General features: G+C 43.1%; 1 protein-coding gene across 1 annotated transcript; it reads left to right on the plus strand.

Annotated features, from left to right (window-relative positions):
* Nucleotides 1-48,367: 48,367 nt before the first annotated feature.
* Nucleotides 48,368-103,421, plus strand: LOC140485873 (uncharacterized). Its single transcript, XM_072584326.1, has 12 exons — nt 48,368-48,495; nt 61,685-70,807; nt 71,034-71,549; nt 74,265-74,528; nt 83,448-83,560; nt 85,708-85,927; nt 88,339-88,476; nt 90,814-90,951; nt 92,713-92,784; nt 95,234-95,346; nt 98,626-98,818; nt 101,126-103,421. Exons 1-12 carry the CDS (start codon nt 48,447-48,449, stop codon nt 101,362-101,364), a joined length of 11,178 nt encoding a protein of 3,725 aa, XP_072440427.1. The 5' UTR covers nt 48,368-48,446; the 3' UTR covers nt 101,365-103,421.
* The last annotated feature ends 40,758 nt before the right edge of the window (nt 103,422-144,179 follow it).

The raw sequence follows: 144,179 nt of genomic DNA on the forward strand, positions 1-144,179 counted from the left end.
GGAGATGCACAACTTATACATGTGGTCAGGAACAGTCCAGGGAGAAGAAAGTAGAAAAACAGCAAGGAGCCACCTACAGTCATAGAGGTGTACAGCATGGAAACAGACCCTTCAGTCCAACCTGTCCATGCTGACCAGATATCCCAACCCAGTCTCGTCCCACCTGCCAGAACCCGGATCATATCCCTCCAATCCCTTCTTAATCATATACCCATTCAAATGCCTTTTAAGTGTTGCAATTGTACCAGCCCCCACCACTTCCTCTGGCAGCTCATTCCACACATGTACCACCCAAAGGAAAATAACTTTGCCTGAATTGAGCTGAAGAATTTTATAATAATAAATCAATCAATCTGAAATAAAATAGCTTTTCTCATCAGTAATCTATCCAAGTGTCGAAAAAACCCATCTGGTTCACTAATGTCCTTCATTGGAGATGCTATCGTTTTCTAGTCTGGCTTACTTATGCCTCCAACTCCACAACAGTGTGGTTGACCTTTAATTGCTATTCTAAGCAGGGTAGCATACCACTTAGTTGTATCAACTTGCCACAGATAAAACTGTCCATGTATCTGTGGATCTCCCTCCAATGCATGGGTAGTATTCAGTTCAAGAAAGCAGTCAGGGACAGTCAATGTCTTACCAGTGATGTAAACATCCCAAGAGTAAACCAAAGATGGTGCAAGAGATTTCCACAATGCAGAAGTCAAGACCACTTGACTGGCCTATAAAAGGGTGCACAGCTGAGAGGAACACCCATTCTTTGGTACTATTGCCAATGGGAGTGCACAGTTAATGGAGCAAGGAGTTGATATGTGCTTGGGCAGTGGGGTCAGCTGGGAGAGAATTGTGAGTGCACCAGGAAATGGGATCCTCGGGTACAAAATTGTGAGCATGGCTTATAGCAATCTGGACATGGGATTAAAGTAATTAAACACGACAAGTTTGGATGAGGATCAACAGATGAAGGGCAAAGGCTAGAGATATGGACAGAGGAGAGGAACAAAAGGCTGGAAGGCAACAAAGATCATAACATTGACATCATGACTTCCTCCATAGAAAAAGACACTTGGACCTGTGAAGGAGTTAGTTCTACAGGAGATGGAGTTTAACTAGGCCGATGGTAAAAGAGATTTGTGCCTACGGTGTCCATGCTGATCTCTTTGTGGTTTATCATGCTTGTCTATAGTTCTTAAAGCCACAATGATCTTGAACTTCTTCACTTTCTCCAAGGTTTTCCAGTGTCTCCACCCTCAATTCTTTAATCACTACCACCCTCACCTCTGTTGACCCCTCTATTGCAGTTAGTATTGAGCTGGGACAGTCCTTGTCCTGTGTCTGCCATTGCCTGGCATGGTGCCACCTCTTCTCCTGTAAGAACGAAAGAGAAAGAAAAAGAGAGATGAGGAAATATTGGTCTCTCTCACCAATGTCAATGAATCATTTTAATAAGAATCTATATGTGATCAGGTTGCTGCGTCCTCAGCAGTGCTGGGTCCCTGCATTTGAAAGCACATCAATAATTAACCACGTATAGAACTCACGGATATTCTCAGGATTACCATGTGCCCTCAGGCTGCTCAGCGGGCGTATCTGCTGGTGGATGTCAATCTGGGCACAACACCGTACTCACCTTGCCGAAGTAAAGGAAGGTCATTCAAGCTTTTTAGCCACTGCACCCTAGTCCTGCGTATGTCACTACAGCTCCTGACTTTATCTCTCACCTCTGACCAAGTCTGTTCAGTTTGGCTGGGTGGAAATTTCCTGCCACATGCTGGGAACAAGACCCCGGTCTCTTGTACAATTGAGGTGAGGTGGTGGTGCAGCGACCATATCACTGGACGAGTCAGTCCTGAAGAAAGGCTCCTGCTTGAAATGTTGACTGTCCTGCTTCTCGGATGCTGCCTGACCTGTTGCGCCTTTTCCAGCTTCAGGCTTTATCAACCCCAGCAATCCAGAAGCCCAGGCTAATGTTTTGCAGGCATAGGGCTGAATGGCACCAAGGCAGATAGTGAATCTTGAATTTAATTAATATTTAGAGTATAAAAAGGCTAGGCTAATGGCAACCACTATTCAATGTTAAAAAGGTACCCATGTTACTCATATACTTTAAGGTGGGAAATCCTTACCTGATTCTGTCTACATGTCACAAACTCACAGAATTATTACGATGCACAAAGCGGCCATTCAGCCCATCATATTTTCACCAGCTCTAGCAGCTTGGGCCAATCTCCTGCCTTTTCCCCATATCCCACAGCATTATTACTATTCAAAAATATCATCAAGGCCTCAATTGAGCTTACCTTCATCACATTTCCACGCAATGCATTCCGTACCCTAACTACTCACTGTGTGAAAATATTTTTTTTCACATCACCCTTGTTATACTTGCACATTGATGACCTCTGAAATAACCCCATAGAAGCCGGTCTCTGCCATGTCACCAAGTCACCTTTTATTTACATGAGGAAAGTCCTTGATTTTGGCACAGCCTTGTCAGAGTCAACACATAGCGTCTCAGAATCAATGACACTCTTCTTTATATCTGTCAGCTAGGTTTCCTTGATTGGACCAGGTTAGCAGCCCCAGTCAGGGAACTCATATTCTATGAGGTACAGCTGGCTGATTTCATTACAATCGTTGTTAGGATTTGGAATGCGTTGCCTGGGAGAGTGGTGGAGGCAGATTTGTGATGATGCTATGGCTTTAAGAGGGGCATTTCGCCCTGGTTTCTTTCATGAAGAAAAGTCAAGTCAGAAGCAACAAGCAGTCTGCTTCAAAGTCAATAAAGTAGGCAGGTTGTGAGGACTTGGTTTTTTTTTGTTCTCAATTCGGAACAATAGAAGCAGTCTGAATGGGTGGGGGTCAAGTTCCACACCGATCCAGTATTTTCTTTCCAGTTTTTGGCTTTTGTAGCAGTTGTTGGGGCATTGAAGCTGGGTTTGGAAGCTGCAGTACACCTCTCCCTGCTACTCCCTCTCTCAAAGTTTTCTCTTGGTGTTTTTCCTCCTGGACTGGAGAATTGTATGCAAGACAATCTACTTTACTGAATTTGCCTTTTTCTGAGGATGTGTTTATGGGATGTTGGAACAGTTACTGTTTAGTAATTTAATAATCTATTATTCTGTTAAGTTTTCCAGTAGAGTTAAGTTATTCCAGTTTATTCTTTCTTTTGGTATATTTTAACTGTAGTGCATGAATAAAGTGTATTTTGCTTCAAGACTGGTATTTTGATCAATTGAATGGCATCTGGAACACAACGCTGAGCATTTGCTTTGTGTGGGTCCAGGCTATCTTTCTAATAGATTTTGAGGGGATTTGGTTTGCCCCATAACAAGTTCGATAGGGAATTCAAAACGAGCTGGATATATATTTGAAAGTGTGGGAAAAAAACTTCTACCCTACCAACTCACAATAGGCCCACAAAAGCAAAATTGGCCAAACTGTACCAAAAACACCCAGAATGCCTCAGCAGGGACCAACTGGGCAGACACGCAAAACTAGACAGCACTCGCAGACAAGGGAATACACTTCAAGCTCCCACTAACGATGACAGAGCATCACAGGTATCCCAAAGCCCCGAGGGCAGTTTCACAACCCAGCAGTGCCAAAGCCACACAAAGAACAGGTCAGACAGAGAGGCACCAGCAAGAGCACTACTCCCAGGACAGGACAATGGAAGCACCTCACCACTTCAGAGGAGACATTAGCACCTCCCTGCAAAGAGGAATGGAAGGTCCGGACCCATCAATATTGTCAGGAGGTTGCTTTGTGTAGAGAATTAGGACATTCCTCCGATAACTGTTTTCCAGTTGGCATCATTGTAACTAGATTACTCCATTTTCAGATACATTCCTGATACATTGTATTTTCCCCATTTCTAATTAGCCTCATTGTACAGGATTATTATAAAAACTGGCTTCTTTCTCAGCCCCAGGAAGAGAAATTCTGATCTACCTGCACAGACTGTCAGTTCTGTGTCAGCCTAGTCAATTTCTCTTCCAGCATATGGCTTGTAATAAACAACACGTCAATTTCACCCGATCTGGTTTGTGTGGTCTCTGCTTCATTGGGCAAATTTCTCTGACAGAAAGTGATGAAGTTAGAGTCTAAGGAGATAGGGCTGAACAATGGGAGTGGCTGGGTAGCTCTTTTGGGAAACGACCCAGACACAATGGCTCAAATGACTTCATTCTGCACTGTAAAGTTCTGTGATTCTATAGTCGTTGCCTCTTGCCACTCCGTCACTACAATTTAGCAGCCAGCCAATGATAGGGTTAATTTGGAGTCAGAGCAGGAGTATTAAAATGAGTCCTGGAGTTCAAATTTCCCCAAGTATTACTTGTCATACCTCCAAATTAGGCCCAGAATTGAAGTGTCTCTGCTACTACCAACAGGCTGCTAAACCCACCTTGAAGCCAGTGGGTAGTGATAAAAGTCACAGACTATGGCTGCAGCACCCCATTCCCTGTCCTTCCCTAGTGTAGAGATGGAACCCACATGCTGCTCCAAGTTTGAAATTCTCTGCTGTTAGAAGTCGCAAAATCTCTGCAAGAAACAAATCTGGGATTTCTTTTCTACTCTTTTATGGAACTTGGGTATGGCTAGCATTTATTGCTTGTCCCTAGTTGCCCCTTAAGAAGGTAGTGGTGAGCTGCCTTCTTGAACTGCAGCAGTCCATGTGCTGTAGGTTAACCCACAATACCCATAGGAAAGCATTCCATGAAAATGACCCAGCAGGAGGTTCTGCAGCATGCATCTTCAATACTATTGCTGGAATGTTGTCAAGGCTCCTAGTCTTTGAAATATCCAGTGCCTCCAAACATTTCTTGGTATCATGTTGAGTGAATCAAATTTACTCTTTCAGCAATGGTCTTGCCTTCACTGTTTAACTATTCCCAGATCATTTCCTGAGATTCTGCTGCATGGGTCTGAGGGACTGACAGGAGGAAGATTGGAGAATGGTTAATGTTCTTCCTTTGTTTAAGAAGGACAACAGAGATAATGCAGGAAATTATAGGCTGGTGAGCCTTCCATTAGTATAAGGGAAATTACTGGAGAAGACTTTTAGGGTCTGGACTTACTTGCATTTGGAAAAGAATGGACTGATTAGAGATAGTCAGCATGGCTTTGTGTGGGGTAATTCCTGTCTCACAAACTTGATTGTTTTTTTGAGGAAGTGACGAAGATGTGTGAAGAGGAAAGGGCAGTGGATATTGTCTACATGGACTTTATTAAAGCATTTGACAAAATTAATCATGGGAGATTGGTCCAGAAGATCAAATCACATGGAATCCATGGTAAGTTGGTAAATTAGATACAAAATTGGCTTGGTCAGAGGATCTTGTGGAGTGGTGCTTTTCTGACTGGGTCAGTGATGGGACCTCTGTCTTTTATAATACTTACAAATGATTTGGATGAAAATGTAGGATGCTTGGTCAGTACGTTTGCAGATGACATGAACATTGGTGGAGTTGTGGACAGTGAGGAACTTTATCAAAGGATGCAGCAGGATATAGATCAGTTGGAACTTTGGGCAGGGAAATAACAAATGGAGTTTAATTCAGAAAAATGTGAGATGCTGCATTTTGGGAATATAAAACATTGAGTATAAATGTTGGCAAGTCATGGGTGCAACTCTATAAAATTTTAGTAGGTCCACATTTGGAGAATTGCATGCAGTTCTTGTCAACACACTCCAGAAAGGATATGGGGGCTTTGGAGAGGGTGCAAAAGGGGTTTACCAGGATGTTTCCTGGATTGGAGTGTGTTAGTAATAAGGAGAGGTTGGACAAACTTGCACTGTTTTCACTAGAACATTGGAAGCTGAGAGGCGACCTGATAGAAGTATACCAAATGATGAAAAGCATGGACAAGGTGGATATTGGAGTCTTTTGCCTTGAGTGGAAATGTTAAATTCTAGGGGACATAAGTTTAAAGTGAGAGGGTAAGTTTAAAACAAAGGAATTTTTTTTCACAGAGGTGTGTGGTGCTTGGAATGTGTTGCCAGAGGAGGTGGTAGAAACAGATTGGCACAGACATGGTGACTTGAAGGGCCTGTCCCTGTGCTGTACTGTTCTATGCTTTCCTTGAAGCATAGGAGGCAGAGGGGGGATCTGAGTGAGGTGTACACAATTTGACAGGTATACACAGAGTAGATTGTGAGAACCTTTTCCCCATCACAGATGTGTCTAAGACAAGAAGGCAAAGGTTTAAGGTAAGGTGACTTAGAGGTCATCTGAGAATGAGCATTTCACTCAGAGGGTGGTAGAAACATGAATGTGTGTCTAAAGATCATACGCTTGCAATATTTAAGAAGCATATGCATGAACACTTAAAATGCCAGCACATAGTTGGCTATGGACCAAGTGCAGGTACATGGGATAAGTGCCATTTGCTGTTTGTTGGTTGACATAGATATTGTAGGCCAAAGGGCCTGTTTCTATGCTGAATAAAAAATTCTATGATTTTGTCAAACACCTTCTGAAAATTCAAATATATTACATCCACTGCATGTCTTTTTCTTTGGTACTGTACAACTATGCTTGGATAATTCCTCAGGATCAATGATGACTTGCTTCCACTCCAGTTCTGGGATAGCTGAAAAGCACAATTGGTGATCTACAGATTACTTCATGTGGGGCAGGTGAAGTTGAAGCGATGTGCCTGCTTATACCTACGATTGGCCTCAACAAGTAGCTGTGAAGATATCCTTGGTCCCTCTATTGGGAAACATCATGGGTGGCTTGACAAAAAATGACCAGGATCCAATCAAGCATAAGCTCAAAGCTTTTTCAGGCTGCAAATTTCACTGTGATCCCTAGTTTGGAAATAAAACCAGTCTGACTCTAGACTGAGATGTCAACAGACTTGAAACAGGGCCTCACCCCTAAAATTCATTGTCTGACTTGAGGAGTCACCTTGCTTGGGGCAGTGACTTGGAAGAAATTCTGGGATTTACATATTAATCAAAAGAAACCTGCACCACCATTCTAACTGATTAAAGACGTAATAACCATCCAGGTTTGTTCAATATATTCGCATAAGTTGTATGACCCTTAGATCTTTTACTTATGAATTCAGTGTCTGATGTATTCTCTCTCACTAGCTGCCTGAGGAAGGAACAAGGCTCTGAAAGCTTGTGGTTTCAAATAAACCTGTTGGACTATAACCTGGTGTTGGTGGTTTTTGACTTTGTATGTCTAAAGGCAGTGGTATAATATAAAACCCTCACCCTGAGGTACAAATATAGGTAGAAAGACCTCAGGAAAACCCTGTGGATTGTGGACATGAACAGAATGCACAATGTCTTCCGTACAGTCAAGACAATCCACAATTGATAACAAAATTGCTGGAAAAACTCAGCAGGTCTGACAGCATCTGTGGAAACAAAGCAGAGTTAATGCTTTGAGTCCAGTGACCCTCTGAAGAACCATTTCGATATAAATTGACTCTTGTCATTTTGAACATCTAAAGATGAGCAGGCAGGGTGTGGGGTTAAGCAAAGTGGAGGTGACAGACAGTGTGTGTGGTTCCTATCCCAGATGGGTTCCTCTTGGCACTGCCTTGTCTTTGAGTGAGGAAGACTGAGGTCAAGGTTCCCACCACCTCTCTGTCATCACGCCTTCAGTCCAAGGACCAGTAGGTGGAGAGGTGGAGTGGAGGTTTGTGCAGATCTCCAGTAGACCCTGTGGATGCTGGGCCTGCCTCTCTATAGCAGCTACCAACCTGTCCATAGAGGCAGCCAGATGGTCGCATGATTTGCTGCACTGTTGCACCTCCTAGGCAGTGAGTGCCATTGCATCTCAGATGCATGTCTCCTGCTCCCTGTTTCTCCCTGTGTTTCTGGATGAAGTCTGTTACTGTTGACACCACAGGGTCCTCTCTTGCCTGGGTCTGAGCAGGTGCCTTGTCTCTAGTAGCTCTCCATGTGCCAGTGACCGTCTTCTTCTGTGGGCCAGTTATGGAGCTGTGGATAAGAGGTGTTCACCAGCTCATGTTCCCTAACCCTCCAACCCAGAGACTCCCACGGATGTGGTCTTGGCACCAGGGCTGGTGGGGGCTGCAGGAGGAAACCTTGCAGGCGCCCTGTCTGAGGCTCAGTCCTCTCATCCTCAGAAGGTGAGGAGGTGGATTCTGGGGCAGCTGAGAGAGAGAGAGAGAGAGTCACCGTGGTCAGAAATGGTGCAAACTGATTGAGAGTGACGGCAGGACTAATGTGAGTGTTGAATGGTACTTACTCATTTGGCTGAAGATGGATGGCTTGATACCCCCACAGGAGCTATCCCAGTCTTCTTCTGTGACAGCCGGGATTCTTCAAAGAATCAGAGATTTATCAAGTCGTAAAGCACAGAAGAGACCATTCAGCCCATCGTATCTGCACTAACCTATCTATACTAGCCCACTTTCTAGCTCTTAGGCCCACAGCCTTGAATGCAATGACATTTCAAGGGCTATTTAAAGATTATGACATTTTCTATCTCCCAGTCAGTGCATTCCAGAAGCCTAACACCCTCTGGGTAGAAAAGCTATTCTTCATTAGCACCCAACCCCCTGCCTTCAACCTCCTGCCTTTCACCCTTAAAATTATGCTTTCTTGTTATTTACCCTTCAACCAAGTGGAGTAGCTACTTTCTCTCCATTCTGTCTATGCCCTTTGGATCTTATGCACAGGTTCCCCCCTCAGCTTTCCCTGGTGTAAAGGAAACAAGTTGAGCCTCTCTTCCTAACGAAAATATACCATCCCAGGAAACATCCAGGTGAATGTCCTCTACACGCTCCCCAGTAAATCACATCCTCCCATACTCAATTGCTTCAATAGTGTCAGAGCTTGGTTTGGTCTCTTTATCAAGGAAAGATATTGGTATAGATGGATAGACAGAGTTCAACAAAGTTTCACCAGCCTTGTTCCCAATAAAGCCAGGTTGCATAATGTAGAGAGATCAGGCAAAATGCGCCATTTTCTCCACAAGAAATGAAAGGTAATCTCATTGAAACTTACAAAATACTTAAACAGATAGAAGGTGTAGATTCAGGGAAGATGTTTCACCTACTGGGGGAGTGTAGAAACGGGCTTGCAATTAAAAATAAAGGCAATGTCATTTAGGACTGAGAAAAGGGGATTTTTTTTTCCCCACCCGAAGGCTGTGGAAGCTCAGTCTTTAAGTACGTTTAATGCAAAAGTAGATCAATTTTTGATGATTAATAGCACAAAGGGTTATGGATATAGTGTAGGTAAAGTGCATTGAAGTGTTCAATTAACCATAATGGTTTTAAATGGTGTAGCAGACTCAACAGGGTGAAGGGCCTATTCCTGTTCTTCGGCAGAGATTTTCCTGCACATCCAAACACCTCATCTACTGTCTCTGGATTACTGGTGCTGGAAGATCGCAGCATCCATGCTGCCTGAACTGCTGTGCTCTTCCAGCACCAGTAATCCAGAATCTGGTTTCCAACATCTGCAGTCATTGTTTTTACCTCATCCACTGTGTCCGTTGCTCTTGATGTGGTCTCTTCTGCATTAGGGAGACAGGATGCCAACTCACGGAATGTTTTAGGGATCATCTCTGGGACGCATGGACCAAACAACCCCATCGCCCTGTGGCTGACCACTTCAACTCCTCCTCCTACTCCACCAAGGACATGCAAATCCTGGGTTTCCTACACCACCAAAACCAAACCACCCGAAGCCTGGAGGAAGAATGCCTCATCCTCCGCATTAGGATCATTCAACCACCGAGCATCAACATTGACTTCACTAGTTTTCTAATCGATCCTGCCCCCACCTCATCCCAGGTCCAATCCTCCAACTCGGCAATGCCCTCTTGACCTATCCTATCTGTCCATCTTCCTTCCCAGCTATCCACTCCGCCCTCCCCTCCAATTGATCACTATCACTCCCCCACCTGCATCTACCTATTGCTTTCCCAGCTACCTTCACCACCAGCCCCACCCTCGTATTTATCTCTCAGCCTCCTTTTGACCACCGCCCCCACCCCATCCCTGATGAAGGGCTTATGCCCAAAACATCGACTCTCCTGTTCCTCGGATGCTGCCTGACCGACTATGCTTTTCCAGTTCCACATGTTTTGACTCTGAATCTCCAGCATCTGCCGTCCTCACTTTCTCCTGTTCTCCATGTCTAAAGACATTGTAAGTCGACCCCCAGCACATGAACTGCAGAGGTTCAACAAGGCAACTCCCCACTACTTTCTCAAGGGCACCTAGACATGAGCAGTTACTGCTAGCCCAGCTAGTGACGCCCAGGTACCACAAGAGAATGTAACAAAAAGTTCTAGGTGGTAGATGTTCTGGGTTTGGAAGGTGCTGTCAGAGGAGGCTTGGTGAGTTACTGCAATATATCTTTCAGCTGGTACACATTGCTGCTGCTGTGCATCGATGGTGAAGTTACACGCAGTCCAGCAACTTCAGAGCAAGAACAGGAATCCGGTTAAAGGTGTGTGTCCAAAAGTTACCCCTGATTGCACAATTGAGTTTTCAAAAACTCCTGATTGCCTAAAAGGAAGTCAGTTTTTACAGTCAAATTGTCTGTTTTCATCTCTGCCTCTGTGTATACCTGGAAACGAAATAGAGTTTTGTTAAATCTTCACTGCATAGTTGAAATCTAGGAAATCAAGTCACCATGTGAAATAACAACAGAAACCACTAGAGGAACTCAGCAGGGCTGGCAGAATCTGTAGAGAGAGAAACAAAGTTAGCGTGTCAAATCCAAAATGACTTTCTTGATGTGGTGTGAAGGCTGATACAGAATTTATGATAGTGGAGAAAATGCAGAGTCAATACCTTGGCTATGGGAAAATGAAACTGGTTTGTCTTCTTGTCAATATGATTAGCACATGCAGGATGTGAAGCCTCATCATCATTGATCAAAGTATTTATCTCATCATGCATTAAATAATTTCAGTAAAACATCGCTGGAAGAGATAAGATTTTTCACATGAAACACTGACTGAATTGTGAGAAGTCAGTGAATGGGACGGTTTCATGATGGAGACAAGAGGGAATTTCTACTTTCTTTTAATAACAGCCATTTTCAGTAAGTCTGCAAATAGATGTTTAAGTTCATCATTATGTACTAAATTTCTAACTGATGTTAAAACCTTTCTGGTTTAATTGTCTGTGAACAGGATTTTAAAAAGATCATAAAGTTATGAAAAATAGTTTTGGAAAATATCCAAATATTGATACAAAGTGAAAAGAAGGTATTCAAAATCATGAGGGGATATGTACAGAATATTTTGGGAGACACTGTTCCCACTTATTAAAATAATTGAGAACAGGATGGCACAGATTTAAAGCAATAATAAAAGTGATATGGGAAAATGAAACTTTTCCGCATAGTGACTTGTCAGAGTCTGGAGTGTGCTGGCTGTGAGTGTGGTTGAAGCAGGTTTAATTGAAGCATTCTGAAAGAAATTAGATTGTTACCTGAACAGGAAGAAAGTTAGGGCTAAAGGCAGGAGAATAGCATTTGGAGAATAGCAATTGTTCGCTCAGAGAGCTGTGACAGACAGAATGGGCTGAATGGCCTCCTGCTGCACTGTGTGATTTTATGCAGAGATGAGATCGGTTGAGATGGAGCTAGTGAAACAGCACCAGAAAACTTGGTGTCACTAAAGGCAATATTATTGATAAGAAGGTGGTCTTATGCACAACTTCAAGTAGTTGAAGAACTCCCAGAGTGAGTGGAAAACAAGTTAAAAAATTATACTCGGTGCTGGCTTTCATGTTTTTCTGGCTACGTTTCAATTTTGTCAAGTTTCATAGAAGGGTTCTCCCAACAGGCCCAGTGAGGTTTCTTGTTATTTCATCCCAAACTCAGCTTGTTACCCATCCAATGGTGATGCTCTTGTCCAATGTTAGCCCGATTCTACCCCTCATCATACCTGAAAAAGACTCACAACTCTATGACTCTATGTGCAGGTTAGGTGAATTGGCCATACTAAATTGCCCATGGTTCAGGGATGTGTAGGTTATATGCAAACGTCAAGGATAAATGTAGAGTAATAGGGTAGGGAAATGGGTTCAGGTGAATTACTCTTTGGACAGTTGGGCCAAATGGCCTGTTTCTACACTGTAAGGATTCGATGATTCTACCAGGTTATCCAACAAAGGACTGGCACCCTTGGCACTGGTACCATCTTTAAAATTTCATTATGCATCCAGAGAAGCACAGCTAATCTGGAGCAGCCCTGGATGGTTCCTGACATTTTCCTTGGATATGGCAGACAGGGGGTATTGGCAACTCGCTTTGTGGGAAAGGACCTGGACGTCCTGGTGGTCACGTTGGCGCAGAAGACAGACATTCACTTCTCCCAGATTGGACAGATGCTGGACCTTGCCAGTCTTCTCGAAGGTTGCCAACTGGGTCAATGTAGTCTCGATGATTTGGAGGATTGTCCAGCAATGACCTTCTCCACTCTGCCTGGGTAGATGCTGCCATCTTCTCTTTGTTACCTCAGAAGTTCTCTATCTCTGCCATTGCACTTACCTTCCACCAACACCCATGCTCACATTATTACTCACAACATCTGCCCTCAACTTGAACCCTTTCAAGTTTAACAATATCTTTCCTGTAGCAGGGAGACCAGAATAGAATGCAGTATTCCAAGTATTGCATCACCAATGTTCTGTAAGTTGCAATATGACCTCGTAATTCCGATGCACTGGCCAATATTGGTCACTTAGGGGAACTTATCATTTTCCCCCATTTGCACTATTGCTACCATCCGTGTAATTTGTACCTCTCTTCATACATAACCTTCTTTATTCCAGGGAAAACGGCTCCCAATAGAGTAGGAAGAGTGATGGGCTGTCTAACATTTGGCTTTTCACCTCTTTTGAGGAGTCTGACCCTGACTATTGCAAGTGGCTGACTGACTGCGTTCCAAGCCCTCACTCATATTGGAGACTGCCCTTGACTTACTTACCGGCACTCCCTGACTTGCTGACATGCACGACCCATCTTCTGGCTTTGTAAATGAAGAAATAGAATGAGTCTGGCATCTCTGGCTGAGGGGTTAAAGGGCTCAAAGGCAAGAAAAGGCAAGGCAGAATGTTGTGAGTATCCACGTAGCCTCCGAATGAGTGAGATCTCAGACAGCAAGCAAACAGATCGGTATAATCCAGCTGGGAGTTGCTGGTACAGCTTTAAAGGGCATAATCCTACAGTAAGTAGGTCGAAGATGGGCCATGATGTTATAGAAAAGCTGGCAAGTGTCATACCAAGGTCTGTGGATGTGAGGTTCCCAGGAATCATGGGATATAGGAGGTCATTCAGCCCGTTGTGCCTTATTTTAAATTCATTTACATGCCACGTCTGCACTTATTGCCCCTGTCTAATTGCTCAGAGGCCCATTGAGAGTGAATCTGCGACCCCATTGCTGTGGGTCTGGAGTCAAACGCTGGCCAGACTCTGGAAGGATGGCAACTTCCTTCCCTAAAGGATAAGAGTGTAATAGATGGATTTGTCTTGACAAATCACAATGGTTTCTTGGTCATCATTAGCCTCTTAATTCCAGATTTTCATTGAATTCTAGTTTCACCATCTGACATGGTGGGATTTAATCCCAGATCACCAGAACATCTCCTGGCTGTCTGGGTAAGGATCCAGTGATCATTTTAGTGATACCAAGGTCAGCGCTTTCCCAGCTACCTATCTAGGGCTAATCTACTGCCTTTTCCCCAACTCCATGAACACAATTTCTATCTAAATAACCAGCCAATACCCTTCTGAAGCTTCAATTGAACTGTCTCCACCACATTTCCAGGAAGCGTATTCTAAGCTCGAACTACTCACTGGGTGGTAAAGATTTTTCTTACATCACTTTTGCTTCATTTGCACATCACTTTATATTGATGCCTTCGTGTTCTTTTTCTCTTTTACCAGTGAGAACAGCTTCCCCCTATTTATTCCACACAACCTGCTCGTGATTTTGAAAACCCCACCAAGTCTCCACTCAATCTTCCTCTCTTTAATGAGAACAGTCTCAACTTCTTCAATCTATCCTCATATCTAAAGTTTCTCATTGCTGGAACCATTCTTGCAAATTCTCATTAATGGAGCCTTTCTGTAAATACTGGCATGAATAATAAATGCTGAGATGCTGGCACCGGGTGTCACAGATGGAGGGCTGGAGGAGGAAGTGTTGAGCTAGAATCATCAGGTTCCTGCTCTGACATTCTTCTTGCGAATTCTGGGTGTTGAGTTTCCCTGCGGTGGGTAATCGGGAGCTATATAATACTGAGGCGAGATGTGCAGTTAATGATCTGGCAACTAACAATGCTCCCTGTCGATAGACATCCAGCCACTACCCTGCAATAGCCTTGTCTTGACACCTGGAACTAAACTGGAAAATGCTCTCAAAGTCAGGAAAACTTTCACTGGACATCTCGCTTAGCCCTTCCAGATTTCTCACTTTTGCCCATATCATTCAGGCTCCACAAGATTCCTCCTTTGGAAAGGAACATCTGGGTCATACAAGACAATTCGGACTAATATGTCACCTTTGTCAGATTTAATTTTTTTTAATCCACAAAAGCAATTTTACCATGCAGGAATAATGTTCCTATCTTCCGAATGGGCGCTGGACATTAAATTAAACATGATTGCATTTGTTTCAATGCTACTAAAGAAAGGGTATGATAGCTCAGTTGGTTGCACATCTGATTTGCAATATACTGTGACACCAGCAATGTAAAATCCTGCTCTTGGCTGAGGTTACCATGAATCTCCCGCCATTTTTACTTCAGCCATTACCTGAGGTATGGTATCCTCTAAAAAAAGAGTGGGACTGGGCTGACTTTACTCCTATAATGAAAGACATTTGCCGTACAGAGTCATAGAGCCATAGAGATGTAAAGCACAGAAACAGACCCTTCAGTCCAATTCATCCATGCTGACCAGATAACCCAATCCAATCTAGTCCCACCTGCCAGCACCTAGCCCATATCCCTCCAAACCCTTCCTATTCATATACCGATCCAAATGCCTTTTAAATGTTGCAGTTGCACCAGCCTCCACCACTTCCTCTGGCAGTTCATTCGATACATGTACCACCTTCTGAGTGAAAAAGTTGCCCCTTAGGTCTCTTTTATATCTTTCCCCTCTCACCATAAACCTATGCCCTCTAGTTCTGGACTCCCCCAACCCAGGGAAAAGGCTTTGTCTATTTACCCTTTCCATGCCCCTCATGATTTCATAAACCTCTATAAGGATGAGAACATATGATGTATTGTTAGTAAGTTTGCAGGTGACAGCAAAATTGCGGGTGCAGTGGACAGTAATGAAGGTTATCTCAGAGTATAGCAAGATCTTGATCAGATGGGCCATTGGGCTGAGGCGTGGCAGCTGGAGTTTAATTTAGGTAAATGTTAAGGCGCTACATTTACTGATGCTTCCAACCATGTTGAGACCTCAATAGCTTCTGCTCCAACTGAAAAACCTAACCCCAGATACATAGGAAACTCGATTATCTGAATGAGATGGGCGGGCACTATTTCATTCGGATAATTGATTATTTGGTTAATTGATTTCCTCTGGGGCTCAGAGTTTTCTGTGAAGCCTGCTCCCCGTTCAGGAGATGAGGCAGCAGTTGCTGTCCCCTGCCTGCCACAAAATCCCCCGCACCCCAAACCCCACACATCCCCAACCCTGTCGAACCCCGTCTACCCACAACCCTGCCCTCCTGTCCACCCCCAACCACCATCCAACCCCGTCCGCTCCCACCCCACCCCCCTAACCCCATCGAACCCTGTCTGCCCCCAACTCTGCCCCCCTGTCCATCCCCAACCACCATCCAACCCCGGTACGTGCCCCCACCCCCCGGACAACAGGACTGTACACCAACAGTAAGACTGCTCCTGCCTTTGTGGGATAAGTCTCCAAATAGCACATGTACACACACACACACACACACACACACCATTTTGACAAGTTCCACCAGTGTCCTATACAGGACAATGTTGGAGAGATTTTCTGGGAAGGGGTTTCAGGGTACAACCCTGTGCAGAACTCCAGGGAATGTGTGGAGACAGAGAGAGAGGTCGGGAAGTCAGTCATTTGGAGACGGTGCCTGTATTGTCCAAGACTATTCTCAGCAGCATTTCAGTGAGCCGAGTTCATGTTTAATCATTGTACCTGTAAACAAAAGATGCAAACAGGGTTGAAACAGCTCTTTGTCGTAATGTTTCTATCGGGACCTCGAGATCCCCTTCGGATAATCCAATATTCGGATAATTGATATTCGGATAATCAAGGTTCCTCTATATTTTGATCTGTGAGAGCTGGCCACACCCATTCAGATTGTTAAACAAAAAAAAACCCTGCTACCTCCAGAGAATTGAGATGGAGGGTTAAACAATGAATAGAAAGATAAGGCTCACAATATGTTCGTCTTAAGTTATAGGATGGATGGAGATGGACAGCATACCAGAGCAAGTGACCAGGCTGAAGTGTTTGCATTCATTTTCAACCAGAAGTATTGAGTGGATGATTTATCTCAGTCTCATGTTAAAGTATACTGCATCTCAGATGCCTGTCTTTTCCCTCTCACCATAAACCTATGCCCTCTAGTTCTGGACTCCCCCATCCCAGGGAAAAGTCCTTGTCAATTTATCCTATCCATGCCCCTCATGATTTTATAAACCTCAATGAGGTCACCCCTCAGCCTGACACTCCAGGGAAAACAGCCCCAGCCTGTTCAGCCTCTCCCTATAGCTCAAATCCTCCAACCCTAGCAACATCCTGGTAAATCTTTTCGGAACCCTTTCAAGTTTCACAACATCTTTCCGATAGGAAGGAGACCAGAATTGCAAGCAATATTCCAACAGTGGCCTAACCAATGTCCTGTACAGCCGCAACATGACCTCCCAACTCCTGTACTCAATACTCTGACCGATAAAGGAAAGCATACCAAACACCTTCTTCACCATGATAAGTAAATGAGAATATCATGCCTGAAACATTTATTAGAATTCTTTGAGGACTTAACAAGAAGGCAGCAACTGCGGTTGTGACCCCCAGCTGTTCCAAAGATCTGCACATACCAGTCAGCGTGCCGACCCTGAATTAATGCATTCATTTCTGGTTTCTCCAGCTGCTGCCACACATGGACTTTGGAAGTTCATACAACAGCTGGAGAAGTTAGATGGAACATAGCATGCAGAATAGAGCATGACAACCAGTAGATGTAATATACTAAGATTTCCAAAAGGCTTTGAATAAGTTAACACAAATAGGGCTACTTTAAAAAATTAGAGTCCATGATATTGGGCACAGTACAGTAGAGAAATTAGAGAATTGGCTAGTGAACATAGACACAGCGTTGGAATAAGAGATGCACTTTTAGGATGGAAACATGTAACTAACGGAGTACCTCAGGGATCAGTTTTGAACTCTACTATTTACAACATTAATCAATGACTTGGATGGTGAAAGTGAATGTATTACTGTCAAATTTGCAGATGATACAAAAATAAGTGGGAAAGCAAGTGGAAAATGAAAGCACTCTACAGAGGGACATGGTTAATTCAGTGGGCAAAAACATAGCAGAGGGAATATAATATGGGAAAATGTCAGATTATGCACTTTGGCAGGAAGAATAGAAGAGCTGAATATTATTTAAATGTGGAAAGGCTGCAGACAGCTGCAGCACAATGAGAGTTGGGTCCTGGTACAAACATCACATCCTAGAATTGATGTTCAGCAGGTAATAGGTAAGATATTTGGAACTTTGAAAGGAATGTCTTATGAAAACTGTACATGTTACTAGTCAGACCGTACCTAGAGTACTGTGAACTGTTTTGGTTCCCTTATGTCAGGAGCGAAAGTCTGTCATTGGAGGCAGTCTTGAGAATGTTCATTCATATAGAATAGTTTCTTAGGAGGAGTGTTGAGTTAGTTAGACCTAGAATTTAAAAGACTAAAAGGTGAACTTACTGAAACATATGAGATTCTTAGAGGGCCTGATAGGATAGAGAAGGAGAGGATGTTTCCCCGGTGGGACAGTCTCGAACCAGAGAGCATTATGTCAGATAAGACTCACTTAAGGCAGAGTTAAGGAGGAATTTCTTTTCTTGGAAGATGACTAAGCTGTGGAATAATTTACCATAGAGAACTGTAGAGGCTGGCTAATTATGTAAAGGCAAAATAGACAGATTTTTATGGAGAACAGGCTGAAAGTTGGAGTTTATAATTATCAGATTGGCCATGATCTAATTGTATAATGGAGCAGATTTAATGAGATAATGGCCTATATTCTTCTTCTACCTCTTATGGTCTTTTGGTCTAAGTAGCAAGTAACATTCAGACTAGCCAATAACCATCTTCAACAAGCAAGAATCTAAACAGTTGGCTTGACATTCAATGCCACAATCATTGCTGTTTGACATTCAAAACTAAGCTGGACTAGCCATATCAATACGATTGCTGCAAGCACAAGTCAGAGCTTGGGATTCTGCAGCAAACAACTCACATACTATTCACCTAATGTTTGTCCCCTAGCTACAGGACACAAGTCAGTGTGATGGAATACTTACCATGTGCTTGGCTGGGTCTCCAAGAACTTTACAGGAGCTCAACACCTCGACTTGATATATATTCTATCCATTAACTTTATCATTCACTCCTTTCATTACTAATGAACAATGGAGGGTAGTACGATAGTAATTTCCATTAATGTAGTACATAAGCTCCTCTAACAGCTTCCAAACATATGGTCTAAGCTACTCTCAAAGGTCAAGGACCAGGAATGTTTTGGAATATGATCATGGCTAAGTTTACTTCCAAACAACATGTTGGTCTGACATGGAAGAATAATGTAATTCTTTCACTGTCTCTGGGTCAAAATCCTGGAACCAAAACGCCAGAGACTGCTAGAGTTAAAGAAGGTATTTCACCATCACCTTCTCAAGGGCAATTAGGGGTGTGAAATAAATGGTAACCTAACCACAATGCCCATGTCTCATGAATGAATTAAAAAATAAGACAAATCTGGCATTTCTAATATTCTGGTGCATCACCAAAAGACAAATTACTCTTGAAATAGCAATAAAAACATATTACAATCATTAGTTGCATTTGTGAAGTTTCTAAAGTGTATTTCAGGTATGTAAGTGTTGTAATAATCAATTGGTACTTCTTAACATGTTTGTGGCGGAACTTTGATTTACCAATGAGTAATTCTTTCGAGACTACCATTTTGAAGGACTGGGGGCAGTTACCTTTGGCCATTTCTTTCACTTGCTTCATTTCATTAATTAGTCTCCAACCGGTCTGCAAGTATTTACCCTATTTGATCTGTCTTTTCCTTTCAGTTGGATACAGAGTATCAAGTATGGCAAATTCTTCATCAACTGCACAAGCACCTTCTGCATCAAATGGAACAAATGCTACAAGATCTGCAACAACAATACGATCAACAACGACATCACTTCCCGCTACATCATACGCATCAAATATGCTAAAAGGTGTGAGAGTTCAATGCTCCTTTTCAATGACCCGGGCAGACATTACACCTTCAGTGTATCAACTCTGTCAAACTCAATGACATCTGTACCTTTACCTAATGCATCAACTCAGTCAAACTCATTAACATCAGTATCTCCATGTGGTGTATCAACTCTGTCAAGCTCAACAACTTCTGTACCTACAACTAGTCCATCAACTGTAATGAGCTCAACAACGTCTGTGTCTACATCTAGTGTATTATCAAGCCTGCCAAACTCAACCACATTTGAACCTACATCTAATGGAACAACTGTGACAATCTCAACAACACATATACCTATGTCGAATGCATCAACTCTGTCAAACTCAACAACATCTGAACCTACATATAATGCACCATCTGTGACACATGCAATAGCAGCTCTAGCAATATCCAGTGCATCAACTGTGATGAACTCAGAAATATCTGAATCTACATTTAATGCAACAATAGTAACAAACTCAATAAAATCTCAAACTACATCAACTCTGTTAAATACAATAACATCTATACCTCAATCTAGAGCATCAAGTGAGACAAGCAGAACAACATCTGGAACTAAGTCTATTGCATCAACTCTCAAACTCAACAACATCACATCCTCCATCTAGCGCATCAACTCTGTCAAATGCTATCACTTCCATGCATACATCCAATGGATCAACTGTAACAAACTTAACATTATCTCTACCTACATCTGTTTCATCATCTCTGTCAAACTCAGCAACATCTGTACCTATATCTAGTGCATCAACTCTGTCAAACTCAACAACATTTGTATCTACACTCAATATCTGAACCTGTATCTAATGCATCAACTTTGTCAAACTCAAAGCTACCCATACTTTCATCTAGTGCATCAACTGTGTCAAACATTATAACATCTGTTGATAGAACCAGGGCTGAGATTTTCATGAAATATCCTATTTTATGCCCTTCACTAATGTGGCAGCTTTCTGCAGGCTACAGCTGTTGCCACTAGCTATTCTGAGTAGAAATCTCCCTCTCCAGTTGTGGACCCTCTGCTATGATCAGAATTTATTTGCCTGAAAGCACCCAAGTGTTTTTGGAGGTTGTCTGCACCCTGCCATGACAGTACATCGATCTGATGGCATGGCTGCCATCCTTCTGGGATCTGAGTTCCTCTGATTTGAGTCTTATTGGCTGACTTAATGTCCTTAACCTGTATAATGTTCCCTAAAACTTGTTTTGTTGCCATCTTTTCTTTGCTTTAACGGTACAGAAACAGACCATTTGTCCCGAATATTCCCCAACCCACACTTCCCACGGTTTTAGCTCTTTCGGCAAAGGCCTGTAAATTGGTTTCAGTCAAACACCTATCTAAATCTCTTGTCAATTTTACTATTCAGTTTGCTGCTCCACATATTGAGGAAGAGATGGTACTAGATATGCTGGTTGTGTTTAACCAGATGCAGATGGCATTCATCTCATGTTGCTGCGTAAAACTTACTGAGTTAAAAATCATTATTTTCCAAAATTCTTTCTTCCAAGGTTGTGGGGATTGGTTTTATGTTTGCAGTTGGGAGTGTGCTGCCACTTGAAGAGAATGGTCAGGTGATCGGAAGACAGGGGCTAGGGGAGGCGGCCTGAATCCAACTGTGGAGCTGAAAGGACCCACAATAAAGTCTCCTCATGTTTTATTCATAGCTCGGATGAACCATGAACACAATTGTTGTGGGAAGAATGGTGGAGAATGGGGTTGGATGCGGTGTTAGTGCAAGAGGAGTGGAGGATTGGGGAACTTTCATTTCCGTGGATTAAATTTAGGCTGAGAGACAAGGAACAGAGAGTCATGATGAATGACTGTTCATCAGACTGAAAGTTGGTTTGCAATGAAGTTAGAACATAGAACATAGAACATAGAACAATACAGCACAGAACAGGCCCTTCGGCCCACGATGTTGTGCCGAACTTCTAACCTAGATTAAGCACCCATCCATGTACCTATCCAAATGCCGCTTAAAGGTCGCCAATGATTCTGACAAAGTTCCCTCCGAAGATCTTGGGTTTCTCTTAATCTGTATGAAAGATCGAAACTTGAGTGTGCAAGACACAATTTCAAAATTTCCAAATGTCACAAATACTGGGAATTAAGTGGACAGTGAAGTGAGTAGTTAATAATACGAAGAGGATACGGACAAGTTGGTGAGATGAGTGAACATGTGAGGGATAATATTTAATGCGGAGAAATGCAAGATGATTCTTTTCTTTATTTATTCAGCTTTGTGGGATGTGGGCATTGTGGTTGGGCCAGCATTTATTGCCCCTCCCAAGTTGCACTTGAAAGGTCGTGATGAGTTGCCTTCTTGAACTGCTGCAGTCCACCTGCTGTGGGTTGACCCACAATGTCTTTAGGCAGGAAATTCCACCATTTTGACCCAGAGACAGTGAAGGAGTGATGATATATTTTCAAGTCAGGATGGTTCGTGGCTTGGAGGGAAACTTGAAGCTGGTGATATTTCCAGATACCTGCTGCCCTTATTCTTCCAGATGGAAGTAATTGCAGGTTTGGAAGGTGCTGTCTGAGGATCTTTGGTGAATTTCTGCAGTGCATCTTGTGGATAACACACACCGCTACTACTGAGCATCAGTGGTGGAGGGGGTGGATGCTTGTGGATGCAGTGCCAATCAAGGGGGCTGCCTTGTACTGGATGATGTCAAGTTTCTAGAATGTTGTTGGAACTGCACCCATCCACGAAAGTGGGGAATATTCCATCACACTCCTGACTTGTGCCTTGTAGATGGTGAACATCCACTCCCTCCCCAGCCAATGCTCAATAGCAGCAGTGTGTACCACCTACAGAATGCACTGCAGAAATTCAGCAAGAGTCTTGGGACAGCATCTTCCAAACCCATGACCATAACCATCTAGAAGGAGAAGAGAAACAGATGCCTGGGAATACCACTCCCTGTAAGTTCCCCTCCAAGCTACTCACCATCTGACTTGAAAATGTATCGCTGTTCCTTCAGTGTTGTTGAGTCAAGATGGTAGAACTCTTCCATAAAGGTGCTGTGATTCTACCTAAACCAAGTGGATGACAGTGGTTTGAGAATGCAGTTCACCACCACCTTCTCAAGGCATTTTGCTGTGAGGTGATGGCTAAATGGTATCTATGTTAGCTGTTATTTCAGGTATTGTTTTTGGGACCTGAATTGACTCCCATAACAAACATTGGAATTTGAATTCAATAACAATCTACAACTAGAGTTTAATGGTGTCCAGCAGCTGCAGTCCTCACTTTTGTCTATCATGAAACCATTGTCAGGAAAACTGATCTGCCTCACTCACGTCCTTTAACGAAGGAAATCTTTTGTCCTTTGTGTGACTCCAGACCCGCAACAATGTTTTAAGCCCTATATTGGATGGAAAAACATTGCCTTGAATTGATGGGGCAGCAGGCTCTCTAATCTACTCGTTGTGGATTGAAGCCTTAAACAATCCCATTGAACCCCAGACTCCTTCTATTAAGCTGATGGGCTTTAGGCACATTGGAAAAATTGTGGGAAAGGGGCAAGCTGTTCTGGCATTGGCAGAACACCAACGAGTTTGGAAAAAAAATCCTTATTCAAGCCTAATTATTCAGTTGGCTGCTCTCTCATTTGAACAAACAGCTAGTCCACTTACTAACCTGAATATGTTGCCGGAAAAGCACAGCAGGTCAGGCAGCATCCGAAGACCAGGAAAATCGATGTTTTCAACCGGAGCCCGTCATGATTCCTGATGAAAAGCTCTGGCCCGAAACGCTGATTTTCCTGCCCCTCGGACTCTGCCTAACCTGCTGTGCTTTTCCAGCAACACACCCTCAACTCTGATCTCCAGCATTTGCAGACCTTGCTGTCTCCCACTTACTAACCTGGCCTTTGGAAACCTGCCTTCAGGGAATATTTCAGAGAGACATTCTGGTGTGGCATTTGCTTTGTTTGTGGCTTGCCCTCCCACTCCCAGATAATTAAACCTTCTGCTTCTTTTTATAAACTCAAGATTCTGAAATTCTTTTGAAATAACTTTTGTAACTTGTTCCACCAACTTTGAAATGCTTGCCCACAATGTCCTTAGGTATTGCACTTCCTTTACACCATTTTTATTGCGTTAGCTCTCTTTATTTTTCCTATCAAAATCTCTGTATTAAATTTCATCCACTAGGTAACTGTTCATTTTACCAATTTGATATGGTTTTCCTGAGGTCTTTTGCATTTTTGCATTTTTCCATTCCTTTTTTGGGTTTTGTACCAACTAGAAGCTTTGAGCTGCTTTGCTGTATCATAAAGTCAATGTTATTAACATATTTCAAAAGAGCAGTCGGCCCTAATGCCAAATCCTTGAGGAACATCGCTCCATATGTTCTTCCTGTTAATAAACCACTGACTTATGTGATACAAATCCTCGAGAGGCCAAAATGAACACAGAGCCCTTAGTGTATGAGGATTATAATGAGGAATCAGGAAATGGCAGATGAGTTGGACGAACACTTTGCATCAGTATTCCAAAAATACTAAATAATCAGGGGCTAAAGGGTTGAGGGGGTCAGGGTGGATGGGAGCAACATAAACACAATAGCTATCACTAGAGAAAAAGTACTGAGGAAACTAAAGGGGTTAAAGGCCAATTGGTCCTCAGGACCTGAAGGGTTGCATCCTAGGACTTTACACGACATAACTACAGAGATGGTGGATCCACCAGTCATGAACCTCAAAGAATCCTTAGATTCAGGAAAAGCCATTGAGGATTAGAAAGCTGCCAATGTAACAACCTTATTTTAAAAAGGAGGGAGACAAACAATAGGCCAGTGAGAGTAACATCCATCATGAGAAAGATGTGAAACAAATAATGCAACAGCAGAAGATTTATAATGAATAATATGATCAAGCAGAGTCAGCGTGGCTTCCTGAAGACTAAATCATGCTCAATCAATTTAGTACAGTTCTTTGACAAGATGACAAGCAGGATGGATGGATGGCAACAAGTGGATGTAATATATTTCAGTTTCAAAAGGGTGTTCAATAAGGTGGCACACACTTTACAAGAGAACAAGGTGTTGGGAGGTGAGCCACAGGATTCAGTGCTGGGGTCCGTACTACTCACAATAAATGTTGAGTTGGATGATGGAAGTGAATGCGCTCTTGGCAGGTTATTGTGGATGGCACAAAAACAAGTGGGAATTGCCAATAGTGAAGCTGACACAATGAGGAATATAAATATGATTAATGAGTGGGCAAAAATTATGGAGGTGGAATGTGATGTGGGGAAATGTGAGATTATCCACTTTGGCAGGAAAATAGAAGAGCAGAGTGTTGTTTAAACCAAGAAAGCCTGCAGACAGCTGTGGCATGGTCAGACTGTGGAGTCCTCACCCATAACCATGAAAAGACAGGCAAGGCAAATGGAAGGTTGGACTTCATTTTATAGGAAATGAGATATAAAAGTAGTGGCCTGTTGCTAAAAATTGGGGTGGCACGCTGGCTCAGTGGTTAGCACTGCTGCCTCACAGCACTAGGGTCCCAGGTTCAATCCCAGACTTGGGTGACTGTGTGGAGTTTGCACATTCTCCCTGTGTCTGCGTGGGCTTCCTCCTGGTGCTCCAGTTTCCTCCCACAGTCCAAAGGTGTGCAGGTCAGGTGAATTGGCCATGCTAAATTGCCCATAGTGTTACGTGCAATGGTCAAAGGGAAATGGGTGTGGGTGGGTTACTCTTTGGAGGGTTGGTGTGGACTTGTTGGGCCGAAGGGCCTGTTTCCACACTGTAGGGAATCTAATCTAAAAAATGTACAAAGTGTTAGTCTGATCACATCCAGTATACTGCAAGCAGTTTTGGTCTCTTTATCTTGGAAAGTCCTCAAAAATATCACTTTCACAGAAACTAGAAATTTTAGGCATGGTTTAATGGAAGTGTTCGTGCTTCTGTATTAGCAACTCACACAACCATACCAAAACATAACCAGAAGATCTAAGCTGTCACTTCAGTACAGTAGTGACTGTGTTCTATGTGATTGAAGGCCAAAGGATCTATGGTTACTGCAATCTACATGCACCTCTTCAATTCAAACAAATGCTACTTAGTATTCCTGGTTCATTAAGAAAAAGCTGATGTTCCTCCCTGAATTATTTCCAATTCCTAATCAGCCCCATGTGGAAGAAATTATAACATTCAATTATGAAGCATTGTACAGTAAAATTACTCATATCAGCATTTTAGGTTTTATTGTTACATCAGAGTGTTTCATCTAGGAACTACTGGGTTACTAATGATTGGTTAATTATTGTTTATACAGATGATTTAAGGATATTTAACGTGGTCATAACATTGAAATCCAGAATCAGTAATGAGCTTAGAAACCCTGCAAGTGAAGCCTGGAGCAATTTGTCGGTTGAAATTAAAAATGCAGTAAGTGAAAAATCTTCTTTATTCTTTCAAAGAAAAAAATGTCATAATTGGGAGACTAGAATGGAAGTTTTACACCAAATACTCAGCCTGGCTATTCTCTTCATCCCCACCTCAATCCCCCAGGACACTGGATTAACGCTGTGTTGGGAAGGGTGATGGTTGAATGGCATTATTACTGGACTGTTAATCCAGGGACTCAGGTAATGTTCTGGGACCTGGATTCAAATCTCACCATGGCAAATGGTGGAATTTGAATTCAATACAAACATTAAATTTGAAATTAAAGTCTAATGATGGCCATGTTTCCATTGTTGATTGTTGAAAAGACCCATCTGGTTCACCAGTGCCCTTCCCTGATCTGGCCTACATGTGACTCCACACCCACAGCAATGTGATGACTCTACCTGCCTTCTAGGCAATAAATGCTGCTCTAACCAGTGACGTCCACATCCCATGAATTAATTTTAAAAAAGCTATTCCACTAGGAATAGTCCAGTTCAACTGGAAATTCTGATCAATTTATCAACTATGTAGTTTTCCAGGAAGGCAGGGGGTCAGGAATATATTAGCATTGATAGCAGATTGGTTAATTAACAGAAAACAAAGAAAGAGGATAAATGGTTGTTTTTCTGGTTGGTGATCAGTGGCTAGTGGTGTACCTCAGGAATCAGTGTTGGGTCCACCATTATTTACAATTTACATGGACGATTTGGAGTTGGAGACCAAGTGAACAATGTCAAAGTTTGCAGATGACTCTAAGATGAGTGGCAGAGTAAAGTGTGCAGAGGACTGTGAAAGCCTACAGAGGGATTTAGATATTTTAAGTGAGTGGACAAGGGGGGTCTGGCAGACGGAGTACAATGTTGGTAAATGTGAGGTCATTGATTTTGGTAGGAACAACACAAAAAGGACCATTATTTAAATGGTGAAAAATTGCAGCATGCTGCTGTGCAGAGGGACCTGGGTGTCCTTGCGCATGAGTCACAAAAAGTTGGTTTGCATGTGCAGCAGGTAATTAAGAAGACAACTGGAATATTGTCTTGCATTGCTAGGGGGTAGAGTTTAAAATCAGGGAGGTTATGTGCTGGTAAAGGGTGCTGGTGAGGTCACACCTAGAGTACTGTGCACACTTTTGGTCTCCTTGCTTGAGAAAGAATGTACTGGCACCAGAGGGGGTGCAGAGAAATTTAAGGTTGTTTCCAGAGTTGAGAGGGTTGGTTTTTAAGGAGAGACTGAGTAGATTTGCATTATACTCATTGGAATCTATAAGAATGTGGGGTATCTGATAGAAACATAGAAAATTATGAAGGGAGTATATAAGCTAGAAGCAGGGAGGGTGTTTCCACTGGTGAGGGGAATTAGAACTAGAGGACATGGCCTCAAAATGGAGGGGAGCATATTTAGGAAGAGTTGAGGAGAAATGTCTTCACTTAATCTGTGGAATTCCCTGCCCAGTGAAGCAGATGAGGCTACCTCGTTGAATGTTTTTAAGGCAAAGATTTTTGAACAGTAAGGGAATTAAGGGCTACGGTGAGTGGGCAGGTGAGTGGAGCTGAGTCCATGAAAAGATCAGCCATGATCTTATTGAATGGCAGAGCAAACTCAATGGGACAAATGGCCTACTCCTGGTCCTATTTCTTTTGTTCTTACGTAGGAAAAGTGGATGTTCTTTCTCTGGTCTCCACAAGCTGACTGGTCATCATCTGCCACTGCATTAATACTCCAACCCCTGTTTGTGAGACAATGTTGTCTTTCCCACAATACAATGGATCTTGTGAACTGCTGCTGGAATCCCAGCTATAATCTCTTCCCACCACCACTCCTCACCCTCGCCCCCATCTCTCCCTCACCTGTTCTAGGATCTGAAGCTACATCATTCTAAGGCAAGGTTCCAACCTGATAGCCAGTCCACTTTTTCTTTCTGGCCAGTGGCTGTGTGGGAAACAGAGAAAGGAAAAGTTCACAAGTGATTGCACTGTTACATTTGTCCCTTATATTGCATTTCCTGGCATCACATCTGCTAAAAATAGGTCCTGCTCTCTCTCCGTGCTGCCATGTCAGTCGATGCTGGTCATGATGGTGGGGAGAGACTGCGAAATTGCATTTGATACAGAGGCAGAAGGTCAGTTAGTTCAGTTAGGTGGCCAGCCGGTGAGTGATGTCAATAATGCAGTTTCAAATACCATACCAGTTGAATGTCCCATCTTCTGATCCTCCACGTGAGGCATGGTGAGCCTCTGGTAAGATTCACGACCAGTCGTCTCTCTCCCTAATGAGACAGCAGCCTTATGGTCCAGTAGGCCAATGGCAACTTTTCTTTTATAGGAGAATCAAGGTTATAAGGAAGTGGAAGAAAAGTGGATGTGAGGAATGTTGGATCAGCAATGACCTTATTAAGGACAGTGCAGCCTTGAGGGACTAATTGGCCTACTCCTGTTACTATAGATGGAAAATATTGGAGAGAGAGGTCAAAGAGGAGTCTAGAGTCTTGAGTCCTGTGTTCAGTAACACCAATTGATTTTTATTTGGAGCTCCTTCTCATGGAGTGCAAGAGAGGTCAGAGACCACTCTGAATCTGGCTTTCACATGAGGCCTAGTTGCCCTCTTAATTACAGCTCAGATTAGAGGAAAGGTTGATCAGAAATTGTACGTTTCCCAATAACATACAGAATATTAATGCATTCCATATTACATTGATTACATACAACATTGACATCAGTCTTTGCCACATCTTCTTTGCCACATCCAATCCTGTGACTACAGGATCAATGATGAACACCCCTATGGACAGTCCTAGTTTCTCCATGACCTCATGATGTTTACCAGACATCTTTATAATTTTCCTTGGGATCTTGCAAGGCATCTCATTAATTTATATTTCAACATAAATGGTTAGACTCTTTCTTAGACATTTGCCAGGCTTACATATCTCTAAGAACTATTAGAATTCTGTTATTCATTGTATTTGTTGATGTCCCTATCAAATTCTGTTAAGCTTCTTATATTTCCTACTATCTTAATCACAACAGATACAAAAAGATGCTAATTCCTATAAAATTCATAATGCCAGTTTAGATTAGATTACTTACAGTGTGGAAACAGGCCCTTCGTCCCAAGTCCATACCAACCTGCCGAAGCGCAACTCCCCCAGACCCATTCCTCTACATTTACTCTTCACCTATCACTATGGGCAATTTAGCATGGCCAATTCACCTGACCTGCACATTTTTGGACTGTGGGAGGAAACGGGAGCACTCGGAGGAAACCCACTCAGACACGGGGAGAACGTGCAAACTCCACATAGACAGTCGCCTGAGGCTGGAACCGAACCTGGGTCTCTGGCGCTGTGAGGCAGCAGTGCTAACCACTGTGCCACCGTGCCACCCATTCTAATATAAGATTAGTTATATCTAAAGTTATATGGTCATACTGAATGTTAGAATTATTTTAGTCAAAGGGTTGTGAGCAGCTTCAGTCCCACCCGACCTTGGAAGGTCAGGCAAAAAATGACGTCGAACCCCCCACCCCACAGCCCCCCAACCCTCCCCCCCCATCTTGTAGCTGCAATTATAATTCTTTCTGTTCACAAGCTGTGTGTACGTGTGTTTTAACAGGAGATTGCTCCGAAGATTAAATTGACTGTCCCTACTCTAAATATTTCTACATCATTTTACCAAATAAAACAACATCGATTCTAATTCCATTAATAAAATGGAAACTCAATCACTTTCCCAGCTCAAGAATTTGGTCTGAGTTCTTAAAGTTTTACATACATCTCTCCCCCAACTTGATCCATAGATATAAGAATTAATTTGAGCTGTCTCCATCGTTATCTAGGTTTGCTTATTTAAAGTTGAGAAACTGCCATTGTTTATTTTCTTGAATTCAAGCTGGTGCCCTTTAGAGGTCATCTGCTTACCATTCTTCCTTATTCATCTATGGCATGTGGGTGTCACTGGCTGGCCAGCATTTATTGTCCGTCCCTAGCTGTCCTTGAGAAAGTGGTTGTGAAGCTGCCTTCTTGACCCACAAAGCTGTTAGGGAGGGAATTCCAGGATTTTGATCCAGTCACAGTGAGGGAATGACAATATATATTGCCAAGTCAGGATGAGTGAGTGTCTTGGAGGGGAACGTGCAGATTGTGGTGTTCCCATATATCTGCTGCCCTTGTCTCCTTTTAATTTGTCATTCAGTCCTCCTTGCCAACAGGATGGAAACTCCTCTCCACGATACAGCCCCTTTTTAAAAATAAATTCAACCAAATCTCTTAATGTTAGATGCAGATTGCATTTCTTAATTTCTCATTAATTACCTAAAGAGTCTCCGTTATTGTGGGATCATACTTCTAATTCTTGCTTAACTATAACCTTCAGGTTGTCTGTGTCCAAACATCTCTTATCAGACTGCCTCTTACATATATCTGTTGCTGTGAGGTTGTACAGAGCTTGCTGTATTTTAATTTGTCAGATTCTTTCTTCTATCTGTTACGTTGGGTTTATCTTAGTTTCAAAGCTACCATTGTTCTAACTTATGATTTCCCTCTAATGCTGAACTAAAGTTATGTTTGTTACTGCAACTAAAATCTTCTCTGCCATTTTGATGGCAACTAAAAATCCCCAGTCAGCCACTTTGCACCACTTCTGGCCATGGGCTTCCCCAACAGACCACCTTGGAGTTATTGTGAAATACCAATCCATTTTAATGGTTTGACTCTCATTGCATATAGTTGCCAAGTCGTCCTCTTGAAATAAGCAGGATATTGTGAAATTTGAAAGGGTCCAGAAAAGATTTACACTGATGTTGCCAGGGTTGGAGGGTTTGAGCTTCAAGGAGAGGCTGAATTGGCTGGAGCTGCTTTCCCTGGAGTGTCAGAGGCTGAGGGGTGACCTTACAGAGGTTTATAAAATCATGAGGGGCATGGATAGGGTAAATAAACAAGGTCTTTTCCCCTGCAATGATGAAGTCCCCTGCAATGATGTCCAATGATGAACTAGAGGACATAGTTTAGGTTGAGAGAGAAAGGATTTAAAAGGGACCTAAGGGGCAACTTTTTCACGCAGAGGGTGGTGCGTGCATGAAATGAGTTGCCAGAAGAAGTGGTGGAGGCTGGTACAATTACAGCATTTAAAAGGTATCTGGATGGGTATATGAATTGGAAAGGTTGAGAGGGATATGGGCCAGCTGCTGGCAAATGGGACTAGATTAGGTTAGGGTAGCTGGTCGGCATGGACGAGTTGGACCGAAGGGCCTTTTTCCATGCTGTACATCTCCATAACTCTATGACTCTATGTAGCAGAAGTGTATCTCAGAGTTTGCTACAGCAGGTGAAGTCACCATATTCCCAAATGGCTGATCTCTAATTAAAGAGAGATGATTGGTGGTGAGTTTAACCTGAGAATTACCATGCCTCAGGTGAGGAATGATGTTTAGAAGGTGAGACCTTCAAGGTGACCTCAGCCAGTGGAGAAATTGAGCCCATGCTGTTGGTGACCATCACCAGCTATCCAGCCAACTGAGCTCACCGACCCCCTTTAATAGTCCAATGAAGTTAATGTTGTGAGAGTAGTTTTATTCAAAGGAGAGCAGTAAACAGGATTAGACCTTTTGGAATTTATCTTTCAGGTTCTCCAATTCATGTCGGAAGCTCTGTGTGAATGGTGCAGAGAAATAAAATGTATGTTTCCTCTACACAGATTGTGCCAACTGTACAGAAGTTATTGGATGGCAATGATTTAGTTATCACCATCACTGGATTTCAAAATGGTAACATTGTGGTAAACCTGTTGGCTTCCATGAGCAAACACTTTACTGTTTCCACAGCTTCTCTGCAAAATGTGATTGCAAATGTAATCAAAATAATTGAACAATTCTCGCTCCACATATCAGGTAGGTCTCATGATCATCATCATCAATACTTTCATCATTTTTGTTCAACACTGGTGCTGTTTCATTGCATTGATTTGCAGATTTTAGTACTGTGCTATGACCAGGTGAGGTGACAGTGATAGGATTTATGTTCTTTGCAGTACATTGTTGCACCTCTCTCTAATTAAAATGCAGTTAAGTAATTTCTCCTGTGACAGTATAAGCCAACGTTCTTCTGAGTGGAAGAAAGAGTAATTTTATTATCAGCTGAGAAAAAAATCAAGCCTAGACATAGCTACAAAGTTAAGAAAGTGCTCTGTTAAGAAAAGGAAGATAAAAGGAACATCCAGTGTAAAGTCCTTTGAATGTCCTTGAGACATAAGTTTTTAACCTGAGACTACAGTCATTTACTTGTTACCTTGCATCATCAGCAGGAGTGAATATCACAATTATCTTTTGAGTTCTCAGTATTCTGATATTATTTTTGTAATCCATATTGTCAGCAAGTGCACCTCCTTCTTGACAGGGAGGGAACTATTTCTAGCTGGGCCAGCTCTGTCATCAAAAATCCAGCTTTTCTCTTCTGCTGGGGCAGCAGTTTGAAATTTAAGGCCATTTGTGCATCTGACGTTGTCTTCAAATTTGACTATTGCAGGTTGGGTTTTTCTCTCCAACATGTGAACATTCTCATATGGGTGTGAAAATAAAACAGATGGGGCATTTTCGTATCTATGCAGTATTGGCAAAGTACTTGCTAACTATTTTCAATGGCTTTGGATAAAGTGTGAATTTCAGCTGTTTGTCTGTGGCCTAACCTATGTTGAAATTTGACCACTCTAAGTGCATCTTTCTGGTTCCTTTCTAAAAATAATTTCAGTCAGTGAATATCACAGTTATCACAAACATTCAAAATATCAGTCGATATAAATACAAAAATAAATTGTCCATGTTCGGTATCAACATGGCAGTGGGTTCTCCAATCTTTCAATCAGATTCGCGGCCGACTTCCAAGTTTCTTTAAAATAATGTTGGTTGACAGTAAATACCTATTTGTATGGCTACAGAGCAGTGTATTTGTGGTACAATTTGCAACCATCTAATGTCTCCAAGCTCGGAGACCTGAATTCAATCTCATCTGCTCCAGAGGTATGTAAGCTGTGCAGCTTTTGGAACAAACCTTTTGTCATACGAACTTCAACATTTGGAGCCTCCAAAATGCTTAAAAACTCAGATGCCTGTTTGTATAGTTTGCCAAACACTTCATACATTTCTCAATGATTAGTGTCAGAAGGCATTTCTGCAAGCGAGGAGGTATCTACAGTTTAGTTTAATTCTGGGCCCAAGTATTTTTGGGTACCTCAGAGCAGGAGTTGACCACAAATTTTACTTTGGGTGATTTTTCAGCTTGGTTACTGCACTATTAATCATAAAATTTTTTTAAAAATCGCAGAAGTTTGAAAAATTCCTCTTGCATGTGCATTAACAATGTCATGATTATAGCTGCTAATAAAGTCAATTCATACTATTAACCTGCTTTACTGTTGTGGATGTGCTGAAAATATTGAAATTGTATGTGTCAGCGGTAGACTTTAATATTCTCAATCAGAGTGGTGCTGGAAAAGCACAGCAGGTCAGGCAGCAGCCGAGGAGCAGGAAAATCAACGTTTCGGGCAAAAGCCCTTCATCAGCAATGGAGGCAGGGAGTCTGCAGAGTGGAGAGATAAATGGGGGGGGGGTTTGGGGCTGGGGAGAAGGTTGCAAAGAGTACAATAGGTGAATGGGGGTGGAGATGGAGGTGATAGGTCAGAGGGGAGGGTGGAGCAGATAGGTGGGAAGGGAGATTTTGGCAGGTAGGTCAGGTCCCATTCTCGACCTGCCAAGTGTTGGTGATAATAAATCAGCTAGTGGGAATAAAGTCCATTAGAGTATAAAATGGGTGATTCATCCAAGATTGCCAGATTTTTGTTGGACTTTATAATGATCTCCAGGTCCTTTTCTCACGATTAAGCTCAGCTAACATGTAGCTAACAGAACTACACTGAGAAACATCCTCGACATGGAAAAGTCTTTGCAAATGTTTATTTGTAACTAGATTAGCAGATAGATCATGATATTGCACTTCCAGTGTCGAATGTCTTTCCACAGTTACATCTTGAGCAGTGGAAAGGTTCTGGATAAGAGTTAAGAACCAAAAGAAGTATGGCTGTGTAAATCAGAGACAAAGCAGAAATTGCTGGGAAAGCTCAGCAGATCTGGCAGCTTTTGTGGAGAGATATCAGAGTTAATTTTTCAGGTCCTGTGATCCTTCCTCAGAGAAGGCAGGAGAGAAGGGGAAGCGGAAGGGAAAAGAGCCGCCGACCAATGACTTGGTGACCTGTCGTTCGGGGAAGTTGCACAACTTGATGCTGACCAAGAGGCTGTGGAGAGGAGCAAACAGCTGCAGGCAGGCACTGGGAGGTGAAAGCACCTCATAGCATCACCTGCGTGGGACAGCACTGCCAGCTATGCATCACTGCATCATTCTGTGTTTCAATGTGCCCTTTTAGCAAGGCAAACATCAGGTAGACAGAAAGACCCTGAGCCTTTTAGTGGATTAGCCACATGTCCAAAAGTCAAAGATGTAGAAGATTGTGCAGAGGTGGGGTGAATAAGGCAAAGAGTGCATGGTGCACTTCTATCGGTCTTTCTGATGTTCTGGTTTTCTCTTTATTTATCCTTCGTGGCAACAGTGGCCTAACCAATGTCCTGTACAGCCGCAATATGACCTCCCAACTCCTGAACTCAAAACTCTGAACAATAAAGGATTGCAAACCAAATACCTTCTTCACTATCCTATCTACTTGCGACTCTATTTTCAGTGAGCTATGAACCTGGTCTCTTTGCTCAACACCAGTCTCTAGAACCTTATCATTAAGTGTATAAGTCCTACTAAGATTTGCTTTCCCAAAATGCAGCACCTCGCATTTATCTAAATTAAACTCCATCTGCCACTCCTCAGCCCACTGGTCCATCTGATCAAGATCCCATTGTAATCTGAGGTAAACTTCTTTGCTGTCCACTATATCTTCAATTTTGGCGTGATCTGCAGACTTACTAACTGTACCTCTTATGCTCACATCCAAATCATTTGTATAAATGACGAACAGTAGTAGACCCAGCACCAATTCTTGTGGCATTCCACTGGTCACAGACCCCCAGTATAAAAATCAAACTTCCATCACCACCTTCTGTCTTCAACTTTTGAGCAAGTTTCGTATCCAAATGGTTAGTTCTCCCTGTATTCCATGAGATCTAACCTTGCTACTCAGGCTCCCATGGGGAACCTTGTCGAATGCCTTACTGAAGTCCATATAGATCACGTCTACCACTCTGCCCTCATCAATCCTCTTTGTTACTTCTTCAAAAATCTCAATAACGTTTGTGAGTCATGATTTCCCATGCACAAAGCCATATTGACTATCCTTAATCAGCCCTTGCCTTCCCAAATACATGTACATCCTGTCCCTCAGGATTCCTTCCAACAACTTGCCCACCACCAATGTCAGGCTCACCGGTCTATAGTTCCCTGGCTTGTCTTTACCGCCCTTCTTAAACAGTGGCACCATGTTTGCCAATCTCCAGTCTTCCGGCACCTCACCTGTGACTATTGATGATACAAATATCTCAGCAAGTGGCCCAGCAATCACTTCTCTAGCTTCCCACAGAGTTCTAGAGTACACCTGACCAGGTCCTGGGGATTTATCCACCTCTATGTGTTTCAAGACATGCAGCACTTATTCCTCTGTAATATGGACATTTTGCAAGATGTCAGCATCTATTTCCCTATATTCTATATCTTCCATTTCCTTTTTCACAGTAAATACTGATGCAAAATACTCATTTAATATCTCTCCCATCTCCTGCAGCTCCACACAAAGGCCGCCTTGCTGATCTTTGAGGGGCCCGATTCTCTCCCTAGTTATTCTTTTGTCCTTAATATATTTGTAAAAACACTTTGGATTCTCCTTAATTCTATTTGCCAAAGCTATCTCATATCCCTTTTTGCCCTCCTGATTTCCCTCTTAAGTACACTCCTACTTCCTTTATACTCTTCTAAGGATTCACTTGATCTGTCCTGTCTATACCTGACGTACGCTTCCTTGTTTTTCTTAACCAAACCCTCAATTTCTTTAATTATCCAGCATTCCCTATACCTACCAGCCTTTTCTTTCACCCTAACAGGAATATACTTTCTCTGGATTCTCATTATCTCATTTCTGAAGGCTTCTCATTTTCCAGCCGTCCTTTTACCTGTGAATATCTGCCTCCAATCACCTTTTGAAAGCTCTTGCCTGATACTGTCAAAATTAGCCTTCCTCCAATTTAGAACTTCAACTTTTAGATCCGGTTTATCCTTTTCCATCACTATTTTAAAACTAATAGAATTATAGTCACTGGCCCCAAAGTGCTCCCCCACTGACATCTCAGTCACCTGCCCTGCTTTATTTCCCAAGAGTAAGTCAAGTTTTACACCTTCTCTAGTAGGTACATCCATATACTCAATCAGAAAGTTTTCTTGTACACATTTAACAAATTCCTCTCCATCTAAACCCTTAACACTCTGGCAGTCCCAGTCTATGTTTGGAAAGTTAAAATCCCCTATCAAAACCACCCTATTATTCTTACAGATAACTGAGATCTTCTTCCAGATTTGTTTCTCAATATCTCGCTGACTATTAGGGGGTCTATAATAGAAATGTTGTCGAGATGCCAGTGTTGGATCGGGGTGGGCAAAGTCAGAAGTCACATGACACCAGGTTATAGTCAAACAGGTTTATTTGAAATCACAAGCTTACAGACCACTGTTCCTTCATTGGGTGAAGTGCTTTTTTTCCAAATAGCTGGAATAACATGCCGGATTTCAGAGTCGTATGTAGAGGGTGTAATCAAAGTAACAAGAAATCCAAAATTGCACAAACTAATTAAGGTAGAAAGATCATAACAAGTTATCAATGTGGTGGTATCCAAACAAAACAGTGAAGAAGATTTCACAAGCACAGAAATGTACAGTGACATTACATGTAGTGCGACATGTAGCAGGGCGGCACAGTGGCTCAGTGGTTAGCACTGCTGCCTCACAGCACCAGTGTCCCAGGTTCAATTCCAGCCACGGGCGACTGTTTGTGTGGAGTTAGCACATTCTCCCCATGTCTGCGTGGGTTTCCTCCGGGTGCTCTGCTTTCCTCCCACAGTCCAAAGATGTGCTGGTTAGGTGAATTGGCCATGCTAAATTGCCCATTGTGCTAGGTGCATTAGTCAGAGGGAAATGGGTCTGGGTGGGTTACTCTTTGGAGGATCGGTGTGGACTGGTTGGGCTGAAAGGCCTGTTTCTACACTGTAGGGAATCTAAGAACCCAAAATCACGGTTGAGGCCATCTTCATGGGTATGGAACTTGGCTATCAGTTTCTGTTCAGTGATTCTGTGTTGTTGTGTATCTTGAAGGCCGCCTTGGAGGATAGTTAACCAAAGGTCAGACACTGAATGTCCCTGACTGGGAGGGAACATTCCTGTCTGGGGATTGTTATGTGGTGTCCATTCATCTATTGCTGTCGAGTCTGCATGGTTTCACCAATATACCATGCATTGGGGCATCCTTGCCTGCAGTGTATGAGATAGACAACGTTGGCCAAGTCACATGAGTATCTGCCATTTACATGGTGGGTTCCCATGTGTGATGGTAATATCCATGTCAATGATCTGACATGTGTTGCTGTAGCAGTGTTGTAGACGATGTTGTCCTGAAGGTTGGGCAGTTTGCTGTAAACGATGGTCTGTTTAAGGTTTGGCAGTTGTTTGAAGGTGAGAAGTGGAAAACCTAAAGGTGCTGATAGACTATCTGAAAGCAGATAACAGAAGTTTGTGTAAATATAAAAAACGAAGAAGAGTGGCTAAAGTAGATATTTGTCCTTGAGAGAATGAAATGGGGCAAATAGTTATGGGAAATGATGAAATGGCTGAGGCATAGAACAGGTACTTTGTATCGGTCTTCACAATGGAGGATACTAATAAGATTAGATTACTTTACAGTGTGGAAACAGGCCCTTCGGCCCAACAAGTCCACACCGACCCGCCGAAGCGTAACCCACCCATACCCCTATATTTACCCCTTACCTAACACTACGGGCAATTTAGCCTGGCCAATTCACCTAACCTGCACATCTTTGGACTGTGGGAGGAAACCGGAGCACCCAGGGAGGAAACCCACGCAGACATGGGGAGAATGTGCAAACTCCACACAGTTAGTCATCTGAGGCAGGAATTGAACCCGGGTCGCTGGTGCTGTGAGGCAGCAGTGCCAACCACTGTGCCACAGTGCTGCCCACAAAGATGCCAGTAAGTGACAAAGAGATGAAGGTAGGTGAGGACCTGAAAACAACCATTATTGTGGAAGAGCCAGTGTTGGGTGAGCTAATGGAGCTATGGATAGATAAGTCTCCTGGCCCTGATGGAATGCATCCCAGGGTCCTAAAAGTGATGGAGGGAGAAATAGCAGGTGGACTGGCAGTAATTTTCCAACAATCGTTGGACTCTGGGGCAGTCCCAGCAGATTGGCAAATAGCAAATGTGATGCCACTGTTTAAAAAGGGAAGTGGCAAAAGATGGAGAATTATAGACCAGTGAGCTAAACCTCTGTAGTAGGGAAGATGCTTGAATCTATTATCAAGGAAGAAATAGCAGGGGATCTCGAAAGAAATTGTCCCATTTTACAGACGCAACATGGGTTCGTGAAGGGGAGGTCATGCTTCACAAATCTTTCGGAATTCTATGAAGGTATTTCAAGCAAGATGGATAACGGGGACTCAGTGGATGTGGTGTACCTAGATCTCCAAAAGGCCTTTGACAAGGTGCTACACATAAGGCTGCCACGTAAGACAACGTGTTAGGGGTAGAGTGGATAGAGGACTGGTTGACTGATAGGGAGCAAAGAGTGGGGATGAATGAGTACTACTCTGGCTGGCAATCAGTGACTATGGTGTGTCTCAGGGATCGATGTTGGGACCACAATTTATATCGATGATTTGGAGTTGGGGACCATGTGCTGGTGTCAAAATTTGCAGATGACACGAAGGTGAGTGGCAGACCAAAGTGTGCAGAGGACTGTGAAACTTTGCAGAGGAACATAGATACATTGAGTGAGTGGGCAAAGGTCTGGCAGATGGAATACAATGTTAGTAAATGTGAAGTCATACATTTTGGTAGGAGTAACAGTAAAAAAGATTATTACTTGAATGATAAAAAGTTGCAGCATGCTGCTGTGTAGAGGGACCTGGGTGTCCTTGTACATGAATTACTGAAGGTTGGTTTGCAGGTACAACAAGTAATTAGAAAGACAAATAGAATTTTGTCCTTCATTGCTAAAGGGTTTGAGTTTAAAGGCATAGGGCTAATGTTACAGAGTGTACAGGGTGCTGGTGAGGCCACACCTGGAGTACTGTGTGCAGTTTTGGTTTCCTTACTTGAGAAAGGATGTACTGGCACTGGAGGGGGTGCAGAGAAGGTGCACGAGGTTCATTCTGGAGTTGACAGGGTTGACTTATGAGGAGAGGCTGAGTAGATTGGGATTATATGCATTGGCATTCAGAAGAATGAGGGGAGATCTTATAGAAACATAAAATTATGAAGGAAATCGATAAAATAGAAATAGGATGTTACCGCTGACAGGTGAAGCAGGAAGCAGTCTTAGAACTGAACTGAGGAGAAATGTCTTCACCCAGAGGGTGGTTAATCTATGGAATTCCATACCCAGTGAAGTAGTTGACGTGACTTCAGTAATCGCGTTTAAAGCTAAGAAATATATTTTTTTGAAAAATAAAGGAATTATGGGATATGGTGCTAATGTGGGTAAATGGAGCTGAGTTCATGAAAAGATCAGCCATGATCTTATTGAATGGCAGAACAGGCTCGAAGGGCCAAATGGCCTTCTCCTGCTCCTAGTTCTTAAGTTCTTATTCCTCCTCATTTGAACAGATCCTGTGTAAGCCCAGGGCTTGTCCCTAGGGGGTGCCTTCTTTCGCATGTTTGGGGTGGAAGCTAGAGAAGTGCAGCATTCTCAAGTTTTCTGTGGGCTTGCAGTAGAGTGAGGTACTAAGGTGTCCATCCTTAATGGAGGTGCATGTGTCCAAGAAGGAGACTGATCCGAAAGAGTAGCCCTTGGTGAGTCTGATGGTGGGATAAAACTTGTTGCTATCGTCATGTAGTATTTTCAGTGATTCCTCGCCATGAGTCCAAAGGAAGAAAATGTCATCGATGTACCAGGTGTATAGCTTTGGTTGAAGGTCCTCTGCAGCAAAAAGTCTTGCTTGAACTTGTACCTGAAAATGTTGGTGTATTAGGATGCAGATTTGGTTCTGATGGCTGTTTTGTGTGGCTGGATGAAGAGCTGGTTGTTGAAGATGAAAACGTTGCGATCGAGGATAAAGCGGATGAATTGTAGGACAGTGCTCAGAGATTGGTACTCGGAGATTGGTGTTGAGTACTGAGGCTGTTGCTGTGATGCCGTCATTATGGGGGATGTTGGTGTAGAGTGCTGAAACATCCATTGTGACGAGGAATGTTCCTGGTTCGACTGGTCCGTGGGTGCTGAGTTTCTGTAAGAAATCTGTAATGTTGTAACAAAAACTTGGGGTTCCTTACACAATAGATTTCAATATGCCCTCGACATAGACAAAGAGTCATAGGGTCATATAGTCATAGAGATGTATAACACAGAATCAGGCCCTTTAGTCCAACTCATCCATGCAGACCAGAATATCCTCACCTAATCTAGTCTCACTTGCCAGCACTTTCTTTCACATAAAGGGTGGTGCACATATGGAATGAGCTGCCAGAGGATGTGGTGGAGGCTGGTGAACTTACAACATTTAAAAGGCAGCTGGATGGGTATATGAATAGGAAGAAGATAGAGGGATATGGGGTTCTCACACAGGGTTCCGTTGCCTGATATGATGGGATGTCCAGAGTGCTGGCTTTATGAATCTTCTGAAGGCAGTCGAAGTCTCCTGTGCAAGAGGTACAAGAGATGCGAGTGCATAAGATACTCTGAAGGTCCGAATCAAAAGTCTTGATCAGGCTGGTGAGTTGATGGATGTGTTCTTTGGTTGGATCGGTAGCTGTCTGTCTGTAGTGTTCCTAGTGGTTCAGTTGTTGGTATGTTTCTTTGCAGTAGTCCGTTCTATTTGTATGATGATGGCTCCTCCTGTGTCTGTTGGCTTGATGGCGATGCTGCGATTGACCTTGAGAGCCTGGATGGCGTGGCGTTGTGCCTGGGTGACATTCTGTGCTACCTTGTGAGTGCGGCTGATGAATCTGGCGTTAATGCATCTCCTGACGTCTTGAGCACACATGTTGAGCCTAGGGCAGCGGTCTTCTGGAGGGATCCAATTCAACTCTTTCTTCTTTGGTTGCTGCACCATGGATCCCTCTGTCAACTGTTCTGGTTCATTGGTTGTCTCATTGGGCTTGCTACTGACATCTTGGGGTTTGTGGAAGAAATCCTGGAAATTCATTTGCCTGTTGAATTTCTCTGTGTTTGCAGTGAGACCAATGGGGTCCATTTTGAAGGTGGGGCAGAAATTGAGTCCTCAGCTGAGAACTTTGATTTTGTCTGGATGGAGGGTGTGGTCAGACAAGTTGACAATAGGTTTCCCTGTGGTGGTATCAGTTTCAACCATGGTACCAGGGGTGGCTTGGTTACTGCTGGTGGTGATGCCAAGTTTCTCCAGTTTCCTGTTCTTGGCATGCATGTAGGTGGTGTAGTTCAGTTGCCTCATTTGGCTTGGGAGTGTCTCATAGTTGGTCTGCTGTATCCCGAGAATACAGACTCTTTCTCAATTTCAAGGTTGTGGCGTCTGCCGTAGAGTTGGTGTATGAGATGATTGAGGAGTTTGCGAGCACAGTCTCTCAGCATTGTCTGGGTTTAGGTCGACTTGAGTGGGTTCGTGATCTGTATCCCTTTCGGGATCTTCTCTGCTTTCTTGCATCTCTACAGAAACCTGATGTCAGTATCGATATGCACGATCTTCTTGGAGATCCTCTCCACTTTGAGCCAACAGTTTGCAGTGTCGATGATAACCAGGATGTGGAGATGCCGGTGTTGGACTGGGTTGGACAAAGTCAGATTTCACACGACACCAGATTATAGTTCAGCCTGTTAGAATATAAAATAGTGTCATGTAACATTTGACTTAGCCATAGAGACAACATGGAAACAGACCCATCAGTCCAACTCATCCATGCTGACTAGATATTCCACACCGATGTAGTCCTATTTGCCAGCATTTGGCCTCGACTGATCAGATATGATCATGTTGAATGGTAGAGCATGTTTGAAGGGCCGATTGGCCTACTTCCACTCCTATTTCTATGTTTCTGTGAGTCTGATATGACTTTGCTTCAGAACGTTCTTACAGCATTTTGCGTGTTTGTTTTAATTCTCCCCAAACATTCTCTGCTTGAATTAGAACAATCACAACTTCTCTGTACCCTGGACCAAGGTGAAGCTGAGGGATTGTGGAGGACACTTTCCAAAGAATTGCCTGCGGTAGAAGCGGTGACCCTCGTGGAAATTACAGAAAGTTTACAATACTGAAGAAGGCCATTCAGCCCACTACATACATGATACCCGAAGCCCTGGCTGGTTCCATGATAGATGATGCTCTAGATGATGGGGAATAAGGGTGAAGCGAGGTAAGGTATAAAGGAGGCTCTGCTAGCCCCTTTTTTCCTTGTAGAGGTTACCTCCAGGAATCTGTTGGGATTTGCCTGCAGTGCAGAGCCCGTCCACTGTGGGCAAGATCACCCTCAATGTGACCCAAGTGGCTTGTAAGTCGTCTGCTTCCATTTCTTGCCAGCCTCTTTGGGCAAATATTGGCTGTCGCTGGGAACATGTCAGGGTGACTGATCCAAAGCGCGATGCGCCCCAACAGCCTTGCCTGTAACAGGAAACGCCTCAGTGGAGCTGTTCATTGATTGCTGCAGAGGCTATGTCAACACTGAAACACTAGAGGGCAGACAGAACCATATTTTAACAGGGTACAAGAAATTCCACACCTGAAACAGTACAGCATTCTTTCAGTATCATACTGACATGTGACGTGAGATTGTGCTCCAGTTCCTGGAGTGGAATTTCAATAAATAACTTCTTAACCTCCAGGTAATTTTACCATTACGTTCTCACCTGCGTACCGTGGATCTCATTGATGTGAGCCCTTGTTTCCTCCTTCCTATTTTTCTATCTTTCATTTCCATCTACATTCCATGTACCCTTCTCTGTCTGCTCATGCACCATTCCCCAGCCCCCACCAACCCCCAGACAACCCCCTCTCCCACCCCTAGTGTCCCACTCTAGTCACCAACCACACCCTCACCATCCAACCACCAATGTCCCACTCCAGGCTCACCAACCACCCCCTCACCACCCAACCACCAATGTCCCATTCCAGTAACCAACCACCCCCTCACCATCCAACCACCAATGTCCCACTCCAGGCTCACCAACCATCCCTTCATCACCACCCACCAATGTCCCACTCCAGGCTCACCAACCATCCCTTCATCACCACCCACCAATGTCCCACTCCAGGCTCACCAACCACCCTTTCATCACCCAACAACCAATGTCCCACTCCAGGCTCACCAACCACCCCCTCACCACCACCCAACCACCAATGTCCCACTCCAGGCTCACCAACCACCCCCTCACCACCACCCAACCACCAATGTCCTACTCCAGGCTCACCAACAGCCCCCTCACCACCCACCCACCAATGTCCCACTCCAGTCACCAACCACCCCTTCACCACCCAAGCACCAATGTCCCACTCCAGGCTCACCAACCACCCCTTCACCACCCAACCACCAATGTCCCACTCCAGTCACCAACCACCCCCTCACCACCCAACCACCAATGTCCTACTCCAGGCTCACCAACCACCCCCCTCACCACCCAACCACCAGTGTCCCACTCCAAGCTCCACTCCCAGCTCACCCTAACTCCAACCCTAACAAGCCAGTGTCATGCTCCAGACCCTAATAAAGTTGCTTTCCTACCACCTTCTGCCAGGAAAAAATGAGTAAAGAAAAGGACAAAAAAGAAAAGAATGGAAAAAGAAAGCTGACCGAGTGGACAAGCCTTGGGCATGGAAGCCCACTCGCTGCCTACTCAGCGGCCGCCATCGTGCTACTTCTGCTTCAGCTCATTAGCTGTCATACAGGCTCTCCGGGTATTTTTTATTATCGCTGTAATGGGAAGCGGGCATCAGTGGCTGACCCAGAATTTATTGTCCATCCCTAATGCAATGATGCGGCACATTGATGTTGATGGCAGATACTAATTCTCCAATTGGAACCTAACTCTGAAATTTTCTGACATGTAATAATGAATAATAGTAATTACTAAAACATTAGCTAGATATTGAATTATATTCTCTATGTCAGCGCTACAATAAAGGAGAAAGAAGCTGCAATTGTGTCAGTATTGGTGGGACTGAGGGGCCATTCTCAACTGGTGTTGAGCAGAAACCAAGGGCTTCTCCATAGGAAGGTGGGTTACAATGGCTGAGGCAGTTACCCTGATCCTTATCGTGAAAGCTATTTAAGACAAGCATTGCTAGGGCCAAAAAGGCACTAAGTGGCTACATTAACAGTTTCCATTAATGACCGTCTTCCAAACACTGACAATGTACAGGATTTTAAAACATCCTGATAACTAAAGAATTGTCCCAGTTTTATTGTGACACTGCCTGTTACTGTTCAACTGGTTATATTTTGTCCATAACTTATGTGCAGTTCTGGGCACCTTATTTACGGACAGTTGTTAAAGCCCTGGAGAGTGCAAAGGAAGTTAATGAGAATGATATCAGGAATGAGGGCTTTTAGATACAAGGCAAGATGAGAGAGATAGGCTTATTCTCTGGGGGCAGAGCAGATTAAGAGGGGACTTTATTAAGGTGCTCAAAATTAACAACAATTTTGGCAGAGTAAAGAAGGACATTCCATTTCCGCTAGTTGGTATGTCAGTAACTAGGGGTCACAATTTCAAGATTGTCAGCAAGAGAGCTAGGAGTGAGATGAGGAGGAGCTTACTGAAAAAGTTGCTAGGGTTTGGAATGTGCTGTCTGGGAGAGTGGAGGAGATTAATTCCTTAGGAGGTTTCAAAGGACAGCTCCTATGAAATTAATTGTCTAGTGGACAGTTAAGAGTCAACCATATTGCTGTGGGCCTGGAGTCGCGTGTAGGCCAGACCAGATAAGAATGGCAGTTTCCATCCCTGAAGTACATTAGTGAACCAACTGGGATTTTCTGACTATCAGTAATGGTTTAATGGGATCCTTTTTCCAGATTTTTACTGAATTCAAATTCCACCATGACCCGTCATGGGATTCAAATCCAGGTCTTCAGAACAGTATCTGGGTCTCTGTATCTCAGCTTCTCAGAGCATTACCTTGTCTTCCTTGCCCAATCACAATATGACTACACCATTGCCTCCCTTGCATATAAAATTTATATTTCAGAAAACAGCCATTTAACACAAATCCACACGCAATCCTCCTCCCAGCACACACTTAATGCTGTCAATATAATCTAATTTCTCCCATGTAAGTCGCCTCAACTACTGTTACTGGAAGTAGGTTCCATATTCTATGTACTCTTAATTATCTGTTACATTTATTAGCAACTTACTTATATTTATGGCCCTTATTTCTGTCACCCTTAAGTAGAAACATCTTTTTTACATCATCCCTGATCAAATTCTTTCACAAGGAGCCTTCTATTTTCTAGAGAAAATAAACTTTATATTGTCCAATCTTTGTTGATAGAAAAATCATTTCAGTTTTAATATCATCCGTGTAAGTCTTCTTTGTATCTTCAGTTCTAGTACTTTACATAAAATGGAGACCAGACTACACGGCATCCTGAGAAGGTTGAGCCAAGGTTCTATGTAACTTCAGTGAAATTTTGCCTTTTCACTTCTATGGTAATTTTTCCTGATTGGATAACTGAGAATTCTATCTCCAGTGTGGATCACATTTTCCTTATGCATCACAAAGGTAAATGTGAGCATTGGAAGAAGCCATAGAGTCCAGCCTATTTCACGATTCAGTGAGATAATTGCAGAAATAAACCTCAAATCCAATCCATGAATAAGATACTGAGTTCTTATCCCTCAGTAACTTGTTCATCACCATGGGCGGCATGGGGGCTTAGTGGTTAGCACTGCTGCTCCACAGCACCAGCGTCCCAGGTTGGATTCCAGCCTCGGGTGACTCTCTGTGTAGAGGTTGCACATTCTCCTCATGCCTGCGTGGGTTTGCTCCGGTTTCCTCCCACAGTCCAAAGATGTGCAGGTCAGGTGAATTGGCCGTGCTAAATTGCCCGTAGTGTTAAGTGCATTAGTCAGAGGGAAATGGGACTGTGTGGGTTACTCTTCAGAGGGTCGTTGTGGACTTGTTTGGCTGAAAGGCCTGTTTCCGCACAGTAGGGAATCTAAAACCTCTGTTGATTTCAGTCTTTTATGTTTCAATTGAGCCAGCATCCATGATTATTTGGACAGATTTATATGACCCTTTGTGTGAATCTGTGCCACCTGTAAAAGAGCTAACCAGTCCTCTGCATTTCCTTCAGAACACTTCACATTATCCCATTCCCTTTTAAAAATGATTATTTAATTTGTCTTCACTTATTTTATTCACTCACGTGATATAGGTGTCACTGACTGGGTCAGTGTTTATCACCCATTCCTAGCTGCCTTTGAGAAAATGAGGGTGAGTTGCCTTTAAAGCAAAGGGGCTAAGAGCAGGAGGACATAAGTCAGCCCCTCAAACCTGCTCCAACATTTGATACGATTATTGTTGATCTAATCTCTGCCTCAGTTCCACTTTCCTATCTGTTATCCATAATCCTTCAAGTAATTTAAAATCAGCCTAGCTTCACCTTAAATTTATTCAAATACCCCAGCATCTACCACACTCTGGGGTAGTGAATTCCACAGATGCTTTGTGAGAAGTAATTTCTCTGTATCTCTGTTTTAACTCCACTACTCCCTAATCCCCTATCCTAAACCTGTGACCTCTCATTCTAGATTGACCCATCTGAGGAAACATCCTTTCTACAAATACTTTGTCAAATCTCTTTGGCATCTTTCAATTAGATCTCCCATTCTTCTAAACTCCAGAGACGATAGGCCTGAGCTGTACAATCCCTCTACATGAAACAACCCCTCATCTCTGGAATCAATGCAATGAATTTCCTCTGAACTGCCTCCAGTGCAACCACTTGTATGGGGACTAAAATTATGTGCAGTACTTCAGATGCAGACTCACTAATGCCTTGTACAGTTGCAACAACACCTCTGTATGCTATTTATTTAGCAGTAAATTTAGGGTGTAGGTTTGCTCGCTGAGCTGTAGGTTTGATATCCAGACGTTTCATTACCTGGCTAGGTAACATCATCAGTGGTGACCTCCAAGTGAAGTTAGCAGTAAATGTCAAATTTCCATTTGCCTTCTTTATTCTGCTTCATAGTTCCTTGAAAGTGGATAAGTAGATAGGATAGTGAAGAAGGTGTTTGGTATGCTTTCCTTTATTCATCAGAGTATTGAGTACAGGAGTTGGGAGGTCATGCTGCGGCTATACAGGACATTGGAATATTGCGTGCAATTCTGGTCTCCTTCTTATCGGATGGATTTTGTGAAACTTGAAAGCGTTCAGAAAAGTTTTACAAGGATGTTGCCAGGGTTGGAGGATTTGAGCTATAGGGAGAAGTTGGATGTGCTGAGGCTATTTTCCCTGGAGCGTCGGAGGCTGAGGGGTGAGCTCATTGAGGTTTATAAAATCATGAGGGGCATGGATAGGATAAATAGACAAGGACTTTTTCCTGGGATGGGGAGGCCAGAACTAGAGGGCATAGGTTTAGGGTGAGAGGGGAAAGACATAAAAGAGACCTAAGGGGCAACCTTTTCACACAGAGGATGGTGCATGTATGGAATGACCTTCCAGAGGAAGTGATGGAGGTTGGTACAATTGCAACATTTAAAAGGCATCTGGATGGGTATATGAAGTGGAAGAATTTGGAGGGATATGAGACAGGTGCTGCAGGTGGGACGAGATTGGGTTGGGATATCTGGTCAGCATGGACGGGTTGGACTGAAGGGTCTATTTCAGTGCTGTACTTCTCTGTGAGTCTATCACGCTAAGTAGTGAATTTAGATGGCTATGGAGATAGGGCTAGAGAATGGGACAAGCTGGATCGCACTTTCTGGAGCTTGTAAAGACACAATCGGTCAAATATACTGTGATGTAAAATTCTGTGATTCTAAATGAGATAAAAGTTTGCAAAATGAGAGCTGCAGATCTCAAAGCTGGAAAACACAGGGTTCAAATGGGTAGTTAAATTAATCCAGTGTCATATGCTTCCTACGTGTTAACCACTCCCTTTACCTTTCCTGATAACAATGAAACAGGTTCTGTTTCTTGCATCACCATGGATCATCGCAATTCTTTGCCCTTTTGCGTAGAAATGAATATCTATAGAACATCTCTGAAAGAATTAAAAAGGGATTTGTGGCTGAAGCAGTCACTTTGTGTGTGAAGTCAGTGGTTAGAGGTTAGAGATTAGATTTCACCATCAATATGGAGCCAGAGAAAATATTCTGCATAATTTTACTCGCTGCAAATTTAGGTAAGTCTGTCAAAAAATAATTCATTTTGTCATCTTATACTGAGCTTTAAATTGCTATTATATCCACTTTAAGATAAGATGTCAGCTCGTAAAGTGAAAAGTAGATCATAAATGAATCACTTTTTAAAAATGAATAAAATAAGTGGAGAGGGAGTTGTCAGCAATTATGGGAAACCTTTCCTGAGTTTCAACAGGTTTTTTGAAAACAAAACTGTTAGAACACTAGGAAGTGCTAGAAAATCTCTAACCATTAAAATGTAAAGAATGGTTGTGAGGGCAAAGGAAAATTCCAGAATTAAGAAAGAAATAAAATGTTGGGATGATGGAGAAAATCAAATGAGTGCTTAAAGACGTGATGATTTTTTTTCACAAGAAATGAATAGATTCAGCTACAACCTGAAACATTTACAAAGTTAAGGGGATTCTGAGGAGAAAGTGAGGACTGTAGGTGCTGGAGATCAGAGATCAGCTCCTTTGATGTTGCCTGACTTGCTGCACTTTTCCAGCAACACATTTTTAAGTGAAGAGGATTCTGATCAAATGGGTAATGGTTCTGGAGCAAGGATGTAGGAGCCAGGGGATGGTGAGGTAGAAGAAGGCAATTGAAACATAAATTTAAGATACTCAGTGAAAGGTTATAGGCAAGGGTAGAAAAGAATTCTTAGTCAAATGTTTATTTTTTGCAACAGGTTCTAGTGGAAGCTGAGTCCACTAATTCTTTTGGAAAAATATTCATTGAACGTAGTATTTGTAAACAGAAGTAGTGAACAGTAGGCAACCACAGGATATAATTTGATAGAAGGTTCAAGAGGAGAAATTCACCAGCACGAGTTGAGGGGCTTGCTATAGCACAACATTTTAATATTCTGTTTGTCAACAACGAAAAGGATTTCAAACAAAAACAGCCCAAGAGGAGAATGGAGTAAACTGGAAGTTGAAAAAGTGGAACAGGCAGGTAAACAGGCAAGATAATAAATAAATGCAAAAAAAAGAAGTATAATTTTTAGAAATGTGGTACATTTATAAGACAATTTTAATATAAACTTTGAAAAATGTAAACTTTGATATATAATTTATCCTTGGCTAGATGGTTCTACTGGTTTTAGTGGTTTTTGGCTGTCAAGGAACTTCACTACAATAAACAAAATTAGATACGTAGAAAAATACAGTGCAATACAGGCCCTTTGGCCCTCGATGTTGCGCCGATCCAAGCCCACCTAACCTACACTAGCCCTACATTTGCATATAGGTTACATTATAAAACAGTTTCACACTTTGCACTGGTTTGACATTTTCTTTTCTTCACAAGTTTTCAGAATTTCTCTGTTGCTGAGAAGAAACAACTCCGATATCGCGAGGTCAGCTGTTAGTGACATGTGTGTCTAGCAATGATACACTGGAAGAATAATTGAGAAATCATATGGAAGAAATCGATTTATGATATGAACTTATATAAATACAAATGCATTGCATTTATAGCACATTATTAATCAGCATGATATTATTATTATTATTAATAACTTGAATTTGTTTTAACTTTTATTAGTTGACAGTTTTTTAAATTTCTAATGCATCTGACATTTCCTGTTTGTAGTGACTTTTCCTAAAGCCACTAAAGCAATTAGAAAATAGAAAAAATGGCACAGAACAGGCCCTTTGGCCCATGATATTGTGCTGAGATTTAATCCTAACGTGAAATATAGTAACTTAACCTACGCACCCCTCAACTCACTGCTATCCATGTGCATGTCCAGCAGTCGCTTAAATGTCCCCAGTGACTCTGTTTCCACCACCACATCTGGCAATTTTGATCTGGTCAAGACTGTATCCCAGCTCCTCTAAGTTTTCACTTACAACAAGCTCCCTTTCCTTGGTGAAAACCGAAGCAAAAAACTCATTAGGGCTTCCCCTATCTGCTCAGACTCCACACACAAGTTCCCACCACTGTCCCTGAGCGTCTCTACCTTCTCCCTGATCATTCTCTTTAGCTGGCAATAAAAAGGAAATAGTGTTTATTTTTGAGTAGTAGAAAATGACGAAAGGGAAATTCTATTTATTAACTTGCTATGTTTCTTCCTTTTTATCTCTCCCTCACTTGCTGTGTCTCTCTCAGTCTGAGTAGTCTGTTGGTTCATTCCCCAGAGTCTCAAAAACTGAAAGGTGATTGCATAAAAAAAAAAAGAAAAACGTCTTGAGGAATTTGACTTTTGTGACTGGCGAATCTCAACTAGGGGAGCAACAGCTGCAGAACACAGGGATAGGATTGCGGTGAAGAGGAATTTCTTCACCCAAACAGTTGTTAACCTTTGGAATTGTTTATCGCTGACTGTTGTGGATGCACATGTCTAAGTTTATCCAATTTAGAAAATGACAGGGCTTTGGTTAAGAAAGGGATATAGATATACAGGATTAGTGTAGGAAGCTGCAACTGAGGTAATTGATCTTATTGAACTGTGGAATAGTCCTGAGGGAGTTTAATAACTTGTACTTGCTCATATTTCTTCTGTTCCTACATTTTCTGTTAAGTTTGCTAATCTGCATTCTTTGATGACTGAATCTTCCATCATTGGAAACAGCATCACATTATCAAACTATTCCTGACTTATTAAGTGGGTTGCATTGTCCTGGATGATGTCAAGTTTCTTGAGAATTGTTGGTGGTGCACCCATTTAGACAAGTGGAGAGTATACCATCACATTGACATAGAGTCATAGAGACGTACAACACAGAAACAGACCCTTCAGTCCAACTTGTACATGCTGACCAGATATCCTAAACTAATCTAGTCCCATTTGCCAGCACTTGGCCCATATCCCTCTAAGCCCTTCCTATTCATGTATTCATCCAGATACCTCTTAAATGTTGTATTTGTACCAGCTTCCACCACTTCCTCTGGCAGCTCATTTCATACAAACACCATACTCTGCATGGTAAAGTTGCCCCTCAGGTCCCTTTAAATCTTTCCCCTCTCACCCTAAACCTATGCCCTCTAATTCTGGACTCCCCCACCCCAGAGAAAAGACCTTGTCTATTTGCACTAGCCATGCCCTTCATGGTTTGAAAGACCTCTGTAAGGTCACCCCTCAGCCTCTGCCTTGTAGATGGTGGACAGGTTTTGAGAAACTGGAACTGAGTTATTCGCCAAATAATTCCAAACAGTCTGACATGGACTTGTAGCCGGAGTGATTATACAGCTGATCCAGATATGTTTCTGGTCAATGGTAAACCCAGGATGTAGACGATTGGCGATTCAGTAATGGTAAAGGTTGAACATGAAGGGAAAGTAATTAGATTTTCTCTCATTGCAAATGATCCTTGTCTTGGCACTTATGTGGAGCAATGTTGCTGCTACATATCAGCCCAAGAATGAATATCGTCCAAGGTCTTGCTGCATAGGGAAATGGGCAGTTTCAATATCTGGCAAGTTGCAAAAGGTGCTGAAATGTTTTGTGATCTTGAGCAAACATGTCCACCTCTGAGCTTATAATGGAAGGAAGATCATTGATGAGCTAGCTGAAGATGATTTAGGTTGAGGACATTTCTCTGAGGAATTCCTGCAGAGATGTCTGGAGCCTCCAAAACACAGCCTTTGTGCAAAGTTTGACTCCAACCAGTGGAGACCTTTTCCCCTCACTCCTAGGACCTTCAGTTTCGCTAGGGATCTTTGACCCCACAGTCAAATGCAACCTTGCTGGCAAGGATTGGCACAGTTACCGTCATCTCCATTTTTGTTCATGTCTTAACCAAAATTGTAATGACATCAGAAGATGAGTGGGCCCAGCAGAACACAAAATATGTATCAATAATCAGGTTCTAGCTGTGTTAGTGCCTCTTACAAGCACTGTCAGTGACATCTTCCATCATTTTGTTGCTCAAGGGCAGTCTGATGAACTGGGTAATCGATGGGGTTGGATTTGTCCTGTTTGTTTTATGTACAGGCCATACTTGAGCAATTTTCCACATTTTCATGTAGATGTCAGGGTCACGGAACAGTTTGATTATGTTGTCATTGGTCTGTAGCAATAGTCAGGGACTCCCTCCCCTCCAACTTATCACTATTACCTTGTACCTGCATCCATCTATCACCTTCCCAGCTACCTTACCCCAGCACCACCCCCACCTCTCCTATTTATTTCCCAGCCCCCTTCCCCCTCCACATTCCTGAAGAAGGGCTTATGCCCAAAACGTCGATTCTCCTGCTCCTTGGATGCTGCCTGACCTGCCGTGCTTTTCCAGCACCACACTTTTTGACTATAGCTTTTGCAGTCCAATGTCTTTAATTGTGACTTGATATCACAGGCTGCGAATTGAATTGGCTGAAGGCCGGCAGTTATGATGCTGCAAATCTCAGGAGCAGGTGAGGCGAATCATCCACTTGGGACTTCTGGCTGAAGGTGTTTGCCAAAGCTTCAGTCTTGTTTTTTTGCACCAAAGTGCCCAGTTCCTCACTCCCATCATTAAAGACGCAGCTGTTTGTGGAGCCCCCTCTTTAGTCATTGATTGTCCAGTATGATTCACAACTATCTAGGATAACATTGCAGAGCTTTGATCCAGTTTATTGGCTTTGAGGTTATTCAGCCCTGTCTAGCTCATGCTGCTTCCAGTGATCAGCATGTTCTAGTCCTCTAGTGTAGCTTTCCCAGATTGGGATCTTAATTTTAGGTATGCCTGGTGCTGCTCCTGGCATGCCCTACTGTCCCCTTTATTGAACCAGTATTGATCTTCTGGCTTGACAGTAATGGTAAAGTGAAGATTATGCTGGACCATGAAGTTGTTCTTGCTGATAACCCAAGTTGCCTCATCGACCCTCAGTTTTGAGCTACTAAATCTCTTCTGAGTATATCCTGTTTATCACAATGGTAGCACCACAAATACTGTACAGTTGTCATTCTTGCCAATGTACGGACAGATGCAAGCATGACAGGTATTTTCCTGAAGAAAGTGAGGTGAAGTAAATCTTAACCTCTAGTTGGTTCTCTCTTTGTAGAGTAACCCTGCATTTGTCCTCCAGTTCTTGTGAATCTTCGTCAGTCCAGCTGCTACTGAGCCACTCTGGGCTTTGCAGACCCCTATCCAGTGTACATTCTCACCCTTTGCTGTCCTCTGTGGTTTTTCCAAGTGATGGTCAACCTGAAGGAGTGCTGCTTTCTCAGCAGAGGGTGGGGGCTGGTGGTGTACATACATGCCCGTGTTTGACATGATGCTATGAGGCTTCCTGGGGCCCAGTGTCAATATTCAGGACCCTCTGGGCCAGTCAATATATACCTTTGGACAAAACAAATGAAATAATTGTGAACGCTGGAAATTGGAAACAGTTGGACATTTTGTCCTGCTGGTGCAAAAGCCAATATGTGGGGATTACTGGGGGTAACCAGAATATCAGCTGTAATGTACAATTCCCTGAGTATGACAATGTCAGGCTGTTGCTTAACTAGTCCTTGAGTCAGCTCTCCCAATTTTGGCACAGTTCCCAGATGTTAGCAAGGAGGAAAATAAAAGGTTGATGGGGCAGTATCTTATACTTAGAAACATTCTGGCAATCACTTTGATATCACTATTTAAGCCCTTGATTTCCCGAGCTTCCATATCTTTCTCCACAGTAAATACTGGAGAGAAATATTTGTTTAGTATCTCTCCCATCTCCTGTGCTTCCACACATAGACAGCCCGTGATCTCTAAGGGGCCTTATTCTCTTATTGTTATTCTTTTGCTCTTAATATATGTGCAAAATCTCTTTGGATTCTCCTTAACCCTATCTGCCAAAGCTCATGTACCTTTTCTGCCCTCCTGATTTCTTTCTTAAGTGTAGTCCACACCCCCTACATTCCTCAAGGAAGTTACTTGACTCAGCTGTCTATACCTGACATATGCTCCTTTTTCTTACCCAGAGCCCCAATATAGAACATAGAAAAGTACAGCACAGAACAGGCCCTTTGGCCCACAGTGCTGTGCCTAGGATTAATCCTAATGTAAAATAAAATAACTTAACCTACGCACTCTCAACTCACTGTTCTCCATGTGCATGTCCAGCAGTCGCTTAAATGTACCTAATTACTCTGCTTCCACCACCACTGCAGACAATGCATTCCATGCATTCACAACTCTCTGCGTAAAAAACCTTCCTCTGACACCCCTTCTATGCCTTTCTCCTAATATCTTCAAACTATGACCCCTCATACCAGTCAATCTGCCCTGGGGAAAAGTCTCTGGCTATTGACTCTATTCCTCTCATTATCTTGTATACCTCGATCAGGTCTCCTCTTTTCCTCCTTCTCTCCAGAGAGAAAAGTCCGAGCTTATTCAACCACTCTTCATAAAGCAAGCCCTCCAGTCCAGGCAGCATCCTGGTAAACCTTCTTTGCACCCTCTCCAAAGCTTCTGTATCTTTCCTATAGTGGGGCAACCAGAACTCGACACAATATTCCAAGTGTGGTCTCACCAGGGACTTGTGGAGCTGTAGCAAAACCTCATGGTTCTTAAACTTGATCCCCCTGTTAATGAAAGCCAAAACATTATATGCTTTCTTAACAACTCTATCCACTTGGGTGGCAACTTTGTGGGATTTATGTACTTGCACATCCAGATCCCTCTGTTCCTCCACACTGCCAAGAATCCAGTCTTTAATTCTATATTCAGCATTCCAGTTTGACCTTCCAAAATGCATCACTTCGCATTTATCCAGGTTGAACTCCATCTGCCATTTCTCAGCCCAGCTCTGCATCCTGTCTATGTCATGCTGCAGCCTGCAATAGCCCTCAATAGTGTCAACGGCACTTCCAAACTTTGTGTCATCTATAAATTTACTAACCCACCCCTCAACCTCTTCATCCAAGTCATTTATAAAAATTACAAAGAGCAGTGGCCCAAGAACAGAGCCCTGCGGGACCCCACTCATCACTAACCTCCAGGCAGAATACTTTCCATCTACAACCACTCTCTACTTTCTGTCAGCCAACCAATTCTGAATCCAGATAGCCAAATCTCCCTGTATCCCATAATTCCTGACTTTATGAATGAGCCTACCATGGGGAACCTTATCAAATGCCTTGCTGAAGTCCATATGCACCACATCCACTGCTCGACATTCGTCGACCTGTCTTGTCACCTCCTCAAAGAACTCAATAAGATTTGTGGGGCATGACCACCCCTTCTCAAAGCCATGCTGACTGCCTTTAATCACGGTATGCTTTTCCAAATAGTCATAAAAATATCACACAACACCAGTCATATTTCCAGCCATCCAGAACTCCCTACTCCTGCCAGCCTTGCCCTTCACACAAATGGGAACATGCTTGTCCTTTTGAAAGCCTCCCACTTGCTGGATGTTCCTTTACCTGAAGACAGCCTCTCCGAAACAACTTTTGAAAGTTTTTGTCTAATACCATCAAAATTAGCCTTGCCCCAATTTGGAACTTTAACATGTTGATGAGACCTTTTTTTTCCATTATTATTTTAAAACTGACTTGGAGGAGCCAGTATTAGACTGGGGTGGACAAAGTTAAAAACCACACAACAGCAGGTTATAGTCCAAGGTTTATTTGGAAGCACTAGCTTTCAGAGCACTGCTCCTTCATTAGGTGGAGGTTAAGATCATGCTCACAGAATTTATCACCAGAGGAGTCCAGTGTCATGGAGATATGATACAGTAAACAATTTTAGATTAGATTCCCTACAGTGTGGAAACAGGCCCTTCGGCCCAACCAGTCCGCACCAACTCTCCAAAGAGTAACCCACCCAGAGCCATTTCCCTCTGACTAATGCACCTAACACTATGGGTAATTTAGCATGGTCAATTCACCCTAACCTGCACATCTTTGGATTGTGGGAGGAAAGCGGAGCACCCAGAGGAAACCCACACAGACGCAGGGAGAATGTGCAAACTCCACAGAGACAGTCACCCAAGGCTGGAATCGAACCTGGAATCCTGGTGCTGTAAGGCTGTCGTGCTTACCACTGAGCCACTGTGCTGCCCTAGACCAATCAACCCTTAGTCTTGTTCATGTTGCAAGATTTTTATCGGATTTAAATTTGTCCATTCCCAACAGTGGGATTGATTCTGACTCTTTCGAACTACTTGATGTTGCTGGCTGTTTCAATTAAACAATCTTAGATTAAAACTTTTATCTTTCCTAATGGGATATGCTGGTTTCTGTTCTTTGATATGTTCTCTTATTTTGAAACATTGAACTATCAGTCCTGTTCCCCCACCCCTCAGCCATGTTTCTGTAATAGCTAAGATATTCCAGTCCCATGTTCCCATGCATGCCCTAACTTCATCTGCCTTACCTGTCAGGCCTCTTGCACTGAAATAAATTCAGCAGCCTTCCCTCTTTTCCTGCTGTGCTCATATCTTCTTTGTCCATTTAACTTGCTTTCTTTAACTTCTGTACCAACCTCAACCTTTACTTTTGTCTCAACACTGTTTATGCTCCTACCACACTGCTAGATTAGTTTAAACCCTCCCGAGTAGCTCTAGCAAATTTCTCCGCCAGGATATTGTCCTCTGTCCAGTTCAGGTACAACTTATCCCTCTTGTTCAGGTCACTGCAAGAGATCCCAATGATGCAAGAATCTGAATCACTGCCCCCTGCACCAGCTCCCTCACCCACATTCATCTGCCCTATCCTCCAATTTGTACTTGCTCTAACATGTGGTACTAGGAGTGATCCTGAGATTACTATCCTTGAGGTCCTGCTTTTTAATCTTCTGCCTCATTTCCTGTATTCACTCTACAGGACCGCATCCCTTTTTCTCCCTGTGCTGTTGGTAACAATGTGTATGATGACCTTCGGCTGCTCATGCTCCACTTTGAGAATTCACCACATATACTCTGAACCATCCCTGACCCTGACACCAGGGAGGCAACACACCGTCCTGGAGTATTGTCCATGGCAGCAGAAACATGTATCTGTGCCCCCTGACCAGAAAGTCCTCGAACACAATTGCTCGCTTGAACTTTGTCATATCTTGCTTTACAGCAGAACCAGTCATCATGCCAAAGACCTGGCTGCTGCTGCTCTTTTCCCTCTGAGAGGTTATTGCCCACCCCACTACCCTCCCTAACAGTATACAAAATGGTGTACTAATTTGAGAGGGGTTTAGCTGCAGGAGACCCCTGCACTACCTGCCTGCCTCTCCTGGTGGTCACCCATCTCCCTGCCTGAAGCTGGGGTGTGACCATCTCCCTGAAGCTGCTACCTATCACACTCTCTGCTCCTCCATGTTCTTCAGTGCTTCCAGTTGCTGCTCCAGCTGATCTGTGCAGTCTGTGCAGCCAGACACACTTCCTGCAGGCATAGTCACTAAGGCTAGTCAATTGATCTCTCATCTCCTATATCTGACAGGTGGAGCACACCATGCTACTGACTGCCATGTCTGCCCCTTTAACAAGGAGCAGATTCCAGGAAAGAAAAGGTCTTACCTTACCCTTTACCTTGTCGTTGCTCGCCATCCTCAACAAAGCCCAGTATTCACTGAGGCCTGCTGTTAAATCTACCAGCAGCACTTCGATCACAAAGCAATCCCTCTCAAAATGGCCGCTCCAAAAATGGCTGCTCAGCTAGAGCCTGACTCCTTTTTATTCACTACCTGGGCCATCACTGGTGAAGCTAACAATTGCTGACCTCCAATGGACCTTTTTAAGGCTTTTCAAATCCTCTTTCATTCCTGGGCAGCCACTGGTGAAATGTCTTTTTTGAATTGTGACATCTGATCTATTCCTGCGCCCCACTGGACCTGGGGAAGCAGGAAGGGAAATAAGACACAGCAATACCTTCCTTTCCCATTTCCCTACACTCCCACATTTACCTCAACTCCCAACGTACTATTCTCTGCAGCTCACACTCCATCATTATCCGCATCTCCTCATTCTTTACACCCAAACAAATCACTTCATGTTTTGCTGTGCTAAATTTCATCTTTTGTGTCTTTGTCCACTTCATCAGGCTGTATCCTCCTGAAATTTGTTACTGTCCTTGTCGTGGGCTCAGTTGGCTGGATGGCTGGGTCGTGCTGCAGAGTGATGCCAATAATGTGGGTTCAATTTCTGCACTGGCTGAGGTTACCAACAAGACCCCACCTTCTCAGCTTCAACTGAGGCATGGTGACTCTTTGGATAAACTCGCCATCAGTCTCTCTCTAAGAAGAAAGCAGCCCCATGGCCATAGAAATGTATAGAGAAGGCCCTTCAGCCCATCAGGTCTGTTCTGCCAACCATTAATCTTCCCTTATCACACGAGGCCCATAACCTTGAATGTTGTGAGACTTCATGTGCTCATCCATGTACTTGTTAAAGGTAGCAAGGTGTTTCTTTCCCTCTCATCCCTCCCAGGCAGTGCACCCCTCTTGGTAGAAATGCTTTTCCTCAATTCAGCTCCAAACTGCTTGCCTTTACTTTAAAATTACGCCTCCTTGTTATTGATCCTTTGACTGGAGAGAACAGCTGCTTTCTATCTACCCTGCTAATGCCTCTTATAGCATTACTCCTTGGTCAGGTCCCCTCTCAATTTTATTTAACCACAAAAGAAAACAACCTGAACTAATCCAGCCTCCCTTCACAGCTGAAATGTTTCAATACAGGCAACATCCTGGTATATCTCCTCTGCACCCGCTGCCAGAACTCACATGGGACTCCAGCTACAATCTAATCATACTTTAGTTCAGCTCCAACATAATCTTCCTGCTCTTATAATCCGTGCTACATCTGATAAAGGCAGATGGCCTGTGAGACTTCATAACTACCTTACTACCCTACTGAGTGGACTCACAAACTCTTGACATTCGCCTGTACCTGTGTTTTTGCTTTTGCTGCTATTTACCTATTATTTGTTATCTATGCTACTTAACTCCGTGATCTGCCTGTATTGCTCACAAGACAAAGCTTTTCACTGTGCCTCGGTACAGTTGACAATAAATTCAATTCAATTCAACCTGTCCTGTCACTTTCAAGGATCTGTGCACAAGCACTCCAAGATACCACTGTTCCTCTCAGCTTCCCCAGTGTCCTGCCATTCATTGAGTAGTCCTGTGGTATTATGACAAATTTACCTTTACCTGACCTTATCATAGAATCAAGATTAGAGTGGTGCAGGAAAAGCACAGACGAGCAGGAAAATCGATGAAGGGCTTTTGCCTGAAACGTTGGTTTTCCTGCTCCTCGGATGCTGCCTGACCTGCTGTGCTTTTCCAGCACCACTCTAATCTTGACTCTAATATCCAGCATCTGCAGTCCTCAGTTTCGCCTTATTATAGAATCTCTACAGTTTGGAAAAAATTTATTTTGGCCCAACACATCCACACCAACCCTTTGAAGAGTATCCCACCCAGACCCATCCCCTTACCCAATCACTGTACATTTCCACTGACTAATGCACCTAATCTACACATCCCTGAACACTATGAGCAATCCACACCTCTTTGGACTGTGGGAGGAAGCCAGACCACCTGGCGGAAACCCACACAGGCACAGGGAGGATATCAAACTCCTCACAGGCAATCATCCAAGTTTGGAATCGAACCCAGGTCCCTGGTGCTGTGAGGCAGCAGTGCTAACCACTGAGCCAATGTGCCACCCACTCTATTGACTACATGTTCATCTTCAAACTTTGACATTGTGCCCTGTCTAGCCAAGGTCAGATTACATGTACAAAGTTAAAAATCACATGACACCAGTTTGTAGTCCAACAGGTTTATTTGAAATCACAAGCTTTCGCAGGGGATTTCAAATGAACCTGTGCAACTGTAACCTGGTGTCGTGTGACTTCCACGAGAAAGTGAGGACTGCAGATGCTGGAGATCAGAGCTGAAAATGTGTTGCTGGAAAAGCGCAGCAGGTCAGGCAGCATCTAAGGAACAGGAGAATCGACGTTTCGGACATGAGCCCATTCCTGAAGAAGGGCTTATGCCTGAAACGTCGATTCTCCTGCTCCTTGGATGCTGCCTGACCTACTGCGCTTTTCCAGCAACACATTTTCAGTCGTGTGACTTCTGACTTTGTCCACCCCAGCCCAAAGCCAGTACCTCCATGTATGGATATATGAGCACTGGTCATCTGTTAATCCTTAGGTGACACAGCCCTCCACTTCTATGCAGTCTGAAAAATAGCCATTTTTGCTCGAGGATTCCTGACCCCCAACAAATACTGTAAGCACAAAGCTGCTGACACTTGGATTCAACAGGCTTCTTTTTTTCAATCTAAAGGATGTTTTGCTTATTTATTGCCAACGATTCGTAGATTTCAATGAATAGTGATCACAAAATACATATCATTTCAAGTTGGGAGGAACCCTATAATTATCATGCATCATGTAATATTTCTGTTGCTACTGAAACATTTTATTGAAACCTGAGCTGGATTCTGTAATACCGAGCAATTTAGATAGCTTACAGTGTGGAAACAGGCCCTTCGGCCCAACAAGTCCACACCAACCCGCCGAAGAGTAACCCATCCAGACCCATTCCCCTACAGTTACCCCTTCGCCTAACACTACAGGCAACTTAGTATTGCCAGTTCACCTAACCTGCACATTTTTGGACTGTGGGAGGAAACCAGAGCACCCAGAGGAAACCCACACAGATACAAGAAGAATGTGCAAACTCCACACAGACAGTTGCCTGAGACGGGAAGTGAACCTGGGTCCCTGGCGCTCTGAGGCAGCAGTACTAGCCACTGTGCCACCACACCATCCATTTCACTATTCATGTTCATTTTGCATTACTTGAAGAGCAATTCTAGAAATGCAAACTGCTAATCATTTACAGCACAAAAAGACTCAATCACTTTATTCTCCATATTGTTACTATAAATAGCAGTGATTATCATCTGTCCACAATGTATTTCATAAACAAAATTGAAATGAGATTTTAAGCTAAAGCTCTGCTTGGTTTGAAAGGAGGTAGCCATGATGTGGAGGTGCCAGTGTTGGACTGGGGTGGACAAAGTTAAAAATCACACAGCCCTCAGTTATAGTCCAATAGGTATATTTGAAAATACAAGCTTTTGGAGCGCTGCTCCTTCATCAGGTAACTGCTTCCAAATAAACCAATTGCACTATGACCTGGCGTTGTGCAATTCTTAACTTTAAGTTGAATGAGACAACTTTAAGAGGGTTTTTAAGACCATAACAAACTTCTCTTCATTCAATAACATGCAAGAGCTTGTGCAATTCAAGGTTATGCATTCTGGTTTCAGGTTTCACAAATCAGTCATCAACAAATATGACAACGACAGCAATACAAAATGTCACTGAAACAACAACTCAATTATCAACATTCAACGCGTCAACAGAGTCTGCAGGTACGACAGCAGTTCTCTCATCATCCACACATGGAGAAAGCAGTCCTTCAGCAAGTTGGTCCACAACGGTATCCAGCACAACATCGGTTACAACAACACACAGTGCATCAAGTGTGTCAGCTACAACATCAGCAGCACGAACATCCAGTGCATCCAGTGAGTCCGCTACAACATCAGAAATACCAACAGCCAGTGCATCCAGTGAGTCTACTGCAACATCAGCAGCACCAACACCCAGTGCATCCAGTGAGTCTGCTACAACATTAGAAGCACCGACATCCAGTGCATTCAGTGAGTCTACTGCAACATCAGAAGCACCAACACCCAGTGTATCCAGTGAGTCTGCCACAACATCAGAAGCACAAACACCCAGTGCATCGAGTGAGTCTTCCACAACATCAGAAGCACCAACACCCAGTGCATCGAGTGAATCTGCGAACATATCAGAAGTACTAACACCCAGTGCATCGAGTGAGTCTGCTACATCAGACGCACCAACACCCAGTGCATCGAGTGAGTCTGCTGCAACATCAGAAGCACTGACACCCAGTGCATCCAGTGAGTCTACTGCAACATCAGAAGCACAAACACCCAGTGCATCCAGTGACTCTGCTACAACATCAGAAGCACCAACACCCAGTGCATCCAATGAGTCTGCTACAACATCAGAAGTACTGACACCCAGTGTGTCCAGTGTGTCGACCGCAACATCAGAAGCACCAATACCCAGTGCATCCAGTGAGTCTGATACAACATCAGAAGCATCAATACCCAGTGCATCTGATGAGTCTGCTACAACATCAGACGCACCAACACCCAGTGCATCCAGTGCGTCTACTGCAATATCAGAAGCATCAACACCCAGTGCATCTAGTGAGTCTGCTACAACATCAAAAGCACCAATTCCCAGTGCATCCAGTGAGTCTGCTACAACATCAGCAGCACAGACACCCAGTGTATCCAGTGTGTCTGTGACAATATCAGAAGCACCAACACCCAGTGCATCTAGTGAGTCTGCTACATCAGAAGCACCGACATCCAGTGCATCCAGTGAGTCTACTGCAACATCAGAAGCACCAACACCCAGTGAATCCAGTGAGTCTGCTACATCAGAAGCACCAACACCCAGTGCATCCAGTGAGTCTGTTACATCAGAAGCACCAACATCCAGTGCATCCAGTGAGTCTGCTACAACATCAGAAGCACTGACACCCAGTGTATCCAATGAATCTACTGCAACATCAGAAACACTAACACCCAGTTCATCTAGTGAGACTGCTACAACATCAGAAGCACCAATACCGACTGCATCCAGTGGGTCTGCTACACAATCAGAAGCACCAACATCCAGTGCATCGAGTGAGTCTACAGCAATATCAGAAGCACCATCACCCAGTGTATCCAGTGAGTCTACAGCAACATCAGAAGCACCAACACCCAGTGTATCCAGTGGGTCTACAGCACCATCAGAAGCACCAACACCCACTGTATCCAGTGTGTCTACAGCAACATCAGAAGCACCAACACCCAGTGCATCGAGTGTGCCAAGTACATCAGCTGCACCAATTCTCAGTGCATCCACGGAGTCTGCTACAACATCAGAAGCACAAACACTCAGTGCATCCAGTGAGTCTGCTACAACATCAGAAGCACCAACACCCAGTGCATCCAGTGAGTCTGCTACAGTATCAGAAGCACAAACACTCAGTGCATCCAGTGAGTCTGCTACAACATCAGAAGCACCAACACCCAGTGCATCCAGTGAGTCTACTGCAACATCTGAAGCACCAACACCCACTGCATCCAGTGGGTCTGCGACACAATCAGAAGCACCAACATCAAGTGCATCAAGTGAGTCTACTGCAACATCAGAAGCACCAACACCCAATGCATCCAGTGAGTCTGCTACAACATCAGAAGCACTGACACCCAGTGTATCCAATGAGTCTACTGCAACATCAGAAACACTAACACCCAGTTTATCAAGTGAGACTGCTACAACATCAGAAGCACCAACACCCAGTGCATCGAGTGGGTCTGCCACAACATCAGAAGCACCAACACCCAGTGCATCCAGTGAGTCTGCAACAACATCAGAAGCACAAACACCCAGTGCATTCAGTGAATCTGCCATAACATCAGAAGCACCAACACCTAGTGCATCGAGTGAGTCTGCCACAACATCAGAATCACCAACACCCAGTGCATCCAGTGAGCCTGGCACAACATCGGAAGCACCAACACCCAGTGCATCCAGTGAGTCTGCTAAAACATCAGAAATACCAACACCTAGTGCATCGAGTGAGTCTGCTACAACATCAGAAGCACAAACACCCAGTGCATCCAGTGAGTCTGCCACAACATCAGAAGCACCAACAACCAGTCCGTCGAGTGAGCCTGTGACAACATCAGAAGCAACAACACCCAGCGCATCCAGTGAGTCTGGTACAGCATCAGAAGCACCAACATCCAGTGCATCCAGTGAGTCTGCTACAACATCAGAAGCAGCAACACCCAGTGCATCGAGTGAGTCTGCTACAACATCAGAAGCACAAACACCCAGTGCATCGAGTGAGTCTGGTACAGCATCAGAAGCACCAACACCCAGTGCATCTAGTGAATCTGCTACAACATCAGAAATACCAACACCCAGTGCATCGAGTGAGTCTGGTACAGCATCAGAAGCACCAACATCCAGTGCATCCAGTGAGTCTGCTACAACATCAGAAGCACCAACACCCAGTGCATCCAGTGAGTCTGCTACAACATCAGAAGCACCAACACCCAGTGCATCGAGTGGGTCTGGTACAGCATCAGAAGCACCAACATCCAGTGCATCCAGTGAGTCTGCTACAACATCAGAAGCACCAACACCCAGTGCATCGAGTGAGTCTGCTACAACATCAGAAGCACCAACACCCAGTGCATCGACTGAGTCTGGTACATCATCAGAAGCACCAACACCCAGTGCATCGAGTGAATCTGCTACAACATCAGAAGCAGCAACACCTAGTGCATCGAGTGAGTCTGCTAAAACATCAGAAGCTTCTACACCCAGTGCATCGAGTCAATCTGGTACCACATCAGAAGCACCAACACCCAATGCATCCAGTGAGTCTGCCACAACATCAGAAGCACCAACAGCCAGTGCATTGAGTGAATCTGCGACCATATCAGAAGTACCAACACCCAGCGCATCGAGTGAGTCTGCTACAACATCAGAAGCACCAACACACAGTGCGTCCAGTGAGTCTGCCACAACATCAGAAGCACCAACACCCAGTGCATCGAGTGAGTCTGGTACAGCATCAGAAGCACCGACACCCAGTGCATCGAGTGAATCTGCTACAACATCAGAAGCACCAACACCCAGTGCATCAAGTGAGTCTGCCACAACATCAGAAGCACCAACACCCAGTGCATCCAGTGAGTCTGCTACAACATCAGAAGCACCAACACCCAGTGCATCGAGTGGGTCTGCCACAACATCAGAAGAACCAACACCCAGTGCATCCAGTGAGTCTGCTACAACATCAGAAGCACCAACACCCAGTTCATCCAGTGAGTCTGCCACAACATCAGAAGCACCAACACCGAGTGCATCGAGTGAATCTGCGACCATATCAGAAGTACCAACACCCAGTGCATCGAGTGAGTCTGCTACAGCATCAGAAGCACCAACACCCAGTGCATCGAGTGAATCTGCTACAACATCAGAAGCACCAACACCCAGTGCATCGAGTGAGTCTGGTACAGCATCAGAAACGCCAACACCCAGTGCATCGAGTGAGTCTGCTACAGCATCAGAAGCACCAACACCCAGTGCATCGGGTGAGTCTGCTACAACATCAGAAGCAGCAACACCCAGTGCATCCAGTGAGTCTGCTACAACATCAGAAGCAGCAACACCCAGTGCATCGAGTGAGTCTGCTACAGCATCAGAAGCACCAACACCCAGTGCATCGGGTGAGTCTGCTACAACATCAGAAGCACCAACACCCAGTGCATCGAGTGAGTCTGGTACAGCATCAGAAGCACCAACACCCAGTGCATCGGGTGAATCTGCTACAACATCTGAAGCAGCAACACCTAGTGCATCGAGTGAGTCTGCTACAACATCAGAAGCATCAACTCCCAGTGCATCGAGTGAATCTGGTACCACATCAGAAGCACCAACAGCCAGTGCATTGAGTGAATCTGCGACCATATCAGAAGTACCAACACCCAGTGCATCGAGTGAGTCTGCTACAACATCAGAAGCACCAACACACAGTGCATCCAGTGAGTCTGCCACAACATCAGAAGCATCAACACCCAGTGCATCCAGTGAATCTGGTACCACATCAGAAGCACCAACACCCAATGAGTCGAGTGAGTCTGCCACAACATCAGAAGCACCAACACCCAGTGCATCCAGTGAGTCTGCTACAACATCAGAAGCACCAACACCCAGTGCATCGAGTGGGTCTGCTACAACATCAGAAGCACAAACACTCAGTGCATCGAGTGAATCTGCCACCATATCAGAAGTACCAACACCCAGTGCATCGAGTGAGTCTGCTACAGCATCAGAAGCACCAACACCCAGTGCATCGAGTGAATCTGCCACAACATCAGAAGCACCAACACCCAGTGCATCGAGTGAGTCTGGTACAGCATCAGAAGCACCAACACCCAGTGCATCGAGTGAGTCTGCTACAGCATCAGAAGCACCAACACCCAGTGCATCGAGTGAGTCTGCCACAACATCAGAAGCACCAACACCTAGTGCATCGAGTGAGTCTGGTACAGCATCAGAAGCAGCAACACTCAGTGCATCGAGTGAGTCTGCTACAGCATCAGAAGCAGCAACACCCAGTGCATCCAGTGAGTCTGCTACAACATCAGAAGCAGCAACACCCAGTGCATCGGGTGAGTCTGCTACAACATCAGAAGCACCAACACCCAGTGCATCGAGTGAGTCTGGTACAGCATCAGAAGCACCAACACCCAGTGCATCGGGTGAATCTGCTACAACATCAGAAGCAGCAACACCTAGTGCATCGAGTGAGTCTGCCACAACATCAGAAGCACCAACACCCAGTGCATCCAGTGAGTCTGCTACAACATCAGAAGCAGCAACACCCAGTGCATCGAGTGAGTCTGCTACAGCATCAGAAGCACCAACACCCAGTGCATCGGGTGAGTCTGCTACAACATCAGAAGCACCAACACCCAGTGCATCGAGTGAGTCTGGTACAGCATCAGAAGCACCAACACCCAGTGCATCGGGTGAATCTGCTACAACATCTGAAGCAGCAACACCTAGTGCATCGAGTGAGTCTGCTACAACATCAGAAGCATCAACTCCCAGTGCATCGAGTGAATCTGGTACCACATCAGAAGCACCAACAGCCAGTGCATTTAGTGAATCTGCAACCATATCAGAAGTACCAACACCCAGTGCATCGAGTGAGTCTGGTACAGCATCAGAAGCACCAACACCCAATGAATCGAGTGAGTCTGCCACAACATCAGAAGTACCAACACCCAGTGCATCGAGTGAGTCTGGTACAGCATCAGAAACACCAACACCCAGTGCATCGAGTGAGTCTGCTACAACATCAGAAGCACCAACACCCAGTGCATCGAGTGAGTCTGCCACAACATCAGAAGCACCAACACCTAGTGCATCGAGTGAGTCTGGTACAGCATCAGAAGCAGCAACACCCAGTGCATCGGGTGAGTCTGCTACAGCATCAGAAGCACCAACACCCAGTGCATCCAGTGAGTCTGCTACAACATCAGAAGCAGCAACACCCAGTGCATCGAGTGAGTCTGGTACAGCATCAGAAGCACCAACACCCAGTGCATCCAGTGAGTCTCCCACAACATCAGAAGCACCAACACCCAGTGCATCGAGTGAATCTGCCACCATATCAGAAGTACCAACACCCAGTGCATCGATTGAGTCTGGTACAGCATCAGAAGCACCAACACCCAGTGCATCGAGTGAATCTGCCACAACATCAGAAGCACCAACACCCAGTGCATCCAGTGAGTCTGCAATAACATCAGAAGCACCAACACCCAGTGCATCGAGTAAGTCTGCTACAACATCAGAAGCAGTAACACCCAGTGCATCGAGTGAGTCTACCACAACATCAGAAGCAGCAACACCCAGTGCATCGGGTGAGTCTGCTACAACATCAGAAGCAGTAACACCCAGTGCATCGAGTGAGTCTGCCATAACATCAGAAGCAGCAACACCCAGTGCATCAAGTGAGTCTGCTAAAACATCAGAAGCACCAACACCCAGTGCATCCAGTGAGTCTGGTACAGCATCAGAAGCACCAACACCCAGTGCATCGAGTGAGTCTTCCCCAACATCAGAAGCACCAACAGCCAGTGCATCGAGTGAGTCTATCACAACATCAGAAGCACCAACACCCAGTGCATCGAGTGAATCTGCTACAACATCAGAAGTAGCAACACCCAATGCATCGAGTGAATCTGCTACAACATCAGAAGCACCAACAGCCAGTGCATCGAGTGAGTCTATCACAACATCAGAAGCATCAACACCTAGTGCATCGAGTGAGTCTGCTACAACATCAGAAGCACAAACACCCAGTGCATCGAGTGAGTCTATCACAACATCAGAAGCATCAACACCCAGTGCATCGAGTGAATCTAGTACCACATCAGAAGCACCAACACCCAATGCCTCCAGTGAGTCTGCCACAACATCAGAAGCACCAACACCCATTGCATCGAGTGAGTCTGCCACAACATCTGAAGCACCAACACCCAGTTCATCCAATGAGTCTGGTACAGCATCAGAAGCACCAACACCTAGTACATCGAGTGAATCTGCTACCACATCGGAAGCACCAACACCCAGTGCATCCAGTGAGTCTGCCACAACATCAGAAGCACCAACACCCAGTGCATCCACTGAGTCTGCCTCAACTTCAGAAGCACCAACACCCAGTGCATCGAGTGAATCTGCTACCACATCAGAAGCACCAACACCCAGTGCATCGAGTGAGTCTGGTACAGCATCAGAAACACCAACACCCAGTGCATCGAGTGAATCTGCTACAACATCAGAAGCAGCAACACCCAGTGTATCGAGTGAGTCTGCTACAACATCAGAAGCATCAATACCCAGTGCATCGAATGGGTCTGCCACAACATCTGAAGCACCAACACCCAGTGCATCGAGTGAGTCTGCCACAACATCAGAAGTACCAACGCCCAGTGCATCAAGTGAGTCTGCCACAACATCAGAAGCACCAACACCCAGTGCATCGAATGAGTCTGCCACAACATCAGAAGTACCAACGCCCAGTGCATCGAATGGGACTGCCACAACATCAGAAGTACCAACACCCAGTGCATCCAGTGAGTCTGCTACAACATCAGAAGCACAAACACCCACTGCATCCAGTGAGTCTGGTACAACGTCAGAAGTATCAACACCCAGTGCATCCAGTGAGTCTGCTACAACATCAGACGCACCAACAACCAGTGCATTGAGTAAGTCTGCTACAACATCAGAAGCTCCAACACACAGTGCATCCAGTGAATCTGCTACCACATCTGAAGGACCAACACCCAGTGCATCCAGTGAATCTGCCACAACATCAGAAGCACCAACACCCAGTGCATCGAATGAGTCTTCCACAACATCAGAAGTACCAATACCCAGTGCATCCAGTGAGTCTGCTACAACATCAGAAGCAGCAACACCCAGTGCATCCAGTGAGTCTGGTACAGCATCAGAAGCAGCAACACCCAATGCATCGAGTGAATCTGCCACATCAGAAGCACCAGCACCCAGTACATCCAGTGAGTCTGCCACAACATCAGAAGTACCAACACCCAGTGCATCGAGTAAGTCTGCCACAACATCAGAAGCACCAACACCCAGTGCATCGAGGGAATCTGCCACAACATCAGAAGCACCAACACCCAGTGCATCCAGTGAGTCTGCTACCACATCAGCAGCACCAACACCCAGTGCATCCAGTGAGTCTGCTACAACATCAGCAGCACAGGCACCCAGTGTATCCAGTGTGTCTGTGACAATATCAGAAGCACAAACACCCAGTGTATCCAGTGTGTCTTCTACAATATCAGAAGCACCAACACCCAGTGCATCGAGGGAATCTGCCACAACATCAGAAGCACCAACACTCAATGCATCCAGTGAGTCTGATACATCAGAAGCACCAACGCCTAATGCATCCAGTGAGTCTGCTACAACATCAGAACCACTAACACCCAGTGCATCCAGTGCATCTCATACATCAGAAGCATCAACATTCAGTGCATCCAGTGAGTCTGCATCAACATCCAAAGCACCGACACCCAGTGCATCGAGTGAGTCTGTGACATCAGCAGAACCAACACCCAGTGCATCCAGTGTATCCAGTACATCAGCTGCACCAACACCCAGTGCATCCAGTGTATCCAGTACATCAGCTGCACCAACACCCAGTGCATCCAGTGTATCCAGTACATCAGCTGCACCAACACCCAGTGCATCCAGTGTATCCAGTACATCAGCTGCACCAACACCCAGTGCATCCAGTGTATCCAGTACATCAGCTGCACCAACACCCAATGCATCGAGTGTATCTGCTCCTTCTTCAGCTGTTGGAATTCATACGTCAAACGTGACCAGTACTATATCTGCTACACCACCAATCAGTACGTCAAGTGTGTCCCGTTCTCCATTACCTACCTTTGCTACATCAACTGTGTCAAAAGCTGTATCATCCACATCTTCATCTGGAACTTCAGACCAGTCAACCACCGATTTCCAGGTGTCCACCTCTAACCCATCGAGTTTTTCAGGTTCATTGTCTTCATCTGCAACTTCATCGACTCTTATTAATCCATCGTCCACTGAATCACCAACTACTTCCTCTGGTATCTCAAATCTGTCGATGTCTACATCGGTTGGAGCCATTTCTAAAACACCACATGCAACAATTTCTACTCCAGCTGCAGTTACATCTGGTGTATCAGGTATGGAGATAACATTGTCAGATACACTTGTATAATGTAAGACAAGCAGATCAGTTTTAATATTTCCAGAGCCAACAGATGTATTTTCCTTTATGTTTCTTCTGCTTTGCTGCCACATCTGATTATTTGGTTTATCATGTTCAAACTGGGCTGTGGGTAGACAATAAACATAATATTAAATTATTTTATAAATGATTAATAATTTTGTTTTTTGACATTGTCATAGATTCCACTGTATCCACTGACAGTGCCTCAGGAGGAGTCATATTCAGCACCACTTCCTCATCAACTAACATCGTTTCAACAATTACTTCTCAAGCATCTGGCAGTACCACCATCTCTTTCAATCCAACCAGCAGCGTTGGTGCAACATCAAACCCAGCCAGCAGTGACAGGTCTACCAGCATTGCTCCCTCCACCACGACCCTCCCAACTACCAGCACTTTACCGGCTATCATTAGTTCTGATGGCACAACAATAACCTCCAATTCCAGCACCATCAGTCTGATTGCTACCACCACCACAGCCAGCTCTGTTATCACAGCTCCAACAACCTCGACTACTGTTACCACCACAACACCCACCACTCCCACGACAGCAGCAACCACCACCAGTACCATCACAACTATCAGTGCTGTCAGCAGCTCTCCCACCACGTCTCCAACAACCTCGACTACTGTTACCACCACAGACCCCACAACAACAACTGCTACCAGTACCAAGGTGACCACTGGGCTCTGTGGTAAGTTGCTTGCTAATATCTAATATCTGGTGGCTCCCCCTAATTATAGGGCAAATGATTAAGCATTGAACAAAAGGTATTTACGTTATGATATTTTGTAGATTACTGCAACTAAATCACAGAAATAAAGCATTTCCTGGCTAATTCTCTGAGCTGGTTTACCAGGTAATGAGTAGAATATGCCCAGACATATCTGTGATTGGTGGGGCAGATGTTCTTAATACTGAAGGCCTTTTGATATCCATCAGTTCAAACTCTTCGAAAAAGCCAACTGACTACAAGATTGAGATCAAAGGATAAGAAATGCAACTTTATTGTTTCACCAGCTGAACTCTTTAGAATTGTTTGGAAAGAAAAATGATCGATAGTCAATTCTTAAAGGCAGCAGGATTAGATGCTACTCTGGGATTTTAGTTGAAACACTTTCCTTTTGCAGTTAAGTAGGATTGTATGGAGTCTATCATAATGCAGAGTGAACATGTTGGGTTGAACAGTTTGGGATGATGACATCATAACAGCAGAAGTAGGCCAGTCAGCCCAGTGAGCCTGTTCTTCCTTTCAATGAGATAATGGCTGATCTGATAATCCACAACTCCACTTTCCTGCCATTTCCAATAAGCCTTGATTCCCTTTGAGATTAAAAATAGGTCTATCTCAACCTTGAATATACTTAATAACCTGGCCTCAACAGATTCAGGAACCTCTGGGAGAAGAATTTCCTCCTTATCTCTGTCTTCAATGTTGGATCATATCTTCCTGTGTTTGTGTTTTTAACCCAAATGGTAAGAACATTGATTGCAGTCTACACATTGAATCATTGAATTCAACCCATTTATTGAAGAAGATAACATTTGAAGTTGATCACAGAATGATAGTGGTGCAGAAGGTGGCTGGAACTAGAAGCAATTGGAATCAAGGGGCAAAATCATCACTGGTTGGACCTATACCTGACACATTGAAAGCTGGCCATTCTTGTTATTGATCAGCCAATCTCAGCTTCAGAATACTTCTGCAGGAGTCCCTTAGGGTAGTGTCCTAGGCACCACCATCTTCAGGTGTTTCAGCATAGACCTTCCCTCCATTATAAGGTCAAAAGTGGGGATGTTCATTGATGATTAAACACTGTGCAGCACCATTCACAACTCATCGGATACTGAAGCAGTCCATGTCCAAAAGTGGACAATATCCAGGCTTGGGCTGTCAAATTGCAAGAAACAATTGCACCCAAAAAATGCCAGGCAATAAACATTTACAATAAGAGACAACTGGCTGTTGTCATTCAATAGTTTTACATTATTGAATTCCCCATTATTAATATCCTGGAATTATCACTGACCAGAAACTCAACTGGACTCACCATATAAGCACAAAGGCCACAAGAACAGGTCTGATGCTGGGGATACTGTGGCAAATAATTCATTGCCTGACTCCTTGAAGCCTGCCAACCATCTACAGAACACAAGTCAGGAGGGTGATGGAAAGTTTCCCATTTACCTAGATGGATGTAGCTCCAATGACACTAAGCTTGACACCATCCAGAACAAAGCAGCCCACTTGATTGGCACCACACCCACAAGTATCCACTCCTTCTACTGCCAGTGCTCAGTAACAGTAGTGTGTATTATCTTCAAGATGCTCTGTGGAAAATCACCAAAGATCCTTAAACAGCACCTTCCAAACTCAGGGCCACTTCCATCCAGAAGGACAAGGGCAGCAGAAACATGGGAACAGCAGCACCTTCAAGTTCCCTTCCAAGCCATTCATCATCTTGACTTCCCCATTCCTTCAGTGTCACTGGGTCAAAATCCAGGAATTCCCGCCCTAAGGGTATTGTAGGTCTATCTACAGCACATGGCCTGCAGCTGTTCCAGCGGGTAGCTTACCACCACCTTCTCAAGGGCAACTAGGGACAGGCAATAAATGCTGGTCCAATTTTTAAAAACTGGCCTGTGGCTCTATTGTCTAATACAAATCTCCTGCCCTTTTCCAATATCTGTGCCAATTATTTCCATCCAAATAACCCTCTTGAGTGTTTCAGTTGAACTTGCATTCATCACATTGAATGGAGTGGATTCTCAGCCCGAATTACTGAACCAACTACAGACTGTGTGGAATGTGTTTTGTCACATCACCCTGCCTTTGTTTAGCCATGCTGTGGAAGTGCTAATGTTGGACTGGGTTGGGCAAGATCAGAAGTCACGCAACACCAGGTTATAGTCCAACAGGTTTATTTGAAATCACAAGCTTTCAGAATGCTGTTCTCTTGTCACTTTGGCTGATGAAAGGGCAATGCTCAGAAAGCTTATGCTTTCAAATAAACCTAGTTAAAAATCACACAACACCAGGTTATAGTCCAACAGGTTTAATTGGAAGCACTAGCTTTCGGAGTGACACTCCTTCATCAGGTGATCACCTGATGAAGGAGCGTCGCTCCGAAAGCTAGTGTGCTTCCAATTAAGCCTGTCGGACTATAACCTGGTGTTGTGTGATTTTTAACTTTGTACACCCCAGTCCAACACCAGCATCTCCAAATCAAATAAACCTGTTGGACTATAACCTGGTATAGGGTGACTTTTGATCTTGCTTTGTTTACACATTGCTTTAAAGCTATGCCTGATAAGGCATCAATGAACTTTCAAAAAATTGACTGTTTTGCCTGACAATGATTAATTGCTGATGTTTCATTACAGATAATCTTGTGGTTTTGTTTTGCAGAGCCACTGAACTTCATTCGTATTAATTTGATATCCGTTCAAAGTGAAGCAATTTCCATTACCTGGGACACAAACAATGTCATGAAGCAGCTGACATTTTCTGTCACAATTACTGCAGTACAGTTAAATACTGATGGGAAGAGGAAGGAAACTGAGGAAAAATCAGCCGAATTCAATGACCTCAAGCCTGACATTGAATATCACATCACAATCGAAACAACAACGTGTGGTCAGCTGCAGTCTATCACACGCAGAGTCAGGACAAGTAGGTTTCTCAATGCTCAATGTTGCAATTGCTTATTCTGCATCTTGATTAGCCTTTATAATGGGTTCTGGAAGCTGCTTACTGAGGCCTAGCTCTGGGTTTCATTGTTTTAAATCAGGATTAACATTGCTGACAACTAGACGAACAACTCAACATGCAATTCTATTGCAGACTGAGTGTGCTTGAAGCAGAGCAAAGGAAGTTTTGATGTTTACATTTTATTCTCCTCAGTATTGTTACGTGTGAGAATGTTGTAAATTAGACTGAAATGTGAGATGGGTGGAAGTCCACATAAAAACAATGATGCTTGGGTTCTGGATGATCAACTTTCCTTGTTTAAAGTTTTTCTTAAAAGTCCTTTAACTGTAGTTAAATCATGAATATGGAACATTCACGCATCATTAAGTTAGCTTCAGTTGCTTGTTGCTAAGACCAAGTCGAGGGATCTTGATATGGGTTAAAGCTATTGGTTTTACTTAATTGCAGGACCCAGTCAACGCTAACCCTGGTGCTGTTGCAGGGTGGATGTCTGGAGGGGTGGTAGTTAAGTTGGGGGTGGTGTGGGGATCGGAATGTTGGTATTCTGTGTAACTTTCTCTCGTCCTGTAGCATCGGGCAGCTTGTGATGCCAGATTGCATTCCCTTAAGAAGCCAGCACCCTCATCAACTTCCAAAATGTAAAATGGGCTGGTGAAGTGGAACTGTTACACTGCTGACCTGGTCCTCCTTAGACTGTTGCTGGTCACCCATTCCTTTCGGAGGGGCAGCTGTACAGTGGTTGGAGTAGGGACCAGTAGCCTCTTGGCAAGCCTGAGCTTGGAAAGACAGAAGAGCGGCCCAGCACCGGAAGAAAATACTGAAAAAATTACCCTTCAGCTTTGTCTAGGTCTCCTCCGTGAGTTAGCTGCTTGCACTGATCTGCCAGGGCAAAGCCCTTCAAAGGATTAGCAGCTGCTGTCACAGTAGGCAAAACATAGAACAGTGCAGCACAACCACAGGCCCTTCAGCCCACCATGTCTATGCCAGCCATGATGCTATTCTAAACTAAGGTAAAAACAATGACTGCAGATGCTGGAAACCAGATTCTGGATTAGTGGTGCTGGAAGAGCACAGCAGTTCAGGCAGCATCCAAGGAGCTTCGAAATCGACGTTTCGGGCAAAAGCCCTTCATCAGGAATAAAGACAGTGAGCCTGAAGCATGGAGAGATAAGCTAGAGGAGGGTGGGGGTGGGGAGAGAGTAGCATAGAGTACAATGGGTGAGTGGGGGAGGGGATGAAGGTGATAGGTCAGGGAGGAGAGGGTGGAGTGGATAGGTGGAAAAGGAGATAGGCAGGTAGGGCAAGTCCGGACAAGTCATGGAGACAGTTACTGAGCTGGAAGTTTAGAACTAGGGTGAGGTGGGGGAAGGGGAAATGAGGAAACTGTTGAAGTCCACATTGATGCCTTGGCATGCTACTTTCTTCCCACCCCCACCCTCCTCTAGCTTATCTCTCCACGCTTCAGGCTCACTGCCTTTATTCCTGATGAAGGGCTTTTGCCCAAAACGTCGATTTCGAAGCTCCTTGGATGCTGCCTGAACTGCTGTGCTCTTCCAGCACCACTAATCCAGCTATTCTAAGTTAATCCAACTCCCTACACAAGGTCATATCCCTTTATTGTCTATCTAAATGTCTTCCAGACATTAGGAGAGGCGATGGCCTAATGGTATTATCACTGGACTGTTAATTTAAAGACCCAAGTTGCCCATGGCTAATAGTGTAATGTGAACTCAGTAGAATATGGAAGTAAGAATCTAGTGATAACCGCGAATCCATCGCCAATTGTTGAAAAAACCCATCTAATTCACCAATGTCCTTCAGGGGAGGAAACTGCCATCCTAACTTGGTCTGGCCTACACGTGACTCCAGACCCATAGAAATGTGGTTGACTGTCATCTGGGCAATTAGGGGCAGGCAATAAATGCTGGCTTGGCTAGTGACGTCCTTAACCCAAGTACGAATTTTAAAAACCTACCATCTTCTGATTAAAAATCTTGCCTCACACATCTCCTTCCAATGTTCCCCCTCTCACCTTGAGCCAATGGCCCCTAGTACATGACATTTCCACGCTAGGAAATAAGACTCCAACTCTCCACCCTATCCATGCCTCACATCATTTTATGTACTTTTATCAGGTCAACCCCAGCCTCTGACGCTTTAGTGAAAACAATCCAAGTTTGATCAATGTTCCTTGTAGATTGAGTCTATATATGTGAACTTAAGGCGTGGATCGGTTCCTGGGACTACGATGTTGTGGTCATCATGGAAACGTGGATAGAAGAGGGACAGGAATGGTTGTTGGAGGTTCCTGGTTACAGATGTTTCAGTAAGATTAGGGAGGGTGGTAAAAAAGGAGGGGGGGGGGGGTGACCTTGCTAATTAGAATTGGCATAACGGCTGCAGAAAGGCAGTTCGAGGGGGATCTGCCTTTGGAGGTAGTATGGGCTGAAGTCAGAAATAGGAAAGGAGCAGTCACCTTGTTGGGTGTTTACTATCGGCCCCCCAATAGCAGCAGAGATGTGGAGAAACAGATTGGGAAACAGATTTTGGAAAGGTGCAGAAGCCACAGGGTCGTAGTCATGGGCAATTTCAATTTCCCAAATTTTGATTGGGAGCTCTTTAGATCAAGTAGATTGGATGGAGCGGTGTTTGTGCAGTGTGTCCAGGAAGCTTTTCTAACTCAGTTTGTAGATTGTCCGACCAGAGGGGAGGCCATATTGGATTTGGTACTTGGTAACGAACCGGGACAAGTGATGGGCTTGTTAGTGGGTGAACATTTTGGTGATGGTGACCACAATTCTGTGACTTTCACCTTGGTTATGGAGAGAGATAGGTGCGTGCAACAGGGTAGGTTTTACAACTGGGGGAAGGGTAAATACGATGCTGTAAGACAGGATCTGAGGAGCATAAATTGGGAGCATAGGCTGTCAGGGAAGGATGTCGTGGAAATGTGGAACTTTTTCAAGGAACAGATACGATGTGTCCTTGATATGTATGTGCAGGCAGGAAAGAGATGGTCGTGTGAGGGAACCTTGGTTGACGAGGGAGGTTGAATGTCTTGTAAAGAGGAAGAAGGAGGCTTACATAAGGTTGAGGAAACAAGGTTCAGACAGAGCTTTGGAGGGATACAGGCTGGCCAGAAGGGAGCTGAAGAAAGGGATTAGGAGAGCAAAGAGAGGGCATGAAAAATCTTTGGCGGAAAGGATCAAGGATAACCCCAAGACATTTTATGCGTATGTGAGAAACATGAGAATGACGAGAACGAGTATAGGTCTGATCAAGGACAGTAGTGGGAGACTGTGTATTGAGTTGGAAGAGATAGGAGAGGTCTTGAATGAGTACTTTTCTTCAGTATTTACAAACCAGAGCGACCGTATTGTTGAAGAGGAGAGTGTGAAATGGACTGGTAAGCTAGAAGAGATACTTATTAGGAAGGAAGATGTGTTGGGCATTTTGAACAACTTGAGGATAGACAAGTCCCCCGGGCCTGACGGGATATATCCTAGGATTATGTGGGAAGCAAGAGAAGAAATTGCAGAGCCGTTGGCAATGATCTTTTCGTCTTCACTGTCAACGGGGGTGGTACCAGGGGACTGGAGAGTGGCGAATGTTGTGCCCCTGTTCAAAAAAGGAAATAGAGATAACACCGGGAATTACAGGCCAGTTAGTCTTACTTTGGTGGTCAGCAAAGTAATGGAAAGGGTACTGAGGGATAGGATTTATGAGTATCTGGAAAGACACTGCTTGAGTAGGGACAGCCAGCATGGATTTGTGAAGGGTAGGTCTTGCCTTACAAGTCTTATTGAATTCTTTGAGGAGGTAACCAAGCATGTGGATGAGGGTAGAGCAGTGGATGTAGTGTACGTGGATTTTAGTAAGGCATTTGATAAGATTCCCCATGATAGGCTTATGCGGAAAGTCAGGAGGCATGGGATAGAGGGAAATTTGGCCAGTTGGATAGAAAACTGGCTAACCGGTCGAAGTCAGAGAGTGGTGGTAGATGGTAAATATTCAGCATGGAGCCCAGTTACAAGTGGAGCTCCGCAGGGACCAGTTCTGGGTCCTCTGCTGTTTCTAATTTTTATTAATGACTTGGAAGAGGGAGTCGAAGGGTGGGTCAGTAAATTTGCAGATGATACGAAGATTGGTGGAGTTGTGGATAGTGAGGAGGGCTGTTGTCGGCTGCAAAGGGACTTAGATATGATGCAGAGCTGGGCTGAGGAGTGGCAGATGGAGTTCAACCCTGTCAAGTGTGAGGTTGTCCATTTTGGAAGGACAAATAAGAATGCGGAATACAGGGTTAACGGTAGGGTTCTTGGTAAGGTGGAGGAGCAGAGGGATCTTGGGGTTTATGTTCATAGATCTTTGAAAGTTGCCACTCAGGTGGATAGAGCTTGTAAGAAGGCCTATGGTGTATTAGCATTCATTAGCAGAGGGATTGAATTCAAGAGTCGTGAAGTGATGTTGCAGCTGTATAGGACCTTGGTTAGGCCACATTTGGAGTACTGTGTGCAGTTCTGGTCACCTCACTTTAGGAAAGATGTGGAAGCTTTGGAGAGGGTGCAGAGAAGATTTACCAGGATGTTGCCTGGAATGGAGAATAGGTCGTACGAGGATAGGTTGAGAGTGCTAGGCCTTTGTTCATTGGATCGGCGAAGGATGAGGGGTGACTTGATAGAGGTTTATAAGATGATCAGAGGAATAGACAGAGTAGACAGTCAGAAACTTTTTCCCCGGGTACAACAGTATGTTACAAGGGGACATAAATTTAAGGTGAAGGGTGGTAGGTATGGGGGGATGTCAGGGGTGGGTTCTTTACCCAGAGAGTGGTGGGGGCATGGAATACGCTGCCTGTGGGAGTGGCAGAGTCAGAATCATTGGCGATCTTTAAGCGGCAATTGGATAGGTACATGAATGGGTGCTTAAGCTAGGACAAATGTTCGGCACAACATCATGGGCCGAAGGGCCTGTTCTGTGCTGTATTGTTCTATGTTCTATGTTCTACGTTCTATGTAGGACAAGTAGGTTAGATTCCAACCATCTCAGTTGGCTGGATGGCTGGCTTGTGATGCAAAGTGATGTCAATGTGTGGGTTCAACTCTTGCAATAGCTGAGATTATAATTAAGGACTCTCTTCTCAGTCTCTCCGCTTGACTGAGATGTGACCTTCAGGTTAAACCACTACCAGTCATCTGTCTCTGTTGACAGAAAGAGACTGACCCTATGGTCTGTAGGACTGTAGCACCTTTACTTTATAAGGATGCTGTCGAAACTGGCTGAGAGATTGGACATTCTAACACAGAGGGTACGTTCTTTTTGTGAACTTTATGACGCAGGGGATCTGGTAGGTGAGTGAATTCACTTTGCCTCTGAGATCAGCATGGCACAAATTTTGATCTTGTAATGAACGGGCTCAATTTTCTCTCCATTGAAATGGCTTTCAGATGGCAGTCGTTTCATGTATTATGGAGAAATTCCCAGTATGCTTGGAAAGATTGATGTGCTCAATATTTCATCCTCACTAATACTCAATACTGGAGCCTCCCAGGGGTGTGTACTCAGCTCCCTACTGTACTCACTGTATACCCATGACTGCGTCGCCAAATACCAGGCTAATGCCATTTACAAGTTCGCTAATGACACCACTATAGTCATGGTCGAACCTCAGAAGGTGGAAGATCTGGAAAAATGGTGCACTGAGAACAACCTAGCTCTCAATGCCCCCGGCAAAACCAAGGAAGTCATTATTGACTTTCATCAGGATGTTACTCATACCCCCCATACACATTAACAGCACAGAGATGGAATAATTGGAGAGTGTCAAGCTCCTGGGAGTGGTCATCCACAACAAACTTTCTTGGACTCTTCATGTGGATGCACTGGTTACAAAGGCTCAACAACGTCTCTTCTTCCTCAGGCAGCTGAAGAAGTTTGGCATGACGGTGAATACCTTTGCCAACTTTTATAGGTGTGCCATTGAGAGCATTCTGTCTGGATGTATCACTGCCTGGTATGGCAACTGTACCATTCAAGATCGGAGAGGGTTATAGAGAGTGGTGAACTCGGCCTGGACAATCACAAAGGCCAACCTCCCATCTCTAGAATCCATCTACCAGGCCCACTGTCAAGGAAAGGCCGCCAGCATTCTCAAAGATCCATCCCACCCTGGAAATGTTTTTCTACAACCTCTACCATCAGGGAGAAGGTACAGAAGCCTGAACACACGCACCAGCTGGTTTTGAAACAGTTTCTACCCAACTGTTGTTAGAACACTGAATGGACTCACAAACTCTTAACATTAGAGAGAATTGTAAGGGATAGGATTTATGAACATCTGGATTGGAATAATGTGGTCAAGGGTAGTCAGCATGGTTTTTTGAAGGGCAGCTCGTGCCTCACAAACTTTATTGAATTCTTTGAGAAGGTGACTAAGGAGGTGGATGAGGATAAAGCGGTAGATGTGGTGTATATGGATTTTAGCAAGGCGTTTGATAAGGTTCCCCATGGTAGGCTACTGCAAAAAATATGGAGGTATGACATTGAGGGTGAGTTGGAGGTTTGGATTAGGAATTGGCTGGCTGGAAGAAGACAGAGGGTAGTAGTTGATGGTAAAGGTTCATTTTGGAGTGCAGTTACTAGTGGTGTTCCGCAAGGATCTGTTTTGGGACCATTGCTGTTTGTCATTTTTATAAATGACCTGGAGGAGGGGCTAGAAGGTTGGGTGAGCAGGTTTGCGGATGATACGAAAGTCGGTGGAGTTATTGACAGTGAGGAAGGATGTGGCAGGTTACAGCAGGATATAGATAAACTGCAAAGCTGGGCAGAAAGGTGGCAAATGAAGTTCAATGTAGGTAAGTGTGAGGTGATTCACTTTGGTAAGAGTAACAAGAAGGTGGGGCACTGGGCTAATGGTCGGATACTTGGTAGTGTGGATGACCAGAGGGATCTTGGTGTCCATGTACACAGATCTCTGAAAGTTGCCACCCAGGTAAATAGTGCAGTGAAGAAGGTATATGGCGTACTGGCTTTTATTGGTAGAGGAATTGAGTTCCGGAGTCCTGAGGTCATGTTGCAGTTGTATAAGACTCTGGTGCGGCCGTATCTGGAGTATTGTGTGCAGTTTTGGTCGCCATAGTATAGGAAGGATGTGGAGGCACTGGAACGAGTGCAGAGGAGGTTTACCAGGATGTTGCCTGGTATGGTAGGAAGATTGTATGAGGAAAGGCTGAGGCACTTGGGGCTGTTTTCATTGGAGGAAAGAAGGTTTAGGGGTGACTTGATAGAGGTGTACAAGATGATTAGGGGTTTAGACAGGGTTGACCATGAGAACCTTTTTCCACGTATGGAGTCAGCTATTACGAGGGGGCATAGCTTTAAATTAAGGGGTGGTAGGTATAGGACAGATGTTAGGGGTAGATTCTTTACTCAGCGAGTCGTGAGTTCATGGAATGCTCTGCCAGTAGCAGTGGTGGACTCTCCCTCTTTATGGGCATTTAAACAGGCATTGGATAGACATATGGAGAATAGTGGGCTAGTGTAGGTTAGGTGGGCTTGGATCGACGCAACATCGAGGGCCAAAGGGCCTGTACTGCGCTGTATTTTTCTATGTTCTATGTTCTATGTTCTATTCACCTGTACCTGTGTTTTTGTCTTTACTGCTCTTTACCTATTATTTACTTATCGATGCTACTTAACTCCATGATCTGCCTGTATTGCTCACAAGACAAAGCTTTTTTTTACATGAAAGTGTTTTTTTTTAATTTTTGGTCATGAAATCATTTCTACCCCATGATATGGCAGATCAAACAAAAAGACAGCCCAAGCTAACAGACCATCAGCTGCTGCCTCTGTCTACAATGCCAGTTTTAAGACAAAGCTTTTCACTGTGCCTCAGTATCCGTGACAATAAATTCAATTCAATTCAATTCAATTCAATTCAATTCATGCCTGTGGTCTAACAGTCTAGAATCCTGGATTAGTGGTGCTGGAAGAGCACAGCAGTTCAGGCAGCATCCAAGGAGCTTCGAAGCTACTTGGATGCTGCCTGAACTGCTGTGCTCTTCCAGCACCACTAATCCAGAATCTGGTTTCCAGCATCTGCAGTCATTGTTTTTACCTCAGTCTAGAATCCTGGACTAACCATCCTCAAAAACAGGAAAGCTCAGCAGGTCTGGCAGCATGTGTAGAGAGAGATCAGAGTTAAAGTTTTGTGTTGAGTGACCTTTCCTCAAAACTCTAAGATTTTCTAGTCTATGATCCAAACAAATTTGTGTGCCCCTGTGCGTGAATCGCCAAAGTTTAATATAAAAATAAATATAACAAATAATTAGGAATACAAATACAACACAGATGCTACCAGACTTACTGAGCTTCTCCAGCAATTTCTGTGTTTGTTTCTGACTCCCATGTACCTTCTGGAATGAAGTTTTAATAAGTGTCACAATATCATGTGCATATTGTGAGGGCAATTGAGTACCATAGTAGTGATTCAAATAAAAACAAACCTCTGTTTTTTTTCCCTGAAGACTAAATGTGGAGAGGTTGGTTCCTCTTGCAGAAGAATCTAGGACTAGTGTTATGGTTTAAAATTCACTAGCTGGCCATTTGAAATTGAGATAGGGTCTTTTTTTCACAGAGATTCATGAGGCAATGAACAAAACATTTTTAAGGGAGAAGTGGGTAGATTCTTGATAATCAAGGGGGTGGAAGGCTATCAGTGGGAGGCAAAAAAGTGTAGTTAGCTGATCTTCGATGAAGTTATTAAATGATAGAGCAGAGCTGAGAGGTAGAGTGGTCATCTCCAACTCCTACATCTTAAGTTTGTATGTTCATACGAATCAAATTCATAATTATGCAAATTGCTCATTTTTCTTTTCAAAGTTGCCGTTGTGCTGAAAGTATCAACGAGAATTACAAATGTGCAATTTGAACAAGATCTTGAAGATAAACAAAGCAAGAAGTTCAAAGACTTTGAAAGGAATTTCACTGCTGATGTAAGTTATTCCCTCGCTTCGGAGGAATACTCACTTTGGGCCCCCTTTTAGTTCTGTTAAGTCGACAGCCCGTGATCCCGTGATCCCATGAACTCTCTCCTTGAAACAGTGTTTGAGGAAGTTGTTGATAGATTTTTGCCAGTAAGGATGTACTAAGTCATCAAGATAGGCAGGAATGTGGATTTGTGATTGCAATCATATCAGCTTTTATCTTAGAAATGTTACAGCAGACCTGAGGGTTCAAATGGCCTTACCCTGCTCCTTAATGTCATGTTGTACCCTTGTATGATTTTAATGTTTCTTGTGTAACATTTAGTCACATTGTAATTAACAGCCTGTCTACTGACACGCCTTGTTCTCTGTTTCACAATGTTTTCAGAGTCTCCCCTTGAAAGCCTTGAGGGAAACCTTCATTTGGGAAACATCTTCAGATATTTACCATTTTCAATCCTCTCTCAACTCCCTGATATATAGGGGATATTGTTACCAACAGCCCCAATCTGCTTTGCAACCAAGACAGAGCACCTTCAATAATATGGAATTCCCATAACACTGCACCAAAAGATCTACCTGGATCTCTCAGTGGGACTTTTGTTTTTCCTTTAATCATTGACAGGATGAATATGTTGCTGGCTGGGCCAGCATTCATTGCCCATGCCTAATTGCCCAAAGATCAGTTAAGTGTCAACTCTATTGCTGTGGGTCTGGAGTCATATGCAGGCCAGACCAGGTAAGGACAGCAGTTTCCTTCCCTAAAGGGCATTCGTGAACCAGATGGGTTTTTTTCATTACAATTGACAATGGATTCATGGTCATCATTAGACTCTTAATTCCAGACTTTTGAGAAAAAAAATTCAAATCCCAGTATCAGCCATGGCAGGCTTCAAACCCAAGGCCTCAGCACATTATCTAGGCCTCCAATTAACAGCCCAGTGATAGTACCGCTAAGCCATTGCCTCTTCACTTGAATGCCTAATCCCCTGACTAGGATGCAAGAATGTTTCCCATTTGGCCACCACCAACTTGATTAGTGTCTGTGGCAAGAACAGATAAATTAGCATTTTAGTTTTCTTCTTATGTTAAAAAAATTTAGAACAAAAGAAAAAAGATCCTGTGCAAATTCCACAACAGGTGAGATGTCTGCTATACCCCATTGATGCTTCTATATCCCCAATTATCTCCAAACTGGTAAGGGTGTCAAAATAACCTCACAACTCAGTTATCCTGAAAAGTATTTTTCCCATAAGATAAAGTGCTTGTAAGCAAACTGAGGTCCAGCACAAAACACCATTCATATAATCATTTACAGACAGGCAAAAATGACAATTCCTTGCTTGGAATCAGACAGTGTAATGATGTTTTTTAGTTTCTTTTCATTCATGGGATGTGAGCATTGTTGGCTGGATGAGCATTTAAAGCCTGAACCTAGTTACTTCAGAAGATGTTACCGTCTTGAACCGTTGCAGTTGGTTTGGTATAGGCCACATCCACAATGACTTTAGGGAGTGCATTCCAGGATTTTGACCCAGCAACAGTAAAGGAATGACTAACTAGCAGTCTCAGAGTATACTGGAAAATTGAAAATATGTAATGTTTGGCTGTGAAATAGATACCTGAGTTGGTTGCAGTTTTGACAAGAATTCGAATTTAACCAATAAGTTTAAACCAAGTCAAGATCATGAATGGCTCCAAAGAAAAATTGCAGGTCGTGTTCCCCTGTTGCCCTTGCCCTTCCAAAAAATAAATGGTGCGTGTTTGGAAGGTGCTGTCAAAGGAATCTTGGTGAAGGTCTGCATTGCATTCATTGCATTTAAATCATTGGCATCCACGCAGACAACGATAATCTGCAACTAGCTCTGTATCAAAACTTCCTGCCATTTCACATCCTGTTATTACTGTGCTGAAGTTTGGCATCAGATATATGTCCACAATTGGCTTTGCTTTTGAACCAGTAATTTTGCAATTCTCAGACAAACAAGTTGAAACACAGTTGAGAAGCCCTCCAATTTCATTCATTAGAATCAAGCTGATAGGGAGAAGTCTTGTCTGTGGATCTTCCAATATTTAAAGGCTTTTTGTGATGCTCATATACTATGGGGAAACGAAAGAGACAAATGTTGGAAACGGATATTTGCTTTCTCTTTCAGCTGGTGCGTGGATTCAATGAAAATTTCAAGGAATTATACGAAAGAGGAAGCCTTAGAATTAAAATTAATTCCATTAGGAATGGGAGTGTACTTGTGGATTTTGAAGTTGCAGTGTCAACAAATGTGACTGCCCCTATAGCTACAGTTACAGATGTGCTCACTAAATCTTTAAATACCAGCGAAATGTTCAACGTGGATCTTCAAAACACAAGCATCGTAGGTAAGGAATATAAATGTAAGCCTTTCCACCAATGACTTGATAAAACTTAACAAAATATCAAGCATGATGTACTTTTTAAGTTGCAAAAGCCACGTGAGAGTGTTATGAATTTGAAGGTGTGTGCTGTACCTTTAAGAGAGAGTGAAAGCTGTTTTGCACTGAGACCTTACAAGCACCTGTGATATGACTCACCAGCAGTCTCAGAGTATACTGAAAAGTTGAAAATACGTAAGTTTGGCTGTGAAATAGATACCTGAGTTGGTTGCAGTTTTGACAACAATTCGAATTTAACCAAAAAGTTTAAATTATGACCCAGGATGGTGTTGGGGATGTAAAAAAAGGAGGCATTTTGAATGTCAGATAGAGTAATTGCCATCGACAGACTAACTGCCATCAAGAGAGAGCGAGAGAGAGAGGGGGGAGAAAGAGAGAGAGAGAGACAGAGAGAGACAGAGACAGAGAGACACCCAAATGATTGAAACACTCTCTTTCAAAGATATCTTTTTCATATGAAACATCTGCACAGTAAAAAGCAAAGATGACAACCCAGGGAGATGCTGGGAATAGTTAGAAAAATATTCTAAATACAGGAAAAGGTATGGTTCAGAAGGAGGTCACTCTTTCCATCAAATCTGCATTGGTCTGACACCCTAATCCCATTGTCCAGCACTTGATTCATGTCCCAGGACATGCAGGGCATTCACATGCATATTACGACACTTTTCACGAGGTGAAAGTTTCCATTTTTGTTTACCTTTTAGACAATGAGTTATAGACCCACAGCCCTCTGGGAGAGAACATTCTTCCTGTTTTGACCCATTTCCTAATCATAGCTCTATCTAGATCAGCAATGAAGAAATTCAACAACCAATGCTTTCTGGGGAAGAGAATTCCACTGCATAGCATATAGCGCACAGTTAATTGCCCATAAATCTGACTTATTTTCTTATCTCGTTTGATTGCATTCCCACTGAAGACGCTCTGTCTACCATGGATTTTATGTCAGGACCCTGATAGATTTTCTATTTATTTCAAGACTGCTTTCGCTTCCCAACAATTGCTATTTGTCCAGGTAGCCAACAATATTATCACTTCCCCTACTCTGGTTGAAGTTGCCAATGAGCACTTTGAATGCTCAAATCTTTGGTGAATGTTAGCCACCAAAAACCTAATTGAGTTGTGGGGAAGAGTTCTCATCCCTGACCTTCTGTGTCTGTAGCTTCTGTGTCTCTGTATCTTCCTCTGTGATCACACCATTTCTTGAATTCTGAACACCAGCACATCTCCAATTTTAATTGCTCCCTCATTGGCTGATATGACTTACTTGCCTGGTTCTTATACACAGGCAATCCTTCTCAGACCTTTTTTGTCTCTTTACCTCTAGCTCTTTCTTTAAAATGCTCCTTCAAAGCTACCTATTGACCTAACGCAGATCGCTTGGCATGGTATTCCTTTATGTGGCTCAGTATCAAATTTTGTTTGATAATGCACATATAAATTAACTTGTCCTTTTCCAATGTACAAAGTTGCAGTGTTGTACATCTGAGTGAAATTTCCAATTTAATGACGCTTCATTTGAACTTACAGAGATATTAAACTGAAACTACCCAGTCTCATCTTCTCGTGAATTATGCAGTCTCAAGTGAGTCCAAGGAAACCATCAAAGTTGGATGAAAAGCCAAGGCTGAAATTTATCAATAATGTGGAGGAGATGATGTTGGACGTGGGTGGACAAAGTTAAAAATCACATTATATTGTGTTCTGTCCTGTTTGCCTCATTATAGGAAGGATATGGAAGCTTTAGAGAGAGAGTGCAGAGGAGATTTACCAGGATGTTGCCTGGATTAGAGGGCATGTCTTCTGAAGAAAGGTTGAGGGAGCTGGGGCTTTTGTCATTGAAGCGAAGAAGGATGAGAGGTGACTTGATAGAGGTGTGCAGGATGAACAGGCACAGGTAGAGTGGATAGGCAGAGACTGCATCCCAAGGCAGAAATATCTATCACATGGGGGGCATGATTTTAAGGTGATTGGAGAAGGTTTAGAGAAGATATCAGAGGCAGGGTCTTTACATAGAGATTGGTGGGTGGATGGAATACACTGCCATCAGTGGTAGTAGAGTCAGATACATTAGGGACATTTAAGCCACTCTTGGATGGACACATGGATGATAGTAAATTGAGGGGTGTGTAGGTTTGTTTGACCTTAGAGTAGGATAAAAGGTCGGCACAACAGCGAGGGCCAAAGATACTGTACTGTGCTGTACTATTCGATGTTCTATATTCTATGCTATAGTCCATCAGGTTCATTTGGAAGCTTGTACTTGGTTTTATGAAAAAGTTATCAAGTAATAGTCTGGTAATTCAGCATTTCGAATATTTCAATTAATTTACTCTGTGTATATCTTGTTGCAGAGAGGGACAGCTGCCAGCCAGGGTTGAATGACTGTTCAGCTAATGGAACATGTATTAGACTGAACGCAACTTATACTTGTCAGTGCAATGCTGGATTCAGTGACACAAGCCCCAATACACCAGGAAGGATCTGTGAAGGTAGGACATTGCCTGACTTTAACACGACTTGAAACCATCGATTTGAAGTAAATCATTGCTCTTACTGATAGTTTTTATCTGTTTCTTATTTCTGACATTGATGAGTGTCAGACGGGGAGAAATACATGCCTTAGGCACCTGCATAAACACACCAGGGAATTCCACGTGTAGCTGTTGAGTGGGAATGACAGATGCCAATCCGGCAAACCCAGGAACTCAGTGTACAGGTACAGATCTGAATAGTTTAAGCTATGATTGGTAAGATTGTAAGGAATGTGAAAATGTTTCTAAATTAATCCCTGTGATATTAAATTTTATCTTATAACCACTTCACTGCTATTTTATAACTCCTGTACACATTTAAAATAAGTGGGAGAATGACTTCTTAAACTAATGGTGTAATGTCAGGAAGAATGTCATAAAGTAATAAGGTGGATTCTTCCAGGAGCCTGAACTAGCATATTGGGCTATGGTGAGGTTTGTGGCTAAATCATGTGTGAATTCCAGTGAGGTCCATTTCAGTGTCAGAAACAACTCGGTGCATCTTTTATGCATTTGCCAAGTTTCTCACGAGGCAGCAGTCAGTTGCCAATTGATTGGAATTATTGCTTGGCAATTGCTTTCTTAGAGCACACTTTGCCTCATTAATACTTAGCTTTCTGGTAATTTGGGGATAGAGTCAACCAAGAGGTTCATCATAGGAATGGTGTAGGTAGTGATTAAGGCAAGTTTGTTAAAAAGCTGCAAGGAAGTTTTCTCATCTTCGTGTCAAAAAAAACCCTCCAAATAACTTGATGCAATAGACACTTAGTCAAGAAAGTATAACATTCAATCCTCTGTTATGAATGGAATGTATGTGCTTTACAACGGTTGGAACTAGGATGTTTTGTGTGTGTGTGAAAGGGACGTGGATTTTCTTTCGATTTTAGGAGCATATATTTAAATTTAATGTATTAACAACAAGCTTTTGTGAGTTTAAAATAGCAAAGGTTATTCATTCTTACACACGACTTTAGAAATGTCATATTTAACCTCACACACCACACACAAACAAAGCTTGGTCACAAATAATGTTAATGCACCTCCGATCACCTGTGTGACAGTCTGCTGGCTCCTAATTTGATGATTTAAAATTGAAGTGAGGATCGTGTAAAGTGAGGGAATCACAGCAGCTTCTGTGCTATGACACTCCTTCAGTCTTTTGCAAAAGCACCGAAAGTTCATCATCTGACATGCCTGTACTGGAACTGCCAATAGAATCTAGTCATGGAGCTTGCACAAGACGGAATGCAGCTTGCACTAGAGTGTGCATAGCTAAATTCATGGACAGAAGACTCTTGGAGACATGCATCAGGTTGGAAGACCACCTGAGTTGAATCTCACCCCAAATCATCAGTTTAAAGTAACATTTACTCCTATTGATAATATTGATCTGTTTCTTGTTTCATACAGTGACGAGTGTCAGACGGGGAACAACACATGTTCTGGATTAGTGGTGCTGGAAGAGCACAGCAGTTCAGGCAGCATCTTGGATGCTGCCTGAACTGCTGTGCTCTTCCAGCACCACTAATCCAGAATCTGGTTTCCAGCATCTGCAGTCATTGTTTTTACCTCGGGGAACAACACATGCTTTGCATTAGCTAGCTGCACAAACACTCCAGGGAATTACACGTAAAGCTGTTTAGAGAGAATGACAGATACCAATCCGGCAAATCCAGGAACACAATGCAAATGTAAAGACCTGAACTGTTTAAACCAATAACGTTGAGAAAGTAAGGAATGTGAAATGTTTCCAATTTAGTCTTGGTGATATTAAGATGTGAGTGAATTCTCTTGTGTTTATCTTATGGTCATTTCATTGCAACCTTGGATGGTAAGACTGTTAGACATAGGAGTGTAAGTAGGACATGAGCCCATCAAGTCTGCTGTGCCATTCAACAAGATCATGGCTGATCTCCTAACCCTCAATACCTCTTTTCTGCCTTATCCTCAAAACGCTCAAGTCCCTTACTAATTTAAAATCTGTCTCTCTCATTCTTGACTCTGTTCAATGATCCAGCCTCAACAGTCCTCCACGGATACTCTGCCCTTTGAGAAGAAAACTCCCTTAATATTTTAAAGTAAGTGGATAAATAACTTGGTTGGTCTTATACAGGAATGTCAAGAAGAGTGTCATGGTGTCACAGAACAGAGAACACAGAAAAATACACCACAGAACAGGTCCTTCAGCCCTCAATGTTGAGCCGACCTGTGAACTAGTCTAAGCTCATCCCCCTACGCTATCCCATGAAGTAACTTTTGCTCGAACTGATTGATGTGATCTGTTTCTTGTTTCAGACATTGACGAGTGTCAGACTGGGAATCATACATGCTCTGATTTAGCGGTCTGCACAAACACCCCAGGAAATTTCACGTGTGGCTGTTTCCAGGGCATTTTAGATTCCAAACCATCAAACCCGGGCACACAGTGCAAAGGTAAATACTGGAACTGCTTAAAGCAGGATTGATGAGAGTGAGTGTGTAATCTGGGGAGATGCTGGGGTAGTTGTCTTATAGTTCAATGTAGAGTGCGTGAGGTATTACAGAATCAGCACCTGATGTAACTAAAATTATGTTACGTTGTGAAGGTGCCAGTGTTGGGCTGGGGTGAACAAAGATAAAAATCATACAAACATCTGGTTACAGTCTAACAGGTTTATTTGGAAGTATTAGCTTTCAGAGCGCTGCTCTTCTGAATATGTTGTCAACGTGATGCATAACAAATAGTATATGCATCAAATGATTGCAGGTCTCAGCAATTCCTCAGCCAACAGATCCAATCTAAGGCCTGAGGTCCATTCACATCCAGATGTGGATTAAATAACTCACCTGAGGAGGATGATGCTTCATGATTATCCCCATCTTGAGATCCTGGTGTGTGAGTGAAAGGAAAAGGTTAAAGCATTCACAGCAATTTTCAGCCAGAAGATCGGAATTGACAATCCATCCCAGTCTCCTTCCCAGGATCACAGATGGCAGCACCTATTCAATTTGACTCACTCCACATGATATCATGTAAATGTTCTGAGTGCTGACAATATTCTGGTCAGATTAATAGCACTGATACTTTTTCTCCAAAACTAGTCCCCAGCCCAGATGTTCTAGTATAATTACAATGCTGGCATCTTTCTGACAATGTGAAAAATTGCTCAGGTATGTCCTGTCCCTAAAAAGCAGGACCAATCTAACCCAGTCAATTACTGCTGCATCAGTCTAATCACAATCATCAGCAAAATGATGGAAAGGATCATTGATTACTGCTATCAAATAGCACTTACTTGACAATAATCTGGCCACTGATGCTCACTTTGGATTTTGCCAGGCCCACGTTATTCCTGACTACATTAAAGCTTTGATCCAACCAAACACTGATATTGGCAAACGTCCATTTCATGTGATGTCACTTTGGTTACTAATGATGCCAAAATAGTTTTAACATGAGAATGTCTCACAAATTTTAAGTGTTGCTCTATTCAAGTCCAAAAACATGCTGCAGAGGGTCACACATGCAGAAATTTTACTTGATAGTCAACGAAGATAATAGGTTGACCTCACGACTATAATGTTACCTTGTTAATGTGAATATCAAAAAGGAAATTAGCCATGTAACTTCTGTTGTCCAGCATTGAGACATTCTGGATTCTCAGTCAGACACAGGTTACAGCATGGATCTGTGGGAGAGGTTACTTCAGGGTTCTCATTCATCTCAAAGTACTGATAATCCTCTTTGAACATGAACAGTTGTAAACTGGAGCGAGTGACCATATTGCTAATTCTATTTGAACAAATAACCTTGCAGGAAACATTTGGCCTTAGCACAAAGTAAATGATAGATAATGGGAGAGCACTGAGTGAGACCGTTTGGCCCTCTCTGATTGTATTGGGTCCCCCCTGCTCTTTCAAACTTGCCCTGAATTTTTCTTCGAATTTTCAGATTGGATTTCCTATCCCCTTACAGACAATGCTTTCCAGATTTTAGGCACTCACTGTATAACTAAATCCGATTTTGCCCCTTTCATTTTCCTTCTGTTTTGACTCCACCTGGTTTTCTTTAGGATTGACTTGCCACCAGTCAAGACTAACATGTACCGAAATAGAAACTGCAACTGTACCTTGTCAATGCAGAGGTGTTGGGATTGCATATAAGGAACTTATATTGATTATTGACTGACCTGTCTTTTTTTTTTGTCAATGCAGATCCGAATAACTGCTTCACCAATGAAGATCCCTGTGCTGTGTTTCAATGTTTGACAAATAATAGCTGTCCCTGTAAGTAACTTCACCCTCCCTACTCTTGCAGTAGAAATGCTTTCTTACTTTGGAATTTGCATCCTATCATTTGTCCTGATAAAGGCCAGATAGAAAGCTTCAACAGCACATTTCTTTTGGCAGCATTGCGAATATAAATTGCTGTTGTACTTTTTAAATTGTAGTGCCAGGAGTCACTTTGTCAAGTCCCGTTACAGATCACCCTTTTGCTTGATCGTTCCAATACCTGCGACAACAGTACCCTCAATATCGGGTCAACATTTAGCTTTGAAAACTTCTTTTGTGCTTATAACCATTTTGCGTACAAATTTTGAAACATTTTAAAACGTGGAGATGCTTGTTTGAAAGAGTTACTTTCTTTGTTCATTACAAATACTGGCACTGTAGCCTGGCCAATGCTTATAAATTAGATTTTGCATTCAGGATTTTTTTTAACATATCAATCTGTTTGTGTATGCTGTGAAGCACATTTTATATCCAAAGGTGGAACCCGAATCTGGCCTTTCTGCCCCATAGGTAGGGATACTATCATAGCACCACAAGACCCCATTAGGTTTTCACCTTTGCCCTCTAGCCTGCTGTTCCTGTAATTGTAAATGCCTGTGCTGTAGACCCCTCAAATCCACACCATGGTTGACTTCTGTATTTTCCCTGCTAAGGCCCTGCCTCTGGATTTCCCTCACTGAGACCTTACCTCCCCCCACATTCCTCTCCCACTTTTAAACTCTCCACTAAGAATAAACTTCTGATTATCCTGTTTATTTGCCTGCCTTTCCCAATGGCTGTCAATTCTTTAGAATTGTTAAGCACTTGGAATTTGTTCTTCAAAAAACACTCTACAAATGCAAATTGTGGAGCTAACTGTAGTTAAAAAAAAGTCCAAGACACCATAATGTTTTAAAAAAAACTGCAGATGCTGGAGGTCTGAATTGAAAACAGAAAGTACTGGGGAAACTCAACAGATCTAACAGCATCTGCAAAGACAGAACCAGAGTTATCAGTCCAATATTTTGACACTTGTTCAGAACTGTTATTAATCCAGTTAATTCTCATAATCTGCAGGAATAATCTGAAAGAATAAAACGTAGTCGGTCAAAATGCCATTTCTTCTGAATTAACAGTTCACAGAATCAAATCCCATTCCAGGAGTTAGAATCAGACAAAATGGAAACAGAGGCAGAAGTGGGTACTGCAGATGCTGGAAATCAGAGTCTAGACTAGAGTGGTGCTGGAAAAGCACAGCAGGTTAGGCAGCATCCGAGGAGCAGGAAAATAGATGTTTTGGGCAAAAGCCCTTCATCAAGGCTTCCTGCTCCTCAAGTGCTGCCTGACCTGCTATGCTTTTCCAGCACCACTCTAATCTAGACCTCAACAGCCTTCAGTCCAATCAGTCCATGTCAACTGTACAGTCCATGTCCCAAACCAAACTCATCCCACCTGCCTGCACTTGGCCCACATCCCTCTCAACATTTCTTATTCATGTACTTATCTAAATGTCTAAACTGCATCCATCACTTCTTCTAGAAGTTCACTCCAAACACAAACCACTCTCTCTATATATAAAAAAGCCCCTCATATCTTTTTAAAAATCTTTCTCCTCTCCCCTTAAAAATATTTCCCTTCATCTTCAAATCTCCTAGCCTAGGGAAAAGACAACTGCCATTCACCCAAGCTCTGCTCCTTATTATTTTTTAAACCTCTACAAGGTCATCTCTCAATCTCCTACATTGCAGAGAAAGAAGTCCCAGCCTATCCAGCCTCTCCTTATAACTCAAACCATCCAATCCCAGCAACATTTGGTAAATCTCTTCTGCATCTTAATAATACCCTTCCTATAACAGAGAGACTAGAACTGGAGAAAGTACTCTAGAAGAGGTCTCTTAATCCAGTTGTGAGAAGAGGTTCCACGTGTTAATGCAATATGCTCGATTATATGACATTTCTCTTGCATATTCATTAGTGCCTGTTCAGTTTAAACAATTGACATTACACATAAAACAATATAATTTAATGACAGCCTCATTTGCAATGACGAAACATAAACTTTGCCGACAATAAAAGCAATAGCAAGTGGAAGCAGATCAAGCTGACATTATGGACAGAATTTAGATTAGGGTGGTGCTGGAAAAGCACAGCAGGTCAGGCAGCATCCGAGGAACAGGAACTGAGTTTATGTTTCAGGTCACGATGATCAGCTTTTGTGAAAAGTCACTGAATCCGAAACATTCACTCGGTTTCTCTCTCCACAGTTGCCACTGGGCCTGTAGAGTATTTCCAGCAGTTCTTGTTTTTGTCTGATATTTCTAGCAGTATTTTTGTTTTGTAACAGGACAATAGGGTGGGGCAATTTTAAAACAAAATTTCTTATTTCAACCTCTGATCAATTTGTTCCCTTACAAATTGAGTAATAGCTGGGTGATGAATGATCAGTTGATTATTGTTTTTCTAGCCAGGAGAATGCTCAAGACAATCATTACATTAAAGTCCAAGACATTCACCAATGACCTAAGAAATCCAGGAAGTGAAGCCTACAGTAGTTTATCATCAGAAATTAGAAATGCAGTAAGTGAAACAACTTCTTGCTTTGTTTTCCTGTTAATAAATCTGTTTCACTGCTCAGATGATGGAATTATTCAGATAGGATTTAGCCAGCAGAGATCGGCTGGGATGGGGAAAGTTGGAAACAGGTTGTGGAGGAAAGGAGGAAGAAGGAATGTAATAAATTTGTGATTTCATACAAGATGTTGGCGAGGCCACATTTGGAGTACTGCTTGCAGTTCTGGTCACCCTATTATAGAAAGGAGATTATTAAACTAGAAAGAGTGCAGTTAAGATTTATTAGGATGCTCCCGGGACTGGAAGGTTTGGGTTATAAAGAGAGGTTGGACAGACTGGGACTGTTTTTCCTGGAGCGTCGGATACTGAGGAGTGACCTTACAAGAGGTATATAAATCTTGAGAGGCGTAGATACAGTCAATATTGAACAGCTTTTCCTCATGGTGGAGAGTCTAAAACTAGAGGGCATAGGTTAAAGGTAAGAGGGGAGAGATACAAAAGGGACAAGTTTTCCACCCAGAGTGGGGTGACTGTCTAGAATGGACTGCCAGAGGTAATGGTGGAAGCGAGTACAATTTCATCATTAAAGAAACATTTAGACAGGTATATGGATGGGATAGGTATGGAGGAATAGGGACCAAACGCAGGCAAATGGGGCTAGTATAAATAGTGAAAACTGGGTGGCATGGGGAAGTTGGGCTGAAGGGCCTGGTTTTCATGCTGTATCCCTCTATGACTCAATACAAATGGCTTTTATTCGATATGAATGTTGCATATGTGTACTCTTGGATGTCCTAACGCTTGTATTCATTTAGATGTGTTTAATCATCTGAAGGGCATCACTGATCAGCTTATTAACTAGGGAGGAAAGGTGGTTAATGGAGTAAAGGGGTAATGTAAATCAATCAGTGATAGAGAGAAGAGTCTCTGAGGTAGAAACTGAGAAAGGAGCAACACTATGATAATGGATACGATAATGGGCGAATAAAGAGCTGGAATTACTTACTTAATTATGTCTCCATCCAGACAAGCATTACCAACTGAATCAACACTAAGGAGACTGAGACAAACCAAAGCTAAGATAAAAGGCAGTTTGGATCATGGTGCAGTAATTTCTTCCATGGCCAATGCATTCCAAGCCCATTAATGCCAGCAATACTTGCCCAGTAAGCAAAGAGAACTGGAACTTTTATTATGTCATCAGAATCAATAGGTGAGGGAATTCCTTTTGGATTGCTAGCACAAGGAGGGAGTGGAGGATCAGAGTTTGAGCTTACATGTCACATATGCTGATTTCTTTTAACAATTAACTTCTAAAAGCCATAAAATGTGAAGCAATCCAACAGCTGAAACTCAATTTGTTGTCACTGTATTATTTACACTGTAATAAACATAATGGGGATAAAACTGGGATGGTCAGTTAGATAGATTAATTCATTCTCAATATATTGTTCAAGCCATATAAAATTGAACTTGCCGGATAAGTAACTGCATCTAGTAGCTTTTTTTATTCACATAAATTCATTCAACAATGTTCTAGGATCAGAACATGGCTAGCACGGTATGGTTAGAAGTGGTGCCTCACAGCCCCAGAGATCTTGGTACGATTCCAGACTCGGATGACTGTGTAGAGTTTGCACATTCTCCCCGTGTCTGCGTGAGTTTCCTCCAGGTGCTTCAGTTTCCTCGCACAATCCAAGGAAGGTTGGGTAAATTGACCATGCTAAATTGCCCGCTGTGTTCAGGGATGCGCAGGTTAGGGGCATTCATCAGGGGTAAATGTAAAGTAATTGAGGAATGGGTCTGGGTGCGATAGTCTTCCGAGGGCCCGTGTGGACTTGTTGGGCCGAAGGGCCTGTTTCCACGTTGTAGGGATTCTATGATTCAGAAGCAAATCCTTGTCAAATTTCTGGTGGTCTCCAAGCATAGGTTCTACCTAATGATCCCCAAACCAGCTGAAGCTGGGAATGTGTTCACGATCAGGGAGAGCAGAGAAAGCTTTTTATCTCAGATATTGTTTGTGCAAAGTCATCCCAATCTTTATTTTGTGTCATTTGAAAACCAGCCTGTTCTTGAAAATCATGGATGCTGCCCTGCTCTCAGTAAGAGGCCTGGAGAATGTGAATTGTTTTTAAAATTGTTTAGAATAAAGAGGCTTTCTTCAAGGCAGCCTCTGAAAATAGGCCCTTTGAACAGATTAAAGAAAGGGTGACCATCTACTGAATGATCCTTTCCCAACACCTGGGCCACCCTAAGTTGAGCAGGCCTCAGACATCTAAAAGGATGGGCATAGTCTACTTTAGGTGTGGAGACTGGATAAGTAGGAATGGTCCTCCTATCTGTGCCATATCCCTGATGTGCACTCCCTGCGTCAGTGTAGTCTCCCTTGCAGCTCCCCACCCTTCAATCCCCAGCTCTTCCCCCCACCGCTTGGTATTTACTTGAGGATAGCCACTGATGAAATGAACAGCTTCTTAAAGTACTTGAGTTGGGATAGCTGCCTAGGGCTTCTCTCTTCACACAGAGGACAGGAGCAGTTTAAATTCTTCCCTGGAAACTTTTCAAAGTGGAGATCACTGAGTGCTATGTTTTGTCATATCAAGTGCCATAATATCACCCATAGAGAAACCTTCGCTCATCAAAGTCATTAAACATTATGTCTTCTTCTGAATAATTGTCTTCATCTGAAAGTGTTGAAGAAACCCAACAGGTCTGGCAGCATCTCTGGGGAGAAAAACAGACTTAATATCTGTTTTAGCAATTAAACGTAATTGCATTAATAATGAAGTCTGGCCAATGAAATAGCAGGGAACAAACTCATGGGATTCTATTGTGTTCTGTATTGTTTGCAGAAATGGTATTTGGGTTTGAACGTAGAAAAGCTGTTGGAAATAATCTGGAATCGTAACGTGAGCTCAAGGTCATGTAACTATTCCAAAATATTCTGCAGTGTCAGTGAAGGCTTTAGATGGGTAGAATTATACATGTATGGAATGAGTTGCCAGAGGAAGTGGTGGAGGCTGGAATACTTACAACATTTAAAAGGCATCTGGATGGGTATATGAATAGGAAGAGTTCAGAGGGATATGAGTTAAATTCTGGCCATTGGGACTAAGTTACTTTGGAATATCTGGTCAACATGGACGAGTTGGATGGAAAGGCCTGTTTCCATGCTGTATAGCTCTATAGCTGTATGACTCTAATTAGATGATATCTGTTCTTATAACTACTTTAGTTGATGCCTGCTTACACAGGGTAAGTAATACTTGATTTTCTTCTTTCTAGGTTGTATCACCTGTACGAACTACATTGCAGGATAACACATTTAATATCACCATCTTTGGTTTTCAAAATGGCAGCGTGGTGGCGAATATCTTGTCTTCCTTAAATAATACTTCAATCACAGCTGCTACCCTGCAAATGGCCATTGCGAGTGCAGTCCGAACAATTGATCCCCAAGCGTCTGTCAATGTCACAGGTAGGATAATGATCATCATGTGGGCCATTATAAGACCATAAGACCATAAGACATAGGAGTGAAAGTAAGGCCATTCGGCCCATCGAGTCTACTCCGCCATTCAGTCATGACTGATGGGCATTTCAACTCCACTTACCCGCATTCTCCCCGTAGCCTTTAATTCCTCAAGACAACAAGAATCTATCAATCTCTGCCTTGAAGACATTTAGCATCCCAGCCTCCACTGCACTCTGCGGCAATGAATTCTACAGGCCCACCACTCTCTGGCTGAAGAAATGTCTCTGCATTTCTGTTCTGAATTGACCCCCTCTAATTCTAAGGCTGTGTCCACAGGTCCTAGTCTCCTCACCTAACGGAAACAATTTCCTAGCGTCCACCATTTCCAAGCCATGTATTATCTTGTATGTCTCTATTAAGTCTCCCCTTAATCTTCTAAACTCCAATGAATACAATCCCAGGATCCTCAGCCGTTCCTCATATGTTAGACCAACCATTCCAGGGATCATCCGTGTGAATCTCCGCTGGACACATTCCAGTGCCAGTGTATTTTTAACATTGTGCTGTTTAATTGCTCACCTAAACCACGGTCGTGGAATGCTGTTCAACTGTTAAGTGGTAGAGGAAATGTTGGCATCTCAGAGATCCTTTGAACTCCTTAGGGACCATCTGGACCAGTTTCAAAGCTGACATTTAAAATGGGCATGGAACCACTCACCATTATAAAAGCTCCTGGGCTGGACTTAATCCAGTCCATTCCTGCAGGAAGGATGGTAGCCAGGCATGTGTAACAAGGGAGAGGCTGTGCATTAGTTTCCTGTTGATGCAAACCCTCCTGAAGTTCAGTTGGAGGTGGGAAGAGGTGGATATGACAAACCATCCTGCTTGTGATGGGATGTCTGACAGGCCCATTAGTGAATCGATTATCCCCGATCTCATGGGACAAGATGTAGGCTCAGGGAGTCTCCAATGGCTTCCCGGTCAGGTTTGCCTACTGGGGTCTCCCGCATCATCAGGGCCTGCTACCTCATTCAGGGCTCTGGCATTGGGAAGGGGATAGGGAGGACTGCTGATGTCCACAACTCTCCCTTCCCCTCTAATCCAGCCTGTGCACCCTTGTATCAGCATGCCTTGAAAGGTCCACAGTGGTTACACGTGGAGGTTTTTGTCTAATCAAACCATTAGATTTGGTTTGGATGGACTGCAGCATTTCGGCTAGCGTTACACATCAGAGGGATGCAGTATGATAAAATGTGATCCCTTTATCAGAAAAATGATGCTTTGTTCTCATGATACACAGTGGAAAGCTGAGGTTTTGGCCAAATGGGAATCAATGAGGCGCATCCTCTGCTCGTTCTCATATCAAACTAAATATGGTCAACAAAGTCTTGAAGCAAAATGCCAATTTTCTCTGCAAGGTTCTATGAGGGATCATGAATGGGGTGATATGCCACATGTTACTGCATAGTTTTCTGTTTTCACCATTTATAGGTAGTTCTGTATTTACGATTTCCACAATATGTTGCTGATATTTTGCACATTGTGCTGTCTCTTTTGCTTTACAATGAATTCCTCACAGTCTAATTAGAGTAGGTTACAGAAGACATTGCCCAGATGGATTGGCTGTGGCTTTGTTGACTGGGAAATGCTATGCCCAGTCAGTAAGCAACTCTTAAATAGCTGCTGTTCTCCATAAGAAGAGAAGAGTATGCTACGACAGTGACAATATAGTGAATGTATTGCTAGTAACACACTGCAGGCACCTGTTAGCCCAATAGATGTAGGAGTAGGAGTAGGTCATTCAGCTAATTGAACTCACTTTGCGATTCAATGAGATCCTGGCTAATCTGATAATCCTCAACTCCACTTTCTCCTTTACTCGCTTAACCCTCGATTCCTGATTAAAAAGCTGTCCAACCCAGGCTTGACAGTGGTAAAACAAAATCATTAGCCTCTGAGAAAATAAGTTCCACCTTATCTTTGTCATTGCAAATCGTGCTTTGGTGTTGGTTCTCTATGGTATTACAGCCTTATAATGTGCTTCTCTGCAATGCACCGCTCCCCATGTACTACCTAATAAGTAGAAACATTTGACACTCCATTAGTCTTTTGCTATACAATAATTATCTCTCATGCTATTGTCTATTAGCCTGTAGGGAACATATCCTGATTGTATGCTGTCTTGTTTTGATACAATATGATCCCCTGTGGTTGTTACATCTTGTTGTTTTGATTTGCCTTTATCACATTGTCAGCCCAGTTGAACTGCTACAGGCCTTATCCTTAATGTGTCAACATATCCAATTTCAGGAACTCTGCAAGTAACGACTCTGGCTCCCACTATGTCTCAGACTGTGTCCACTTTGCAGACTCCAGCAGATAACTCTGGATTCAAAGTGGCTGTGATAGTGTTGGGAGTCATCCTCGGTGTGGCTCTGCTGCTAATCGTGGCAATAACGCTGGCAATGGTTTGCATGAAGAGAAAATCTGGACAGTACCTCATAAGTAGTTCAGATATGCTCCAGAGGTTCAACTATACAAACATGTAATGCATCACCTCAAACCCCCAGTGGACAAATCATTTTCTTAGAGGTTATACAGTTTTGGGAACAAATCTTCTGCAATATCAAAAATGCAGGGAATAGAAACATTATTGGCAAGAAATGTAGTATAATCATTAATGGAGAATAATGATAGGTTCTTGTCTCTCATTCATTTTGATATATTTATTTCTAAACAGATTGGGAGACTGTATCAGATTTTATTCATGTTATTATTTAATGGAAATAGGGGAGTGGGTGGAATCCCAACTGACTTCACAGATTAGGAAATTAGACACCCACAAGCTGTAATGCTCTATCCATTAAAATTTGTAATGGACAGGAGCTCTGTGCAACCTTTGAAAGAATTATATTGTACTATTTAGTTCCTCTTTGCACACTAGACAGGCAAGTGCACATGACAAAGTTTCACAATTACAAAGCTTACTGTTGACGGTAACTGCAGATATCTGAAAGTCATAAGAAAGATTTTAGTACTTGACTCATAATATATCCTTGTATTATATTTCCAACTGTTTCAAAATATTTGAAGGGAGATTTTAAACCTGATGTGACCAAAGGAACAGGTTATGGAAATTGTGCTGGGAGGGTGTTCTCTTGCATTAGGCTTGTCATCTGTCATTCTTTTACTGGTGGAGCACTGATAGTTTTCCAGAATTTTCTAACTCTGAGATAATGTGTGGTGCAGAAGGGGTAAATGGGGTGGTAACTGTGCTAATTCCAGCAGGTGTGCCCGATTTACATAGCTGTGTGTGCCATTGTACCTCATGCAGTGCTCAAAGTTAGCATTGCGCCAAGGTTGCAGGGTGAGGTACATAAAATGGACTGAAGCATCTTGAGTCTACAAAATGCTTAAATTCTCAGGTGTAGTCAAGGTTTGCCAAATGTTTTGTAATGTTATGATTTTTGATGATTATGCCAGAAGCAATTCTTGCAAGGAGAATGATCAACTTCAAGATTTGTCTACTTCTATGTGCCGGTTGAATACAAAGGTCACATTGGATGCTTTGGCCTGTGAATCTTGCACTGTTTCTAAAAAGAAAATCCTGTGTATTTTTAAAATAAAAGATTGTGAAAATATACTGCACTTTAAAACATTTTGGAGACAATGTTTCCTCAGGCAGAAGTGTAACTGGCAAGGTTGTGGAGAATTAAAATTGACAGGTTGGGAAGACTTTAAGAATATGAGCCCACCGAGCTGCTTCCCTCCCCACGTGAAAGGCTTGTGTTCTTCAACTTAATTGCCGGAGTCTGCCCTCACTAGTTTCCAGGTCTTTGGAAATTATCTCACTGACCTTGGACTTTACTCATCTTCAGCTGCACTTGCCTGCTGACAGGCTCCACAGCAGCACGGGAGCAACTTCTGTAAATTGAGCTTGAATCTCTGATGAGCAATAGGAGAAGCACCAGCAGCAAAGTAGTCAAAGTCCCTTTAAATAGAAATCCTTTTGTTTCAGGGCTGTGTGTGCCCTCATCATGCCTGTGTGTTGCGAGTGTTCCACAAAGTGGGGATACTCATGTGCAGCTCATTGCGATGTTAGGTCAGCTCATCAGTAGGCTCCAGACCACTCACAACCTCCCCCTACTGTCAAGTAAAAGCAGCATTGTGAACTTCAAATTGGCATCATGTTGAATCACAGTGTCGAGCAATAACCTAATTACAGTGAGTGAACATAGGGAATCTCAAATATTTTCATCTATCGCACACTTCAGAAAATGATGCTTAAATTTGGGGAAATAAGCTACACCCAGATTGCCTTTAAATAAAATGCCTTGCAATCATCTTTCTGCAATATTTAAATGATAATGGATTATGATCAACATTACATGATCTAATAGATTAGGTTACAATAAATCATGAGTTAAAAACAACTTTGTCAGTATCCACAAGCAGCAATATACATAAACTAATGGAGGAGAATGAAGCCATGCTCTTTATTAATATTCTATGCACTGTAATTATTTATTCAAATGTTGAAATAAACTGAATATGTATAACTTTTCCATGTCTTTGAAATTATTACCATATCCTCTTCTATAAATAAAAGTATATTACTTATCAAACATTATGGAGTTTCTACGTATGATTCCATTCAAATGCATTATTCTAACAAAATTATTTTTCTATTCACCCATGAGATGACAGCATTGCTGGTTAGGCCAACATTATTGCCCACCCCGAGAGTAGTCACCCCTGAATCACCCAGAGAGTAGTCAAGAGTCAACCACATTGCAGTGAGTCTGGATGTCCACGTCGGCCAAGCCACATAAGGGATACAGATTTCCTTCCCTAAAGAACATCGGTGAACCAGATGGGTTTTGCTGATAATTGACAATGGTTTCATCATTATCATTAGATGCAGATTGCAGATTCTTTGTTGAATTAAAGTCCCAGCAACTGCCATGGCAGGATTTGAACTCGGATTCCCAGCACATCAACTAAGTTTCTGGACTAATAGTTTAGTGACAATTCCACTAGCTTGTTCAAACACGTGGAAATGGTGAAGCCACTTTACCCATGAGATCTGGTTTATTCAGCCTTGAGAGTGTGGTGCTGGAAAAGCAAATCTGTTCAGGCAGCATCCGAGGAGCAGGAGAATCGATGTTTCGGGCATAAGCCTTTCATCTGGAATGAGGCTTCTGGGTCGGTGGGGGGTGGGGGTGGGGGGTTCCAGAGAGATAAATGGGAGGGGGGTGGGGCTGGGGGCAAGGTAGCTGAGAACGTGATAGGTAGATACAGGTGAGGGAGAAGGTGATAGGTCAGGGGTTTGGAGCGGATAGATGGGAAAGGTGATGGACAGGTCAGGAGGGTGGTGTCGAGTTGGAGGTTTGGGACAAGGATAATCTGGGGGGAGGGGAAATGGTTGCTGGGTCCCACGGCGGAACATGAGGTGTTCCTCCTCCAGGTGTCAGGTGACAACAGTTTGGTGGTAGAGGAGGCCCAGGACCTGCATGTCCTTGACAGAGTGGAAGGGGGAGTTGAAGTGTTCAGCCACGGGGCGGTGGGGTTGGTTGGTGTGGCTGTGTCAGAGATGTTCTCTGAAATGATCTGCAAGAAGGCATCCTGTCTCTCCGATGTAGAGGGGACCACACTGGGTGCAATGGATGCAGTAGAGCTACAGGTAAATTTGTGTTGGATGTAGAAGGATCCTTTGCGGCCTTGGATGGACATGAGGGGAGTGGTGTGGGCGCAGGTTTTGCATTTCCTGCAATGACAGGGGAAAGGTGCCAGGAGTGGGGTGTGGGCTGGTGGGACCTAATGTGGGAGTCGCGGAGGGAATGCTCACTCCAGAACACTAATAAGGGTGGGGAGGGAAATATATCTCTGGTGGTGAGGTCCATTTGGAGGTGGCGGAAGTGGCAGAGGATGATGCGATGTATGCAGAGGTTGGGGTGGAAGGTGAGGACCAAGGAGGTTTGGTCCTTGTTGCATTGGGAAGGGTGGGGTTCAAGCGCGGTGGTGCAGGAAGTGGAGGAGATGCGCTGGAGGGCCATGTGGGAGGAAAATTGAGATCTTGGAAGAAGGAGGCCATCTGGGATTTTCTAAGGTGGAATTGGTCATCCTGGGAACAGATGAGGCGGAGGCAGAGGAATTGGGAATAAGGAATAGCATTTTTTACAGGAGGTAGGGTGGGAGGAGGTGTACTCTAGTTAGTGTGGGAGTCGGTGGGCTTCTGGTAGTTATCTGTGGTTAGTCAGTTACAGGAAACAGTGCCATTCAGCGTTGTTGCAATTAAGGAGGATAGATCTTCGTGCTGGAGGTAGATGCATTCCAGATTACCAGTGGGATGCAAGATAATCGGGAGCATGCAGGAATGTAGAGTGGAGGTTAAAATCAGATCAGCCATAATCTTACTGAATGGGACAGATTATGCTTGAAAGATCACTCTTGTTCCATGTTTGTAGTCGATCCATCCGCTGTAAGTATTTCCTGGAACAGACAACCAAATATGGATCTTAAAACTGGAATTATATCTACGTGTTCTCAAGCAGAAGGATACAGAAGTCCAGTGAAAGGTTTGCAATGTCACCATTCCCATTACCACCCGAGATGTAAAATTACCTAGGTACAACATTTTAGTACAAAGAGAAAAATAAGGATATAAAGTTAAAAGTTCAATATTGCAATTCTTTTTTAAGTGCTTAGCCATGCTGGGCTCGCATTCTATGTGTCCTCAGTGCTGGTCTCAATCTCCTCCGTGTTGTGGTCAATGTGCTTACATCAACACAGGAGCTGGGAGACCTCAGGCTGCCGGCTCTCGCCACCGCAGATACTGGGGGACCTGTATCATTGCTGCACTGAGCTTAATCTCCCCTGCATTGGGCTAGCCCTCCTCCACTTTGGGCTTGCTCTTTCCCCACACTTTCTCACTGTCTCCCGCACTGGCTCAATCTCTCCACAGAAGATAAGTAGATTAAAGTTAAAAAAAAAGTTGTGAAGAAGGAAAAAGGGTAAAATTGGACGGAGCAGATCCACGTAGCACTGCTACTCCTCCGCCATCTTGGATATTTATGAACTAACCAATTCAATTCTGAGAAAATTTCCCTCTGAGCTGACATCCCACTAAATGATCAAAGAGAGGATCCAAGAGAAAATAGGAGATACATCATCCAACATCACCAATCTTTTGTACGCTGTAATATCAACCTCTTCCAGAGATTGGCTTAACTTCCTTGTGTCAGTCTAGGAGCAGTCTGGTGGCCTCATACCTTTGAGGTCAGGAGGGTTCTTCAAAGTAGGTTAAATTCAGTTGAAAACCGGAACTTATTGATCAAGGCTCTCAGTGCAGTGCAGTACTGAAAGAGTGCTGTACTGTCTTTCAAGTAGGACATTAAACTGAGGCTCCCATTGTTCTATTCCACTATTGCACTATTCCAAAGAGCAGCGAGAAGGGGACATGAAAAGTCCTTAGGATTAGGGAAAACCCAAAGGCTTTCTATAGGTATGTCAAGAAGAAAAGGATGACTAGGGTAGGTATCGGTCTAGTGAAGGATAATAGTGGGAAGTTGTGTGTGGAGGCAGAGGAGATCGGTGAGACACTAAATCAATACTTTTCGTCAGTATTCACTCAGGAACAGGACATTGTTGCCGATGTGAATACTGAGTCACAATTAATTAGAATGGACGGCTTTGAGGTATGTAGGGAAGAGGTGTTGGAAATTCTGGAAAGGATGAAAATAGATAAGGCCCCTGGGCCTAATGGCATTTATCCTAGGATCCTCTGGGAAGCTAGGGAGGAGATAGCGGAGCCATTGGCCTTGATTTTTATGTCGTCGTTGTTTACGGGAATAGTGCCAGAAGACTGGAGGATAGCGAATGTGGTCCCCTTGTTCAAGAAGGGGAGCAGGGATAGCCCGAGTAACTATAGGCCAGTGAGTCTCACTTCTGTTGTGGGCAAAGTCTTAGAGAGAATTGTAAGGGGTAGGATTTATGAACATCTGGAGAGGAATAATGTGATCAAGGATAGTCAGCATGGTTTTGTGAAGGGCAGGTCGTGCCTCACAAACCTTATTGAATTCTTTGAGAAGGTGACCAAGGAAGTGGACAAGGGTAAAGCAGTAGATGTGGTGTATATGGATTTTAGCAAGGCGTTCGATAAGGTACCCCATGGCAGGCTAATGCAAAAACTACGGAGGTATGGCATTGAGGGTGCATTAGAGATTTGGATTAGGAATTGGCTGGCTGGAAGGAGACAGAGGGTAGTAGTTGATGGTATAGGTTCATCTTGGAGCGCAGTTACTAGCGGTGTTCCACAAGGATCTGTTTTGGGACCATTGTTGTTTGTCATTTTTATAAATGACCTGGAGGAGGGGCTTGAAGGCTGGGTGAGCAAGTTTGTGGATGACACGAAAGTCGGTGGAGTTGTGGACAGCGAAGAAGGATGTGGCAGCTTACAGCGGGATATAGATAAGTTGCAGAGCTGGGCAGTAAGGTGGCAAATGGAATTCAATATAGCTAAGTGTGAAGTCATTCACTTTGGTAGGAGTAACAAGAAGATGGATTACTGGGCTAATGGTAGACTACTTGGTAGTGTGGATGAGCAGAGGGATCTTGGTGTCCATGTACACAGATCTCTGAAAGTTGCCACCCAGGTAAATAGTGCTGTGAAGAAGGCATATGGTGTACTGGGCTTTATTGGTAGAGGAATTGAGTTCCGGAGTCCTGAGGTCATGCTGCAGTTGTATAAGACTCTGGTGCGGCCTCATCTGGAGTATTGTGTGCAGTTTTGGTCGCCATATTATAGGAAGGATGTGGAGGCATTGGAACGAGTGCAGAGGAGGTTTACCAGGATGTTGCCTGGCATGGTAGGAAGATTGTATGAGGAAAGGCTGAGGCACTTGGGGCTGTTTTCATTGGAGAAAAGAAGGTTTAGGGGAGATTTGATAGATGTGTACAAGATGATTAGGGGTTTAGATAGGGTTGACAATGAGAACCTTTTTCCGCTAATGAAGTCAGCTGTTACCAGGGGACACAGCTTTAAATTAAGGGGTGGTAGGTATAGGACAGATATTAGGGGTAGATTTTTTACTCAGCGGGTTGTGAGTTCATGGAATGCCCTGCCAATAGCAATGGTGGACTCTCCCTGTTTATGGTCATTTAAGCGGGCATTGGACAAGCATATGGAGGTTATTGGGCTAGTGTAGGTTAGGTAGGCTTCGGTCAGCGCAACATCGAGGGCCGAAGGGCCTGTACTGCGCTGTATTTTTCTATGTTCTATGTTCTATGTTCTAAAGGAAAACAAATAATAAAGTTCCATAGTCCTGACCAATGCTAATTCCTCAAACACCAACAAAAAAACTCATTGCTATAACTTTGCTATTTGGAAGAGCTTAGCGCAGATTAGCTTCCATGTTTCCTACTTTGCAACAATAACCACATTTCAAAAATGTTTAATCAGCTGCATAATTCTTTGGGCAGTCTTGCACTGACCTGACAGAAGTTGATAAGATTGTGTATGGCATGGATGGAGTGGAAGGTTTGAGGGTTTTTCCCAGAGTGGAAGGGTCAATTACTAGGGGATACAGGTTCAGGGTGTGGGGGGAGGGATCTAGTTTAAAAGTTTCACACAAAGGGTGGCAAGTGCTTGGAATTCACTGCCAGAGGAGGTGGTGGAAGCAGACACAATAGCAGCGTTCAAGAAACACCTGGACAAATACATGAATCAGCAGGAACAGAGGGATATGGATCCTGTAAGTGAAGACAGTTTGAGTATGGAAGGGCAAAATGTATTAGGACAGGCTTAGAGGGCCGAAGGGCCTGTTCCTGTGCTGCATTGTTCTTTGAAAAGCAATATAAAAATTGATGTCTTTATGTTCCTTTTTTTAAACGTTTGGAGTGAATTGGCCCATATTGCATGAACTGCAACTTATCCTCAACATATTTGGAGTTCTATAATGAGGTGTGTTATGGACAGACCAGACCCCCTCAATGTATTTTAAGAAGGTAGCCCAGACTCTAACATTTTCTTATTGTTAAAGACAAAGGTGAAGTGCCTGTTCCCGATGCAATACAACTAGTCAAACTACTCAACGTTAAACAAAACACAATGTATTTAAACACTGTAGTTAAAATACAACCAAAGAGTAATTTAGAATAAATTAACTCTATTGGAAAACTTTATTGAATAATCAATGCAGTAACTAATTAACTATTCCAATATAGTAACATCCCATAAACAAATCCTGAAGCAAAAAGGGAAATTCAGACACAGATTCTCACATGCAGTTCTCCAAACTAAGAGGAAAAACCATGAAGACAAAATTAAGAGAGAGTAACAGCCAGGAGGCTGTTAGGATCACTGAAGCTTCCAAGTCTGTTGAGACCCCAATAACTTCTGCTTTAAGCTGAACCTAAAAACCCAGAAATCCTGATCTGTGAGACTGGTTACACCCATTCAGGATCTTGAAAAAAAAAACACGGCCTCCCAAGCTGCTTACTCCAGAGGTTCTGGTAAACTACTCAGTGTCTCTGCCTTAGATCTCTCTTCAAAACAAAAACCAGGACAAGATGACTTCTTAATGTCATAGCATCGTCACAAGTGAAACTACCCTCGTTCTCTACAGTTCATCTTATTCAAATAACCCAGTTACGCAGAAACAGTTCATCAATCATCCTGAAGTCTCCTCTGAGAGTTAAAAACTAGATACAGTGAAAGTCTTCCTGCAGAGGTAGGTGATCTCATGCAAGCACAACAAAAACGGAAGAGGAGAGAGTCAAGAAAATTCAGAGCCCAGGCGTTGTGAGGGTTGGGGAGTGGCAAGTCAGGGATGATTGGGGTAGGGGGCTTTGGGGCATACAGAGGCTGAAGGAAAATTAAAACAGGCTGCTTGGGTTGGCGTTAGACATGAATTGAAATACAAATTTGCGACAAGTTAACTTGTTTTATGTCCTAGATTTCCAACCCTTTATTATAACATTATTATTTTGAACCCATTTTTACTTTTCCCCTGTTATCATAGAACATAGAACATAGAAAAGTACAGCACAGAGCAGACCCGTTGGCCCAAGATGCTGTGCCGAGGATTATTCCTAATCTAAAATGAAAGAATCTAACCTACGCACCCCTCAATTTACTACCGTCCATGTGCATGTCCAGCAATTGCTTAAATGTCCCTAATAACTCTGCTTCCACCATCACCATGAGCAATGCATTCCATGCATTTCCAACTCTCTGAGTGAAGAACCCACCTCTGACATCTCCTTTATACATTTTTCCTAATGTCTTCAAACTATGACCCCTCATGCCAGTCAATCCTGCCCTGGGGAAAAGTCTCTGGCTATTTATTTTATCCATTCCACTCATTACCTTGCATACCTCAATCAGGTCACCTCTCTTCCTCCTTCTCTCCAGAGAGAAAAGTCCAAGCTTAGTCAACCTCTCTATGTTAGACAAGCCCTCCAGTCCAGGCAGCACCCTGTAAAACCTTCTTTACATCCTCTCCAAAGCCTCCATATTTTCCTATAATACGACGACCAGAACTGGACACAATGTTCCAAGTGTGGTCGCACCAGGAACTTGTAGAGCTGTAGCAAAACCTTGCGGCTCCTAAACTCGATCCCCATGTTAATGAAAGCTAAAACACCATTTGCTTTCTTAACAATCCTTAACGATTTGAGTGGCAACTTTGAGGGACCTATGCACTTGAACACCAAGATCTCGCTGTTCCTCCACACTGCCAAGAATCCTGTCTTTAATCCTATATTCAGCATTTAAGTTCGACCTTCCAAAATGCATCACTTCACATTTATCCAGGTTGAACTCCATCTGCCATTTCTCAGCCCAGCTCTGCATCCTGTCTATGGTGCGCTGCAGCCTACAATAGTCCTCGATACCATCAACAGCACCTCCAACCTTTGTGTCAATGGCAAATTTACTAACATACCCCTCAACCTTCTCATCCAAGTCATTTATAAAAACTACAAACAGCAGAGGCCCAAGGACAGAGCCCTGTGGGACACCACTGACTTCCAGGCAGAATATTTTCCATCTATAACCACTCTCTGCCTTCTATCAGCCAAGCAATTCTGAATCCAGAGAGCCCTGTATCCCATACCTCCTGACTTTATGAATGAGCCTACCATGGGGAACGTTATCAAATGCCTTGCTGAAATCCATATACACCACATCCACTGCTCAACCTTCGTCGATCTGTCTCGTCACCTCCTCAAAGAACTTACTCAAATAATTCCTCAAAGAATTTGTGAAGCATGACCTGCCCTTCACAAAGCCGTGCTGACTGCCTTTAATCATTCTATGTTTTTCCAAATAGTCATAAATCCTATCCCTCAGAATTCTTTCCAAAACCTTGCTGACAACATACGTAAGACTGACTGGTCTGTAATTGCCAGGGATTTTCCAGTGGAACTAAACAGACTAGGAGAAGTTTTAGCTCGCAAGCAAAGGCAGATTTGTAGGTTCAAACACTGCGGGAGTTGAGGATCTTACAGACCCCACCGATTGCACACCAATCCCTTCCCCCTCCATTCCAATGGAAGACTGTAAAACCAGCTCCAATAATGTAAAACCTGCAACGCAGGAAGTGTAACTTAGCTGCAACATGCTTTTCGACTCTGTGCTAAATCAAACAAAGAAACAGCTACAGTGAAAAGGAAAGAAAGATTAGATTGGGAAATAGAAATGGGACAGAAAGAGGAAACAAGAAGTTTTAAATTTTCCAGCAGTTTGAATCCGAAACAAAGAGACTCCATACTTCAGAGAATCACAGGGTTGTTATGGTGCAGAAAGAGACTATTCAGTCCATTATTGCCAGCTCCTGCCTTTTTCCCGTATCCCTGCACACCATTTCTATCCAAATTACCAGTTCATGCCCTCTTGCGTGTCTCAATTGAACTTGCCTCCACCACATTTCCAGGAAGTGCATTCTGTTATAATTACAAGCAGTTCCCGGGGTTGCAAACAAGTTCCATTCTTGAACGGATTGCATGTCGATATGCATGCAAATTGGCTCACAATGCACAGCGGTATAAAGTAGATGTTCATAAGTACAGGGAATGTTGGTACATCCCCTGTGAGAAATACAAACTACATCCCTGTGAGAAAGCTGGTAGCCTTACACATCTGCTACAGGATATGCAGGAAATGCAGACCACGGAGTGGAGGGCCCATTTGTTCAGAGGAATTACAGACATCTGTTCTTAGTGTCAATTAATCGGTGTAAATAAGGTGATAACATTTGTTCACTTGTTCACCGAGGGCTGGAAGTTGTGCATCTTTCACAGTATGATGTTGGATAACTGAATTTCTGGTTGATATTGAAGACTCTTAACAAAACTCATACTCAATAGGAAAATAACGTGTTATTTAATACGTGTTCTGTAAATTACATTCACTGACCGATAGGGTTCAAGGGACACTGAGAGACAGAGAAAGAGAGAGAGAGAGAGAGACAGACAGACAGGCAGAGAGAGAGAGAGAGTGAAAGAGTGAGAGACAGGATGGAAGCTAGTGAAAAGGTTAATTTTTCTGGTCTGATTTGAGTGTACACTTACTTGTCATGGATTGAACGTTTGTGTAATGTTCCCTGGAGCTCGAGATCTGGGAATGTTATGAATTTAATGTGCATTTTCGGAATCTAAGATGATTTTTAAAAAGTCATTTAGTAGGACAATGATGTTGGGCATGTTAGCTGAGCGAGGTTACCTCATGACCTTTTCCACATAGTCTCTCATTATGATGTACTATTAAAAGGGAAGCTTATCTAGCTAAAGGCATTTGGCCATTCGGCCTGGCTTGATCCGGGTTTCCCACTTTGACATGCATGTCACTTAATCAGTCGAGCGTACTCACACCTGTTTCTCTTCCTCTGCGAGCTTTTTTCCATTTTATTGTTGCTCATCTGATTAAGGACATGTGGTGTGTTTGTAATTTTAGTACCAAATTCTGTATGAAGACAGCTTGGTTTGCAGCAATAAGGGGAGTAGCCTGAGAGAGCTCTTAGGACTAAGTGCTGGCACCACTACTCTGCTAATAGTTTTAAAACCTTCGCTCAAGCCTGGCTTGTAGGTATCTGTGTTAGAGTGTAACATTGATGCCATTAGTAAATAAAGGTAATAATTTAAACTAAACTGCCTGTAAGAGTTTTATATTCCAGGCCACCACAGAGTATGATCTCTGGGATGAACCAAGGGACGCTTACAGGTTGAATCCATCAGGGATTTCCCAAGCCATCTCGAATAGATAGTTTAACACCTAAATTGAGAACCGCCTCTATGAAAACACAGTTCATTTGCATTGCTACACTTACAGGAAATAACTCAGCACATGAAGTACTTTGGCATAAAATTATTTAATTTTCTATAAAGCAGTTTTACTTCAACTGTAATAAAGGAACTTCACGCAGTTCAATGGATTTAAATGCAGAACCAGTCAATGAGAAGTTGTTTGCCTGTAGCTAATGGGGTTCCTCCATGTCTCCAGAAATAATGTTTTGTTTCTTTTGTATTTAATCACACATCTACCTTCATCAGAATGAACGTGGACACACTGACATTTGGCATCAATTAGAGTGTAGCATCAAGTGTATAGCATGGAAACAGACCCTTTGATCCAACTCATTCACGCCGACCAGATATCCTCAATTAATCTAGTCCCATTTGTCAGCATTTAGCTCATATCCCTCTAAATCCTTCCTATTCAGATACTCACTTAGATGGCTTCTAAATGCTGTAGTTGTACCAGCCTTCACTACTTCCTCTGGCAGCTCATTCTCTTTGTGCACCACCCTCTTTGTGAAAAGATTGGCCCTTAGGTCCCATTTAAATTTGTCTCCCCGCCACCTTAAACCTACACCTTCTAGTTTTGGAAACCCTTACCCCAGGGTAAAGACCTTGACTGTTCACCCGATCCACACCCCTCATGATGTTATAAACCTCTATTACCAGGAAGTGGAGGTGCCGGTGTTGGACTGGGGTGGACAAAGTTAAAAATCACACAACACCAGGTTATAGTCCAACAGGTTTAATTGGAAATACTAGCTTCCAGAGCACTGCTCCTTCGTCAGGTAGCTAGTGCTACCAGGAAGACAGTTAACAGGCAACAGCATTGTGGTGGGGCTGGTGTTACATGTGGGTTTAGAGCAGGTAAGGACAGCAGATTTATTTCCCAAGAGGTGTTGCAACCAGAGCTTGGGTGAGCTATTCCGTTCATTACCATTCTCCAAACTGTTAAGCTCCTGTATGAGGAGGATGAACTGTCACCTTTTCTGTATCCTCTCTATCCTCTCAGCTATTTGCCACAAAGTTAATTTGAAAAAGATAATTTCTTCTCACAAACTCAGGCAGATGCACACAAGGTTGTTCAGTCCCACTAGTGGGCTCCAGTAGATTTGAAACTGGCATATTAAACCCTCCAGCTTCTAAAGTCAAAAACGCAAAGTTTGGGACAAAATCCTCAGGGGGCTGGCTTACTGTTGAGGAGGGAGTCATCAGTTATCTTTGTCGTCGCAAGAGATGACAGCCCATTCTGTTTGAAGTTTCCTTGACACTATAAACACTGCATTCCATTGATCCTTCTCTTCATCCTCCCACTTAATTTAAATTTACAACCATTTTTGTCTGTAAAAAGCCCTCTTTCAAAAAGCCCTCTTTTAAAATCACAAACTTTGGAATTACAAGTTAAAAATATCCACAGTACTTAAGGATTTGAATCCATGGTCATGGTAAAGGAGATTAGTGAACCAGATGGGATTTTACAACAATTGACAGACACTACACAGTCATAGAACTTAGAAAAGTACAGCACAGAACAGGCCATTCGGCCCACGATGTTGTGCCAAGGATTATTCTGAATCTAAAATAAAATAACCTAACCTACGCACCCCTCAATTCACTGCTGTTCATGTGCATGTCCAGCAGTTGCTTAAATCACCCTAATAACTCTGCTTCCACCACCACCATTGGCAACGCATTCCATGCATTCACAACTCTCTGTATAAAGAACCTACCTCTGATATCTCCTCTATACCTTCCTCCTAATATCTTCAAACTATGTTCCCTCAGTCAATCCTGCCCTGGGGAAAAGTCTCTGGCTATTGACTCTATCCATGCCTCTCATTACCTTGTACACCTCGATCATGTCATCTCTCTTCCTCGTTCTCTCCAGAGAGAAAAGTCTGAGCTTATTCAATCTCTCTTCGTAAGACAAGCCCTCCAGTCCAGGCAGCATCCTGATAAACCTTCTTCACACTCAATCTAAAGCTTTCATATCTTTCCTACAGTAGGGCGACCAGAACTGGACACAATATTCCAAGTGTGGCTTCACTTGTAGAGCTGTAGCAAAACCTCACGGCTCTTAAACTCGATCCCCCTGTTAATGAAAGCCAGAACACCATATTCTTTCTTAACAACCCTTAACAGCTTGGATGGCAACTTTGAGTGATCTATGCACTTGAACACCAAGATCCCTCTGGTTCCTCCACACTGCCAAGAATCCAGTCTTTAATCCTATATTCAGCATTCAAGGTCAACCATCCAAAGTGCCTTGCTGAAGTCCATATACACCGCATCCACTGCTTGACCTTCATCGATCTGTCTTGTCACCTCCTCAAAGAATTCAATAGGATTTGTGAGGCACGTCACAAAGCCATGCTGACTGCCTTTAATCCCACTATGCGTTTCCAAATAGTCACATATCCTATCCCTCAGAATTCTTTCCAAAACCTTGCTGACCACGGAGGTAAGACTGACTGGTCTGTAATTGCCAGGGATTTCCCTATTCGCCTTCTTGAAAAGAGTAACAACATTCACCTCCCTCCATTCCTCCGGTGTGACTCCCCTGGAGAATGAGGAAGCAAAGATCTTTGCCAACAGCTTAGCAACCTCCTTTCTCACTTCCCGGAGCAGCCTAAGATAAATCTGGTCTGGCTCTGGGGACGTATCAATCTTAATGGCTGCCAGAATTTCCAACACATCAACTTCATCAACCTTGTTCTGTTCATGACTGTATCCCAGCTCCTCAAAGTTCTCATTCACAACAAGGTCTCTTTCCTTATTGAAAACAGAAGCAAAAAACTCATTTAGGTCTTCCCCTATCTGCTCAGACTCCGCGCACAAGTTCCCTCCACTATCCCTGATCAACCCTACCTTCTCCCTGATCATTCTCTTATTCCTCACGTATGAGTAAAATGCCTTTTGGGTTCTCCCTAATCCTTTTTGCCAAGCCTTTTTCGTGCCCCCTCCTGGCTCTCCTCAGTCCATTTCTGAGCTCCTTTCCAGCAAGCCTGTAATCCTCTAAAGCTGTGCTGGATCCTTGCTTCCTCCACCTTACGTAAGCTGCCTTCTTCTTTTTGACAAGAAGCTCCTCTGTTTTCGTCATCCAAGGTTCCTTAATCTTACCCCTTCTTACCTGTCTCAGAGGAAAAATTTGCGCATCACTCTCAACAACTGCTCCTTAAGCAGTCTCCACATATCTGCTTTGCCCTTTCTGTGGAACAATTGCTCCCAGTCTGTACTTCCTAACTCCTGCCCGATAGCTTCATAATTTCCTTTTTCCCCAATTAAATATCCTCCCTTAGTAATTGCTCCTTTCCCTCTCCAAGGCTATGGTCAACGTGAGGCAGTTATTGTCACTGTCGCCAAAGTGTTCTCCCACAGCGAGATCTGACACCTGTCCTGGCTCGTTGCCGAGCACCAAATCCAAAATGGCCTCTCCCCTCATCGGCCTGTCTACATACTGAGTAATGCTCAGTCCTGCTCTTCAGCTTCCAACCTAGCTCCCTGTAGTCACTTTTCAGGTCTTCAATCCCTTTCCTGACTATATCATTGGTGTCAATATGTACCATGATTTCTGACTGCTCACCCTCTCCCTTCAGAATCATGTAAACCCAATCGGCGACATCCTGGCACCAGGAAGGCAATATAACTCTTAGGAGTCCCATAGAGTCACTATTAGGCCAAAGTTTATTTCAGATTGGACTCAAATTTTACCATGTATAATGGTGGGATCTAAGCCCATGTCCTGAGAACATTAACTTGTGTGATTAGTCTCAGTGACAATACCATAATACCATCATCTCCTTAGCCCACACCCTTTCACGAACAAAATTCTGTCTGCTTTTCCTTGCACTGAATCTACATTTTAATTCTCTTGTTTTCATCTAAACTTGTATTCAAGTGAATTCTTCTCATTTTTATTCTTGAAAACATCAGTTCAGTTTCTTTTCCAAACTTCTCCAAAGGGATGTTTAAAGGGATGATATTTAATTCCACATCTTGATAAATGCAATAGTGTAAGTCTCTGGTTAAATTATTCCTCATCCCTGAGAGCCTTCTGGTATGTATTTTCAAAGGTTTAACATAATCACGGGTTGTAATTATCTGGTGAGACGTCAAACATTTTACTTAGGCAGGGTTGTACAGATCTAATGAAAAGGAGGAACAGAGTATTCTGCTTTTAATTTAGAGAAGGGCAATGATGATAAGAGATAATAAGGATTAAGCAGACAATAATGCATGTAAACATATCGCATGCAGATCAAATACCCATGGCTGGTGTTAATAAACCGATATGAAATGTTTTCATTCTCAGTTACAAAGGCACGTAAATATGTTGAACTCATTTAAAAACAACACACAACTAACTTGCAAAATATAGTTTGACAAAATATTGCAAATAATGATGTAATTGTAAACTTAATCCCACTTTGCATTAGCTAATGGCAACTGGCTGGAATTATTTGGTTGGATTGCCAAAGTAATGGTAAAGTCATCATAGATCGATCAGACCATAGTATTGTTCACTTGTTAGAGAGAGAGAGACATGACTGGTGGTGGCTTAACCTGAGGGTTACCATGCCTCAGGTGATGGGAGAGGTTGAGACGGAGAATCCTTGAGGGTAACCTCAGCTGGCAATGAGAGTTGAACCCACACTGTTCATGCATTGGTACCCAAAGAAATCACTGGAACAGCCAGCTCCAAGTTCATCTCTTACATACTCCTGCCAAATTATATTTTAAATCCTTTGCTAGATTAAACCTCGAACTCTGATCCAAAGAGCTCTGGGCAATGTTGTGGAGGATTTTTTTCAGTTTATGAATGTTACATTTTATACCAGAGAAATGGACACCAAAATTTGCATGAACAGAGCTTGGCTCAACAACAGTGAGCTCATGCCAACCAGATGGTGCACTTGGACCTTCTGACTTACAGGAAAGTATGATGATGAATGAGCTGAGTTTACATTCCTACAAATATTTTCAGTTACAATTCATACACATTTTGGTATGATCTGCTTGAAAAATTCTTCAGTATTATTATTACATTGCTGATTGCTTCTTGCTAGAGAGAGAGAAAACGTCAGAGCTCAAAACACAGGAAATGGATACGTCATCCTGTATTCAAATCAAAGGTCATCATTTCAAAATCTTTCTGAATGTAAGACTAAGGTATTCAAGGCTTGTGCAGATCAACTGAATAGTGTAACAAGAAAGCTGTCACAGAAAGTTGGCTTTCTTCCAGTTATCGTTAAATATAAATTTAGATGAAAACAAGAGTTAACATGCAGATTCAGTGTATGGAAAATCAGGTAAAGTTTTATTTGTGAACGGGAAATATACTGAGAGCTAAGATAAAAGAGAGAGATAATGGTCAGAGAGTCAAAGAGTCATAGAGATGTACAACACGGAAACAGACCCTTCGGTCCAACTGGTCCATACTGACCAGATATCCCAACCCAATCTAGTCCCACCTGCCAGCACCCTGCCCATATCCCTCCAAACCCTTCCTATTCATATACCCATCCAGATGCCTTTTAAATGTTGCAATTGTACCAGCCTCTGATGGTGTCATGACATTGTCACTTGGACTTGGAACAGAAGTTAACGTTCTAACTTGCATCAATGAAACCTTGTGCCATTAGAAGCCACGCTGAAGACGAAACCGTTTCTGTAGGTAGAAAAGATAGTTTTGAACATTTGTTCTTAATCGGAACTTTGTTCTTCTCAGACACTTTTCAAGGATCATGAATCTATCTGTTAATGACCCCTCTCTATAAGTGCATTCTCTGACCATTTACTCCATCTTTATTTAGTTATCCATGGATATTCTAGCATCACTCTTCTGTAAGAAGTTAAAAAAATAAGAAATAGTAGCAGGTAAAGGCAGTATGTCACCTTGACACTGCTCCACTATTCAGTTGAGATATGGTTGACCTGATCTTAACCACAATTCCAATTTGTGCTTGTTCCTCTAATCCACAGTTTTCTAGTTAAAAACAAATGCCAGTATCAGTTGTGGACATGATGAATGACTCAGCCTCCACAGAGGGTTCAGAAGAGATTTACCAGGATGTTGCCAGGTATGAAAGATTTATGTTATAAAGAAAGGCGGGGATATTTTTCACTGGAGCATAGAAGGTTGAGAGATGACCTACTCGATGTTTATAAAATCATGAAGGGTATATTGAGGGTTAATGGTAGGTGTCTTTTCTCTAGGATGGGGAATATCTAGACTGGGGGCATATTTTCAAGGTGAAAAGAGAGATTTTAGAAAGACATGAGGGGCAAATATTTTACACAGAGAGCAGATCACGTGTGGAGTGAATCCCTGAAGAAGTGGTGGACACGGGCACAGTCACAATGTTAAAAAGACACTTAAATAAAGACATGAATAGGAAAAGTTTGGAAGGATGTGGGCCAGGGGCAGGCAGGTGGGACTAGTTCAGCTTGACATTACGTTCAGCATGGACTGGTTGGACTGAAGGGTCTGTTTGTGTGCAGTGTGGCTCTTTGGCTATGACTATAAGAAGCTCCTTCATATGAAATGGATGACCCCTTATTTTTAAATAATGCCCCTAGTACGAGATTCCTAGTTCTTGAGATGAAGCATTCAGCAGTTATCTGTCAAATCCCTCACTCCTACATGTTTCAATAAGATCACATCCAATGTTATAGCAGTCAATTGTTTTTTTGAAAAATCTTGAATGGTTTTATCTCTGATGCTCTATTTGGAAGTTAATTTCATTCAGCTGTGTAAAAAGGGCTCCCTTAAAAAAAACCCTTAACCAGTTTGAACAAGAAAGATTACCAGAAATAAGGAGTTATACTGTATCTACCATGGAAAATTGGACAAAGAGTTTATTTCTTCAAAAAAGATATTAGAATGAGGTGTAGCTCGTTAGACCGCACTTGGAATATTGCATCCAGTTCTGGTTGCCCTATTATAGGAAAGATGTGGATGCTTTGGAGAGGGTTCAGAGGAGGTTTACCAGGATGCTGCCTGGACTGGAGGGCTTATCTTATGAAGCGAGGTGGACTGAGCTCGGACTTTCTTCATTGGAGAAAAGGAGGAGGAGAGGGGACCTAACTGAGGTATACAAGATAATGAGAGGCATAGATAGAGTCAATAGCCAGAGACTATTTCCCAGGGCAGAAATAGCTAACACGAGGGGTCATAGTTTTAAGCTGGTTGGAGGAAAGTATAGAGGGGATGTCAGAGGCGGGTTCTTTACACAGAGAGTTGTGAGAGCATGGAATGCGTTGCCAGCAGCAGTTGTGGAAGCAAGGTCATTGGGGACATTTAAGAGACTGCTGGACATGCATATGGTCACAGAAATTTGAGGGTTCATACATGAGGATCAATGGTCGGCACAACATCATAGGCTGAAGGGCCTGTTCTATGTTGTATTGCTCTATGTTCTAAGTCTTGAAGGTTATCAAAGGATTTAAATGTTCAGATGCAGAGAAGTTGTTTCCATTGGCAGGCCAGAATAGAAATGTCCAAAGTGAGGACGGCAGATGCTGGAGATCGGAGTCTAGATCAGAGTGGTGCTGGAAAAGCACAGCAGGTCAGTCAGCATCCAAAGAGCAGGAAAATCAACGTTTTGGGCAAAAGCCCTTCCTGATGAAGGGCTTTTCCAGCACCACTCTAATCCAGAAAAGAACTAGTGCTTACAAATAAAAGCTGGGCAATGGGAAATGTAACATCAATTGTTTTATTCACTTGTGCATGCATGGGGAAGCTAGATAAATACAACAGCAGTCAAGTTATTATCTTTATTATGACAGAACTTTTTTTAAATGCAGGATTTTGAATCATTCTTTCACCAAAATCTTTGACAGCAGAAAAGCTTCTCACTCTGGAGAAAAGCTACAGAAAATGACAATGGATAAGCACCATAAAATCAATTACAAATAAATAAACATAATCACAGAATCCCTACACTGCAGAAAGAGGACATTTGGCCCATCAAGTCTGCACTTAACCATTGAAGGGCTTCCAGCCCAGACCCAGAACCCCACATTTACCATGGCTAACCCACCTCGTCCACATGTCCCTGGACACTATAGGGCAATTTAGCATGGTCAATCCACCTAACATGCATATGTTTGGACTGTGGGAGGAAACCCACACAGACACAGGTAGAAGATGCTAACGCCTCAAGGTTGCCCAAGACTGGAATTAAACCTGGATCGTTGGTGCTATGAGGCAGCAGTGCTAAGCACTGTGCTACCACACCTCCCAAATGCATGTACATAAACACAAATATTTTTAGGAGTGCGGCCTTATGCCTTGTTTATAGTTGCAGAATCTGAAAATCTAACTGAGAACTGTTTTCTTGTGAGTTGGAAAAGCAAGCTTACATCTCATGGGGGCTGAATGTTGTTCAGGAATGAGCAGTCCATTTCGCCAAAATCTGCCTGCTATAATTTTAGCATTGATCTTCAAAGAATACAGCTGCCTAATTAATTAATCTTGTTCCGTGGCAAACATCTTGTAAAGGATTCAGGTTTCATAGCCAACATTGTGCTTAATTTTGTTGCAATGCCACAGGTCCAGCCTGTGCCACCAGGCAAGAATGCCATTCCCACTCAGGTATCCAGCAGCCAGTGGGATCTGATCATAGGGACAGGATGTACATGTATTTGGAAAGGCAAGGACTGATTAGGGGTAGTCAACACGGCTTTGTGCATGGGAAATCATGTCTCATAAATTGGATTGAGTTTTTTGAAGAAGTAACAGAGAGGATTGATGAGGGCAAAGCGGTAGATGTGATCTATATGGACTTCAGTAAGGCATTCGACAAGGTTCCTCATGGGAGACTGATTAGCAAGGTTAGATCTCATAGAATACAGGGGGAGCTAGCCATTTGGATACAGAACTCGCTCAAAGGTGCTGGAAGGCTGCTTCTCAGACTGAAGGCCTGCGACCAGTGGAGTGACACAAGGATCGATGCTGGGTCCACTACTTTTCGTCATTTACATAAGTGATTTGGATGTGAGCATAAGAGGTATAAGTTAGTAAGTTTGCAGATTATACCAAAATTGGAGGTGTAGTGGACAGCGAAGAAAGTTACCTCAGATTACAATGGGTTCTTGATCAGATGGGCCAATGGGCTGAGAAGTGGCAGATGGAGTTGCAATTTAGATAAATGTGAGGTGCTGTATTTTGGGAAAGCAAATCTTAGCAGGACTTATATACTTAATGGTAAGGTCCGAGGGAGTGATGCTGAACAAAGAGACTTTGGAGTGCAGATTCATAGCTCCTTGAAAGTGGAGTCGCAGGTAGATAGGATAGTGAAGAAGGAGCTTGGTATGCTTTCAGTTTTTGGTCAGAGTATTGAGTACAGGAGTTGAGAGGTCATGTTTTGGCTGTACAGGACATTGGTTAGGCCACTTTTGAAATATTCCGTGCAATTTTGGTTTCCTTCCTATCGGAAGGATGTTGTGAAACTTGAAAAGGTTCAGAAAAGATTAACAAGGATGTTGCCAGGGTTGGAGGATTTGAGCTATAGGGAGAGGCTGAACAGGCTTGGGCTGTTTTCCCTGGAGCATCGGAGGCTGAGGGGTGACCTTATAGAGATTTATAAAATCATGAGGGGCGTGGATAGGATAAATAGACAAAGTCTTTTTCCTGGGATCGGGGATTCCAGAACTCGAGGGCATAGGTTTAGGGTGAGAGGGGAAAGATATAAAAGAGACCTAAGGGGCAACTTTTTCACGCAGAGGGTGGTGCTTGTATTGAATGGGCTACCAGAGAAAGTGGTGGAGGCTGGTACAATTACAGCATTTAAAAGGCATCTGGACGGATATATGAATAGGAAGGGTTTGGAGGGATATGGGGCGGGTTTTGGCAGGTGGGACTAGATTTGGTTGGGATATCTGGTTGGCGTGGACAGGTTAGACTGAAGGGTTTGTTTCAGTACTGTACATCTCCAAGACTCAATAACTCTATGACTAGATTCCAGTCCTCTCCAGTTCTCTGACTAGATTCCAGGACCCTCCAGTTCCCTGACTAGACTCCAGTCCCCTCCAGTTGCCTGACTAGATACCTGACCCCTCCAGTTCCCTGACTAGATTCTCAGTCACTCCAGATCCCTGACTACTCTCCAGTTCCCTGACTAGACTCCAGTCCCTTCCAGTTCCCTTACCAGACTCCAGTCCCCTCCAGTTCCCTTACCAGACTCCAGTCCCCTCCAGTTCCCTTACTAGACTCCATGCCCCTCCAGTTCCCTGACTAGATTCCAGTCCCCTTCAGTTCCCTGACTAGACTCCAGTCCCCTCCAGTTGCCTGACTAGATACCTGGCCCCTCCAGTTCCCTGACTAGATTCTCAGCCCCTCCAGATCCCTTACTAGACTCCAGTCCCCTCCAGTCCCCTTACTAGACTCCAGTCCCCTCCAGCTCCCTCACTAGACTCCAATCCCTCCAGTTCCCTGACTAGATTCCAGTCCCCTCCAGTTCCCTGACTAGATTCCAGTCCCCTCCAGTTCCCTGACTAGACTCCAGTTCCGTCCAGTTGCCTGACTAGATACCTGGCCCCTCCAGTTCCCTGACTAGATTCTCAGTCCCTCCAGATCCCTTACTAGACTCCAGTCCCCTCCAGTTCCCTGACTAGACTCCAGTCCCCTCCAGTTCCCTGACTAGACTCCAGTCCCTCCAGTTCCCTGACTAGACTCCAGTTCTGTCCAGTTCCCTGACTAGATTCGAGTCCTCTCCAGTTCCCTTACTAGACTCCAGTCCCCTCCAGTTCCTTGACTCTATTCCAGTCCCCTCCAGTTCCCTGACTAGACTCCCGGCTCCTCCAGTCCCCTTACTAGACTCCAGTCCCCTCCAGTTCCCTCACTAGACTCTCGGACCCTCCAGTTCCCTGACTAGATTCCCAGCTCCTCCAGTTCCCTCACTAGATTCCCGCCCCCTCTAGTTCCCTGACTAGACTCCAGGCCCCTGCAGTTCCCTGACTCGATTCCTGGCCCTTCCAGTTCCCTGACTCGATTCCTGCTCCCACCAGCTCCCTGACTACCCTCCCAGCCCTTCAGCTGCTTGGTTCACCTCAAGCAGGAGGTAACTCCACTCTGACAGCTGGTGAGAATAGGGAGCTTGCATTTTGCGGGTGGTGGCCAATCAGGGCTTTATCTCTGTCGCTAGTGGTGGCTCGTGCTGAGACTGCAGCTTCAGGAAGATGCCAGCTCAGTGGGCAAACACGTTGAAAGGTGGGCAGCAGGAGTTGAGAGATGCCATCAGTAGTGTGGCATTTTGGTGAGGGAATGTTTGCTGCTGCTAGATTTTCTTAAAAGAGTCATCGACTCTGTGTGTTCAAGACACAATGTTCCCACATTCTCCACCTGCAATAAACTTTGATGCCCTTGCTTCATCAGGATCTATCTTTCTTGTCTTTAAATAGTCAGTGATCCCACATGTACCACCTTTACACACAGAGAGAATTCTAAGACAAACTCCTAAAACCCCAATGTTCCCATGCAACTTGTCCTTCTAAATGGAAATGGTCATGGGTTTGGGAAGTTGCTGTCTAAGGACCTTTGGTGAATTTTTGCAGTGCATCTTGTAGGCAGTACACAATGCTGCACATTTTAGAGGTGCACCCATCCAGACAAGTGGGGAGTATTCCATCACACTCCTGACTTGTGCCTTTCAGATGAAGGACAGTCATTGGGGAGTTAGGAGGTGAGTTACTCACCACAATATTCCTAGCTTCCGACCTGCTCTTGTAGTGGTTGTGTTTATGGCATGAGTCCAAATGGCAACCAAATGGCATGATTAATGGTAACCCCCAGGATGTTGATACTGGGGGATTCAGAGATGCTAACAACATTGAGTTTCAAGAGAGTCTGGTTAGATTGTCCCTTATTGGAGGGGGTCATTGCCTGGAATTTGTGTGATGCGAATGTTACTCAATAGCCTTTGAAGTGATTATCGACAGCTTAGATGATCAATGGTTAATGAAGAAAAGCAAGGGCAGTTTTACAATAGGAAAAAGTTCGGGCAATGTACCAAAATTTTTGACAAAGACAATTGAGTATTTTCCCATGGGTGGAAACAATCCTTCCAAATGGCATGTATAAAGCTTTGTAGATTTGTAGCTCAGAGATTTGAGGAACACTGAGACCAGGTGGTGAGAGTAGATTCTCAAACAACTGGAGTAGAGAGTTTGAGAGTTCTCCTCACAGTTTTAGAGATTGGGTCATAATTTCACAAGGCCGTCAGTTGCAAAGAAAAGCATTTTTCAGGCCTCCAAATAAACTGGAGAACTAAAAAGGAAATTACTGAGCTTAAACGAACGTGTCTAAATGTTAAGTAATGCATTTCAGTCAGGCAGTTTTGTCCTAAAAATAATTGGTTTATATCTAGCCAAGAGCAAAAAGAGCAATGATTTATTGAAACTATGTGGAAAAGCTAGAAGGTGTTTCAGTTAATTATGGAGATGGTTCTCTGTGGGAAGGATCTGAAGCAATTGCGAAATTAATGATGGATAAAATTTTAAAGAAATTTGAGTTTGGAAATCAGTCTTTGGGAGCTATTGAATATTGGACTGGAAATAACTCAAAGTTAACAATCTGATCAAAAGAATATTAATAATTTCCTGATAAATCACACAAGATCAACATAAGAGGAAGATTTTATTTATTTTTTTTTCTTTTTCTTCCTTCTTTTTTTTCTCTTAACCCACACACTACCGCCTAACTGCGGTAGTGCTTATTTTTTTTCCCCAAGAGGAAGATTTTACAATGAGCAGATCATTTGAGAAATTTAATTGACTAATTAAACAGATTCTGTAGAGAAACTAGACGAGATGCGTGCTAGGATGAATTAGAATTAAACACAGTGTTGCAGCTGCTAGGAGAAATTCTGAAGGTGAATAAGACATTGAAGTGGAAGTTCTAAAGGAGATTCATTGGACTTGAGCAGTTAACTCCATCTCTCTCCTCACAGATGCTGCCAGACCTGTTGTGTTTCTTCAGCACTTTCTGTGTTGCTTAAGGATCTTCAGTGTTGCAGAAATTAAGTTTAGAGCAGAAGATTTCCAGCACTGGGTAACACAGAAGGTAGAAATGTATCGTTTTTAGTGACACCTTACACACTAATCTTCCTAATACCTGTTTAAAGTATGTAGGATCCATTACAATGTTAGGGGGATGAAACGACAAATGGCGTCTGTAAGAATGAAAAGAGTAGTTAAAAGTACCTTAGCTGCAGAGACACTTGTACTGGGCGAAACAATAGATTTGGGCATGCATTTATTAAGCTTTGAAAATACCTCCTTTGTGGAATACTATACTGATAACCATTTGCTCTGGTATGATGTCCACTTGAAAATGAGTGTTGCCAAAAAGACATGGAGAATAGATAGCATGAGTATAAGAGAAACATTGGGAAAAAGGAATTTTCGAAATAAAATAGGTCAAAACAGGAGTCATCAGCTATTAGCTTTACAAAATGAAGTTCATGTATGAAAAAAGTTTCTTGGACATTCTCCAAGTGGGACACCTTGTGTCCGAATGAATTATGAGAGCAAAGAAACATACATGACGTAATCTTATTGTTTTTTAAAATGTTGTTTGTTAAAGATTATATGAATAATAATGCATCGTACCATGGAGAGGTGAGGTAGTGATGATTCCAGTGTTTCCTTGCTAGACAGCTAATCCAAAGACCTAAGAAACATATAGTGACCCAGATTCGAATCCCACTATGGCAGATAGTTAAATTTGAATTTGCATTTAATAAAGAAAATCGAGAAAGTCTAATGATGACTGTGAAACCTTTGTCAATGCTTGGAAAAAAAATCCTCTGGTTTACTAATGTCCATTAGGGTTGGAAATAGCCGTCCTCACCTACTCTGGCCTACATGTAACACCAGGTCCAGAATAACGTGGTTGATTCTTAACTGCGCTCTGGGCAATTAGGGATAAGCAATAAATGCTGCCTAGCCAGAGATATGCACATCCTGTGAATGAATGAAAGAAAGTTGTATCTTCTCTTATGAATAGATTTTGTTCTTTTTCATTGGAAAATGAAAAGAGAGGAATTTGTTAGTATCTAATTCTGATAATAGGATATGAAATAACTAAGAGCTAGGGATAACATAGCAAAGAAATGCTGGGAATTAATTAGGCAATTGTTTTAAACTGTACAAACAGTTCTCCTATAACACGCGTTTCTTAAACGCGATTTGGTTGTAACGCGATTTGTGAATTGCGGACTGGTTTTTTCATAAAACAAACGCCTGTTCACTGTTGTGTGATTCCCATCCCGGCACTAGGTGTCGTGCTGCACGGAGGTCTGGACTCCGTGTTGGCATCACTTGGTCAGTCAGGTCACGCACTTTCTGGTGAAGAGCTTCGTGAAAGATGCAGTGCTGTCGTTAGTGATTTTAAAGAGTTACATTTACTGCATTATTTGATTAAAATATATGATTTTTTTAAAAATTACTTAGACTGTTTGTGTTAATCTAACAACTATTTTTGTTTTGAGTATTACTGATATTTTTAGTGATTCACCCCTACCCTGCTTTTTCCCCTGGGCTCCATTAGTTCTATTGTACAATTTTCTATAACATGGCGTCACACAGGAATGCAACTACCGTGTTTTAGGAGAACTACCTGTATGTAGAGAAGAGCCAGCCAAAAGGAAGAAGGAATGTGCTTGGTGAGGAAAGCCATGTGCATGAATAAAGAAAGACCTTCAAAGTATTTTGATCTCTGTGTGTGCGTCACAAATAGGCACAACAATTCTTTCACATGAATTCAGTTTAAAATCAACTGCAACATTCCAGCTGTGCAAAGAATCTTGGCACTTTGCCATTATTAGGCGAATAATTGATGAGCTACTCTCTGGGTGGAGAACCTGATGTATATTTAAAAAAACCTTCACAGCTGAGGACAAGCTATCAAGGTTGAAAAAGCAGAGAGAAGCAAGGGACTGAGATTAGAAGGAAGTCAGCAGAAACTCAAATCACTGAGATAAAGTCAATGAAGTAAAGGTCTCTAAAGGGACAAATCTGCTTGGGCTAAATACCCACTCCAGAGGCCTTTTTAGAGAATATGAAGAACCAAAATGGCACCAAACTGCATTTTCTTCAGTTGCAACGTAAAATTACCCGTAATAATGTCCTGTCCTTTACACAAATTGTTTATCACGAAACATGAAGAGGTTACACCCTAGAATGCAGCTTTTCTACAATACCTGCCTCATACTCACTCAGGTTATAAAAGATCAAGTAGCTCACATTCTGAGCTGTTTATTGGAGATTGTACAACATTTCATTCTGACAGCTGTCACCAACAGAACAAGCAATTGGTTGGTAATGACACAGAGTGATTTCCAATTGTCCTGACTTCCTTATCTCTGAAAGTCTTCACTCAAGTTAATGCCTATAAGACAACCTGCCTCTTCACTAATACACCTATGAGGGTTCTCCATGCTCTGAAGAAGGGCCGCTGGCGCTGAAGTGTTAACTCTGATTTCTCTCCACTGATGCTGCCAGACTTGCTGAGTTTCTCCAGCAATTTCTGTTTTTGTTTCTGATTTCCAGCATCTGCAGCTCTTCTGGTTTTATTTTTGTTTAGGGTTGTCCATAGGCCTGTGTTGCCTTTTTGCAAACAGCTCTAGTGAGCTACTTACATGTCTGAGAACAGAAGTTAGTACATTCAAATTGTCCTGAATGTTCTGCAGAGTTAGCTTGAGTGTACCATTGCAGCTCAGTTATGCTTGCAGCCTGACTGTGTGCTATCATCTATTTTGGCAGGAAAAATAATTTTTAAAAGCATACTATTTAAATGGTGAGTGATTGCAGAGCTCTGAGGTAGAGTAGGATCTCCATGTCCCAGTGCACAAATCATAAAAGGTTAGTACAAAAGGTGTAGTAAGTAATTTGGAAAACTAATCAAATGTTAATATTTATCACAAGGCAAACTAAATCCAAAAATAGGAAGGTTATACTTTCGTAAATCAGGGGACTGATAAGGTTAACAGCAGCCCCCACGTGAAACTACTAAATTGGGGGATGGCTAACCATGAGAGAATTAGGCAGGAACTGGAGAATGGGGATTGGAGTGGCTATTGAGGATAGATCCACATACGGCATGTGTGAACCTTGAGGTAAAGGTTAGTATTTAGAGTTCAAGACCAGCATTTTCTTGTAAAAAAAGGATGGAAAAATTTGGGATCCTTGGCTGACAAGAGAAATTGAGAGGTTAGTCAAAAAAATAATGAGGCGTATGTAAGGTATCAGAAACCAAAGCCAGACGGGTGCCTTGAAGTATACAAGATAGCAGGAAATAACTCAAACAAGGAATTAACAGGGCTAAGAGGGGGCATGAAATGTCTTTGGCAGACAGGATTAAGGAAAATCCCATATTGTTTTCTACGTAAATAAGAAGCAAGAGAGGGCCTAGAGAAAGGGTGGGTGCACTCAAGGACAAGGCAGGGAATTTTTGCATGGAGCCTGAGGAAGTGGGTGAAGTCCTTAATAAATATTTGGGATCAGTATTCACAGAGGAGAAGGGCACAGTGGATGGTGAGTCTCGGGAGGGGTATATTGATATTCTAGGGCATGTCAATATCAAAAAGAAGGTGTTTGGTATTTTGAAAAGCCTTAAGATAGGCATGTCCCAGGGAATTGTTGGGATCTATCCCAGAATTCAGAGGGAGGCGGGTTAGGAAATTGCTTGGTCCTTTTGTGAAGTCTTTGTAGCCTCCTTAGTCACAGGAGAGATCCCAGAAAACAAAGAACAGTCAACATTCTTCCTTTGTTTAAGAAGGGCAACAGAGATAATATGGGAACTTACAGGCCAGGGAGCCTTAAATCCGTGGTAGGGAAATTATTGGAAAAGATTCTTGAAAAAACTGGACTTACTAGCAACAGGTGACAATGCTTTGTGCGGGGAAGGTCATGTCTCACAAACTTATGTGAGGTTTTCAAGGAAATGACAATGGTGATTGATGGGGGCAGGGCAGTAGATGTTGTCCACATGAACTTAGCAAGGCCTTTAACAAGATGTCCTCATGGCAGGCTGTTGCAAAAGTTAAAGTCACATGGGATCGGCGGTGAACTTATAAGATGGCTACAGAACTGGCTTCGTCATAGATGACAGAGAGTCGTGGTGGAAGGATATTCTTCTGACTGGAGATCTGTGATTGGTGGTGTTCCACAGGGATCAGTGCCGGGACACTTACAGTTTGTAATAAATGATTCGGAAGAGAATGTAGGTGCTCTGACGAGTAAGTTTGTGAAGGACACAAAGACTGGGGGAGCTGCAGATAGTGAGAATTGCCGGAGGATATCACAGGATTTGGATTGGCTGGAGACTTGAGTGGAGAAATGGCAGATGGAAATTAATCCAGACAAACGTGAGGTGATTCACTTTGGAAGCTCTAATGCAGGAGGGGCATGTACAGTAAATGCAGAACCATTAGAAACCTCAACATACAGAGGGATCTATGCATAACGGTGTACATTTCTCTGAAAGTGGCAACACAAGTGATCAAGAAGGCATATATATGTTTGTCTTCATCAGCTAGGGCATAGAATATAAAATTGGCAAGTTAGGTTGCAGTCACATAGAACTTTAGTTAGGCCGCATTTTGAATATTTTGTATATCTCTGGTTGCCACACTACCAGAAGGATGTGAAGGCTTTGGGGAGGGTACAGAAAACATTTACTAAGATGTTGCCAGGTTTGGAGGGTATTAACTATGAGGGGAAATTGAACAAACTTGGTTTGTTAAACAGCGAAGCATGAGAGTTGGCCTGATAGAGGTTCACAAAAGTGTGAGAGGCAGGAATAGAATGGATTGTCAGATAGAAATGTCAATTACCAGGGTAGATAGGTTTAAGGTAAAAGTGAGTGAGTTTAAAGGAGATGTGAGAGGCAAATTTGTATACAGGGAATGGTAAGGGCGTGGAGTTCACTGCCAGAGGACATTGTGGAAGCAGATACAATAGCATAGTTTAAGAGACAGCTTGACAGTAATATGAATAGTCAAGGAATAGAGGGATACAGATTGCATAGAAGCAAAGGTTTGCAGTCGAAAAGTCACCATCTGCTCGCACAGTCTTGGTGGGCCAAAGGCCACTCCCTGTACTGTCCTGTTCTCTATACTCTTTGTAGGTCTGGCAGCCTCTTTAGAAGAGTGACTGGCATTTACTCTGTTTTCTCTCCATAGATACTGTCAGCTCTGCTGAGTTTCTCTAATAATTTCTGTTTTTCTTTAATTTTCACAGTTTGGGTCCATAGAAAATCATTGATTTCCCCCATAACTGCAAACTACATGTAAATATACCTTACTTTTCCTCCTCTCCAATCCAAGGAATATACTGCATTGTCTAATATTCTGCTAGGTAAACCCCTCCCTACCTACTCCTAGTTTCCCAATACTTTTACTCAATCTTCATTGACTTCTTCTCCCTTAATCAGTTACATACTGTTACAAATCAGCCTTTCACGATGCTACTTTTCCATTCAATTCAAGCCCTTAGCTGACACCTCCTATTCTTCACAGAACTGTTATAATGCAGGAAGAGGTCATTTGGCCCAATGAAGAGCACCAGCTCTCGCTACAAACATTATTACCTCGTGCCACTCTCTTGCCTTTTCCTCATGCCATTGCACATTCTTTCTATCCATATAATCAAAGTAAAGGTATCATTCCACACTCTCATTAGAGTGATGAGAGGTGGAGGTTAAACCTGAAGGTCACCCCGCCTCAAGTGAAGGAAGTGTTTGGGAGTCCTGCATGGTAACATCAACCAAGGTAGGAATTGAACCCACACCATGCATAACAAAACCAGCTGTCCACCCAACTGAGCTAACTGACCCCCAATGCACAATCAGTGCCTCAGTTTAATCTGCCTCCATGACATTTGCAGGCAATGCATCCACACCCTAACTATTTGCCATTTTTCTCTCTTATCACAACACCAGGAGTGGCTTCAGTCTCTGTAATTCCGTCACTTAACTTATCAGCAGGGACACATCTGACTTGAATCAATTGTTCCTGTCTTATGATTTATGAGATTCTATTTCTGTAGTAGGAAAAATGCACAGACTCTGAACAGCAAGTGCACACCTGAGTAAGAGAACTATTGAACTCAGTTGTGATGCTCCCTTGGTAATACCATGAATCACTGTCAAAGATTACACAAATATATCGAACATGTGCACTCTCAGTGAAAGAGCAATTGTTCACCAGCTCTTCTCTCAAGGGACATAACATTAGTGCAGAAGTTAAATAGAGAAACATTACAACCACACCTATTTGTGTTGAGGAATAGCATGCCTAAAAATAGGAACCAAATCCATTCTAATCTATCTTGGTTATATGACGTGAAAACATTTATCTTTCAATGTATTCCCAGCCATTCTATATTTAGATTTAAGTTTTAGGTTGACTTTATGATGTATCAAACCCTCAGCTATATTTTCTTCCTTTCTTTGTCCTCAATGAGCCTTTTTAATAACCTTCCTAACAGGTGCAAAGAATTTGAAGGTTCTACTGAAGGATTTTGAACAGTTAGAACTTAACTAAAAAAACCAGAACATCCAAGGTAATCGTTTCAGGATCACTAGCAAATTGGCATTGGGTAAATGAAGTCACAATGTTAAATGCATGGCTTAGAGATCAGTATGGGAGGAATAGGTTTCATTTCATGGGGCATTGGCACTAGTACTAGGCTAGAAAGGAACTGTTCTGATCTGATGGGCTTCACTTGAACCATACTGGTACCGGTGTCCTGATGAATCGAATAACTATGGGGGTAGAGAGAGCTTTAAAATAATCTGAGGGGTTGGGCGGAGAGATGATGGTTCAGGAGGGGAGACACATAGGCTTACAAAGTAAGTGGATTTGGCAGCATTACAGGCAGCTATTTTGATCATGCTAACCTGTGTGGTACAGGGAAGGATGGAGTGTCGTTACATAAAATAGCTTTAAAAATGGTCAAAAGGAGAAGAAATGGTATAAAATCAAAATGAATGTCTCTTTACTTAAGTGCATGTAATAGTCAGAAAAAAGGACAAATTAATTAATGGCCCAAATAGAGCTTAATGTGTATGATAACTATTACAGAGACATGATTACATTAGATTGAAACTTGGAGCTGAATATTGTGGGGTAGATGACTTTTTGAAAGGTCAGGTAAGGAAGGATAGTGGGATAGCTTTGTTAATGCGGGTTGGGATCAGAACAATAGAAAGGAATGATCTTGGATTGCAAGATGTAGTATCCACTTGTGTGGAGGTAAGAGATAACAAAAGACAAAGACACTGGTAGGAATAGACTATAGGCCTTTATCTGTGGGACAGAGAATGAATCAAGAGATAATGAGGTCATGTCATACAGTCATAGAGATGTAATACAGGAAACAGACCCATCAGTCCAACCTCCATACTGACCAAATATCCCAATCTAGTCCCCTTTGCCAACACCTGTCCCACATCCCTCCAAACCCTTCTTATTCCTATACCCATCCAGATGCCTTTTAAATGCTGTCATTGTACCAGCTGCACCACTTCCTGGCAGCTCATTCCATAGTCGTACCACCCTCTGCCTGAAAAAGTTGCCCCTTAGGTCCCTTTTATATCTTTCCCCTCTCACCCTAAACCTATGCCCTCTAGTTCTGGACTCCCCCACCCCAGGGAAAAGACCTTCTCTGTTTATTCTATCTATACCCCTCATGATTTTATAAACCTCTATAAGGTCACCCCTCAGCCTCCGATGCTCCAGGGAAAACAGCCCCAGCTTATTTGGCCTCTCTCTATAGCTCCAACCCTGACAACATCCTTCCAATAGGAAGGAGACCAGAATTGCATTCAATATTGCAAAAGTGGCCTAACGAATGTCCTGTACAGCTGAAACATGACCTCCCAACTCCTATACTCAATACACTGACCAATAAAAGGAAGCATACCAAATGCCTTCTTCACTACATTCATCATGAGTGACTTCAATCTTATGTGAATTGCAAAAGTTAAAATGGGAAGGAGAGGCATGAAGAAACACTCGTAAACTGTTCAGAACATTTTCCTGGAGTAATATGTTGTGGATTCATTGAAACATAGAAAGTGGGAGCAGGAGATTTTTTTTTATTTGTTCATGGATAAGGTCATCATAGGCTAGGCCAGCATTTATTGCCCAGATGGCAATTAAAAGTCACCATATTGATGTGTGTCCAGAGTCACATGTACACCAGTTTCCTTCCCTGAAGGATATCAGTGAATCGGATGTTTTTTTTTCCAACAATTGACAATGGATTCATGGTCATCATTAGACTCCCTTAATTCTAGAGTTTTGTGCCATGGTGGGATTTGAACCCAGATCCCCAGCAGGTTACCTGGCTCTCTGGATTAACAGTCCAGCCAAAGTACCACTCAGCCATCACCTTTTGCCCATTTGACTGTTTCTGCCTGCTCTGCCATTCATTATGTTCATGGATGAGCATCTGACTCAGTACCCTGTTCCCATTTTCTCTCCATACCATTGGATGCCTTTAACCCTAAGAACTATATCTAAATCCTTCTTGAAAACTTAACAACACTTTGGCCTCAACTGCTTGCTGTGGCAGGGAATTCCACAGACTTACCACAATCGGCAGGAAGGAATTTCTCCTCATCTCAGTCCTAAATGGCCAACCTTGTATCCCAGGCAATGGTTCCAGTCATTGGGAACAACTTCCCTGTGTTAACTCTGTCTACTCCATTAGAATTTTATATCCCTTCTCTTCTATTAATCTCCAGTGAATATAGTCCTAACTTCGTCTCTCTCCGTACATCAACAAACACGGTTACAAGCTGGTATCTGGCTATTTTGGATCTTAAAATGTGTAAATTAGGTTGAATTAATAAAAAGTCTCAGAGTGAAAGATTCCCTGAGGAAGAATAGAATAGAAATTTACTTTTACATGAAAAATACAGAGAAATGTTTTATCAGCTTGAATCACTGACAAAATCACATGTACATATATATATATGTATATAAAAATAAATTAAGACAAAGTTCATCGCAGTTCAGTCAACAGCTCGTGGGCTCAGGGAAATCTGACTGAGGAAAGATAGAATATCCTGAAGATGCAGCCAGGATGAGACCGTCATTCTGGGATGAGACCGTCATTCCGGGATGAGACCGTTATTCTGGGATGAGACCGTCATTCCGGGATGAGACCGTCAATCTGGGATGAGACCATCATTCTGGGATGAGAGCGTCATTCTGGGATGAGAGCGTCATTCTGGAATGAGAGCGTTATTCTGGGATGAGACTGTCATTGTGAGACAACACTGGAACATGCTGGGTCACTGGAATGTCTCTGCTGAAGAAGACCACTGCGCTGGACTGAAACTGCCACTCCTGGAGGAGACCCCTGATGAGCCGTTGGAAGCTGAAGATGAAGAAGACCTCCATGTAGGGAGGAGAATTCCATGCTGGGACAATACTGCCACGCTGAGCTGAGACCGCCGAGACCTGGGCCGAGCCTGATCCTTGGCTTACCTGTGGGTTCGGGCTGAGGGAATTGGCCTGGGACCTGCTCCTTGCTTGCCGGGAGACCCTGGGCTGGGGTGGAGCTGTCCCGGTGTTCCAGCCTCCTCCCTCATCCGCGGCTCTCCTGACCCAGAAGGAAAGGGAAAGATAAAAAGAGAAAGAGCTTAGGAGAAAATAAGAAGAAAAGAGAAAGAAATCTGTTGGAAATGGACAAGCCCTGAGCTTAGACCACCTACACCACGGCTATCCTGTAAAAGTGACCCGAGCAAAGGTTAAACAGAGATTAATCAATTTCTAGTTACCAATGACACTGGGAGATATGGGGGGGGAGGGCAGGATAATGGATTGAAGCAAATAAGCAGCCATGATTTGGAATGGTGGAACAGTCTTGGAGGCCGAATGGCCTGCTCCTTTTCATATGTTCCAATGATAAGCTGACTTTACAACACCCGGAGTATTTCAACCCCACCTTCTTTTCCACATCTGAGAAAGCACGATTGCTTCATCTGTGAACCAATCCCCTTACCCTGCTGCCTGTTCTCAGGATGGTCTAATTTTGCAAGTTGTTAAATGACGGAGAACGTATAAATGGCTTTATTCTGAAGGAATTCACAATGTACTAGACATTACTGCATGTTCTTCTCATAGTCACTCAATGACACAGTCAAAGTAAAACACTCCCTTGGTATTACACAACTTTACCAATAAAGTACTTTCAGTAAAAGTAACAAATCACTTAAACCATTTCACACACAAAATGTTTTATAGGAATGTTTTCAAGGATGGAGCAAATGGATGAATGATTTATTGTTACTTGCATTTTACAATGAATAAATTAGTGCAATAGAGTCCATATTCCCATTAATTTGTGTGAATGGCCATTTCGAAAAGCCACTGGATTTTGGCATTTTGTTTTAAGGTTTATTCATAAATGAGTTAACAGCACTAAAAACAATTATTTCCAACTGCAGAAAGAAAGGTGAACCAAATAAACTGGCAAATAGGAAATCTGCCGAAATGTTAAAGGAGTTGCTGAAGGTGTCGGGGGTTGAGTTAACACTGCGTGATGAGTTAACTTCCACCCTAGTGCCACATGTTCGATTTAAGATATGAAACCTGCATCTCTTAGTCTTTGAAAGGAAGATCTGGAGAGCGGTACAATGTTTTTTTTTGTGCTGAGGTTCCTCCATCAGCACCTTTCAGCCAGCAACATCTACAAAGACAGAGGGAAAAGCCACCACTTGCATTGCCTCCAATCTACCCACCAGCCTGATTTGGAATGTATCTCAGTCTTTCATTGTCACTCAGAATTTGGAAGCCCTCTTCCTAATTATGCAACACGGTCTGTAGTGATACAACAAGGCAGCTCACCACCACCTTCTCAATGGTTGTCTTCCCAGTGACCTTAACATCCAACAACATTTAAGAATAAATGTGGGCGAAGAACAGATCGGAAGGAACTGAATAACAGAATGGAGGTTGTTTTGAGTATTTCAACATCATCTTGTTTTCATTGAAGTCATCAGCAAAGCAGCCTTTGCTCTGAGAAGCAAAACTAAATGTCATTATATTTGTATCATGGCAAAAATGCAGTTTTTCTGCATTTTGCAATGCCTTATCTGGCTTTCTGGTTTGGAAGGATATTGACCCTGTAGCAGTGAAGGGATAGTGATGTAGCTGGAAGCACAGAATTGCAAGTGCTATGGCACAAAAAGAGTCTATTCTACGTATCGCGCGTGCACCAGCTCTCTAACTAAGCATCAAGACATTGTGCCACGCTCCTATCTTTTTCCCATTACTCCTGTACCTTGTTTCTATTTAAGTAATCGTCCAATGCCCTTTCAAATTGAACTTGCCTCCACCATATCTCCAGGCAATGTATTCCAGACCCGATCCACTTGTGTGAAAAAAAATGTTTTCTCATCTCAAACAATGAAGACTAGTATAGCACCTGAACAGGCCCTTGGCACATGACAACTTTATAAACTAAACGTCTTTTGCCTTGATTCCCTCTACTCCCTGTCTATCCGTGTATCTGTCAAGATACCTCTGAAACATTGCTATTGCATCTCATCTGGAAGCACATTCCAGGTCCTTACCACTCTCTGTGTAAAACATTTGCCCCTCACATCTCTTTTAAGCTTCCCCACTTTTTACCTTCAACGTACGTTGCCTAGTAATTGTCGTTGTTACCTTGAGAAAAAGACTTAGACCATCCATTCTGTCCACGCTTTCGAAAGCCCCTTTCTGGTCACCTCCCTACCTTCAAAATTCAAGTCAAAACAAATCTAATTTGTCCAAACTCCCCTCATGATATTTAAAACTTTTAAATTATCTCCTGTTATCCGTCTACTCTCCAAGAAGAATAGACCTAACCTCTCTAATCTATCCTCATAACTGGAACCATTCCTGTAAATGGGCTTCTGCGCTCCCTCCAATGTGTTCAAATCCTTCCTACAATGAAGCATCCAAACAGCACAAAATACTCCACCTGATCAGGCCCTGGGGATTTATCTACCTTTATGTGTTTTAAGACACTTAGCACCTTCTCCTCTGTGATCTGGACACTTTTCAAGATATCACTCTTTATTTCAACTTCTCTGGCTTCCATATCCTTCCTCATAGTAAATGCTGACACAAACTACTCATTTAATATATCATCTATCTCCTGTGGTTCTATTCAGAGAAAGCCATTTGATCTTTAAGTTACTCTTTTGCCCTTAATGTATTTGTAGAATCTCTCTGAATTCCCCTGAACCCTACTTCCCAAGTCCTCTTTTTGCCCTCCTCATTTCCTTCTTGAAATACTCCTACTGCCCTTATACTTTTGAAAGTTCTTGTATAATACTGTCAAAATTGGCCTTACTCCATGTACCACAGTTTTGTCCATTCACCCGGTCAATCAATATAACAGTTTATCAGTATAGTTAAATGCCATTTTATGTCATATACATTGGATCTAACATTGTGTCATCAACAAATTTGGATATATCACTTTCTATGGCATTATCCAAGTCATGAATAAATGATGCTAATAATTAAGGGCCTAACACAGATCCATGTGGGACACTACTTATCGCATCCTGCCAACCAGGGCACTGCCACTCCCTCACCACCCAATGCCTGGAGGAAGAGCATCCCATCTTCCACCTCGGAACACTTCAACCCCAGGGCATCAATGTGAACTTCACCAGTTTCCTCATTTCCCCTCCTCCCACCTTACCCCAGTTCCAACCTTCCATGTCAGCACCATCCCCTTGACCTGTCCTACCTGCCAATCTTCTTCCCACTTATCCACGCCACCCTCTTCTCCGACCTATCACCTTCACCCCCACCTCCTTAGCTACCTTCTCCCCAGTTCCACCACCTCCACCCCACCCCCATTTATCTTTCCACCCTGGAGGCTGCCTGCTTCATTCCTGATGAAGGGCTTTTGCCCAAAACGTTGATTTTCCTGCTCCTCGGATGCTGCCTGACTTGCTGTGCTTTTTCAGCACCAGTCTAATCTAGACACTGACCCATTATCCCCAATTCCTGACACCTGCCACTCAGTCAATTCTCAGCCATGTCAGTAATGTGTCCTCAATCCCATGGATCAAATGATATAGGGGAAAGAACGTTTTCTTTTGTTCATGGGATGTGGGTGTTCCTGGCTAGGCCAACATTTATTCCCAATGCCCAATTACCCAGAGGGCAGTTGAGAGTCAATTACATCGCCATGGGTCACAAACCACATGTAGGCCAGACCAGCTAAGGATGATAGCTTTATTCTATGAAGGACTTTAGTGAACTAGAACTGATTTATCCTGACAATCAGCAACAGTTTTACTGGCATTGTTAGACTCTTAATTCCAGTTTTTGATTGAATTCAAGCTTCCACCTCTGCCATGGTGGGATTTGAACCTGGTACTAGGATTAATAGTCCAGCAACAATACCACTTCGCCAACACCTCTTTGCAGTGAAAGCATGGTGATAAGTTGGGTGATTAACCGTGACCACATTGAATAGCTCAAAGATCTGAATGACTTGCTCCTGCTCCTATTTCTATGTTCCATTCATACACAAGTTGACTGTGAGCCTAATTTATCTCATTTTCTAGTTTAGTATTACCTCTCAAAAGAGAAGGTGAATGTATGTCTATATCTGTTTCTCTGCGTGTTTGTCTGTGAGAGAGCCACGGAGGTGTGTCAATGACGGGTTTCAGGTTGTTCTAACAACGTATTTTTAGCCCTGTCCAACAAGTTTCTTCTGTAACATTGTTGCTATAGTGAGAAAAACCGTGTATTTGCATAACTTTGTGGAGTTATATAGCACTGATTTTTTTCTGCCTAGGGCTTTAAATGTTTAACACCGTAATTGAAATCTTCAACATCGATCAATGATGCATGAAACTCTTCTCACCATCTCCCAGATGTTGGCTCAGTTTCAGACTCAGAACGCAGACTCTGAGATAGGGACACAGCCACTGTGCCACAAAAGCCCGCAAGAGGCAATTACACACTCTAACTGGATTGAGGAAACTGTGAGGTAAATGCAAATGAGTTTTATTTCCACAAAGCAAACAATCTGCCAGTGATTTGAGGGTAACTGGTATTTTAGCATGTTCACCGAGCTGAGGAATTCCAAAGGTAATCTCAGTTCACCAAGACTTCCCTGCCAGTTTTATGGAACTTTATCTTGAACTTGATCTGAGAAGCTGAGTGGATTCCAGCCCAAACTGTGACGTTGAGCCAGTTCTTGCTCACAATATTTTGAAGAGGAATTTCTGAAGTTGTCAGGCAACGAGCTAGTCATCTGCTGAGCCCCACAGATTTACACTGGGAGAGAGCAAAATCATTTCCAATCCTTTCCCATAGGTGGTTTTACCTTTGAAACAGTGTACCTACACAAATATAGAAGCAAATTTTGGCATGCAGGGAGATGTCGTAAACACCAATGCCTTTCCAAATTAATGTGGAGGTGCCAGTGTTGGACTGGGTTGGACCAAGTCAGAAGAAACACGACAGCAGGTTTTGGTCCAACAGGATTATTTGAAATCGCAAGTTTTCAGAGCGCTACTCCTTTGCTTGGATCAACAGGAGGAAGATTTAGCATGTGTTAGGGTATTGTGAACTCCAGTCACAGACAGTGTAGATTCTGCCATTCTGTACATTGTTTCCCCTGAGTAGAACAAAGTTGAAATGCCTTCAGTGTCTGGAGGTTGACCAGCAAAATGAATATTAATTGCGCACTTTAAAAATCATTGTTTGCACACAAACATTTTCACAGATTTAATTTCAGATTTCTATGTTTATTTCTTTCTAGAGGTCAGCCAGTGACATTTGGAAATGTTACAAATGAGGTTTTAACATCTCGTCTGAGAAAAAAAAAGGGTACAACTAATAATGCAGCACTGCAGCACTCCAACTATACTCTACTGAAGCACAATGCAACTTCAATCTCATCTCCCCAAAAAGGACGTTATTGAGCTCACAAATAATATGGAGCCCTTATGTAGATTAAATCTAAATACTTGTAAATATTGATTAATGTAACCTTGAAAGCAAACTGAGAATGATATTGTTATTTTTAATTCTATGCAAATTGTTGTGGCAGTTGTCTCCTAACTATGCAGTGAAGTGTGATAGTTACAAAAAACAACCAATGCATGTCTGGAGTTCACCCTTCCAACCAGCTTTGTGTTGCCTGTCACTTGGAGATATTACATTTAATTCCCTTATCTAAGTATCAATTATGCATAGCTTGGATCAAAGCACTGGTCCCTGCAGCACCCTGCAAATCTCTACAGATACAATAGCAACATTTAAGATGCATTTAGACAATGCATAAACAGGCAGGGAATAGTGGGATAAGACCATATGCAGACAGATGTGAGTAGTTTGGAATGGTATCATGATCAGCACGGACATGATGGATTGAAGAGTTCTTCTTGCGCTGTACTATTTTATGTCCAAGTTCTATGTTCTACATAACCACCGAGTCAATGCCTGCCGCCGTGTCAGTACACGATCCCAATTTCAGGTGTTTTAATTTTACACACTAATGTCATCACTGGAGTTTAGAAGAATGAGAGGAGACCTCATTGAAAGATATAAGATTCTTAAAGGGGCTTGCCAGAATGTTTCTCCTCCTGGGGGAGTCTAGGACCAGAAGGCACAGTCTGGTCGGAGTAATTCGATGCATCTTTGATGCATTTTGTCAAGTTTCTCATGAGGCTTCAGGGAGTTGCCAATTGATGGGAATAATTGCTTGGCAATTGTTTTCTTATAGCACAACCTTGCATCATTAATATTTAGCTTCCTGGTGAGATCAGGATAGTCTGAAATGAGTGGAATATCAGATGAATAAGGCAGGTTGTGAGTAAAGCAATGTTATTGAGAAGCAGGAAGAAAATCTGCTCAGCCTCATGTCAAAAAACCCCTGCAAATAACAATGCAATGGACACTTAGCCAAGAAAGTATAACATTCAACCCTCTGTCATGGATGGAGTGTATGTGCTTCATAGGTGGTTGGAACAGATTGCTTTGTATGGAAGGAGACTCAGTTTTCTTTCTATTCTAGAGGTATATATTCAAATTAAATAAGTTAGCAGCAAGCTTTTATGAGTTTCAAATAGCGAAGCTTATTTATTTTCACACACACTTATGTAGAAAGTGTGGAGACCAAGTCTTTGAGTGTCTTTAACACAGATAGATAGGTTTTTGATTCATAAGGGGAGAAGGCAGGAGAATGAGGTTGAGGAACATATCAGCCATGAACAAATGGTGGAGCAGACTTAATGGGCTGAATGGTCTAATTCTGCTCTGCTATCTTATGGTCTTACAGTTTTTATATCAGCAGGGAATTTTGATGTTGAGGCAATAGCCTTTTCCTATCCCAAGCAATAATTTGTCATTCCTTCTACGAGTTCAGTTCATTCATTGTTATGCCCAACACAACTGCTGCATTTACATAACAGTGGTTCCAATCGCTGAACTTTAGTGAAGTACAAAGCTCATTTGTTCTGATGATGAAACATTCAATTTACTTGTGACACAGGTCAAGATTCACTGGTTAATGTAGCTGATGAGCTCTGTAGGAGATAGAAACATGAACTTCTTTTCTTGCCCTGTCTCTGTGCTAACTCCACTACCAATAGTGACAAGACTCCAAAGGTACTTACAAAGGTAAGTGTTTATTTGGTTCATGTTGAAGACATGAAGGCTGCTATAGAAACATACACTATCATTGTCCTTCCCGACAGCTTTCTATCTCCAAGATGATGATTTGAACATGGTTGTCAAGTCTATTAAGCAGTAGCTATTGGCCTCAGCAGCCTCATTCTGCCATAGCAGCCTCTGTTGGTGCAGAGGAAGACAGTGAGATCGGAAGGTGCATGAGCCACATGCTTCTGCACTGTATGGGCTATGCCAGCTGAGCTTTCCCTTTCTGCTTGAATCTTCTAACATCCTTCCATCAGTCAGCCTCCAAAGGTTATGGATGACAGCGGCTTTCTCCCCCTTATCAGTGTTGACATCTGCAATCTTTATATCTCCTTTGCAAGTGTCCTTGTCGTGAAGGTGTTGACCCAGTGTCATGACCCAGTGGCCAGTTCACTGAAGGTCTTTGTGGATATGACCTTCAACCATCCAATGAAAGTGAGCTAATAACTTTGCTAAACTTCCCCATTGTGGGTTCAATATCTAACGCTGTCATAATACATAGGCCTTTTACAGTGGTTAGAGCACCCTCAGTCACAGTGTTTCTTTGCATTCATTTACAGAAATTGTGCATCACTGACAAGATTTGTATTTGCTGCCCATCTCTAACTGATTTTGGGAAGGCAGTGGTGAGTCATTCTCTGAAACTGTGGAAATCCATGAATGTTGAGAACATTTCCACTGCTGTTGTGAAGGAATTCCAGGAGGTTGACTCAGTCACATTAAAGGAACTGCATTATGTTACCAAGTCAGGATGTTATATGGCTTGGAGGGAAACATACAGGTAGTGGTGCCCTCATGCATATTCTGCCCTTATCCTTCCAGAGGGTAAAGATTGTGAATTTGGATATTGCTTGATGAATTGTTGCGGTGTGTTTTGTAGATGGTACTATACTGCTGCCATTGTGTGTTGGTAGCAAAGAGGTGCTTGAGGTGATAGATGGAGTGCCAATTAAGCAGGCTGCTTTATCCTGGATGGTATTGCGTTTTTGGAGTTTTGTTGAAGCTGCAATCACCCACGCAGGCGGATAGCGTTCTATCACATTCCTGACTTGTGCCTTGTAAATGGTGGAAAGGATATTGCTGCGAGCCACAGGATCCCAAGCCTTCATCATGTTGATGGTAATCCAAACAATTACTGCTATACTCTTCATGGCACTACTGTCACTAAATGTCTTGCAACCAACATTCTGGAGGTTACCATTGACCCAAAACTGAATTGGATAAGCCATATAATTACTGTGGCCAAAAGAGCAGGTGAAGGCATGGAATTCTGTGGGATGGTAACCAATCTCCTCATTTCCTAGCACTTATGGGCAAATGCACCTTGCTACTTACCAACCCAAACCTGAAGGTTAACGAGGTCTTGTTGTATT

The sequence above is a fragment of the Chiloscyllium punctatum genome, chromosome 15, assembly GCF_047496795.1.
Source record: "Chiloscyllium punctatum isolate Juve2018m chromosome 15, sChiPun1.3, whole genome shotgun sequence".
In the NCBI taxonomy this organism is placed as follows: domain Eukaryota; kingdom Metazoa; phylum Chordata; class Chondrichthyes; order Orectolobiformes; family Hemiscylliidae; genus Chiloscyllium; species Chiloscyllium punctatum.

What these genes read in the sequence shown, in the direction of transcription:
- LOC140485873 (XM_072584326.1), top strand. Translation starts at nt 48,447, where the DNA reads ATGGAGCCAGAGAAAATATTCTGCATAATTTTACTCGCTGCAAATTTA. An exon ending in TCAAAACACAAGCATCGTAG is followed by an intron (nt 85,928 to 88,338) that starts GTAAGGAATATA and finishes ATCTTGTTGCAG; the next exon opens with AGAGGGACAGCTGCCAGCCA. An exon ending in AGCGTCTGTCAATGTCACAG is followed by an intron (nt 98,819 to 101,125) that starts GTAGGATAATGA and finishes ATCCAATTTCAG; the next exon opens with GAACTCTGCAAGTAACGACT.